We start from the raw sequence: 125,327 nt of genomic DNA, 5'->3' as shown, positions 1-125,327 counted from the left end.
TTTGGTGCATTTTGCTTGTTAGAAAGTTCAGAAAGATGCAAACCATGAAATTGTATCTAAACTCATTTGATTCTTAAATAGACCAAGTGTCCAGTAAATCTAATTGGTGAATCACTCTAACTGGCAATGATAGCTGCAGCATGCAATTAGCTGAGAGGAGTGTGGGTATCAAGCTGACTAGCTGGAAATGCTTTTAGTAAAACGGTCAGATCAATAGTACTTTACTGAGAGACTGTATTGGCTCAATAAAATGAAAGAAAGCGAATTACTTAAAGAGATGAATCGCAATAGAAATGGCAGCAGTATCTATTTCCTATTTTCTATGCAAAACTCAGATGATGGACTGAAACAAACTGCAGTGCCTTGGGAAAGGTGTTTACTGCAAGAGATATAATTTCACATCCGGACACAGCAGAGTTCAGAGAAGGCTGGTTCTCGTTCTGTATTTCCCAATAGTTTCACTTCTCTTTACAATAAACAGCAATACTCCAGCTGAGTAATTTAGTGTTTCTTGTACAATACGCTGACAAATCTGTTGAGGATTGTGGTTCATCAAATGTTTCAAAATTTTACTCTTTCATGTGATGTATGCACATGCATATTTTAATATGAACATGTCGAATATACCTAGGTTTGTGTGTGGCTTACCTAGAGCAGTCATAACCTCCCCATCCTTGACTGCAGTGACACCTGTTGGGTCGGATACACCGGCCATCCATTCAAACAGGGCATGGAACACACCCGCTAAGAAACACACATAAAAATACAAATCAACCAATCATTCACCACTAATTCAGTGCATATTTGTACTGTTATCTTTCTAAAAAAAAAGGAGAGGGGAGGATAACCTACATTCTTTCTTTATCAGATACATACACACAGTCTGTTTTGGAGCACAACCAGAAGGGTTCTTAAAAGGGAACATTTATCCCCTTGTAATTTCAGAGGAATCAAGCATTTCCAGGATTCCTCTTTTGCCCTACAGACCTTTATCCTGACAGACACCTGAATGAATCGACACTGGTCAAAAACCGATAAAACACAAAGAATCTGAAACACAACCGCAAAATGCAAACCAGCAAGTCATCAGTAAAACCTGTAGACCAAACACTGCAGGTAACATAGAGTAACTACTGTACTGAGTCTGCAAAACCAAATCAAGTTTGCTTTAATGTATCTGAGCAACTCAGCAAGTATTGCAGGTTTGTTTGTCTTGGTACTGCAGCTTTTTAGACCATTAAATGCATTGACTTAGATTGGTTATTCAATTACTCACCAGCGTTAGAGGCTGCACTGCCTAGTTACCTAGTCCTGCTACTAAACATCATGTATGTAATAAATATTCTTGACGACTAACACAAGTCATCATACACAAACACACAGTCTTACCATTATGGCAGCGTGTGCCTGTCCATCCTGTTGGACATTCACACTGGTATGGAGCTACACAGCGTCCTCCATTGAGGACATGGTAGGATGCAGAATCGCTGCAAGGGAAAAAGCACATGCAGAATGAAACTGTGTGACATTTGTGTTGACGCGACATAGGAATACTCAGGATAATCTGAGTTAAGTCAGCTTTTTAAAACCAATCTTTCAACTTCAGTATGTTGAGACAACATGTTTTACTTTACTTGTAGCAATACTTTGTAAGAAACCTATTATGATAATCTATTCACTATTATCATAAAAGTTGCCTTGAGTAACAGACTGCTGTCATTTGGAACTGTGAGTGGAACTTACGCTCCTCGCAAAATCGGCCCATCCCAGCCACTGGACGAGCAAGTGTTTTGGTCTTTGGCACACACCTCGGTTCTGACACCGGAGCCAACAGACAGCTGTACAAACACACAAAAACATGATTGGTGCAGTTGATGAAACTGACGAACAATCACAACGAATAGCAGCACAATCATAGTCCTAACAGAATTCTAAATTACCATAGGAAGGACAGGCAGCATTCAAAGAAGTAAACCAGATGTTCGACGTTAAGACCAGTGTGAAATTGGGATGATCCACAAGCGCACAAACAAGCAAACAAGCTAACGACTCGCAAGACTGTAAAGAGTCTTGCAATGTAATGTACATGTTAAAACATGCCAAAAAAAATCATGCCTTGCTGAAAAGAGTTGCATCCACACCAAAGCCCATCTCTATAATCTCTGGGGACAATGCTGTTTGTCTATTGGCTATTATAAAAACAAATTCTGGTCATGAAATTGTCAAATATATCATTCTAGCTATGCTAAAATATGCAATAAATAACATTCTTTGGCTGTTAGCGCTACATATCGCTGCATAGCACTCAAAGAGAACTCTCTGTTGATGTTTACTTGCAAGGGACTATAGAGTACTGTAAACTAAATAATGACAAAATTAAAATTTTTATTGTTAGGAAAAAGTATTGAAATCAATAATAAAATTATATTTTTATAAGGAGCATTGAGGCAGTACTAATATTGAGAAAGCAAAGTAAAGACTTTTATTTGTTACAAAAAATGTTTTTCCACACAAATTCGGTTCTTTTTGAAAAGAAAAGAAATTCTGTTCTTTCTTTAGAGAATTCATCAAGAATCCTGAAAAGGAACTGCATCACAGTTTACAAAAAAAAATTAAGGAGCACAACCGTTTGCACAAACTAAGATCACACCAAACTGAAATCTTTAGAATGATGCTGAAGATCATGTGACACTAAATATAAATGTATATTTACTGTATTATATTGCTAAAATGTAAATGGAAAATATCAAATATTTCACACAGTACGATTCCACCTGTATTTACTGTATTTTTGAAACCAAATAAAGAGCAGCCCTATAAGCATTAAGACTTTTTTCATAAGATTTCAAAAATTCTTACGGACCGCAAACTTCGAAAGGTAGCGTTGGTCCAACACCTTAAATATGATCCTATTTACAATATTGTACAGAAAGGGAACATGGAACATTGGAGTTTTGTGTGAAGAAGTTGAATTAGGCTCTTGACACCAAAAAAAAGTGCACATCTGGCTAGTTAATCTGAAGCCATAAGTACCTAGCAGTGGGGCTAATACCTTGTCTAAAGTGACTCAGTGCTTGTGATTTACATGTGTTAATGTGCAAGGACCAGTCAAAAGGATGTCACAAGATTTTGCAAAGATGAAGAAAAAGGCCTGAAGTCAGACATGCCAAGTGGGATTGATTTAAGGGGCAGTTCCTTGTGCTACCTTTGCAGGTAGGGAGTGGGGGTACAAGTGCCATTGCCTCCAAGCACACATCCTGCTAGGAAGCCTCCATGGTGTAGCCTGTATAACATGGTACACCACAGCCATCTCCAAATCTGGAAATCTGCCCCAAGGACTACCCCATTTGCCACGTACATTGGTGGGCCGCAGGACACCCCTGTGTGTGATTAAAAATGGGCCGTACCCGTAAATTAGAAAGGAGATTCTCAAGAGAGCTTTTTGGCCTTTCAAGTCGGAAATGGCATTTTCATGCTTCTTTTCAATCAAAGTTAAATGTTTTTTTTTTTCCAAAACATTTTTGTTTGTGGGGTTAACAGGAAGCCTAACATAGTGCTTGGGAACCCTACACAACAAAAGTGCGAAGGTGCATTAGAAATGTACATTTTAAACTGATTCATTAAGGAAAATAGCCAGTATTATCTGAAAATAGTTGTTCCCTAGCCGTGAGTGAAATCAACAGGTGTGTCACAGACAGCAAAGAAGTGCAATAAACTACTCACAAGGAGATAAAAAAAAACATGGTTGATAAAGTTTGGCAAAGATAAAAAAAAACACGAAAGTCAGAATACGCACAATGTGGACCCATGGTAAGGCCTACGCATCTCTACTGCAACCTTTGCAAAATGCCCACGGGTCGCCAGTGCCAAAATAATACATACCAAGGAGCACTAACTAACTATAGCCTCCATGGTGTAAGCTCTTTTGAATGATAACATGAACGAAGTACCATGGACGATCTCCATACACGTGGAAATCTAACAAAAAAAAAAAAAAAACCTACACTTAGTGATTATAGAGATGCCACGTACAGTTGTGGGCCGCCGGACACCCCTGTGGGTGATTAAAAAGGGCCGTACCCCGTAAACGTAAGAAAGGACAATTCTCAAAGAGATGCTTTTTTTTGGGGCCTTTCCAAGTCGGAAATGGCATTTTTCTGCTCTCGCATTTCAATCTAATTTAAAGTTTTTTTTTTTCACATTACTTTTGTGTAACAGAAGCCTAAATGTGTGGAACATGCACTCCAAATCAGGGGAAGAGCGCACGAGAAATGTTCATTTGATAATGATTATCATAGTAGGAAAATAGTGATATTCTCTGAAAATTGATGTTACACAAGCAGTGAAGTTGAAAATCAACAGGTGTTCTCCACATGAGAGAAAGTGAATAGATACCAATATCCTGACAGGATCAGATACACAAAAAAAATGGGTTGAAAAGTTTTTAAGATAAAAAAATCAATAAATACGCACACATGCCAACACATACATTCAGGACTAACGCATATCATACTGAAGCTATCATCAAAATGCCCAAGGATCAAAAATATCACAAATAATACAACAAAGGAGCATAACTAACTATAAGAGACAGGCTTCTTATATTTTGAATGATAAACGTGAGAAGTAATACACTGGACAGTAAGAAAATACCAGTGGAAGTTTCTAACAAAAAAAAAAAACAAAAAAACACAGATATTGTATTATAGAGAGATACCCTGCAATAGAAAAAGCATCACGAAATGTGATGCTGGCAGCCTGAATGATGAACAAAAGATATTGGTCAAACTTACTCAAGTGCATAGGATAAAAGTCCAGAGTGTCTTAACTACTACCACTACTTAACAAATTCTTCCATCTCACACAATCAGGAAGTACCGATTTGCTTTCTATTTTTATTTCATATGCCAGTTGTGCATCATCTAGCATGTTATAGTAGACCACATAGGATGCATGGAATAGAGGAAGTGCAGAAGAGAGAAGCTAAAATATGATTGTACAATTTGACCCAAATCAAGAACAATTTATTTTAAATATATTCCTCTCTGTACTGTGATGATAGGATTGCCAAAAACATTCTGAAATGTAACTTGTGGAATAAATCTCCCCTGACATTTTGGTGCAAAATGCTTTGGGGCTATAAAATCATATATTAATATAGATTTTTTTTTTATCATGGTAAAGCCCCACGTGAAAAATACAGTAAAGGTGGAAATAACGAATGTTTGTACTCACAATCTCACACACTGCACTTATGGGGGTCCCAGGTCTGATCACGTCTCCTGCAAGTTTAAGGTGGCGAGACTTTTTTCTCTGGTTACCTTTGACCCCGCTGACCTTTAGGACAACTGACTGATACTGACTGGCCTACCAGGAAAACCGTCTGAGTTAGGTGTTAACAACACTGCCTTCAGTCCCAGCCGACGAGGAGAGGGGCATGAGTTTTGTGCTGTGGGGGGATCAAATTGAGCGTCATGTACGGTATCTTCAAGCGATTTTATCTGATATTCGGAATGGCTTTGCTGACTAACAAAACAAAAAAAAAGATCAGATCCACAATGAAGTAATTAGTTCTTAGAAATTGCATGTTCAACTTTATGTGGTCCTTGTTGGAAAAACCATAGTGTTTGACATACGTATAACAGACAGGGGAAAAGGTGAACTCCAGGAGCCGTTCCCACACAACATGAGATAGAGGATTCTCCCCTGCAGATTCTCCCTGCAGTGTGTCGGCTTGTCACAGTGAAACTCACGAGCACGTCCGCTGGACAGGTTGTGCTCCTGCCACCTTGGCCATTCAGTAGTCTGTTATCCTCTCACAGCCACCAGGAAACTGAGAGTTTGTGTGTAATGTAAATTGTGTGAAAATGAGAAAGGAATGAGAAAATATAAAAAAAAGTTAAATAGAGGAACACTGAAAGACTTAAAAGCTAAGAGTAACCGTTTATTTTTTCTTTACATTCACATGATGGTGTAGGTAAGCTCCATTTCCATTTGCTTGACAAGTGCAGGGCTCTGGTGAACCAACTCAAAAAACCTCAGCCCTGGAGGAACACATATAACCTAACAATACTTTGGTATGTCTGAACACTAGACACAGTAACTGCATGGGGAATCACAGGTGGAGGACACATGACACACAGAGCTGAACAACAAGGGACAAAAGATGAGTTTAGAGATCAAGCAGGATGATAAAAATATTAATAATAATACATTAATTTTCTTACTACATTAGCATGATTTTGCATTTGTGAAAAGTCTTTACCAGCACACACTGGCTGAGTTACACCCCAGTTTTATCACTTGACATGTCTGAACAGAAATCCCCCTGGATGACAACAAATAAGGAATATCATCATTCATTCCTGGTTTGCTCTTATTCACTCTTATTAGAAAAACATTTACTGGGGCAATGATTTGGGGGAATATGGCATTAGTTTATAGTACTTCACTTTCATGCTGTTTTGTTGCAAAATAACTAAGCTTGTTGACACTGACATTAATTTGTTTTAACTACATAAAGGTCTAAATGCCTGTGAGTAACTGCCATTATTTTAAGGTGCCCCCTGCCTATGATCTGAGACACTTGGGATAGGCTCTAGCATCCCTGCACCTACCTTAAAAGGCAAAAGCCATTTGAAAATGGGATGAATAAAAATAATGTACCTGTAGTTCAAATCCTGGTAGACAAGTATAGCTAATAACATCTCCATAATTGTAGCTCTTGCCCTCAACCAAGCCATTGAGAATGGGGAGAGGTTTTCTTCTCACAAATAACCGGCACACAAGACTTGGAAGAGAAAGGTGGAGACCATTTTCCAGAGACCTGAATCAAATAAAAGGGAACAATAACCATCCTGAGACATCATTGGAAAATGACAAAATTATCACCAAATGAAGACACACAAAATGAAATTATCTTTGACATATCACTTACAATGAACATTCAGATAATCCAGGTCCCTCAAGATAGTACCCTGGTCTACAGCGCGAATTATGACTGTGCCCCCTACAGGTGTGAGCTGCTTGCCCGTGATGGACTACATGGGTGAGGTTGCAGGCAGGTCTGCAGGGTGTAAGGTCCGACATCTGACGCTGTGTTTGGACCAGGTGCCATCACTTTGACAGGTTATTGAGTCTGTCTTTGTTGCTAATTCCAAAAACTGTCTTTACCACTGTGTCAGTGGAAAACATTCAGTTTTAAAGCCTCTTCAGAAGTTTTATTTATACAATTTAATTTTTTTTTTTTTTTTTTTTTATGTTTATGTGATGTCAGATTACCTGATACTGAGCTATTGCTGCCATAGGTTAACACCACTCCAGCAGTCTCTGCATTAGGGATAAGAGGAGGAACTCCACAAGAAATGGGTTCACAGTTCAGGTTTGGCTCTCCACCATCTGCCCAACCTGCCACAGGAAAGATGGGGGAAAACCTTTTCAAATGATATCCTGGGCCTACACGGTAAGTGACAGTGTCATTTTAATAGAGTAGACAGCAGTGCCTTGTACGACAAGCATTAGGCACAGCTGGAGGAGGGCTGGAACATCTCCCTCGGGTGCAGATGGGTACTCCTGGACTCCAAACTCCACCCTTGTCGCATATGGCCTCTGTGGGGCCAAGAATTTTGTAGCCTTCATTACATCGGAACCAGATGCTTGCACCACCCACAGGTGTGGTCTCGGCCGAGAATAGTACCGTATTTCAGAACTGGGGGGACTGCAAACACAAGGTCGGCATTCTGGAACTTGTCCCAGCCAGACACCCTCAGCAGCACATCGTAAAAACTGGACTGCCAAAAACCTCATAGCCTGGGAAAGCAAATATACTCAACAACATCATCGAAATTAAAGCTTGATCCATTCAGGTAACCATGGCTAATGTCCTCAGGGTGGGTCACATGTGACTATGTCGCACCGTGGAGGAGGGTCATCCCATAGTCCATCAGCTCTTGCATATTAGTGTAGGATTTCCTCTTAAGACGTATACCAATATCACAAGCATACCTAACCCATACCATTGTAACCATAATCCGTGCCTGTCACTCTGCCATTTTCGATTACCGGTGGTTGACCACAATTGGCTGGGAGGCACTTTGGAGGAGCCTCACTCCAACTGCCATTGGCTAAACAAAACAATGGTTGGTGTTCCCTGTTGAGGATGAAGCCGAGATTGCAGCTGAACAACAACCCTCTTTCCAAATTTATAGTCATCTCCTCTTACTAAAACATCCTTTGATACAACAGGGCGCCCACAGGAGACTGCTCTACATGATGGAGCTTTGTTATCCCATTTCCCATCAACCTGGCAAGTTCTAGTTTCAACACCCTCAAGGACAAAACCCTTTATGACACGTCATAGGGAATAAGCGCCTTGAAATGAAAGTATTTTCCAATCACCTCACCATTAGCAATGCCTCCAGGGTTACCACAAGAGATGGGCAAAAACAGCGAGGAGTGTGTCATCACTCCACTGCTTCCCAGAAATGCACTGTCGGATGGTCTGTCCATTAAGCTCGTAACCCTCCTCCTAGCAACTGTACTCTGCAAGGCTGCACAAGAACGCTATCTGTTACCATAACTGATCCATATTCAGGGCTGGGTGGAGTGTCACATTGTGCCGGAGCACACACAGGGGCAGTTCCATTCCATGTGCCTCTGGTCTTGGCACATCAAACACAATGTCACCGTTAATTACATACCCAGCATGACAATGATATTGAACCAGGGAACCATGTAAAAAGCTGTTGTGTCTACTGGTAAATGTGTGGCTTGTAAGTGCCATCGTCTTCTGCTGATTGTTCTTTGACCTTTGAGTAGTCAGCCAAAAATCAATATGTGGAGGCAGGCCGCAGTCAAGCAGGAATACATTTGGGCTCAGAGCTTGACCAGCCAGTTTCTTCACAGGTGAGATGATTATTACCAACTAGTAGGAAACCTGGGAAGCAGCTAATAGAAGATAGTAACCCCCAAATTTGCGGTCCCGTCCCTTCTACAAAGCCATTCTCAATTGGTTTTGGAGGAGAGAACAGTAGATCTGCACACAAGTAGGAGCCTCCTGCTGCCACTGTCCATTATCCAAAACAGGTAAGGGTTTCTGGGCCTTGTAAGCTGTACCGCCCTGTGGCAGGAATATGTAACTGATTGGCCCTAAACTGAAGCCTGGTGTACCTAACATAACCATTGGGAATCTCCTTGGGTGCAGCACACTTAACAGTATAATAGACGGGTGAATACAGGTACACCTCCTATCCACTGTCCACTATTTGAACCACACAAAGCACAGTGCTGTTACCTGCTAAATCATACCCTGCCTAACAGCTATAGACAGTAGTACTAAGATACATTAGTCCTTGAACATCCACAATTCCGTTTGGTATGTCCTCAGGCTGTGGGCATTCAACAGGAATGCATTCGGGATAAGGTTTACTCCAGTTCCCATCTGCCTGGCAGCGGACAGAAGCTTCCTTCCGAAGTGTAAAGCCAACCATGCACGAGAAGGTTACCACACTACCAAAGTAGGACAGTGCTTTTGGATGGGTCAACCAAAGGCAACCTCAGGGGGGGGTCCACAGAAGACTTGTTTGCAGACAGGAAAAGAGTCTCATTCCACTCCTGGGACAGGGTACAACAAGAAGAGTTCGTGCACCATGGAGAACATACCCTTCCTCACAAGAAAGCCTCCACAATGCCTGAGTCAGAATCTAATCCACGCAGTACAAGGTGATTCTCCTCTAAAGGTGGTTCAGGGCACTGTACTGGGGAACAACGTGGGGTTACACTCTTGTCCCAATTTCCAAACTTTAAACAAGTCCATACAGAATCTCCAATGAGTTCATATCCTTCGGTTGCAGGCAAATTTCACCTTGCTGCCAACTTCAAATGTGGAGCCATGATAACGGCCATTTTTTATATCAGGTGGGGGTAGGGCATGTGAGGAGGACACAAAACAGGAGGATTGTTGTTCGAACCACTGCTTATTGGCCATGCATATACGTTCAGGCCTTCCGGGTTAGGCGATGACCATCATTGCAAGCATAGGTCACTCTACTGCTGTACACATAGCCGTTCTTTCTTATTTGGCCCTATGGGGAAAAAAGTATCATACATATGTAATTATGGATTAAATAAATTATTAAGAAATACATTTAATTGGCTCAAAATGTGCTAACAGGCAAAATTAGAAATAAAACACTAAAAATTTAAATCAAATTTGGTACCAAGATATTTTGCATTACAGGGAGACGGTACTGTATTTACCTGGATAAAACCATTTGCCAAGCGAGGTGGGCTGGGACAGGAAATAGGCTGGCATGTGGGCAAGACACCTCCCCACTCACCATTGGCTTTACAAATTCTCCTCTTCTCTCCACGAATGAAATATCCTTTATCACAGCTGTACGCAATCACCGCTCCAAAACTATAATTGTTCCCACTTACATAGCCCTTCTCAATACTGTCTGGCTTTGAGCATCTGACAGGCATACAGCCAATGTCCAAAGGCGAGGGTGTCCACTCTCCTCCTATCATGCACCTCAGGGTTCCTGTTGTGTTGAGAACAAATCCCTCCTCACACTTGTAGCTGACCTCTGTGTTGCTTGCATACTTTGGTTTGTTGATGGAGTCCAGAATGGCGTGAGGTAAATCCGGGGGACGCTGGCAGAAGTTGGCAATGCAGTGAGGAATGCCAAAATCATCTGGGGGTGCCCAAACACCTTGGGCATTGCAGAGAGTTTTGTATTGTTGCCAGCAATGTAGCCATCATCGCAGAAGTAGGATAGCAGTGTCCCCAAAAAGCTGGTGTCCAGCGTCAGGTAGGGCATGGTCAACTTGGGGTGGTGGTCCACAAGACCGAGGCACACACTGGGCAGAATTATGAGTCCAGTTGCCACTTGGGAGGCATTCTTGAGTTTCTACACCCAAGGAGGGTGTAACTACAATAAGACAATATTTTACAAATCATTGTTATCATGTCATTACAACGCAGTGATTGAAAAAGATATTTAATACGACATCAAACAAAAGGATCAAATCCATTGGCAACAAAAACATGCATATATAAAGTTAATTACCCCTCTTTGCAAACATAGATGATCATGCTACCCAGTGTAAAGTTGTTGCCCTTAATCACAGCATCCTTCAAAGGAGGAGGTTTGCCACAGTCCACTCTGGCACAGATGGGGGGAGGAGATGCCCACTCTCCTGATGACTCACACTTCAGTTCCATGGCACCCTGCAAACTTTACACCAAAAAAAAAAAGGAAAGTCAATGCATTTTCTGATATCTAGATGTGTGAAAAGCAACCATACCATCCAGAAATGTTTTTTTTTATATATATATATACCAGGGGTCGGCAACCTAAGGCACACATGTCAATACTGGTCCCCTGTCCTGTTCCTGCTACAATTTCCATAAAGTCATAAAGTGATATAAATGTATCAGACTTTACCTGTATCCTTCTATGCAGGTATAGGTTAGCGTGGAGAGGTACACTTTCCCGTTGAGGGTATACTCAGCATAATCAACCAATGGGGGCTCACCACAGGTAACAGGCTGACAAACATGGGGCTCTCTGCTCCACTTTAAATCTGATTGACACTGGCTTTCTATTGGCTCTTGAGGGACATACCCCTTCTCACAACTGCAGCAGAGCAGAAAATGCAAAGATTATTTGCATACAAACCCTCAAAAAATATTATGCTATTAAACAGAAATAGTCTCTCCCATATTTAAATAGATCTCTTAAAATTAGCTGTACAATACCTCTAGAAACTGACTCTACATCTAACAGTGACAGTGATACCTGAAAGTCACCTTGCTTCCGTATGTGAAGTTTGACCCTTTCATGATTCCATATTCAGGGAGAGTGGGATGTGCACAGGAAAGGGCTGTTAGGGGAAATTATTAGAAACAGCTTATGTTCAGTGTTTTCAGTGAAATGCAGACTTCAGACAGTAATTGTTGTCATCACTGCATTAAAAAGGGGTCATGAACCGCCCTTTTTTAATATTTTGTACTGTTCTCTCTCTGAGGTCCACTAATAATGTTATTACGTTTTTACATCAAAAATATCATAATTTAAAAGTAATAGGCTATTTTCTGTCCTGTTTTGACCCCCCTCATGGGAACGCTCTGTTTGAATAGGTGTGGCTGATTGTTGACTCTAAAGTAAACGGCCACTGCTATGATTGGCTAACAGTTGTGTATGTTTGACAGCCTACATCCTTCACAGATGGACGCTGCTGTTATTACTGTAGGTTACAAATGCATAAATAATCAGTATATATCAAATGATCTGTAATAACAAAGCAACAGTGACCACATAATAAAAACAATTACTCACACTTGTGTGGTACGACATTACTGTTAGATCCAATATAGTCGCACAGCATCGACTTTTAGTTTCAATCTGACTAAAAATCCTGCGTAAAATTGTGCCTTGTTGGTAAATGAATCCATGGTAAAATCAAGGGAACAAAGGACCAAGTTCTAACAGACGCAGTCTGGAACTTCAGTAAAAATAAAGTTCATCCTCTCTTTCCTAATGTTGGGATCAGAAGGAAGGCAATGCAAAGCGTCTTGTTGTCTTCTGAGCATCTTTATTGTTTGGTTTCTTTCTGCGTAGACCTGTGTTTCCCTTTCTCATTATTTACACTACATGTGTGAATGGGTGGGCAGGGCTAAACAGGCAGTGATGTAGAAGCAGGCGTTGATCTTCTTCTACGGAGGCAGGGTTTAGCACACTATTACATAATAAGGTGGCACAATCCACATCCTGTTGTTTTGGCAGATTGGCTTCAATATAAGCTGTTTTTAAACTAACAAGAATGCTTTGAGTTCTGATACTTACAGGGCCGGGTTTCCCGTTAACGATTGATCTTAGAGCTTAAGTTAATTTTCTACGAGTCATTTTGCGATCATTCATTATTGTTTCACATGCGTTTCCCAAAAATGCACTTAACACAATCGCACGTAGCCGTGCTTTAAGTACTACTTAGGAGTCGCTTTCCATTTGTCAAGTGCTGAAATGTCACCTTAGAATGGTTCGTAACTGTAGTACACGCTCGGTTATTAAAATGTTAAAGTTAATGCTGTGTTCCAGACAACTCAGATATAATATAATGTAATATAATATAATATAATATAATATAATGCAATATAATATTTTTATTATATTATATTATATTGCATTATACGTATAATATTATACTTTACATAATAGTAATAATATATATAAATATATAGACATTATTTCTGGGTCCAATAGGTTGCTGGTTTTCGTGCAAGTCAGCAAGTCATTGACAGATTATCCACCCCACCCCCCACCAGTCTTTGAAGTATATTTCCTACATTATTTCCTTTATTCATTTTTTTTTTGTTCAGTCATTTAATTTAGATGTGTATTTCTTTTTTTCTGTCCTTTTTAATTAGTTTTCATTTATAAATTATTTTAAAACAACAACAAAAAACAAGTAATAAAATGTACTATAAAGTACAATCAAATCCTTATAATATAATCACATTGCACTTGAATAAAGTTAAAGGTGCAATCTGTCAATTGTCCTGCAGGTGACCGCATAAATCTGTCTTCCTTTACGATGCACTTAGGGCTTTATGATTACTCCAGAGCACTTGTAGATCTACGATGATTTTCAAGTGATACTTCAGTTACGATGCTTTTGGGGAACAGACCGTAATATTAAGATCGGTCGTACGATCGTTTTTACGAACTTCTTAGGCTTACAAAGCTTTTGGGAAACGCAACCCAGGACGTTTTCACAGTAAAATGACCTCTTATATGTCAAAAGATCAAGGGAAATTTTTATCTCTCAGTTTATGACCCCTTTAAGTTCTCTTATGTTAGGAAAACAATGCATTCGGATTGTATCGGTACTCCGCCAAAACAAAATACATGTAACTTTGATTGACATACAGGTGAGTTGACAAAATATAAAAGCCCCATAAAAGCTGCTAACTGAGGTTCAGGATGTTTGCTGGTATTATAAAATACTAAATTGTTCCAGTAACATGGACTCAACAATGCCGAACAATTGTTTATGAGGTACTTATATATACACACTCTAGAATCTTTAGAATCACTAGAATCAGGTCAGTTTCTCACTGAAATTAAGAAACAATGTATGTGTGTTGTGTATGGTTGGATAACATTTACATTTACACAGAACCATTTGGATCCCAAAAGCTCTCATGAGTTTGTTACTATTACCAATAACATTCAGAATATTTTCGTTATATTTCCATTAGCATAAGCTTGGCACCTTTTATTTTAGTGAAGAATAAAACAAGAATTATGTTCAAGTAATTGTTATGTGTGCTCACGTTGTTTTGTTATTTGCTACACTACAGTTCAAACGTTTGCGATCAGTGCAATTTTTTTTATGTTTTATTATAATGTTTTATGCTCAACAAGGCTCCATTTATTTGATAAAAAAATTATATTTTATTTAATAAATTTTACAAAGTAACTTATTTCTGTGATGGCAAAGCTGAACTTTCAACTTTTTTTCCCATTTTAATGGTACCTATCTGAATAAAATTAATTTATTTTAAAACAAATCTTACTAACCCCAACAGTTGAATGGTAGTTTATTGGTGCTTTTTTCTCCAAATAATGGGTAAACCCGACTCAGCTTATCGCTTTAGTAGCACTGCCAGCTCATCTACTGACCACGATACAGCCATTTCTTTTTTCAAGTTACGTGTGACGGTCGTTTAAAGCAAGTCATGCAAACAAATGATTCTGAGGTGGCTGTTGCTGACCAATCAGTGACCTGCAGTGTTTACACATCACATTTTACTATCAGTACGGCTCACTTGGAACCTCAACTAAGGTGCTACTAAAACGTACTTGGTACTAGGTACTGTACACAGTGGAAAACCCCCCAAAAGTGAGACATACGGAGCCGTACCATGCTGTTGAAAAGCGCTATATGTAAACAAACAGTAGCACCAATAGACAGATCTGAAAGCTAGGCCTACCTTTGCAGTATGGGAAATCTCCCTTCCAAATCCCTTCTTCTGTGCAGGACAGATGGGATGAGCCAATCAGCTCATAGCCTTCCTCACAGGAAAAGACCACCTCACTGCCCATGATGAAATTACTGCCCTCACGGTGCCCAAACTCAGGAACACTTGGATCTTTACATTTTACTGGCTCTAGTGAGAATAAAGAAAAACAAAAATAAATGTACCTGTTGAAACTTTAAATGTCCAATTTATGAGATTGTGTTACCTGTGCAGTTTCGTCCATCTCCACTGTAAGGGGGTATGCAGGTGCATATATGTGAGCCATCAGTGTTTTGGCAACTAGCATGTTCATTACATTCAGAGCCCAGAGAACATTCGTCCACATCTGTAATATAAGCACAAACAAACACAAAAGCAAAGGACAAACAAAATGTAAAATGATATTCCAGGTTCCAGGTGCACCTGTGTATAGTGATATTTGATAATTCTGGTATAGACCTATTGTCTATTCAATGCCTCTTCCAGGTTCTTTCCCTGATTTGCTGTGTATCTCTTACCCAGACATGCAGGTGGGTTGCCAATCCATTCACCATTGATGGCACACAACATCTTACTCTCCCCAAGCAGGTAGAACCCTGGTTTACACTGATAAAGCACTGTGCTCCCAGCATAGAAATCCTCTCCATGATACTGTCCGTGCTCCAGGTCGGGCGGAGGACCACATTCCACACCTACAGATACAGAGAAAGGCCCTAGTACAGATTAATGATGGTCCTGGTACTGGGTAATGAGTAATGTTAATACTACATTGTGTGTATATGCAGTACATGTGAGTATGTGCACAAACTATGTATCTATTTGTGATATGGTATGTGTTTATCAGTGTTTGAAAATGTTACATTTAAGGTGTATGATTGTACATCAGTACAGCATAAGTATATTGTTGTATATGTGGCTGTAATGGTCATTTTGAACGTGTGGTGGTTTAAACAGCCAGAATATACGTTTGTGTGTCCTCTGTTGCATATCTGTGCATCCCCATCACTCACGTTCACATATTGGCTCTGCGTGGCTCCATTGGCCTCTGTTTAAGCACTGCTGCACCGGCTCCCCCACCAGATAGAACCCAGGACTGCAAGAGAACTGCACCTTAGAGCCCGAACTCACAGCTTTACTGGATGAGCGCAGTTGAGGAACCGAAGCCTCCACCAGGGGGCAGTCTAAAAGACCAAAACGGTGGACAACACGTTACACTTTCTCACCACTACAACATATTTATTCATGGCACTGATTTTTGATATATTATTCTCAAAGTTTATAATTATTTATATGAGTTAGGTAGTTACATATAAGGATACATTTGATAAAATAAAAAATTTGGGTACTGTTGTTACTGTGTGATAGAAATATTAAGGAAAATTCACTACAAGGCCTGCAGTGTTTTGTTCTCCCATGCACACACATGATTGAATGATAATAATATATGACTTGACTTGATTCTTACCAGCACAGAAAATGCTCTTTGCTGCTGGTCTTTACTCGGCCCGTGACCCCTCCTAAGAAGTCAGGCCATGCAAACACGTTCCCTTTCTGCAGATCACGTGGACAGCTACTGGCCAGAGACTTGATCTGAGAATAGAGCAGTTCTGAATTTTTATCTCTGTTCTCTGTTAAGAGTAAGATTAAGGAATGTGTTTAAACTGTTACCTGCTGTGGTGTTAAAACATAGTTCCATATATTAAGCTGGCTAAGAGTGCCCACAAAGGACTCCACTGGATTGAAGCCATCTCCCCTCTGGTCCTGATCCTGTCCAAGTACCAGAGCACCCCCTCCTGTTTAAAGTAAGTATAGAGCAAACATTTCAGTTTCTGGACACATATTCTCTTTGAAGCACCATAAAGCAATAAAAGTGTCTTGAACTGAGTGTGAGAATTCTTTATTAGGTAAAAAGGTCAACCTGGTATAGTAGTGCCAACTGATAGTCCTTTCCCTCCATCTGAAGGGCTCCCATCAATATAAACTCTCCAATCACCATCCTTGCTGCGCCATGATACACCAATATGGTGCCAGAGGCCATCATTTACTGCTGGGCAGTCGGTGATCCGCTCCTTGCCATTAACATACAAGACCCACCTGAAAGTAAGAGAAACAAAAGGGAAGAGTAAAAGAGTAGAATTTAAGAAAAAAAAGAGAGTGACCGTTAAATAAGAGTAAGGTGTACTGTAGGTAAAGTGAACTTACATAATGTAAAAATGTTAAACAGGTCATAGCATGTATTTAATTAAGTTGCGTAAATGCAAATTTTGCAACTTTTAAACAAAACTCTCACCCATTATAGTCAATGAGGAGGAAGGCATTGTCACTTCCCTCCACAGCATAAGAGATGGGAGTTCCATAATTAATGGTGTCTGATGATCTCATCCAAAATGTACATGTGATCTGTGTAAGTGATGGCATGTGACCATCCATCATCACGTAACCATGGATACCAGAAACTTCAAACTCCAGATCAAAGGAGTAGGGCATTTCTGTTTGAAAAAAAAGGGGAAAAGACCACAGATGATATGTAATTATCAAGGAGTCATATTATACATTATATTTTATCAGTATATTTTTGGTCCCTGATCGTAATGTTACCAGAGCACTCGCAATGTTAATTAGGTTTTAACACAAAATACAATATACTTTATATATATATATATATATATATATATATATATATATATATATATGTATATGTGTATATATATATATATATATGTATATGTGTGTGTGTGTGTGTGTAAATTATAGCATTTTTATTTATAAAAATAAATAATTCATAATTTTGTTATCATTGTTAACATTCATCTGTCCAAGTCCAAGGCATATGTTTTTGTAGATTAATTCTACTAAATGATCATTTTTGACTGGGGAGGAAGCTTTTGGTTCTGAAAGTTAGTTTGTCATCACAGTACATCAAACTTTATCTGAAAACATCTATGAAAAATGGATTCTGTATAACAGGGTGTGAAAGTTAACAGTCTACTGAATCTTTTTAAGTGGTTCTAGGAATTTTGCACACTTTTCTGGGAACGCATCTAAATTAAACTGACACAAAGTCAAGTCAAGTCACCTTTATTTGTATGGCGCTTTATACAATACTGGTTATGTCAAAGCAGCTTTACAGAGTAAAATAGGAAAATACAAAGACTATCTCTAACAAGCCTTTGTAAAACTTCTTTCTATGATGATGATTTTCCATTATTTTTTCATCTTTTTCCCTCTATACCTGTCTCACACCTGGTTCCGTTGAACCCAGGAGGGCATCGGCAGGTGAAAGTGGCCACTCCATCCACGCAGGTCGCACCATTCAAACACAAATTCGGATCGCAGTCATCTACGTCCACCTGGCACAGTCTGCCTCTGTATCCATTCATACATTCACACCTGGTCACAAATGTGAGACAAAGTCTGTTATCTATCATATGTCAGTTGTAACAAATACAATACATTATAACCATCCTCCTAATGCATATGCATGATCAGTTTCTACAAAGGCTTCCTCGCTAACCTGAAATCATTGATAGCATCCACACATGTTCCTCCATTTAGACAGGGGTCGCTGTAGCACTCATCAACTTCAACCTCACAGTTGTCTCCAGTGAAGCCCTGAGAACATGTACAGAAATACCCACCCTCCAAATCTTTACAAACACCTCCGTTTTGACATGGGCTGGAAGCACACTCATTTATTTCCAACTCACAACGGGAACCTAGATGTAAATGACAAAGATATTCCTTGTAACTTGATTGGTGCGCTACAATTTAAGAACTTCCACTTTAATGTATTATAAATAATATGAATGGCATTATATGTAAGTGAACAGGTGTAGCAGGGGTGAGGTGCTGACCTGTGAATCCATCTGGACAGCTACATGTAAAGTGATTCACTTCATCCACACAGAGTCCTTCATTCAAACATGGAGAAGAGTTGCACTCGTTCACCTCTGCCTCACACATCAAGCCTTCCAGAGGCAAAACACAACACAAGACACAAACACACTCAAAAACATGTGGAACAGAATTTTACCTCACACTTGTGACAATCAACAAGCAACCAATACTTCAATATTCCTGTTATTATTTATATTGCCACACTATCTATTAAACCTTAAGTCACATCACATGTCTGGGCAGATTTCTTTTACGATACACCAAAACGTATTATTATTTTAATGATGATGTCATTAAACACATTTTATCAGTATAAAGGAAAAAGATTTTTCAAACTTTTTTTATGCATTTCCATTTCATCAATAATAGAACAGCACAAAAAGTGGAACGTGGCTAATGTTGAATATTGTTACTTTAGATTCAAGTAAGCCGTTTACAAACTGTTTGAGATCATATTTCATTTTATTGTTTTGATTTATCTTCGTACTTTCAGTTGTTTTCTTTTAAATTTTTGCCTTGCTTGCCACCTCGAACAAAACACCCCAGACACATACACAGAGTTGAAAAGAACAAAAACACTTCAATTAAATTCTCCATATCTAGGGCAGCCACATGCTTAATCAGGGCCATGTTTTAATGAGGAGAGACAATGGCCTGAATGGAAAAAGTGTTGTAAGGTTCTGAGAATGAGAGCTTGTGTAGTTCCACTGCCAGACTCAAGAGATCAGAGACAGCTCAATCCATCACAATGGTTAGACTAAAGGAAAGTTTCAGAACCCTCAACAGTTAGGAATTTTGGGTTTAATTGCCTCAAACATTTCAATGGTAGGACTCGGCTTTTACAGTTACATTGGGATTCCCCAGCGTGAAGTTGAGATGATGTCAGACTATGTGAGTGGGCTTTCTCTTACCTACAAACCCAGGCTGACATTGACACTGGAAATCTCCCATGCCATCTCTGCACAAGCCACCATTTTGACAAGGAGCAGAATCACATTCATCAATGTCGCTCTCACACTTGGCTCCTGTAAGGGAATGAATGAGGAAAATGTGCAAAAAGTGGGCAGTGATTCATCTCAACCACAGAGGCTAATCTTTCAAAATTATATAATGTAATACCAGACTAACTGCATTAAACCAAATTTAGTTGGCTCAGCTGAGCTGTCTGAAACACAACTTGAAACACATTGCAGTACATAGAACTACAAAAAGTATTAGAAAACAATACATAGGGCAACTATAAAGGTTGACAAAGATGTTTTCCAGAAGCCAACTGAACTTAACAGCTGGTTTTCCAATGTTACTTGTGAATTATGGCTACAGAACATGCCAAACCTGTGAATCCTGGAACACAGGTGCAAACATATCCTACGCCGACTTCCTCACAAGTGCCTTGGTTTTGACACGGATTCAGGAGACATTCATGGAACATCTGCAGGAGAGAAATACCTACAATTTCAGCTATTTTACTTTAGCCCGTAGGGGGTGCTGTGACACCAACAAAAAGTAAGCCTCACTATTAACCAAAACCATATCTGAATGTAATTTCAGAAATAGTAACATAGCAAAGCAATAGGAATCTTCAAACAAAATGATACAAGAACTTCCTTTAGTATTATTTTAACAATAATAATAACTATTTAGTGGCAGTGTGATGTCATTTTTCGGTTCACACAAGTGAACTTTATAACATTGATAAGCAGAATGACTTTGTGAAATGTTATTCGTGCTATCTTGCCTTAAAATAAGACATTTGGTATTTAGTATTTAATGCACAGGCATTCATAAATTTATAGGTATGACGTAAGCATCCAAATTCTTTTAAGGTCACAACATGTGATCCAAACACACAAAGATTAATTTCCAGTTTTGGGTATCAACTACTGAGAGTGATAACTTACCTGGCTACTGGCTTGATAATCCTTTCTAACAACAACTTCTGGCGCTGCAGTTTCACTTTCCTCTTTAGGCAGGAAACTAGAGCCAAAGCCTGAGTCAGAGCAAGAAAAAAGAGGGAAAAAGGAGGAGAAAGAAATTAGAAAATGAAATGGACAGAATAAGCACAACACACATAAAAAAAGATGTGAAAGAGGAGAAATCCTGCTGTCAAAACTGGAAAACATTTTCCAGAGGCATTCATCATCCTCATCTTTTCCACACTGAGGCACTTTTTTCCTGTGTGTACAGAGAATCAGATTCCAATATGTGCATTGGATTCTCATTGCAAATCGTTCACACACCTACCCAAAGCCTGAAAATGACCTTTACATTCCATTGGTGAATGAATGAAGAAACCCTCTACACACCATGGTCTTGCACAAGCATCACTTTATATCACATTAAAGGTGAAGTGTGTCATTTATTTATGTTTTGTACTACAGGGCCGTTTAATGCTGGAATCTGATTGGCTGACGAACGTTCTGAGGTGTGCAATTATTTTCAGGGAAACGCACAGTGAACGTAGGCAGCTCTCTTGACCGCATTACAGTTTCATATCATTTGGCATAGTTAACTGTAATAACGGAAATTAGCATACTGTACCTATACAGTACACAGAACTAACAAAAACTACAACATGACAGACGATTTTCCAAAAGTAAATACACATGACATTTCTCACTAGCGAGGTAATAACAGCGCTGTTTAGAGACGCTGCTGCAGAACACCGTTGAGGGACACACAGAGGTAGCCTAATTCACACAAGCTCTCTCTCTCTCGCTTTCTTTTTCTCTGTGTGTCTCTGTCTCTCTCGCTCTCTTTCTAATAACTTAATTAATAACTGCATTAGAATGCTATCAACAGCTCAAGCCTCCATTACCAGCTTTAAAAATGAAGTTTTGGAACCAGGAAAAAAGGTGTTGGATGAGATGCGGAAGAAATATTAATATTTAAAATAGTTGTTTAAGTACAAAAACTGGACGAATCCCTTTGAATATATCATCTGATCAATGTCTTGAGGTGTGGTAACCGTAGTATAAGTGAAATAATTGACTCCGGGCTGTTGAATTATTAGAAAAATAATGCACACCCGAGGTGTAATGGCCGCATCACCACCTCGGGTGTGCATGATTTTTCTAATAATTCAACGGCCCGTCGTCAGTTATTCCTTACATAATACTTCCTCTTACCAAGCCTACCTATAATAAGCTGTTTAGCAGAGAACTGACAAGTGGAAATTCTGGTTACTGGTCCCACTAGTGACGCAGAAAGAATTAAATTAATATTCTTTTAATATTCATATTCAGATCTGGGATCTTGAAATATAAATTAAAAGTTTGGGGTTTTTGGTATTTTTTAAAGAAATTAATACTTTTATTAAAAAAAACACATTAAATTAATAAAAAGTGACAGTAAAGGTATTTCTAACGTTATAATGGATTTCTATTTTAAATAAATGCTGTTCTTTTTAACTTGTTATTCAACACAACTGTTTTCAAAACTGATAATAAGAAATGTTTCTTGAGCACTAAATCAGCATATTAGAATGATTTCTGAAGGATCATGTGACACTGAAAACTGGAGTAATGACTGCTGAAAATTCAGCTTTGCCATCACAGGAATAAAATATTTTGGTAACACTTTATAATAACTGCACGCTATTAATCATTAGTTAAGCATTAGGAAACAGTTAATTCATCATGTATAAAGCATTAATAGACATTAATAAGCAGTTTATAAATACAGATATAAATGCTTTATACTTGATTTAAAAGCATATCTATAATGTATTTAATAATTGTTTTTTCATACTTTATTAATGATCAATTTATTATTTCTAAATGAAGTATAGCATTATTTACACACCAGTTATAAAGGAGTTGTCAGTGGTTCATAAGATCACTTAGAAAATGTAAGTAAATGATTAATAAACTATTTAAATGTGCATTCATACATCTTATTATTCAGACATATAGTTATAGTTACTTAGAGTGTTAATAAATGGTTTATTAACATGTATTTCTACTGTAATTCATGGTTAATTCAGGTAGTTATAAAACATATGTTAACTATTTTTGTGAGCTCATCTAAAGTGAGGACTATTTATGCCTTGTAAAGCTTTTACAAATGAGATTTAAAGGCTGTTAATATTTCTATGTTCTGTATCACTGTGTTGTGTTTGTTTCCTTTTCCTGTATAGAAGATAACTGAGCCTTTAAATATCCTTTATAAATGCTTTACAAGGCATAACTAGTCCTCACTTTAGATTAGCTCACATACATAGTTAACTGACCACTACTAAATGCTTTATAAATACCTGAATTTACTACATTTACTTACAATTTCTTGTGATCTTATGAATCACTGGCAACTCCTAAATAACTGGTTTGTAAATAATGCTATACTTCATTTAGAAATGATAAATTGTTCATGAATAAAGTATGACAATAAAGTTATTAAACACATTATAGATATGCTTTTTAAATCAAGAATACAGCATTTATATCTGTGTTTATAAACTACTTATTAATGTCTATTAATGCTTTATAAATTATGAATTATCTGTTTACTAATGCTTAATTAATGATTAATAGTGTGCAGTTATTATAAAGTGTTACCAATATTTTAAAATAGAAAACTGTTAATTTAAATTGTAATAACATTTTACAATATGATTTTACTCGGGGCCGGCTCCAGGCATGGGCTGAGCCCATCCAAATGTCTGTCTTGCCCACCCAATCAGAACTATAGGTAACTATAGGTGCATTTTTTTTCTTCTTTTTTTTTGCTTTTTATGCAGTGAATAAAAGCAATCTGAAACGGACTGTATTTTGAGATGTTTAAGAGCTGAAGACTGCCCCAACAATTATAAAATAACACCAGAAATTGCAACATTTTTCTTTTATCAGCTGAAATCAAAGGCGCGCTACATTCACGCAGAGGCTTCAGTCTGTTGTGGAAAAGCAGAGTCTGACAACGAGCGAAAACGGGCAAAAATATCAGTGTGCGAATTACGGGAGTTTAATACGTATATCTACATAAATATGTGCCTTAGCCTACCACTGAAATTACCTTAGCAGTTGAATTATTTTCTAGAAAACCTCGCTTATTCAATAACGTGCATTTACTGCATGGATGGGGCAAGAACAAAGTATAAGCATTTAAAATGCATGTATACAGTTCAGTAGAAAGCTTACTCATTTTGACTTGCTGTAACTGCTGTTAAATTGAATGTAAGAAACAAACTGCCTGCTTAAATGACCACAATGTTAGAAACAACAACACCAAAATAAGAGCTTGTGCGATGAAAGTTGCGTTCATTACTATATAGCAACAGTCGGCTCATGAAGCGTTTTCTTTCAGAATTTTCATAGGATAAAAGTAAAAAACTGTTGCATTTTAAGATGGTTTAAAAGCTATGTTTCTGGTCCAATCAAATCAATGCACGAATTTCACTGTGGCGCGTTCAGTGAAGGTACGATGTAGTTAAATGTCTAATAGCTATTTTACAATGACATAAATGACCAACAATATCCAGTGAACTGAACTGAATGTAGGCCTGTCATTTGTGATTCATGTAATTCATAGCCATGGCCTAAGTTAATTGAATGTGACGACCATAGCATTGTTCTGTTTTGCCATTTCAACATATTATGAATACAAATAAAATTGAATGGTGCATATTTTAAACAGTTCAGACTGATTACTTTAAAAAAAAAATATTATTCTTGTTCTTTTACTATTCTTTTAATTTATTCCCCTAAATCGATTTAATTCCTATATTTATTTAGTTCCTTTAAATAAATACCAGTACCATAGAGGTCTGGTCTTTATTTTTTCCTCAAAACAACTGGTCCCCCCAATGTTCTAGAGTAGACATTATTACGGCCTTGTTTGGTATAATAAAAACTTTGGTTAAAAGAATCACCAGTGTAGAAACAATGATCCAGAGAAAGAAAACACAGAGGGAGGTTTTTACTATTCAGTAAAGAAAAAAAAAGTTTATTTTCTTGTGAAAGTTAATGATATTCTATGGTTCGCTATAGGCTGCCCACAAAAGCATGATATTGCTCTTTTTTCAGTGTACATATATCAACAACACCGCAATAAGTTGCATAGTTAAAATAGCAATATCTACAGTCTAAATTTCTAAACTGTATCCCACCCATTATATCTGCCAGCCCACCCTTCTATAGTGCTTAAGAACTATATAACTATATTTTTATTGTATTTTTGTTAAATAAATTAAATAATGGGAGTTTTTGTGAGAACAAGAGACAAACATAGATAGCAGTGTACTGAACAGCAGGAAACCAAAGGGAAATAAAATGACTGGAATAAATGGAGAGAAACATACTGGAGCACTGTTGGATGACTTTGGCCCCCGCTATTGAGGTGGTACCATAAAAAGGGCAAGAGAGACAGTAGGAACGGCCCTCCTCAGGCTGGTAATAATCTCTGGGACATGGGTAACATGGAACTAGACCTGTCCGGGAGAAATGCCCAGCGGAACATGGTACTGGAAAGACGGAGAGAAAGAGAAACCAAATGTTTTTAAAAACTAAATGGTAATTTTCTAATAAATCTAGCTTTTATGTTTATTTTATGTGTTTAAGTAATTCATAGGTGTGTTTTAGTAATAATTCTTCAGTTGTTACATCTCACCACCGCACTCATTGATATCCAGAGCCCCTCTATTGACAGTGGTCGTGGTGGAAGGGCAGGGCAGACAGACCTGAGAGCCAAAATCTGGCTGGTATTCCCCTAAAGGACAGGACTCACAGGTCTCCAACCCGGTTAATGATGAGCTGCCAGGCTGGCACTGCGCTGGAAACATGCACACACACACACTCACAGAGACACACTTAGACATCCCGTCTATAGTATAAGCAGCTTTCTACTGGAATGGAATGGAGTGATCAGTAGATTTATGAACAAACATACAGACAGATCATTTTAGATCAATGAATCAAGCTGACTGATTACCTTTGCACTCTGCCAGGCTGCGGGAATGGAGGTGCAGAGTGGAGAAGCCATCTGGGCACGACTTACACTCCATCTGACCCTCCTCATCCTGATATGACCCTCTCCAACAGCTCTCACACTCGCCATACTCCAGGGAGAAATATGTCCCTACTGGGCATTGCACTATGGGTCAAAAACCAACAGGAATGTCAAAAAGGTGTTTGTTCCTAGTTCATATGCAACTGGCTGGCACTTTTTGTGGTATACTTGCAGTTAATTTGTGATTAAATAGTTTGCCGCAAATGTTTTCCAGACGTTTGCAGCTCTTCACCCTAATCCAAAAATGCTTATTACTCCGGAATCGATATCAGCACATTTTTACCCCTGAATATATAAGATGTGCCCTTTTGAATGTGCAAATTAACATGTATTTCATTTTCAAACTCACCACACACCCTGCCTTTGAGAACAGACCCTTGCCGGCAGTACAGTGTAGCCTTTTTACTTTCCAAGGATTTGGGGTCTGCAACGATCATCTCTGATGACACATGGAAGGTAGAGAATGGTTGCTTGCTCATTGTCCGCTTAATTCGATTGGTCAGGTGCTCAAGTGCCCTCAGCAAACGTCTTTGATTGACTATTTCCGCCGAATCGTTCCTCGACAAGGGCAGTGGGATGCTTGCTGGGAAGAAGGAATGGTGTTGGGAGAAGTTGCAACTAGCTTTGGATGTAAAACAATTTTTTCATCACTGTTTTACCTGTGATGTTGAAATGGATTTGTATCTTTTGCTCTCTGGTAGGGCCAGTTATTTTTCTATGTCGTTTGGTCCTCATGGAATAGCCATGCTGTGATGAGCCATCTTGCTGCAAGTGGTGCTCTGGAGCAAAACCAGTGTCAAAATATGCATAGTCCTGACCATTCTGAGAGCCCCAATTACTGCCCCATCCTCCAGGACCTGAGGAGAAGAAAAAGAATTTACAGTTTATGATAAAAAAAATCTATAAGAAAATAATTTAAAAATAAATGTAAGAAAAAACTAGATAGTTGAATTGTTTGAAAAAAGTGCTCATACAGTATTTGGAGGAAAAACTTTTTCAAATCATCCTATCAACGCAAATTTTTATTTATTTAATTTATTTTCATTTCAGTTATTAATTAATTTAGTAATCTTCATTGTACATTAATGTTTTTAAAATTTAAAGTTTTTTTAATTTTTTATTTCAGCTTGATTTCAATTACTAAAAACAATTTTAATAGTTTTTATTTTTAGTTAACAATATAATCCTGTCAGGTGAAAAGAATTAGCATGCCATTATTTACCAATAGCAAATCCGTTGGGATAATCATAGTTATACTCCAGGCACTGTCCAGGTAAAGTCATTTCCAGTTTGCAGGTGACATCATCTCCACTGCAGATTTTAGGGACCTATGGTATTATGATTATTTAAAAAAAATTAAGAAAAAGAAGAAAAAAACAAGATACAATTCAAGTCATGTGGCCATAGTATATGTACATGTCTATATACTTGTGTGTCAGATCTCACCATATCTTTAAGAACAGTTGAAAACTCCCCTGTGAAGGACTTTAGCAAGTCAAGATCATCACAGCGGGATGCTTTAAACAACATCTCAAAGGGCTTAAAGCCATTGTTTGCAATTCTGTTCTCTGTAAATGGGAGATACATAGGAGACACATACATAAACAAAAATTTTTTCTGTCTAGTGTGTAAGACAGTATATGCATGAGTCTGTAAGTGGAAATTACGAACAGTAGAGCAAAAATTAAAGACAAATGTTGCGTAAGAGTAAAGCAATACTCACGGGAGCAATCAGGTCTGTCTGGTGAACGGGGAGGCTCCCAGATTCCATTATTGGCACAAAAATAGCTGTGCACGGCATCCTGGGTGAGACTGTAACCTTGTCTGCATATCAGAGAGCAGTTTGTTCCCTCCTCTGTCTTGGCACATGAGAAATCCCCATTCACTGGCACAAATGGCTTCTCACAGGTTGAACCTGAGGCCAGAAACAGCACCATAGAATTGACTTTATTTAAATAGGAACAGCATAATCTGGAAAAATTCACAGCATTTAGCATAACTTGCTAGACAGATTCAAGTCAGATTATAGCAGAGTACACAGAGTACACTGTAGCATGCATTGCGGAATGACATTTCTTAGTCAACAATAAGACGTCCACGCTGACATACAGTACCTTGTACAGTAATGATGAGTTCACAGGTACGATTGTTTCCAGAAGGGTCTGTGGCTGTATAGTACACTAAAGTTTCTCCAACAGGAAATACATCTCCAGATGAGTGAATACTAGAGATATTCAAATAGGCTCCTGAGAAAGAAAAATAAAAAATAAATGACTTCATACAGGCTAGGAAACAGCAAAACTATTACAAAGACTACCATTCAAAAGTTTGGGGCCAGTAAGATTTTATATATAAAAAAAAAAATTATACTTTACCATGGACACATTAAATTGACCAACAGCAACCTTGTTAACAATAAGAAATTTCTCTTACACACCAGAACAGCATATTAGAATGATTTCTGAAGGATCATGCAACACTAGACCAGTGAAATGGCTTGTGAAAATTCAGCTTTTCCATCACAGGAATTTTAAATTGTAAAATATATTAAATAAGAACCTTTTTTTTAAAATTGTAATTAAAATTCACAGTATAACTTTTACTGTATTTTGATCAAATAAATGCAGCTTTGGTGAGCATAACAGACTTCTTTCAAAAACATTAAAACACAATACTGACCCCCAACTTTGGTACAGTAGTGTACACTACATGTAATGTTATATAAAAGTATGAGGACATCAATATGTGCATGTATACAAAAAAAAAAAAAAAAAAAAAAAATCTTTTTTATTAATCTGTCTTTTTACAGCTACAACAGCTTACACAGTTCTGGGAAGGCTTTCTACTAGATTTTGGAACATGGCTGCATGATTTGTTCCCATTCAGACACAAGCGTGTCCAATTCATCCCAAAGCTGTTCAGTTGAGGCCAGGTCTGGGCTTTGTGCAGGCCAGAGAATTCTTACACACCAGACTCAGATATCAGTTTCTCTGCGGACTTTGCTTTGTGCAATGGGGTATCATCATGCTTGAGCAGAAAAGTGCCTTCCTCAAAATGTTGCAACAAATTTAGAAGCACACTATTCCCTAGAACATCACTGTGTGGTGTAGCATTAAGATTGATCTTCACTGGAGTTACTAGAATACCTAAACCCATTAATTAGATAGGGGTGTACGCATACTATTACCACGTAGTCTATATACGCCTGCATCTGTCTGCAATATCGCAGATCGCTTCAGTTGTGCAATCTGGCATTAGCCAATGATGTAACAGGTACTTTCACAGGCATTACCACAGGGAGTAATGTGGAGCTCCACAAGGACTTGCTCTGGTCAACCACAAAGTCCTACAAAGTGTGATATGCTACTGTACTACTCCACACGAGGCCTGGGAATAACAGGCCTTGATGCCAGAGGAAAGTAACTGCAAGATTGTTTAATGACACAGAACTAAGGGTGCTACACTGTGGTCAGACAACAGAGTCTTTCAAGGATCATATAAACTTCACACACTCAAAGACACACACACACGTATTTGTATGCACATAGCAGTACCCACAGCTCTAATGAAACCCTCATACAAATATCCACTATAATAAGGTTTTTTGACCACACTGAGGCCGCTTGTCGACGTCACGCCACACTGCTTTAACGTCAGCATGTTTTGTTTTTCCATGCCCACACCCTGACACAGGTTTATTTTTAGTACAGACAAAACTCCCTCCAAAACCCGGCAGACCCAGACATTTGTCAGACAGTTTGGAATAGCCCTGGAACTTCTCTCTGGAAAAGTGTGTGTGTGTGTCTGTGTATTCACGTCTGAACTGGTTAAGAACAAAATGAATTATCTTTTGCGGAATCTGCAGTGCATGTGCATTTGCACAAATGCATTTGTGTGTACAAATAATTTATCTTGTTTTATCCCAACACAACCACTGTGGTTAACTCCATACTCCATAATCACTGTGTCACAAACTTAATTTCTTTCTTTGATCACTGTATTTGCAGTTATAGTATAAAACTAAAGTCATTTCACCTGTCCAAGACCAAAATCCAGATTCCAATCCTTATCGCTGCTTTAAGGAGCCAAATCAATAAATATTTTTTGGAGGAAAACATTTCCTTCACAAAGTTTAAAATGTTCATAAATCAAACCATTTTCATTCCCTGCAGCTACGAAAAGTTCATTCAACCACATTCAACCTCCACAGGTGTCCTGAGTCGAAGCCTCTCTGTGATGGTTCTACCAAACGTCAATTCCTGAAGATTAATTTTCTCATGCACCAGATACAAGGTCATTCAAGAAAGGCCTACAATTTCCTGGACCCGTTTCATATTTTATCTGGACATAAAATAAAGTATAAACATGGCCTAACAATTAACATTGTTACTCTTTTTGCTGTCTATATTTATAACAACAGCAAAAGATCATGTTAAATTGCAGCAGCAGACTCCCTGTGGGGAGATGAGGTATTTTTGTGCATAAATAGCATTTTTTGTGTATATGAATTAATAGATACACTAATAGTTAGATGACTGGCTGTAATCAGTGAGCAAGATTAGTCATCTTCAGTCTTGGTTGCTAGTAAACAATAATTACAGTAATTGACATCATTACAATGCCTAATAATTTGTCGAGTTACAGATGGCAGTCAATAAGGCATTTAATAGCAACATTATTAAATAGCTTTTATGTCAAAACAGGAGAGTGCACAGGGCAGTGTCTGAGTGGACTCTGCAGTGTCTCACAAATACCACCACAAACTTCCAGTGGATCATAATTAATGATTTTTTTTTTATTCTTTTTTTTTTTTAAACACTTTTTTACTTTTTCACTCTCTTATAAATTAAACTTATATTTACCAGAATTGTCTGAAAACTGAGGGTTCTGAGGTTCTACTGCAGTTTTTTTCCCAGTGGCCTTAACGGTGGGTGGAGATCTGCATCTGTCAGTCAAAGGGGGTTCCGTATCTAAGGAACAAAGTAATATTGCAAAAGGTTGAACATCGTATAACATACTCATTTTTTCAAAACAACACTACATTTAAATATGACCAGAGCTGGGCAGATTACTTACAAAACGTAATCCATTACATTACACATTTTAGGTGATATAATCGGACTACTCTTAGATTACTTTTGACCTAACTCATTTATCACATTGATTTGATAATATTGTACCATACTGATATAAAAATATAATATATATATATATATATATATATATATATATATATATATATATATATATATATATATATATATCTATTCATTGTTATTAACAACATGAAGTGCATTAAACATTACATTCTGTCATGGTTTCCCAAACTGGGGTTCGTAAAGGAAATGCAGGTGGTTTTTGAGTTTAATGACAAGCTAATAATTTAAGCATAAAAATGTAAAATTAAAATGACTCATTTTAAAATGACATCAATCAAAATAAAACACTTACTAAAAAAGATTAAATATTCTATTTGTTTACCTGCCTGTCATGTGACACATCAGAGATGTGATACTTAATTATTCAAATATTTATTTTAAAATCTCAGGGGTACTTCAAGTAAATATATTATGTGATAGAGGTTCAGATGACATTACATGTCAAAAAGAAATAACATGAATTTGTGCATTTTAATGTGTTTGAAAGACAAAAGCCTCCCAAATGATAATGTTAAAACACTTCTTAAGCCTATTTTTGTAAATCAGTTGTCAAAGGCTGTGTGGCCACCTGACTATTGACTGGTCTTTGTGTGAATGTCCACAAAACTGGAAGACTTTCTGAGTGTATATAACCGGCAGGCTATTTTAAAAAGTAACATTTAAAATATGTAAAAGAGGAATTAGGGAGAATCAATAAATTATGAATAATTTATTGCCATTGTGTGAATAATATGTAATCATGTAAATAATACGTACTCATCAATATAAGAGTGATTCGTTGGATTTTAAAATGTAATTTAATCTAATTACAAGTACCGGTACTTAATTTTTTTAATCTGATTATGTAATCCAGATTACATGTAATCGGTTTCTACCAAGCTCTGAACATGACCATGTAAATTACTATGAGTTGTAGATGGAATCCAACCTCACCAACTACAGTAACAGTGAAAGAGCAGTTGGCCTTGTTTCCTGTGCGGTCGGTTGCTGTGTATGTTATGAACTCAGTTCCTACAGGAAAAGGCTGCAAGGGGTTTAGAACAGGGGTCAACTGCACCACAACCTGAGGAAGAAAGCCAAAACCTCATTTTAAAACTAATACACAAAACCTGAGTATTTGATTCAAAAAAGAAAAAAAGAAAAGAAAAATGAAAGAGCTGATGTAAAACTCACCTCATCTCCAGAATTGTCCCCAAGCATGGGTGCACTCAAACTGACGTTAGCTGACCTCTGATGTACATCTGTCTCTGTGATGACATCACTGGGACACTGAATCCAGGGAGGCTCTATATCTACAGAGGAGAAAAAACGTTCAGGGATTAAAAGTCTCCATAACGTCAACCCCATTACCAATTACTGATGTAAACATGCCATAATGATGTCACTCATTACCCCTAGCTATCTCATCTTTAATCTTATGCTCTATGTAAAACATCTATAATGTAAAAAAGATTTCAGCCCTTTTGGAGCTTGATGGCCCCTGGTTATTGTGTGTTAGTACTGTCCACTGCAAAAAAGTAAGCTACTAAATTATCATTTTAAAAGGTCTAAAGTATTTTTTTAAAAGACTTAATACCATAAAGGGACAGAGTTCATCTAAAAAGGAAACCTCATAATTTACACACCCTCATGTTGTTCCAAACCTGTAGGACTAATTTTCTTTTATGGAACAAAAAGAATATATATATATGTATGTATTTGTCCCTACTATGAAAGTCATTTGTAACTGTTCTAAACTGTTCTAAATATCTTCTTCTGTGCTCAGTGGAAGAAAGAATGCCATGAAGGTTTGGTAATGACATAAGGTAAGTAAATGATGACAATTATCTTTTTTGGGTGAACTTTTTTTAATTTAAAGAAATTTGCTTCTGAAAGCATAAGTTCTACAGATCAAACTTCAGCATTTTTGGATTTACAACCACAGACGTGTTAAAGTTTTTGGCAAAAAGGAACACCACAGCTCTTTTCTCTGTTTTCTCTAGTCACATAGCACAGATTAAAAAACAAACAAACAAACAAAAAAAAACTTCACATTTCTACTACATACACAGCCACACTCTAATAAAAGTCCATCTTGTCAGTGACAAATGTTTAAGGGTATATAGATATTTTTACTTGGAATATAAAGACAAAAATGCTGATTGAATTTTTGGTTCAGTGTATAGAAAAGACCAGTGTGAACATGCTGCTAAACATCATTTGTGTTCCCTGAAACAGGTTTGAAACATACGGGCAAATAAATGAATTTTGGGTGAAATCTACATTTCTAGATTCATGTTGAGAAGTATTTGTTGCTGCAGTAATATGACCTATATTTAAAGAGGTGTATAATTATCACATGCAGCTCAGAGTATAACATGCTTATCACGTAGTCTGCACTCTCCCTCCAAACCAAACAAATGGTACAGTAATAGGGCCAAAAGAGAACAGAAATGAAAGAAGATGATTTCCTCACCCTCACATCGTTCCAAACCCATATGTCTATTCCTTTAATGATACGACTCTAGATTCCCTGTGAAGTCATTTGTTGGTGTTGCTGCATCGTGGAACATTGACTGACTATTATTATCACATCCAACTTGGAGTAGAGCTTATTAATCACACAGCCTCTGCTGTCTCTCCAAGCTAAACAAATAATTCATCATTAGACTAATAGGTCTTAGAAAGAATCTGGATCAGATGCAAACATTCTGTCTCCTGCCCTAATCTCTATAGACACTGATGAGCCACAAACTCACATAAATACAGAAAACACCATTCTCTACTCTCACCAGTAAATCTTAGAGGTTCAAGACTGAAAGCCAAAACTAATTGATCCCTTGTTTGGTTCCAGCTTGGAGGGGCAGTTTTGAGTTTAATGATCTTGGAATCCTTTAGATTTATACAATATTGCAACTTTATGTGATGATCTTTCACTTATTCTCTTCTTCATCATCTTAAAGGTTCTGCAGCAACAAATTTAATGCACCTGTTTTACTGGCAGCACCTCTGTCCGATTGCAGCACATCATATTACAGCAGAACAAAGAGGGATGTTTCAGCCACATGTGTAGATGTTATATGCACAGGGACACACAAAACATACTCTTGTATGTCATTATAATCACAAACAGAAAACAAATCACCTGTACAGGCTGCTTTATGTAGATTGTCACTCCAGTTTCCAGAAGGCAGACATCTGACTTCAGAGTTACCGATGAGACCGTAACCACGGGGACAGGTTAACTTACACAATGCTCCGGTCCTGACCTCATTCTCCCCACAGGTAGGAGGAGACAGACGGATATGCTTCAAAGTAACAATTGGAGGACAGCGTACCTCTAGAAAGAGAGGAAAGAAAAGGAACACAGTAAAACATAAACAACAAGCATGTTCCACAAAGATAAATCAGATGAATGAGAGAGAGAGAGAGAGAGAGAGAGAGAGATGCAAAAATATCTCAAGAAAGGGAAATGTAACAGCGGTTGTTGACCACACTGTTTGAAATTCTTGGAAACAACCTCAACACACACATACATAAGTGTGACATCTGGATCACCCTGTACTGCCAAAGTGATGTGCACAGAGAGAAATAAATAGAATGAATTACAATGAAGTCAAGAAAACATGTCATACAACTTTAATGGGACAAAGGTATTCCTGGAAAATCAGTCCAAACAATCCAACTACAAAGATCGAAGAAATCGAGAAGAGCAAAGCAATGCTGACTGACAGTCAGTGGAGGGATGGACAGACTAGAACATCATAGTTACTCAAGATGGAAGTTGATAAAAGATATAAAAGTGTATTTTGACTGGCCATGCTCACAGATGCCTTTTGCTTTTATATAAGAAGCCAAGCATAAGGTGTCTATAGGTTTGTGGGTAAAAACTAGTAGGTTTGTGGGTAAAGAGTGGCTGTCCCAGCTGAGTTGTGTGTGTGTGTGTGTGTGTGTGTTTATGTCTGATGAAGCACTGAGACTGAGACAATGAAAAAACAACCCACAAAATAGTTACAATTATGCATTTAGATACATCAGACTGATTAACTGACTTCTGGGGATCAGAGACATAGTTATAAAAACAAAGTTTATGCCTTCTTGTGGGATTGCATGGTCTCAGCGCATAAGATGTTTTTTCCCGATTTTTTTTAAAAACTACACAAAAATATATGTGACTACAGTTTGAATTTGGCTTGACGATTACTCTTGCTGTGAACTGATTCTGCACAATTTTCCGTTAAACAGAGTTTTTATTTTCAGATATAATAATCACACTCAAATAAAAGCCGTTGTATACAATTCAACTACACAAAAGGTAGTTTTCATAAAAACTTGTCTTGAGAGATTTATTTAAACATGCATATATAATAAACCGTAGTTAAGCTCCCTTTAATGTTTTAATAGCTACATTATGAAATGTGAACACTGATTAACTTACTAAATTAAATGAAATGTTAATTGACATTGTTCACAAGCTGTTTTTCTTTCTTTCGGTTGAAACGCTGATTGAGCAATTACATGAGACAAGATACATTCCGGTAAGCTGTACTTTTTCTTTTAACATACCTTCTGATGTTCATTTGTTTGTTTTGTGCTATAACTTGTATTAAAGTGGCGTTCCACTCTGCCGGTTAAACTGAAGCTGCTACTGCAATCTGTCGTTCCACGTTTAAGAGTGTCAAAATAGCATTTATTGTTTGAATATTGTGATAAAATATACAAGATTTGAAAGCTGATGCTTTGTTTCAGAAGTAACAAAGCACAAAGCTCTTTGTGCTAATTGGATCAGAGGTGCATTACAAATGTTTTGTGAAGGGAAAACTGCGGCCCTGGCAACCCTGTCTTGAACTAAGGGTGGTCCATAGTGTAAAATAGAGCTTGCGTTAACTGTGCTGCGTTAATGCGTTATTATTTCTTAAAACTGTACAGTCTGTAGTCCCTTCATGAATCTGTTTTCTGTTGAGGTAGGTCATTACAATGTAGGTTTTTCAGTTTTTACATCAATTTACAGTCATTTTATCCCCACATAAACAGATGGACACAAATAGAGCTGAAATCTTACCGACACACCGGGGCTGTGGTCCACTCCACTCCGAGTTGGCCAGACAGGTGAGTCTGGCTCTGCCCTGTAGTCTATAGCCCTGTTCACAGCGCACCAAACACTCCAGTCTGTGGGGGGTGGTCTGCTCACTGCAGTTCAGTACCCCATGACGCGGAGGAGAGAGATCTGGGCAAGCGTGAACTATGGGAAAATACCACACACACCAGACAGGGGTTAGAGCATCGCATAGAAACTTTGCTGTATTGGACAAACTTTAATGATTCCATGGAACAACACGGAGCTAAAATGGACAACTGGGAGAAACAAAAATGGACATACTAGAGGAGAAGAAAGATTTTAAGAGCAAATGAGAAGGAAAAAAGAAAAAGCTCAAGAGAAGAGGGTGGCTGGTAGCTAAATCTGTGGTTAGGACTTTGAGACCTGTAATTTATTTCCAAATGAAGAAAAACTAAAACATTGTTATTTCAGGCCTGAGGTCAAAAGAGAAGGAACTCTTAACAGGTCAACTTGCATACATGCATCTGTCTGAGTGTGATAGGTGCATATACATATTGTATTCATTTGTTCAAGTGTGTAAGCACTCAAATAGTTGCCAAAACATTAGAGTTTACTTTCCAGCTATCTAAACACACATGAACTCAGAGCGCTGCAGGCCGACAGGCAGAGAAATGGCTTTATGAGCCCCTCTGCACACATGCAGACATACTCAAAGGCTGCAGTATTTTAGCATTTCTGGGGGTGATGAAACATATGGGGTGACTAAAGGCCCTTTGAGCTTCCACTTGTGTAACACAAACTGACAATAAAACCAATGTGTTTTCTGCTGAAATGGAATTAGAGGCAAAAAATAACACACAAGACCAGGGAGGGGGCAAGTTAATCGAGAAAAGAGTGAAAAAAAGGAAAAGAAAAAAATAATGAATAAATCAATAATTTGTGTCCTCTTTCCATGACCAGTAATGTCATAAAATCCAGGTGTGCATCACCTCTGCAGCTCGGCTGAACTCCTGACCAGGTCCCATCTGGCTGACAGAGTCTGATTCCATCTCCCTGCAGGTCAAAGCCTGGGAGACAGCGCACCCCACATGCAGAGTTAAACTGATTATTACACACATTCTGGATGAAGAAACCATTCTCTGGGGGAGAGAGAACTGGACAGACCACAGCTGCAGTAGGGAGAACAAGAGAAAGCATTAGTATTTACAAAGAGCACACATACAGACACATATCTATAAACATAAATGTTAGCAGACGTATGTTTACAGAAATAAAGCAGAGAGGATCAGCACCTTGGCATGTGTTGTTGTGTGGTCTGTAGCCTTCCGTACACACACAGTCTGATCCATCTGTACTCCCAGGTCTGGATGTGTGATGAGGGTCGGGGCAGGGAAGGCAAGTACTCACACCTCCAGAAACTGCTTCAGGTTTATATGTACCAGATGGACAAGCTGAGAAAGAAAAAGAAGTGAAAGAAAAAGGTAAAAAAGAGAGCTTGATAGCAATGAATTCATGAAATGGAAATGTTACATGTTACTTAAGTGAAAGACTCCCCAACACTAGCTTTCCATTGCTTAAATACAGTATGTTTTGGAGGTTAAGACAGGATTCGTTAAATTCCTAGAGTATTTCTCAGGCTATTTAGAAGTAACTGATGTGTTTTTCACTGGAACAATTTTGGCTGAAACACTTTAAAACCTCCCCACATAAGCTCATGTAAAATATCAAAGACAATTCACTTGTGGAAGGAGAAACAGCCCAGACACTCTTTATCAATAGCTGCTCTGTACAAGCCAGCCAGACATCTTAACTTTGTCAAAAAACCCACTATGTTCGGACCTCAGTTTGAGATTAAATTACCGTAAAAGGACACTTCTTCCATCATTTTCAAAAGCAGTCACCTAATTTCTCATTTCTCAGTCAATCTCTCATTCATTTCTTCAATGGTACCTACTGCCAGAAGTCATCCCGACAGACTATCTTGTCAATTTAATAATAAAAGCCACATTTAACAAATTTCCATTTGCAGGTGTTGTTTATATATCATTAAGCTGACAGCTCAAGTGGCTAGTCAGACAACCACCGTTTTGTTTCTCTAGTCACATAACATAATACACAAGAGTAAAAAGATTTTATTTGAGAATTCCTTCCAGTACCCTTGGCATAATTTCTAATCATTTATTTTGTCATTTTTCATGCAATTAACACCCAGCTGCTTCTGAAACAGTTGCAATACTATGCTATTCTGAGTTTTGATGGGGGGTGTCAGTTTCTATAAATTGGTGATGGGTGGCCATCCGCTCTGAAACACTGGGCCCAAAAAGATGGGCAGTTGGGCACAGGACAAAAAGGCTGAAAGAAAGAAAAGCTAACAAACACCAAGACACAAACTGAAATTCAGATGGTGGAATTTATTTAAGAAGAACTGAAATAAACAAAGAGAGATTGACAGTGAATCTCAGACAGGAAGAGAGAAGTAAACAGACTGATGGCGAAAAAGAATGTAAGACAGGAATACAACCAAAACCAATGGAAAAAAAGTGCATCTGTGCTCAAGTGAGAGAAACAGACATACAGATGGATGGATGGAATAAATTAGATAGAGGGAGAAATCAGGGAGCTGGGAAGATGGTGGGTTTCCTTTCTCAAAAAAATGACTGGTTATTAAATTTCCACACCTTTAAACACATTCTATGATGTTTTAATGTGTCTATTGAAGATATATTGTCGCTCATCAAAATGGCTTTTAGGAGCTGTCTGATGACTGGAATACCCCAGCATTAAACAGCTGATGAAGTCATCGAGATGGGCGGTGAAACATCTTCATTGGAAAGTCGAATTGCTTGCGAATACATTCTACCATGCTGTATTTTGTCACATTCAATACACTCTAGTGCCTAAAATATATTACATTATCTGCTAAATTACACCAATCAAACTAAACTGAAAACCACTTCTTTACACTGTGGAAAGCTTCTGGTTAAAGGATAGTGAAGCAACACTCTTCATAAAAATTTAATTGTTATCTAAATTGTTATCACAACTATGAAAAGCCAATGCAGCTTGTTTTCTGACATGCAGTCCTGCTTTTAGAGTATAGTGAGTGTTTTAAAGTCTCTTTTACAAGAAGCCCAACATAACATGATGAAGTTGTTTATTCCCTGTGCCACTGAAAGCAGACAGGATTGAAATTGTTTAGTATAATTCTAGTGGGGTCTGGAATGTGGTTGAACTTACTGTAGCTAGTGTCTGCATTGACTTTGATTCTCAGACATCCTTGGACATGTAAATTATGATAAATGTCAGTCATATGAGCTAGATCCGTTTGACTGTGGTTTTATTGTGTAAAATGCTATGGTTTATGCTACATAAAGCATTTCCATTGTCAGGAAATGCATATTTCTTCAGTTGGATTTGACTTTTACAACTTCACCAGAAATTTAAAATAAGCCAAACATCCATGGTCACTCAACTATCTGACATGCTAAAAACATGCAAGCACTGTAAACCTTCTCGTTCCCCTCCATAGTTCACTCTCTTCTTCCTCATATCCTTTCTTTGGACTGTAAGTTTTTGTCTGTTGGGTTGAAGCCATTTTATTCTTCTTTCTATCTTTCTTTATTCTGGGTTTCCAGGAAGATGAGAGTTTTAACTCATTGACTCAAAGTTATGAGAGATGCAGCAGACAAATAGCAATCCGAATTAACACCAATACTGGAGTTCTCTTTTTAAAAACTGTAGGCTGTAATAGCTAAAGGTTGCAGTTTCTACCACATGAATATCAAAGACTAACTTATCCTGTGTCATTCGCTTCCAGCTAATTTTAGCTGTACAAAACAGCTCGATTTGCTGCTTGATATTGCAAACTGGTGTATCTTACCATATTATTTTAATGTAATCTTAATTAGAAGCACACTGTTTTGTAGTGCAACAGTTTTACCATTTACTGCACTTTGTTATTTATCTTGTTATGTCCCAACAGCAGCTAATAAATCGTATGTCTTGCACATTCACAGAAATGGCATACTTCCTCATTGAAAAATAAGGTGGATATAGAGATATAAGCAATTTGTCACAGAGACCAATGCCAGGTTTATTATAAAGCTAGATTAGGAAACAAGGTGAAATGCAGAATTTTTGTGTTTCTTGGTGCCTTAGTTTAAGGTTGTGTAGTGGATAAATGCTTGCGGAAGAGGTGCAAATGTGTTTTTAGCTGCTCCATATCACATACAGATATGACAGACTACAGATATGACAGACTACAGATATGACAAACTTTTCTTCAGTTTTATCACTATGGGATAATTGTTTGTAGATGCAATTTAGATGCAAAAGCAATACAGAATTTACAAATGCTTACTACAGCTTTTAAAAATATTAGAGGAAATGACTGTATCTCAACCTGATTGTGTGTATTACAGAAGATTTTGGTAATAAACAATAATCCACATCTGCAAACCACAGGATGTAACAAATGCACATTTTAAACTATTGTAAATAACCTTTCTAAATGACATCACCATTCATGCTACCATTGGTACACCACATTCTCCTCTTTTCAGCCACAAAAATGTCACTCTGCATGTTTATATGGATTTCATCCTTTCCCCTTTGTTCTGGGTTTGAACATGAGGTCAACCTCAAATGCAATTGTTATGCTTTGTGTCATTGTGACAAAAGATTCCCTGTTTATATCGCTGCTCAGATCTGGATTCTAGAAAGGACTGATCTTTATACACTGATCGATCTCAAGTCTAAAACAAATGGAGAACAATAATAATCGTGATCTGTGATGATCCATTTTAAAACTCAAGCCCCAGGTTTCACAGACAAGGCTTAAACCTAGTCCTAGACTAAAATATACATCTGAGCTGTTTCAACTGAAAGAAACTTGCACTGACTGAACTTAAAACATGTCAGTGCCTTTGTTTTGTCTTAAGATGCACACCAGTAATGCTTTTTTCTAAGGCATGTTTATAAAAATTACTTAAATTTCCTAATTGAACCATGGCATAATCCTGGCTTAGGCTAAGCCCTGTCTATGAAACTGGGCCTAAATGTCTAGACTCTTTTGTCAACTTTCAATGACACAAAAATGAAACTTCTATCATAATTTATACACTCTCATATCATTCCAAATCCCAATTCGATGGGATTTTATAATACCATAATATAATAATTTTTCAAAGTTTTTAATAAAACAGTGACTGTTGGTATTGAGGGTGAAAGAGAGCATTGGTTATTCACTCCCCCACCAATAATTCCTGTCGGACCTGAGACTTGAACCCGCAATCTTTGGGTTACAAGTACAACTCTTGAGATTGAGATGACTAGGAGAAAAGTCCCAATTAACCTGAATTCACCATATATAAAATATACAAATTTATATACACACACACACACACACACACACAAACTAATATGACTTAAATATTTGCTACTTTTCAATGGTGATCAAAGGTAAAAGACAGTACAGAGTATGTAGCTCCAGCATCTACCTGCAAAAGAAGAGCAGCACCACCATATTAAGCTTTACATTTTCTCCAATTCTTTTTGCTTGTTATTTATTTATTCATTCATTAATTCGTGTATTTTTTACAAGTGTTTCATCTCCTCCTACTTATACTGTCTCTGTTGTGGGTTAACATGTAGTAAAGGGCATGAGGTTCAGTAGCAAAGATGCCTAATTTTAGTGAGTGATAGCCCGGTCTTTACAGAAAGTTCGGAGGGGAGGCTCCTAAAAGCACATGCTCTGATGGACAGCATGCAACACTTACACTCAACCTGTAAACACAACTGATAAATTTACAATAAAGGCAGCTGATAGACAGGAAATAATCTCATGACAGATGTTGGGAGGGATGAGGAGGAAACAACAGAGTGAAGCTGACAAAAAAACAAAGTAACAGGACATAAAGAGAGAGAAAAATAAGGTTGTGCTTTCATAGTAAGCCTTTAAAGCCAGAACAAGTATCATAAACATTTCCTATGGGATTTTTAATGGCAGTGAAGGAGAAAGGGAGGGCAGAATAACAGCATCCCGATCCGGTGTGACACTCGCAGGTCATTGAATGGAATCAGAGCAGAATTAAATAGGCACATGGTACATGGTACATGACACACATATTGTAAATTAGTTTTTATAACTGGATACACTGACACAGTGAGCTACTCTATAATTTACAGGGGAAAGGGGGTAAGAAAGAAAGATTGGAGAGAAACACTTGCAAGGTTCGTTAGGTTCAGCTACTAACTCTTTTCACAATATCCCATTTGTCACCCCCACCTGCTGGCGTCCCTTGCTGCCAGTTTACAGTCAACACACACACGATTCCTAACAAGCAAATTTACTGTCATGCACACACCTCTCGTATGCACAAGTGTCTATTTATGACCCAAAGTAACAGCAACTTTACAAGATCACAGTTTCTACAACCTATAAACCTGCCTCCTTTTCCAAAAGCACTAATCAACACAGTTTACCACACAGTGGCAGTCTGAGGAATTCTTCATTTGTCACTGAGGCATTAAGCTGTTCCAGATGACCTCAGACCAGCATGTCACTTCCAATATTTAACTATTACTCACTGCCACTTAAAAGTGAAAAATGGATACGAGGTCAGCATAACAATAGCACTGCCTCAATAACCAAGAGATCTAATTTAGAAACCTTCACATGCCAGTCTTTCTGGAACTAAAATCTTCACTTTAATCTGATCTAGTTTAAAAAACTGAAGTGAACCCAATTGACTCTGAACCAGAGGCATCTACTCGTTTTGGCCAACACATCCCGGAGCAGAGCACACTATGAGTTGAGCAACCATCCGCTTTTATCTGGGAAAAGAAATTCTAAGTAGCTGAGTTCCAATGATTTTTTAAGTATCATCATAATAAGTGCATTAGAAGACTAATCATGCATGTACAGTAAAGTACAGCCAGTCATTTTCATAAACACATTAGACTTTTCCTAATGGTCTTGCTGGTGTCTAAAAGCAAATATAATTTCTAATACAGTAATTAGATTTGACTTGAACAATCCCCTATATCTTAATATTCAACTTTGGTACATAACTCGTACTAAACCATCTGTGCTATGGACATGTATGATGGACAGTTTTTTAAGATGTGCTACTCTAGCATCATGGCAGTAAGTTTTACATGGGCAAGCGTTACTTATATAAGCAATACATCATATAACCACATAACCAATATACTGTAACTAATATAACATGCTTTATAAACCAAAGGAACAAACACTCAAGAACAGAAAAGTGGCTGGTGTTTAAGGCGAAGTCATACGTTTCACACTTCATAGAACACTGAGTACTTGGAACGACAGAACTACACTAAAACCTTTTTCCAGATTGTTTGCTGAAGTTCAAGTTGGCTCTGCACTGCAGCAGAAATAAGCCAAACATGCATTACAGTGTCTCTTCTGAATTTCTGGCTTTTAGGATATCGAGGCAGGTAGGAAACCAGCAGTTTCATTGTGAAAGAAAGATGGAAAAAATAAGACAAAAGAGGGACATGGCCATGTGGCATGGAGGTTTGGATACTGAAAGAGTAAAGAGGTATGAAAAATGAGGAATAAGAGGAAGAAACTGATGAGGCCTGGGAAAGCTCTGAATCCTTAACTTGGATGTGTGAAACAGGATGTTCACCTTGTGTCTGATATGTGTGGTGTATGGAAGAGATCAGAGATACAAATGGAGAGGAAAGAAAGGAGGAGATGCAATGTGGAGGATCAAAAAAGAGGAAGAAGTAGTATGAGTAGACAAACTAAACTTCAACCTGCATCTCCCTCATAAGCACTAAAGCTCAATGGTCACATTAGCACTTTAAACCAATTCAAAAGTTTTACAAAGGAGGGATGAAACTGAGCCGAATATCTATGCACAATCCATTTACTTGAGCAATAAAGTGAAAGCACGTGCTAACAACTAAGTCATGACTTTGACAGACAAATTACAGTTTATACTGAACTTTTTTAAACATATACACTAGCATAATACTTTTATTCAGTAAGGATGCATTAAACTGATCAAAAGTGACAGTAAAGACTTTTATAAAAGATGTACAAAAGATTTCTATTTCAAATAAACACTGTTCTTTTGAACTTTCTATTCACCAAAGGGTCCTGAAAAAAAAAATCCAGTTTCCCCCCAAAAAATTAAGCAGCACAACTGTTACTGGATTGTGCTGGGAAATACTAGAATCAAGAGTTGGAGACATATTCCATTTCAGATGGAGAGGTATTAGATTACTGAAAGCCTGCCTGTCACCATGTCTGATGAATGTCTTTACTCTCACTGTGGCCCTCTAATATTCTCATCTAATATATCATATCTACTGACACGTCTCTTGGTTTAAAACCAAATGCATGTTATTGCAAGCAAAACATATATGCACAAAAGAATACACAATTATATGATACATTTGCACAGACAAAACAGGAACTGCTTTACAGGAACTAAATGTAGCAAGAGTAAATTTTTATTGACTCTAGAGACCATATGGGGGGTGTTTTGGTCACAGGGTTGCAGGGGGGTGAAAAGGGAGGGGGAAAGACACAAGACACAGAGGGAGCAGTAGGAGGTCAAACACAAAAAAAAAACATGATTGCAAACATTCCCTCACTCAATACCTAGCCAACATTTCCCAGATTCCTTCTATTCCTTCTTTTCTGTAATTTTTTTTTCTTTTGCGGATAGGTTTATGTTTGTCTAGGGGCTCACATGTGGAATCTGAGGCGTTCTGCTGAAGGTAAATATTTACGAGCCCCAATTTGAGGAAATAAAACCCGTGTCTCTTCCTCAACTATCCTTGACCTCTGACATCTGACAACCAGTCCCTGTCACACACCAGCTGAGATGTATTATGGTGTCTGCATCTATGGTGATGTATTACACTGGCTATAGGTGGACCCAGAATGTGACACTAGACAAAATGTCAGGTCATTATAGCTCCACTGGGAAGCTAAAGTCAAAACAAAACCCAACACAGATCTTCACAAATGGTGTCATTCATCTTTTCTCTGTACTCGTTCATCCATGTCACCTATGTTTTACTTTCAAGAAATAATGGCAGTTCAGATGAAATGATCTTTAGTCTTGTTATTAAACACTGTTTAGACATCAGGACAATGCACGTTAGCAGGCTTTCCAGTAAACTCCAATGATACTCAGGGCAACATTCTTTTTAAAATCTCTACAGATCAACAAAAGATTTAATCTTAACCTATGTGGAAAAATTTAATCCAAGCTATAACTTTTCTGTGTACAGAAGCAAAACAACATGTCTGAAAAAATACTGCTATTGTCTGTGACTGAAAAGCATGACCTTACCAGCGTCAGCTTTTTGTCCTTTTGCCTTTTATTATATGATTTATTGCATTCATTATTAAAAACACTCCCCAGATCAGACACAAGAAAACTCTGGCCTTTAATTTGCTTTTCTGGGGCCTCCAGAGAGTGAGCTGCTAATTAACAGTTAGACAGAAATTCTATTTCTACAGAGGAATGCTATTGCCCTGATGACATCTGATTGCGATTTGCAATTGAGTTCATGGCCTTCTATATCACAACCAAAATACACAGGACACTGGTAAAACACAATAGAACAGATGATGACAAAATCTGCTCAGTCTCTTCTACCTTTTCAAACAATAACTTACTCCAAATCAGACACTGACTTGTAAATGATTGTAAAACAGATTCTTACCAAAGATTCGCTGCATCAGCTCAATGATAAACACTATAAAGGCCGTGTTTTTGCACTACCTGAAGATTACAGTAATAATCATAATAAGCATGCACACTCTTTCCATTGTGACTGGCTAGATGGGATTCAGTGCCTTGTTTTTTAATGTGCTGTGTATTTTAAATAGTCGCATAGCATTTTTAAATAGATGGAGTGGTCTGTTCCATTCATTTGCACTTCGGCTTTTTGCCCTCTCTTTAGAGTGAACATGTTCTGTGTATTGGTGCTATCAAATGTGCTAATATTGCTGAAAATGATGCTGTAATTGTATGGTTAACAATTGTCCTAATAAAACATCTCAACTTTGGAAATTTTACAGCCAGAAAAAGTTGGAGATTATCCTAACTTTGATTTTTAAGAAGATCCTCTTCAAGAATTAAAAATATACATCTTAAGTTTTGTCTTAAGAACATCCTTTTTTATTAAGCAAGAAAATAACATGTAAACAGCCGTTAAGAAGAATTTTATTCTTAAGAATGTTTCTTGAATCTGGGCCCCAGTTCCTCAGCACCTCAGATTAAAGATTTGGCAATCAGGCAATTTAAGATTTTTGGCCTTTTTTTTTTTTCATGTCTTTTCATGTATTATTAACATTGCAACATTGACTAGTTTGTGGTGTTGATTAAGATATGATAGCTTTAAAAAAAAAAGTTTTAGTCAAGATATTTGTGAGTAAAAGTTCTCACTATTCCAAATCTATTTCTCAAAATACCAGATTCATTTCCTGAGTTCTGTCTGTTTAATATAAAGACTTAAAAAAATAAGATTTATAATAGACTTCTAGGCATTTACACATGACTTCTCATGGAGATTGAGTGTCTCTGCTGAGAAAAAAGAAAGAACTATTGCTACAAAGCCACAAAGTGTGAAAGCAAGTGAGCAATAATAACATCTGTCGGAGGTTAGCTCTGAATCACATGAACTCTGCAGTTCACACAGTGTTTAAACATCTAACATATTCCTACCACCTCATTCCTCAGTTTAATTAGTCATTCTGATTATTTTAGAACTTTCTCAATATGAGCTCATTTTTTTACCACGGCATGAAAGATAGCTTTAATAGGCCTGCAAATTCAAGAACGAAAAACACAAATAGATCTTAATTCTAATGAAGCATTGCTTTTTCTTCAAGTAGTTTTATGAGGTGGACAAAAAGTAGGTTTGTCAGATAAAAATGAAGTTAAGTAAACTGCAATAAAGTGTTGACACAGCATATTATGTGGTATTTTGCAGTGCACAAAGAACACAAATTGTTTTTAAATCATTTTATCATTTATGAGTTTGTTATGAAAGCAAAATGAGAGCTAAAGCACCACTTTGGCATCACGCTTCAATGTCCCATCTATTTGTATGCTGTTTTCTCTGTCACTATGGATATTTGGTGGAAGTGTTTCTTTTACTTCATTTCAGGAGAGGAATTGGCTTTCAATTCACATTTCAGCCTTAAACATCCCTGAGCAAATTTATCGAGTAATAAAATGGACTCCATCCATTTCTTCAAAGCTTTTGAACTGAAATGGAAAATCCAAACTTTGCATACAGACCCTGACCCTTACCTGTGCACTCATGTTGAAGTCCTTTTCCATAGTATCCTTTCTCACACACACAGTCGTACTGTCCTGTGTGTGTACCGCATTTACAGCTTGCCATTATGTCACAACAATCCTTTCCCTCTTCGCACAACGATGAACACTGGGCCAGGTCCCCCTGAATATAACTTCCAGTTGGAAGATCTGGAAGAGAAAATGGCAATGAATATCAGATTCTGCACTTTTTTTCTGATGCAAAAGACAATCATTTTGCCTTCATAATTCATCTGTTTCCTACCTGTCTAACTGAACTCCAAGCGGCTCTGGAAAAGTGAGCATGTGTGTGTTTCGATATTGGCGTCTTCTGCATAACTAACTATAAAAACCTTCCCTTTTGGCAGGACCATTTTGTCTCCTTAAATACAAACAAATGCATGGCTCCAGATGTTGGCATACACAGAACAGACTGTAAAAGGTGAAGGAGTCTGCACTATCTTGAACAAAGGATATGACAGACATTATATCGCAACGGGAGGTGAGAACAAACAATGCCACAGCTTTAACCTTTGCCCAAAGCCAATAACTGATCTGTTGCTATCCAGAGGGTTTCTTTGTTTTATATCTCTCTGGGTTTAGTGTAGGTGGGTGATGTCATCATGAAGAATGGCGTCTTTTGAGTTCATGTGGCCTGATTGAGTTCAGACCTCAGATAAGAAGAATTTGCTATAGCCAGACAGCCAAAGGAAATAATAACACTGAAATATTTTTTGTACCAGTTTTCTTTTACACTGGGATTAACAAGGGCTCATATTTGTCAGGCTCAGGAAAAATTAGCTGGATTGGCCTTTGATATCCCTTTACAAACATTCACCATGGTAACCACAGTTTCTGTTAAAATATTCACAACATGCGACTGCCAATTATTACAGAAAAAAAAGCTGACATCAAAATAAAGTTTGTTATGCTGTTAACTATGGTATTTAGAGGAAACTATGGTTACCATGCTAACTTTTAGTAAAGTTTTGATTTATATAAAGACAAGAGAATTCTGTGTCTATATCGTACTTTATAGATGTTTTACCTTTTTACAATTACCTTTGGTTAATGCCTTTTTAAACTACCATTAAAGTTGAACTTTAAACCCTTGGTTTATGTAATGTTGTACACCTTCACTTTTGGCCGCGGTTTAAGCACTACTTTTTAATAGACTTGCCAAAGTTTGAGCGGCGGCGCTAAATGTTCCCGTTAGTTGTATAGTGACAGAAAACCATTAATAATCTTTTACAAAACCTCATTAAATATTCATACATTTTTATAACTAATTTGGTGTTTGTAAACAGTGATTACATTAATGTGGGCGAAGTTGCATGTGACGTAACTGTGACGTCGTCTATTCCAAATTGGTCTACTCATAACCAAGAGGGAAATGTGAACAACATGAATCATGAAACAGGATAACCCAGGATTAGTTTAACAAAGACTAATTATGACCCAATCTTAACAATTTTAAGTATGTAAAGCTCTTATTCTGAATGCTCACCTTCATGAAGGGCGCGTCGAGCTAGTGCTTCAAACTCAGCAAAGTTGTGCACTAGGTAGCAGTGCTGATCCTTGGGGTGCGAGGCCATGTCGTGTAGCTCGCGGATGTTTCCCTGCCAGATTCCCAGCGTGAAAATCTCCACGCCTCTCTCCCTCAGCGCCGCAGCCACCGGCCGCGGGTCTCCGCCATTTGAGTAACCGTCAGTGATGAGGAAGATCGCCTTCGTGGCGTTCTCACGCGAGTGCCTCAGAATTTGCTGTGAGTTAAAAATAGTAAATGAAATACTGAAATGCAGTGTGACTAACTTTATTCTGAAAAAACGTAAATTACAGTCTGGGGATGGGTAATTTCATTCACCAATCAAGTAAAACACACAACACACAAAAGAAAGATTCGTTCATACTCATGATTGGCCCAAGGAGAACTTGACTGGATGGATGTTTCACATAAAACAACTTTCAGTCTGTTCCTCATAGAAACCTGTTGTACGGCTTCAGGAGAAAATAGTCGCCTATACAAGATGTAAGGACCATTCTTGTAATTCTTTTATGATGCATTTGTCATTGCATGTGATCACAATTATAATGTGTTACTCCTGCAGAAAAACAAGCTGTTGTAGGGCTTTTTTGCATTGGAATAACAGAATATGGTTAAATTCAATAGAAAAGTAGATGATGGCAGATTTTTATTTTTCCTATTTTTTAACCAGCACCTCCTATACATCAAAAAATCCTCTATTGTAATGGTGCTTCAAAAATAATGACATCTTTCTCTCTGGATCACACAGCTGGGATCACAAGACCACCAAAACAGCAGAAAATTACTGTCTCGCTGGCAAACACGGCTACATTTACAGTACACTCACGTGCATGAAAATTTGTTTACATTACTTTTTATGTCTAAACATATGTAATTACGAGGTCTTGGTTGAGGGAACAGAGAAAAATCTCTTAATTTTCTCTAAGGGCTTCTATGTGGAGCACAATTTACTCTCTTATTGCTTCAGACAGAAAGAGAGGAGCGGGGGTTATTGAAGTCACGGTGGACAAGGCCAACTCAGGACTGGTAGAAAACAGCAGCTTTTCTCTTTATTGTCTAATTGGCTGCAGTTTCAAGCATCTCAGACAGGAACAACAATTACAAAGCCTGGAGCCTGACTTCCAGTTACACCACACATAGGGATACAAGCACACACCTCAGATCTAGAATCTCCAGTGCCAGGGTGCTTTCAACCGTCTTCCTCTCTTTCTAACACGCACAGACCCAGACACAAATATACAGATGCTACTGGTTGTTACCACAGTGATGTCACTGTGGTGTGTTGGGTCCTATGGGAGTTGACCCAAAACAGGGTGTGATTGGGGCATTTATGGGATGGCAGCTCAAAGACACTGAAGGCGTAAGGGTTTTTTAGATATGAGTCAGAGGTGGTCGTGGTACACAAATATGTCTGCACATTATTAGAGTAGGGTAGACAACTGTCGGAAGATCACAGAAGTAGGGAGCAAATAAACAGCTACAGACACACTGAGATGTGAAATTTTACATGGTTATTAGCAACCACACATACTTTTGTTTGCACCCACAGAATTACACACTACCTTTAAATTCCTACCCTACGCATTATAAACCCACTTGATTTTTTGTTTTTACACAAACACACACATCTCATCCCCCATCAAAGCAGTAGTGATTTATCGCTCACATTAATGGTCTAATTAGCTCAGTTAGTTTGTGACAAAACAAAGTTTACAAGCAATTCAGGCTATCACAACATTATGGGTATATAAATTGCTGTTTGTTTCACTCCTTGCACTAATTCTCTTTAATCAATCTGCATTGTTCATTTTTTTATTAGTGTACCTATGCAATAGTCTCTTGAGTTTAGGCTCTTTGGCAGCCTAAAAAACCATTTGTCACAACTAAGGGTCACCTATAAAGCAGTCTTATGCTCCTCTCTGTTCGCTGACCGTCTGATGCATGTTGCTGGAAAGTATTTTCTCGGTCTACAAAGCTTTGATGTGATGACTGACTTTACACAACTTCTGGGAGTAAGAAACACACACACTATTTAAGAACCAAAGTTGTGTTTACAACAAGGTACTAGGCTGATATAACAAGCACTTTGAACCAGCAGGATCAAAAAGTGTGCACATTTTCATCTATTTTTAAATACCCAAATAAACTCGTAAAGGTTTCTGTAGCAATGTGAAGGAACATTTTTGGGTTTCCCCAAAGAACCTTTCTGCAAAAAGGTCTTAAAAGAACCCCTTTGCGCAATGAAGAACAATTTATGCAATCAGTGGTTAACATGGATGTTAAAGGTTCTTCATGGAACCATTAATGCCAATAAAAAACCTTTCAGCTGTGTGTTTTTATGTATGTCTAAATGTGTGGGTATGTTTTTACGCAAGTATGATTAATACAGTACAGCAGCAGTTAATCTTGCTTTGTCATACAGACACACTGTCAGCTGCTGGCTTAGCGTGATCTAAACACTACACATGTGTACAGTTTGTTGTTTTTAGGCATCAGAAGAGGAGCCGCACCAGCCTGTGAGTCTCTGCTGTCGGTGATAGAGAAAGTCCAGAGACTTTCTGTGAAAATGTGTCTCTGCTTTTGACAGAACTGTTTAAACGTTTTAGGTCAGTAAGATGTTTTGAAATAAATTATTACTTTTATTCATCAAGGATGAATATGTACAGTAAATGATCAAAGGTGATAGTAATAACTGTGAAATAGATTTTTTTTTTTAAATCTATTTTACATAAATGTTATTATTTGAGCACCAAATTAGCATATTGATTTCTGAAGGACCAATTGTGGGGTTGTCCGAAAGCATAGTGGAGATTATCCTGGTGCGCTCATTCCAACCCATAATGTACTGCAACAACAAGTGTACAACCTATGTAGAGAGTTAGAGACAGGTAGAGAGTAGAGAGTATCCAACAATGTATTATGCTCTACAGCCCTCTCTGGCACACACTATTTGCCTTGTTTTCATTCACTCCTTTCCTATTTATAGTGAACTATTTGACATCCCCTATATAGGGAACAGTGAGTGATTGTGAGTGACACAGCTGTGAAACTGCTGGTGGTAGATGAGATACCAGTATGATTCATTTAAGCATTTAAATGGGTCAGACAAAAATGTAATTTTACTTTTTACATTTGAGTTTTGACTTGAATATGAGCAAATAATCTGCTACTGTGTAGCACTAGCAGTCTCCATGTTGGGGTCGACATGTCTACACAGAATCTCACATTCTTTGATCAGCAAGTCCTTTATAGCTGCTAATGTAGGCATAATCCTCTGTTCAGTTCCTGTATTGGGTTAATGAGCATGCTCGGCGAACCATGATCTTCACACCTAGGGGATTCTATTTCAAAACCTCTTAGACACCTTATCATGTTATAAATCTTATCTAAGGTCAGTAATCTCTTAACAAAACCAGTTAACTAAAAACTGATGTTTCTGAGTTTCTGAGGTCAACATAATGCAGCAGAAAAAAAACCAAAATAAAAATTCCGCATTCGTGGAGTTTTGCTTCTAATAGAGTCGGTGTGGACCTGTCTCCGGCTGAAGCATTCCAGAATAGAGTAAACATGTGACCAGAGTGCATTCATTTGCTTGGTTAGAGGTCTGAGCTGTTTTGACATGTTATGGTTCCAGTGGCAAAGAATACTAGCAAACATGAACCTACACTCCAAAAACAACCCCACTAGATGGACCAAACCATTTCAAGCAATAGTCCTGGGCAGGAGAAAACCAGCTCGCTGTGCAATTAGTATATATTTTTCCACAAGTCTGCAATAAATCCTGTAAAAAAAACATTTTGAGGGTAAACATTTTGCTCTGCAAAGCTGAGGTGTTGAAACCCTAGATATAAACCACAGTTTGATTTTGCACATGGAAGACTCTCGTTGCATGCCAGAAGTTTATGTGCCTCCCACTGTGCATTAGTATGTTCTCCTTTAGTTTTCCTTGAGTGATTATAATTGATTTAATGTCTTCAACATTTCAGACACACTTGACAAGCTACACCTCGTTTAGAAGGACAGAAGCAGAGAGTGTTGGACTAATGGATGGGGTAGGCCTATACATCTACCAGCTGCTGGAAGTCCTTGTTACAGTTCTCTCTGTGAAGTGAACTGAAGAGGATGCGCAAGTGTGCATGGATGGATGGGGTTTGAATAAAGGGAGTGTAACTGGTCTGGCTAAAACACTGGGACAGGGGGTTTGTGGAGTATGGTTAGTTGATTCCTGTCAAAACACCATTTATCAAGCCGAGGACAGTGAGACGGCGGAGGAAATCATTTTTAAAAGAGAGAAGGCCTTGACAATATTTAATCTATATATCTGGGCATATTTGGTCTCTCTGGTTCTTTGGTGCTGCCAGCCATGTACTAGGAACTCAATACTAGAACAAAGTTATTCAAGTGCAAAAAGAGTCTGGATTTGGACTGTTCAATTATATTTCTCTTATTTTAGATGTTCATGCCAGAACCAAGAGAGACAGAAAATCTTGCAGTGCTTTTTATGAAATGTATTGTGACATTCCCAGCAACTGAAAGCAAATTTGAATGATAGGAGTAAATGCTTGTGAAACCAAACAAGCCTCATCAATATAACCAGACTCTTGGCTTGCTAAATGACTAGAGGTAAATGACGTAAAAGTCACAAGCCATCAAATAGATGTCTATGAAGGAGACCAAAACACTGTGAAGGAAAAACAATTAGGACAACATTTTTTTGGACTATGTGGTTTAAAGAAATAATTAATTTAACCTTATTTATTTAAGTCAATTGCTTAATCAAACTGCAGTGTGATGTAATGCCCTTTTTAATGGGGAGACACAAGGCGGTCAAATAACAGTTAAATGAATAAGATGAAACTGAACTGACATTTGGCCAAGTATTTAACCCATCCAAGTGCACACACACACACACTGTGGACAATATTCACTTCCTCTACCTACAATCCCTCCCGGACCTGAGACTCAAACCCACAATCTTGGGGTTACAAGTCCAACTAACTAATCATTAGGCCACGACTGCCTCCATATTGGCATTTTTTGCATATACTAAATGCTTTAAGAATTATGTTGCTTTAATATGAGCTGGTTCAACAGATTTTAGGTTACTTTAAATGGTCAAATCATAAACCTCATATTGATTAATTTATTATCTCAGAAGATGTACCTTTTTTTTTTTTACTCCTTCAGGACTTATTATTTACAGTAAACCTGTATATGCACGTGTTCATGTAGTTCAACTGGTGCATGGTGCTAGCAACACCAAGGTCATAGTTTTGATTCATACAGGAATTGCACATAATAGCAAAAAAAATGAATGCACTGGAAGTCAAGGCCGTAACCATGTCTTGAACATTGGGGGGACCAGACAAGTCCTCTGCACAATCTGATCTGTGTTGCAGCCTGGAATTAAACTATGCCATACTGGTTTCATCTGGCCAGAGGAGAACTGGCCCCCCGACTGAGCCTGGTTTCTCCCAAGATTTTTTCTCCATTGCTGTCACCGATGGAGTTTTGGTTCCTTGCCACTGTTGCCTTTGGCTTGCTAAGGACACTTGACTGATTGCACAGACACTATTAGGAGAGAGCTGAATTGGATGATGACATCACTGAATCATCAATGAACTGACTTTAGCTGAAAAATGACTCTTTGGTTTTTGTCCTCTTCCATTATTGACAAACTATTTTCCTGTTTGACACTGTAAAGCTGATTTGACACAATCTGTCTTGTATAAAGCGCTATATAAATAAAGGTGACTTGACTTGACCAATCTATATTATATGTATGTGTTTATATATATATAAACACATACATACACACACACACACACACACACATACACACACACACACACAGAGAGACACCATGGTCTGTCTGAATACTGGCAAGCGTGCATTTAAACAGTTTAATACACTAGTAATTCCGAGTCAGTTTAATCACCGTTCTATATTAATGCACTGCTTTCATTGCGCAGTGCACGCACAGAAACATTCAGGAGCACAGAAACCTTTTGTCAACGCTGTCCCTCAAAATAGCTTCAGAATAAAACATCATAACACATGAATGTAAGTGTCTGTACATTACATCCCTTTGAACTTAGACCCCATCCTTTGTTTACTTTCCTACTGTCCATTGTTCCTGCCTCCCTTTTTCGAGCTAAACCAGTGCTGTGATTTGAGCTGCAGGAGATTTCTCTGACAGTTAAACTCTAACTCCTCTCTATTACAGTGATCCTGTCTCTGTTTGGGCTTCCCCAATGTAGTTTTTGAATAGATCCTGTACACTGGCATTAACAAAATAGGAAGAAATCTATTTAGAAAACAAAGTATTTAAATTATTTATTTTATCTAAAATAGAAGGCCCATTAAAATTCAGACTGCGTGTTTTTGATGGCTTTTGATGGAAACCTTCTTGCATTGAAACCCCCCATCAAACAAATATTGCAAACATTTTGCCAAATAGAGTAGGTTAGTTGAAAAAAAAAATGCACAAATTATAATGTCCAAATCTTAACAATTAAAAAATTAAAACACTTATAAAACTAATTTATTTTGCATCACTTTAGACAAAACTGCACTGCATCCTAAAACTATTAGCTTTGGTTCTCATGTTCAAAAGCATTATGAGAGCAGTCACTGAAATATCTAAAACATTCACAACAGCACCTATAAGATATTTTCCAGACCGGCGTCTAGGAAGCACACAAGTCACTACTGTGAAGCAGTAATAGATGGGGGAGAGAGTAATCTATTTTCAGTGAGAGCAGACCATGTGTTGCTGTTGACAGGCTGAACTGTTATCCATTTCAACACTTCCGTGGCTTCTCCTCTGTGGTATGTCCTACCCTTCCACCTCGACACACTTGTTCACAAGCACATATGTGAACATTCACAACTTCAGACATAAACAATACACACCAAGTGCATGCAAGTCCTACTTAGGGTGTTGTGGATGGAACCTGTTTTTTCTAGCTTTTTTTGCTTTGAACTCTAAAGGACATAACTGCGGCCTTAGCTTTGAGGTATTTTAAGTGACACTCCTGGAAAGCCTGTACAGAGCTGCCAATTACTAGCCCTCATATCATAGTGTGGTCACAGGCATAGATAGACCACACACTTTTGCATAGGGCCCTTATTAAGAAGTTCTGCCTCCGGAATTTTACAGTTCTTTTAGATAAATAATGCTTCTGAAACTTTGTGTTCTTTTATTGATTAGATGGAGGTTCCAAAGTAAACAACATTTTGCAAGCATTTGTAAACATAATAGGATATGTGACACTTGTGACACTGATATATGACACTGAACTTTTTTGTCTTTTTATTATTTATAATTTTCTTTTTCAAGTTTGGAAAGCAGGCATTTTGTAAAGTGTGCCAGTAATATTTAAAGCAGAAATTTAATATTGCTTAAATATTGGTAGTGTATGTGTTTGGCTTTCCTTGGGTTTATTATTTATTAAGAAAGTTATAATGTATATGTCATAGTAAATCTGAAACAATGATCTGTTCTGTGACAGATGAGTTTGTGTTAACTATGCTCAGACCAAGAGAAACTAAAAATTGGTATCACATCAATCAAAATTCAGTCAAATAACCAAAAATTTCTGAAATGCTGTTTTGACAAAGTTACCACATTTTGTTGTTGTTTTGTCTTGGACCTTTGTCAGATCATTTTTAACAAAATTGATCACTAGCCCTGCCCTATGAACCTATTATACGTGTTAATTTGAAACATTGTCAAATATCACTTGTTGCCATTTATGAATCCCACAGTGATCCCTTAAAACAAAAATAACATCTGGGAGTTGCCGGTGATTCTGCATGATAAAGTGGGCCTCCACATATGTTACACTGTCTTGGTGGTGCATGTATGCATCTGGTTTAAAAAACGCTTACTTTTGTCTTTTCATGCTTCAGAGCAGAAATGTGACCTCTTGCATTGTGACAGAAATAACCTTACTGTATGGGGCCAGTAATAGTGCTAAAATAAACAGAAACTCTGTCTTTTGTCTATTATTTTCTTCCGTTTTTCTCACAGCAATATCATGCGTTTTTTGGCAGTAGACTGTGCTGGTGGTGCAGTCAGACTGAGAACACCACCACTGCTCTATATTTGACTTACTCCAGCATCCAGTTCCCACTAATCACTGTGTTGAAGCATTTTGCAGTGTATAAATGTACCAAAGTGCATTTATGTGTGTAGATCTCAGGGTGTGGAATAAGGCTCTCCTGGAGCTGAAAGTTGTGGTTAATAGCAGGAATAATCTGAGAGCAGACTAAAGGTTTGGCGTGATGTGAAAAATGCAAGCGAGACAAATTATTTTGCAATAATACAATTTGTGTGACTATAACTATGTTCTGTCTTAATGTTCCAGTAGCTACATAGTTTTGTTACACAATGAACATGGACATTATCAGGTGGGACCCACTAAGGGTTCTTAAGTGGTTCTTTTTTAAGTTTTTGACACTTTTGGATGGAAATTGAATTTAAACTGAATTGAGCTGAATGATGACACTATTGTCTCCTGTAGATCTCCTGGATCAGTTGTCTCATAATTGATGGTTTTTGTGATATCTACACCATTATTGAACAGAACTGAATCAACATTGAACTGAGCTAAATAAACACACTGTTGCCTTCTGTGGAGCTGCATATAGCTGAATAGATGAACTTTACACAACTATGAACTGGACTGAATCAACATTGAACTGACGTGAGCTGAAAATTGGCACTGTTATCTTGCCACAGCTGTTTTATAGTAGAACTTCAATTTGTCTTGTATTTAGAGACATTTGCTTAATTGATGGTTGTTTTCCTGTTTATTACTGTGAAGCTGCTTTGAAACAATCTGTACTGTATAAAGCGATTTTTTATATTTATAAAAAAATATATAAATAAAGGTGACTTGACTAAACTTGACAACAATATGCAAAGGGCCTGTGGCTTTTCCAGTTGTTCATGATTAGTAGATAAATATTAAAGACAAGATTTTGTAAAAACATTTTTTACACACAAATTCTATCCGATAAAATATTTTGGAGCTTACCATAACCAGAAAGAATGTGAATTCATTATAAAACTGTACATGCTATTATAGGGTTTAAATTATTTAAAAGACTTATCTACATCTAGAAAAAACAATTATAAAATTAAGCTATCTCATATATCCAGGCATTCTGACTATGTGTGAAGTAAATATAAGACATCTGGATTTTTACTTGTTTTAAAGACTAAACAAGCATTAAAATAAGCTAATCATTTTAAAGCATTTTGATGCCCACTCATAAGTTTTCTGAGCCCCCTGGTTGAAAACCACTGCTCTATAGCAGAGTGTAATTTTGCCTACTGTGGACAAAGAAACAATAGCACATGAGAGATGTGATTTTACCCAGCTAAGTGTTCTTGTTTCCCTGCTGAATGAATGTGGGACAACTGATGGATGAAGAACAGACGAAGGTTTTCTCGTGCCATCATGTTGCATTCATTTTACCATCACATGTGTATCCCAGACAATAAGACTCTTTTTTCTCTTTTCTCATACTGTCTCTCATTGTTGGTCCATCCCTTTTTTTAGGCATATTTCTGCTGCTTATGTATTTCAGTCTCTCATGTATCTGGTTTAATAGGTGCTATAAACCAATTTCTGGTGAAGGTGAAAGTATACAAATTGTGACTTAAGGTAAATCACACAGTAACAAGCAACCAAGCGATCTGTTCCTCCAAAACAACTGAAAGTTGCAATTAAGCGCCTAAATAAGACTAGGACTGATTCATTGTAAAACATGTTGTCTCTTCAGACAGTTAAAGACCGAAGGGCCCTTATCTGGCTGTCTGCAGACATATCTGTGGCTCTCGGGCTGGTTTAAAGGCATTCCTGGCTGTTTTTATCAGGGTTTGTAAAGTACAGGCTGTCTCTCATAAGGATCTCCCCATCAGTCTTAATTAATAACACAAATACAGCCTCAGGAAGTGCTAGAGTTCCATCAGTGCACACAAGCCAAAAAGAAGCATTCTGTACAGCCATTTCTCTCGACTTTCTTGGTTTCTTATTCACTCAACACCTTACTTAGCTATTTATGAAAAAAGTGATCTTCTACAAGTAGACACTCACCTTACATTAATATAGAGATAAAATACTACACCTATAAAGCATTCAGAGTGAATTTCCAACACCAAACATCACGCTTGTATCTTTTGACAGATGTCCCAGTTCTTTCATTGTGTTTCTTTGCTTTTATGTCCCTTTGCTTTAATTTTGCACAGCACATTCTGAGGCTTCCTGACAGATGTTTTTGCAGACACAATATGAGATATTTGGACACGTTGATCTGTCTAGACTCGATGACAGTAATGCTCCTGCTGCCTTGTGCTTCAAAAACCAGGTCAGAGGGGCCAATGGCACTTTAGAGAAACATTCTCTGGAATTTCTGATGGGGGATTGTGAGGATGAAATGGGAGGGATGTATGCTAACAATAACAAAAAATATAACTGCCCTTTTTACCTCCACACTACTTTTCATTCTTTATTTTTGAGGAAGAATGACTCTTGATGTACAGTATGTGTATGGGTGGGTGAGTGTGTTTTCAAATGTGCTTATATAGAATTACCATAGACTTCCCATTCTTAATAGAATCCCTGCTGGGGGAAGGAAGAATCCTACTCGAGACAAGCGTTCATCAGAAATAGGGAATTTCAAATCCATTTGGTTAAGGACTACAGTGTAATGACTCCCTATGGAGGCTGATCAGAAAAGCAGGCAAAGAATTTGGAATGCACTAAAAGTATTCACTAACTTTTAGAAGGACAGCAGAGAGGGAAAAATAAGTTTTATGGAGAGCTAGTTCTGCTCTGGTTTGGCAATTGGAAAAGGAGTTGAGGATCTGGCAACCCAGGATGCCCACTAAGTGCAGACAAAGACAGTAGTTACAGCAAGAATCACCAGGAGTGCTGGGCGAACCGAAGAGAGATTACATAAGAACTTAGATCCGTAGATCTCTGTCTGTTTGTCTGTGTGTCTAGACAGACCTTTCTTTATAGTTGAAATAAGCATTGTAGTTAAAATGGCAGATTCTCAAGTCAATTCTGAATGGTTCACCATCCTGCTGTTTATTAGCATGCTGGGTTTGTGAAACCACATAATGCAGCCTTTATCCATCATCAGCCATAGCTAAATAAAATGCATTTAGAGCCAATCCAACATTTCATTCTCCAACTGAAGTGGAGTAAATGAATCAGAGGCTTCTTAATTGAGGATGTTCTTGCTTTAAGGCAAATCTGATGAGAGAGGTTTGGCCTCTCTTTGCACTTCAGCTGGGCAGTAGAACTGTGGATAAGGCCTTCAACCTCTGCAGCTCTGAAAGATTGAAAATGTGTCTGGTAAAAGCCTCCAGACCACCATGCCATTTAGACTGAACAGAAGGAGCCAAAAACCATGAAATATTACAGTTTGACTGCTAATTAATTGCATATGAACAAAAGGACTTTCCTGCTATGCTTCCATAACAACTTAATACATTTGCAGATCTGGGATAGTGAAACCATTTTTCAAACCACAAATGTCATTCAGGACAAGAAAAATGTCTGAAAACACGGACGTCATAATCATTTGTAATGGAAAAGGGAGTAGAAGCTGCAGTAAACTGCAAGATGAGGCAATAAATCATTTTGCTGCAATTCATAGCATTACTGTTAAGTGAGACTGGGTTACTTAAAAGAAAAATGTATTTATTTGATATGATTCACCACTGCTTTCTTTTCCTTTTGTCTGCATCCTGAAATTCTGAAGTTGTTCCAACTTGAAACCATGTTTTTCACTATATCCCAAAATCTTTAGTACAAGTTTACAAGGGACAAATAGATACGTAGATAGATAGTTCCTGTGGTTATCTTTCCCAGATCTGAGCGCACAGGAAACCATGTGGTGTTAACTTAGAGATGGCATCTGGAGGTACCTTGCCAGGAATGGAGACTTTTATGTGTTGTTCATCCATCATTTTGAGTTTACTGTCCTGTTTCTGCTTAGTGTGCTTCAGTGATTTAGATTCAATAGCTATCTATCAGTTTATTAGCTGAAGAACATTAAAGAGCTGTGGAGAAATATTGAATACATTCAGCATAAATCAAAGTTAATCTCAGTCAACTCAATCTGAATTAGGTGGATAGACTGTCAATCTTAAAGTCTGTCATTTATCTTCATTATTTCCTCTTTTATCTATTACATTTCATTTAGTGCTTAAATTCTTTCTCACATCCACAGACTCAGACATTACACAGCTGCCCTTACCGCTGCACGCTGGAAGGCCCCCCTGGTGTAGGTGCCACCTCCTCTGTAGGTGATGGAGGGAATCTCTTTGCTGAAGAGCGAACACTTGTGTTGGTGGGCTTTGGGTGCAGACACATAGTCCACTCTTGTAACCACATGGCTCTTGGAACTAAATGTCACCAGTGCTACACGTGTTGCCTCCGGCGCCACCGGAAAATCTGACAGCAGCTTTCGCACAAATCGCAACTCGCTCCCAAAGTTGGAAGCTCCCACGCTGGATGACTCGTCCACGAGAAAGACTAGATCCAGGCAGCCTCCTCGTTCCCGAAGAAGACGCACATTCTTTCGGAAGACCTGACCGAGACGTTCTACTTTGCTCCCCGCACTCTCAGAGAGGTTTTGCCTGGTTTGTGCCGCTTGACGCAAAGCCCGCAGGGACAACTGCTGAGCCTTGCTCGGCCAACCAGTACAGCCTAAACTGTACAGGAGCAGTAAGGTGAATCTTAAAGTCAATGTAACTCTTAATGTCACCATGATAACGCCACAAACACCAGTGTCCGATAGTGGCTGAGGGAATATTGAGGCGTATAAGTTTGTTGCAGTCCTTCTCTTCTTTTGTTTTCTCTATTTTTTCCAAGCAGGGTGAGGCTCCTATCTCTCCACTGGTCTCAGGCATCTGTGAAGCTCCTGAATTTCAGACACCCTCCAAATGAATGTCCCCTCTCTCTGAAAATCATTTAAAAAGAGCGAGATGGTGAAAAAAGTTCGATGAGAATGAGAGAGGGTGTGTGTGCTGGTGCGAGACTAAGAGAAGGAGTAAGAAAGAAGAGTGAGAGAGCAGCGGCAGAGGAGGGGAAAAAGGGGCAGTAAGAGGCATGAGTGTCTCTCTCTTTTTCTTCTCATCCCGTTCTCTTCCTTATTCCCTACTTGTTCTGCTCTTCTCTCTTTCTTTTTCCTCTCCCTGTCCTAGAGTGCTTTAGTGAGGTTGTGTGTCATTGGAGCACTCCAGACTGTCTGTCAGCCAGTGCCTTTGTGAGAGAATAAGTGTGTGTGTGTGTGTGTGTGTGTGTGTGTGTGTGTGTGTGTGTGTGTGTGTGTGTGTGTGTGTGTGTGTGTGTGTGTGTGTGTGTGTGTGTGTGTGTGTGTGTGTGTGTGTGTGTGAAGGAGAATGAGAGAGAGAGACTTTTGTCTATCAGCCTGTCAACATGCCCAAAGAAAACATCAGCACGGTGCCTGTTGATCAAATCCTTATGTCTGGCAATCATCTGCTCTCGGACGAACACTCTCACCAAACTACCAGGTAGATGCCAGAGAGCCATCTGTTAATGAGAATAATCGCAAGGAACTGTAGACAAAACAAGCATGAAATGGATACAGAAGCAACACAATTCATCTGACAAGCAGAAAAGCTGTTAACAGGTTTTAAATCGAAGCTTGGTTATATTAAGAGTGCACATGTCATGCGAGTTTTGTAAGCAGAGCTTCCAGTCTTTATTATTTCCTCTTGTTTTCTCTTGGGGTCTGTGGGGAGAGAAATCTCAAGTATGATCTGACCCCCTCTCTGTCTCTTTAATTTGTTCCTCCTTTCTTTTGTGATTTTTAGCTGTAACCAAAACAAAGTCTCAATGCTTAACGCAGTTTTAGGTGAGCTGGCCACAGTTTGGCCAGGCTGAAACTTAGATTAATACAATTGAACCACATGTGAATCCCAGCTGTCATGGCTTTGACAGGACAAAACGGACAAAGATTTGCAGTATTGTGAGATTATAGCTCTGTTGTCTGTAAAATTAGCTATGAACTTTGTGTCTGAGAGCAAAAGAGGACAGCGGTGTTTGGTTCACTAGTGTCTGAGCAGCTTGTGCACAAGGACACACACCTCTCTGCTCACCATAAGGAGACCCAGAAACCTCACAAAGCAATATATATGTATTATTTAGTAATTTTTACTATTTTATCTTGCATGCCATAATGGTAACTGTAGGCACATTTTAAGTCATACACATGCACCATAAATCCACTCTGATCTCCTGTTTCTTCTGTCTTTCATCTGATTGGCATTAGTGATATGGTGGTGACACATTCTTGACATTTATTCAAACAAGAGGGGTATATGTCAAGATAATACAAACACCTAATTTCTTGTTACATTAGTGTTAAGCACTTTGCATTTTTTATATCTTGTTTATATACATCTGAAAATTAATGTCTGTGTTTTTTTTTCTGATGCAAATAATTTTAACAGAAGAGTTTTCAAACAGGGGATTTACAATACAAAAAGGCTTTTCACTCGTTGGCAAAGCAAAGCGTCTCATATAAAACTTAAAAATTAAAGAATAGGGCCCTCTATAGGTTAATAAGGGTACTTGTTGTTTAGTTGTTCGACTGTTAGATTAGATTCAACTTTATTGTCATTGTGCAGAGTAATGACGTAGTTAGTAGGGCTGTCAAATGATTAATCACAATTAATCACATCCAAAATAAAAGTTTTGTTTACATAATATATGTGTGTATACTGTGTATATTTATTATGTATATATAAATACACACACATGCATGTATATATTTAAGAAGAATATGTTATGTTTATATATTAAATATATTTATATATAATATAAAATATAAGAATATAAATATATAAATGTATATACATGTAAATATTTTCTAAATATATAATTTATGTGTGTGTATTTATATATACATAATAAATATACCCTGTACACATACATATATTATGTAAACAAAACTTTTATTTTGGATGTGATTAATTGTGATTAATCATTTGACAGCCCTAGTAGTTAGCAAAGATTTGCAGTATTGTGCAAATCTTTGTGCAAATATATATATATATATATATATATATATTAGGTAGATTTAGATTGCACCTTTTATTGATTTTTTTTATGTTGGTTTTTTGCAATTCTGGTTATATACAGTATATAACAACAATTTTAAGAACTTGTTGGAGGGCCTTCTGGTCTTGGTCTGAGACACACTGTGAAGTTTGTTAAGATGCTTCAGTTGTGCACTGATAAAAGTTTAGCAGGATGTGGGGGCACCCCACGTTTTTGTTAATAAACGTTTTGTAAGCTAGTTTGTCAATGTATCTTACTGTTTTATTGTTGTTGTGGTTTTTTATTTAAAATAACAACGAATCCATCTTTTGTTTTCGTCTTAAAAAGTTTTGTTTGTAGGATGTAGGTGTAGGTGTAAGAGATAATTATATTTTTTTTTTATTGTAAACAAGATCACGAAATCCAAAGTGAAAGCATCCAAGCCCGGCTTATAACACAGAAAAAGAGGAACTCCCATTCACAAAATTAAAATCACAAATAATACTGCTGATGAAAAATAATGGGTTGAATGTTAACCACTTTCATTTCCATATAACTATAAACTATGATGAAAGTTCAACAGCATGCACTGAATATTTGCAAGTTGTAGCAAAAAATAAATAAATAAAAACAACCCTGCTTGTGCAACCAACTGAGAAAGTTAGTCGCAAAAGAGCGACCAGTGGGAAGTGGGGTCCACAATCAGTTCCTTGGTCTTCTGGGTGTTGAGTGCGAGATTATTGTCTGCACACCACACTGCCAGCTGTAGGTTGTTTCATTGTCATCGCTGATCAGGCCTAACACCGCGGTGTCGTCTGCAAACTTGATTATGGAGTTAAAGCCATGTACAGATATGCAGTCATATATGGGTGAAAAAGGAGTGGAGAATTGGGGGGGGGGGGGGTGTCAAGGTCAGTGAGTATGGAGATCAGCTTATCAGAATCAAAGTATTAAAAGAAAAGCTGAAATCAATGAATAGCAATCTGACATAAGTGCTTTTATCAAGGTGATTCAGGGCAGTGTGGAGAGCTGAGGCAATGGCATCCTTAGTTGACCTGTTGGGTTTGTAGGCAAACTGAAATGGTTTAGTGTTGGGGGCAGGCGCATTTTCAGATGGGAGTACCAGCCTCTTCAAACATTTTGCTATTGTTGGCATGAGAGCGACAGGGCAGAAGTCATTAGGGGCCACTGCAGCACCATGCTTTGTTACTGGCACAATGGTGGTTGTTTTGAAGCAGAAAGGGACAATGGCCTGGGCCAGGGAGAGGTTGAAAATGTTAGTAAAGACATCAGCCAGCTGTTATGCACAGGCCTTGAGCACTCGGCCAGGAATGCCATCAGGGCCAGCCGTTTTGTATGCTTTCACCCTGCTCAGAGTGGACACATGTCACTGTTGGAGAGTGTGAGCTCAGGTCGTTGGGTGATTCTGGCTTTCTGTGTGGCATTTCTGGCTGTCGGGGTGCTGTTTGATGGTTTTTAGTCTGTATGGACATGAATGCCTATCCACATACAGCGAGGATCATCCTCAATCCGCAGTTTGTAATAAGGTTTAGCAGCGTTAATTCCCCTCTTTAGATTGGCCCTGGATAAACTGTAGGCTTCTCGGTCACCAGATCTGATAGCTGTATCACATGCTTTTAGTTGAGAAACCAGTCATAATGCTTGTCATAATTGTAATGCTTGTCATAATTGTAAGTTAAATTATTTTGCATTACAGAACATTGAACTCAATAGGGGGCCTCATGATGACTTAAAATTATTTAAAATAAGACAAAACAACCTAAAACAACTAAAAATAATGATATGATTCCCACAAACCTGGAAAATGTAGATAAATAAGGTAGCCTATTTTAAGTGTGATTAAGTGTAATAAACTCAATGGGCATTTGTATTATTATTTTATTATTGTATATATACACACACATATACTCTCTAGTCTCTACTGTATGGATGTGAATTTACATTTCCTTCAGCCTAAGGCTTATTCATTTCACTTTTAGCGTGAAAGGGCTTTTAAATTTGCCAAAGACAGAACTTAAAAACAAACAAGTAAGCCTAGCCCAGATGAAAAAAGTAACACATTATTTTAAAGTAACTAAGTAACACAATTATTTACTTTTTAAGGGAGTAACACATTATTGTAATGCATTACTTTTAAAAATAATTTTTTGTAACATTACAAATTATATTTGTTTCATCTTGAGATTATTTTAATTTAAATCTTAAATATTGTAAACATAATATTAAAGAGAGAAAGAGAATTACCACAACTTAAAAAGATTGAGTGCAAATTCATGAAGAACTCATATTTATTCAGCTGGCTCCATCTATTGGTGAAAGGATGCATGTGTGCCCTGCATGAGCCATTGTTTGATACTCTTTTATATGATCCGATAAAATCCAGATTAAAGATTGTAACATTTTGTGCATGTTTGTAAACTTTGAGGCCATGTATAAGCTAATGTACTCCTAAATGTTGACAAACATCACTTTTAGCCGTTTTAGTAGGCCATTTCATTCTTTTAAGAGTGCAGAATCAGACACTGGTTAAAAAAAAAAATCAGAAAACACCCAAATATAAAGAAATATTTAAGATATAAATATTGCATGCAAACAATTTTATTTGGGTTTCAAATGCTTTTGAATGGCGTCAACTGGAAAAAAAATGCTGTTTAAAGCCAGTGTTGTAGTTATAGCATGCACCAGCAGGGGCTAATAGGGCCATCTAACCAGCCTTACTGTACACTGCACAGATGCTCTCTAGAATGATAATATCCCTCCTCAAAGTAGCAAATCAGTGGCTCATAACAGTGAACAAAGCCTATGCCTTTTCAAAGACTATTTGAAATAACACATTAAAACCTACTGAAACATTGTGTTTTTATTTGTGTTTTCATGTTCGAGTTATTTGACTGCTTAAGCTATATATATGTACTGTACACTGGCCAGCATTAGCCCAGAACAAAACATTTGACATTCTGAAATTAGTGTTTTCATACTTGTTTCAAGTATTTTTGTTGTGGTTGTAGAAAGCAATTCCCATTGTGTCTGTCCTCAAACAGCCAGCGCCCACAATTTTAATGTTATGATTGGTGTAGTGGTGCAGGTTCTCAGGGATATTTTTAGCACAATCACTGACGTAGACATGAATAATTCATGAGCTCTGCAGCTAAATAATTGGGCAGATGCTGTGACATCACAACATATCAGTGACGTGAGATTATACCATCTGCAAAATAAGGCTGCATTTATTTAACGTTTAACTTATTTATCCAGTTAAAATAATATAACCAATAGAGACGAAAACCACATTACATGTGTGAAATGTGAAACACTTTACAGCTGCAATTTCGAGAGAATAATTTGGTATTTCCAAGAAATAAGGCATAGGAAAACATGTTGTTCCTCTTACTTAAGAAGAGTTACTGTCCTTTGCAAAAAAAGCTGACACACACACACACCCACAACACATTTCAGTCTTGTTCCAAACTTAATGACAGAATAAGAGACTTTGTTAATTTACATACTGCAAAAAAAAGAAAAGAAAATCTCACACATGTGCAAAAACCAGAAGACCCCAGGGGAGCAAAAGTGGATGTCTCTGATGGGATAGCTGAGCGCAGGAATGAAAAACACAGCAAGGGAGGAGTGGAAAAGTATGGAAATATAGGAGACTGGATTGAACCGGAATTCAAAAAACATGATCACTCTGAGGAGAGCATGAGGAGAGGAGTGAAAACAGAGAACACTGGGAAGAGGGGGAAAGAGAAAATCTGTATCCCAGAAAAGCAAACAAATATGTCAGGAATACATAATTTACAGGGATACTTCATCCAAAATGATAATTCTCTTATTATTTACTCACCCTCATGTCATTCCAAAACTGTGAGACTTTCCTTGTTCTGTGGAAGTAAATGACAGAATATTCATATTTGGGTGGACTATCCCTTTAACCCATGATTTGATTAAATACAATGGACTAAAGTTGTATTAAACTTAACTCAAAATTAAGATGTGACAGGCATTGCTTAAGCTTTCATAATATCGTTATCAGATGATGAAAGGGGGTAATCATTTCAACAATGATGGTTAAATGTAATTAACACTCTGCTACTGTGCTGCCGATAAAAACACTGATCCCAAACAACTTTGACTGATCACTGAAACTCCCACCTTTGATTAAAAACAAAAGACAGCTTCTCACTCCAGAACACACTGTCACTCACAAAGAAACATAGTGTTACGGCTGGGACAAAACAAAAGCACAAACATATCCAACAGTACATGTGTGCCAAATTAATATTAAAAGCATAGTCCACTTAAAAAATAAACATTCTGTCATCATTTACTCATCCTCATGTCATTCCAAACCTGTATGCATTTCTTTATTTTGCGTAACACAAAAGAAGATATTTTGTAGAAAGTTGGGCTCCAAACAACATTGAACTCCACTGACCTCACAGTATTGACAAAAATACACACTTTTCTAAGGATCTGAATGTAATACACAAACATGTATGTAAATATAGTTTTATTCCTCTGTGTGTGTGTTCCGTTACTGGATAAATATCTATGTTCTAGGACATATTATTCTTTGAGCACATGTGCTCTGTTTTTTATGGTAAACAGACGTATCAAATTACACTTCCTAGAAATACTCACTGCCCCAGATGCCGCTCTCATTCTTTCTTCTTCACTTACACTCTTTCTTATCTCTTTCTCTCAGAAGTTCATAACTAATTTCATGATTCTCTGTAGTCACACAAACACATACCTTATGTATGTGTAGACATGCTGATTTGAAATACAGCACCATTTGTCCTGTTTTTAATTTCCTCCATTCCTTTGCTCCATTTTAACTACTAAGGGAACCTCATCCACATTTCGTAACACTCGTGTTGTGGTAAATAAAGTGTCCAGGCACCAAATCTTGTACATGTGGCAGAGCATAACTCAGCAGCCTTGAGGTCAACAGCTCAAAAGCTGTTTCTGATTTTTTCAGGTTTAGAAACAATACATGGATGGAGCAGAGTAGTAATAGCGGTCAATCACAACTTAGCATAATTTCTAAAGTATTAGTTTTATATATATATAAGATTCTGTGGACACTAATAAAAGTAATCAAGTAACTGTGTAACATTGTGCGCATTTGAACTCCTTTGTACAGAGGGTCTGATGCTAAGTTGAACGTCTGAAATTCATATTATAGCATTTATTCATATTATATTTGTTTACTCACATTACTATGCTGATATAATATGCAACTATTTGTATTAGAAATATGTGAAATTTTAATTATTCACCAGTGTGATATAAGCCAGAGAAAATGAAATCTCACAGGCCATATCCATTGATCAAAAGAAATTGCTGTGTCAAGCTGGAAACGGGCCGTAAATGAGATAAAAGGGGTGCTGCTTGGGCAATATCTCTCTATATCCTGGTGCTGATTAAGTATCTCTGAATTAAACTGTCCCTAAATGTAATCTGGTTATAGTTCAATTTTCTCTGAGGTTAAGATGGGCGTATTTGTCTTGCTGAGCTCTGCTTTTGCATTGATATTGCCATTGCTTATATTTTTTCCAGCCACTGGGCAGTAAACAGAAGTAAAAGCACTGGGTATTAATTAACCTCATATCTCTGTGAATCTCAATGGTTTCTAGTGTCCTCTTATCATTGAGAAAGAAGAGTACATGTGTGCAGAATTTGAGAAGACAAAGACGGAGAGACAAAGGGTAATAATGGCCATATCAATGTAAGCAACCATTTATCAGTATGTTGAAGGCTAAATGTTGCTGACATTTGACAGTCCACTGGAGTTTAAACTCAATGTTCTGCCTTTCTCACCAGCCATGATCATTTTTCTGAAAGTGTGTAACAGTCTATGAAACTTTTCTTTCATTACTGTCTGCATCTCTCCCAATTTCTCAGCCCTTTTCTTCCTTCACACATTATAACATTACAGCTCTGTGTCCTTTACAGAGCATTCTCCACAGGTATAGGTTATCAAACTGATCAGACAGGAAAGTCTCCATCAAAACAGCAGTTTGTTTTCTGTGGTCTTCCTCAGGCCTTCAGCTTAACATGCCACTCACTCATGTGGATTTGACATGTTTATCTGTCCACTGTATTGCTGATTAAAAGGAGGAGATTGGGTCAGTCCAGACAAGATTAGTGCAGTCAAACACACATTATCACAGTTTCTACATTTACCCTTAGTGAAGGTTGAAGGGAACTTCAACTATCTTTAGACAACAACATTTACCATTTTCATATGATTTATAAAATCTTAATGTCTCTGATGGCAGGCATAGTTTATAGGCAACAGAAGGCAACAAAAGCATTAACAATTTTTTAGAATATTTGAATTTATTTTATTAAATAAATTTTAAAAATATGTAATTTAATTATTATTATATTATATTATATTATATCATATTCGGTATTTGTTTTGACTTCAAAAATTTTTGTTACCCCTTACAAGTTTTTCTTGTTTAAAACAGGTTTCTGCTTAAAACTTGAAGGAAAAAATGTATTGTACAGAGCAAAACATAAGTTAGGAACTACTCTGATGCAATGTTGTAAAAATATACTGAAATATTGCTTTGAAATCATCTCTCCTTGTCACGCTCATTGAGCTTCATGAATAAGAGATGAATAGATATGAGTAAATGGTCTGTATCAAACTTAGAGCATGAATGTTGATATCAAATTAATTTAATGTCATAACGAATGTCATATTGACCTCTACAGGCTGCTCTAAGGTCTACTCCCTTGTACCACGTGTTTACTCTGATACACGGCTGACTGCTGTTTGTAAGATGCTATTTAAGCAGTTAAGTTTGACCCAATGCCCTGCTTCTGCTTACTGAGCAAATTAGTGAGAAAGAAGACCATCATGAGGGCAGCATGTGGCTTTATGTACATGTGTGTGTGTGGTGTGGCGAGGTGAGGAACTACACGACAACCGATAGACAGAGAAAATCCCCGAAGGGTGGATTTATTGACAACTTTGTGCTCTGAGTGAAGACAGTGCTCTCCGTAGTGCTCCAACTCCCTCGTGCTCTCTGTGCCTTGAGTGGTGGATCCCGTGCGGTGCTCTCCTGGTTGGGGCTGACGGTCACACGCTGCTCTCTATGACAGAGGAGGAAAACGTTAGGGTCTGTGTCGGGAGACATTGCTCACCATACTGCTTTCCTCCCCGGCTGAAGTAGACGCCTCTTCATGAGCTGCAGGTGCGGGCCGCTCAGCCCGTGACGAGCTAGTGCCGGTGATTCCATTGTGTTGCCAGGGCGACGCTGACGAGCGCGCTCGGGACACACGTCACACTCCCCCCCCCCCTAAGCGTCGACCTGCGCCTGCGGAACAATGGGGAGATATGGGGAGGGTGGGGAGTGGAGCCTGACAGACCTGCGAAAGCTGCCCCTATCCTGGAGAGGCCGTCCGCGTTGGCGTTGGCTGTCCCCGCCCGGTGTTGTACGGTGAAGTGGAAGTCCTGGAGCGCAAGGAACCACCGGGTCACCCTGGGATTGGTGTCCTTTGCGCGGGCCATCCACTGCAGTGGCGCATGATCTGTCAGCAGGGGTGAACCGGCGGCCGAGGAGGTAATAGCGAAGCTCCAGGACTGCCCACTTGACAGCCAACGCTTCCTTCTCCACGGCGGCATACCGTTGTTCGGTTGGGGTCAGCTTCCGGCTAATATAGATCACCGGGTGTTCCTCGCCGTCCTGGACCTGGGAGAGAACGGCTCCTAACCCGGTGTCTGAGGCGTCGGTTTGCACCAGGAAGGGGCAGTTGAAATCGGGGGCTCGCAGGACTGGCTCCGTGGTGAGGGCTGACTTCATCTGCTGGAATGCCTCTTCCGCTTCTGGACTCCAGGCTACCTTCTCGGGTTGCCCCTTCCTGGTCAGATCTGTCAGGGAAGAGGCTAAGGAGGAGAAGTTAGGGATAAAACAACGGTAGTATCCCGCCAACCCCAAAAAGGCTCGTACCTGGGTCTTGGTAGTGGGCCGCGGTGCCGAGAGGATAGCTGTCACCTTATTTTCCTGGGGCCGGATGAGGCCGCGACCCACGCAGAAGCCCAGGTACTTGGCTTCGGAGAGAGCCAGGTGACATTTTCGGGGGTTGGCGGTGAGCCCCGCCCGGCGGAGTTCCAGCAGCACCCTCCGGAGCCGCTCTAAATGCTCCCCCCAGGTCTCGGAATGGATGACCACGTCGTCGATGTAGGCCGCGGCGTAGGCCATATGGGGCCTCAGCAGGACATCCATGAGCCTCTGGAAGGTGGCGGGTGCCCCGTGCAGGCCGAAGGGAAGGACCCGGTATTGCCAGTGGCCACTGGGGGTTGAGAAGGCTGTCTTGGGCTTGGCATCCTTAGACAGAGGGACTTGCCAATAACCTTTGGTGAGGTCGAGAGTCGATATGAACCGGGCCCTTCCCAGTCTATCCAGGAGCTCATCGACTCGGGGCATGGGGTAGCCATCAAATTCAGAGACCTCATTTAGGCGGCGGAAGTCGTTGCAGAACCGGAGGGTGCCGTCGGGCTTCGGGACCATTACGATGGGGCTGGACCAGGGACTCCGCGAGGGCTCAATTACCCCCAACTTCAACATCTCCTGTACCTCTGTCTCGATTGTGTGTCGCCGAGCCTCCGGGACACGATAGGGCCGCTGCCGGATGATAACTCCTGGTGGTGTTCGGACTTCGTGCTGGATGACGGTCGTCCGCCCTGGCAGGGGGGAGAACACATCCAAGAACTGACCGACCAGGTGCTGCAGTTCCGTCTTCTGGGCCGCGGAGAGATTGGGATCCATGTCTACAACCACGGGAGAGGTGGTGGCGAGGGCCGAGAGCTGGGGTCCGGTCCCCACCCAGCGCTTCAACAGATTTATATGATAGAGCTGCTCCTCTTTTCGGCGACCTGGTTGGCGCACTTTATAGGTGACGGGTCCTACCCGTTCGGTGACCGTGTATGGGCCCTGCCAGCGTGCCAGGAATTTACAGGCGGAGGTGGGGACCAGAACCATGACATAGTCTCCCGGCTGGAATTCCCGTGGTTGGGCGGCCCGGTTGAAGAGGCGCTGCTGGTCTTGCTGGGCCTTGGACAGGTGCTCCCGGACCAATGGCATGACCCTGTCGATCCGCTCTCTCATGGCCTTGATGTGCTCGAGGGTGGTCCGACCTACCGCAGGCTGTTGCTCCCAGGCTTCCCGGGCGACATCTAGAAGCCCTCAGGGTTGGCGGCCGAAGAGGAGCTCGAAGGGCGTGAAGCCGGTGGAAGCCTGGGGCACCTCCCGGATCCCGAACAGCACATATGGGATCATTTGGTCCCAGTCGCGTTGGTCCTCGGCCACGACTCGTCGCAGCATTTGCTTAAGGGTCTTGTTAAACCGTTCCACGAGCCCATCAGTTTGTGGATGGTATACGCTGGTCCGGATCTGCCGGACTTTGAGGAGCTTGCAGAGGTCAGGCATGATCCGGGACATGAAAGGAGTGCCCTGGTCGGTCAAGATCTCCGCTGGTAGGCCAACCCGACTACTCAGTAGGAAGAGCTCCTGTGCGATGTTCTTTGCGGTGGCCTTGCGGAGGGGAATGGCCTTTGGGTAGCGGGTGGCATAATCCACGATAACTAGGATGTGTTCATGCCCCCGGGTGGACTTCGGCAGCGGCCCCACCAGGTCCATCCCGATGCGCTCGAAGGGCACCTCTATGATAGGCAGCGGGATCAGCGGGCTGGGGGGAGGAGTATGTGGCGATGTCCGTTGGCACGTCGGGCAAGCTTGGCAGTAACGCTTGACATCCCCCTCCAGTCCTGGCCAGTGGAAGCGATCCCGGATCCGTTGCGCGGTGTTTTGAGCGCCGAGGTGGCCAGCCATCGGGTGGGCATGGGCGAGTTCCAACACCGTCTGGACTTTGCTTCGCGGTACCACCAGCAACGTCTTTTCCTCCCCCCTTCGCTGCGCGACACAGTAAAGCAGGCCGTTTTGGACGACGAAATGGGGAGTGGGGTGGGGAGCCGGTTGTAAATCCTCTCCTTCCGCCACCCGCACTTGAGACCAGCAATGCTTGAGGCGTTCGTCCCCCCGCTGCTCGTTGGCGAGTGTTCCCCCTCCCGCTATCTGCTGGAAGACATCAAAGAACAGGTTAGAGTTTTGGGAGGGGGACTCACCTGTCCGACGTCAGCAGCGCGGGGCGTCGTCGAGGGCGCCTTGCTGATCTCCGGCGTCTGCGGTCCCCGGCCAGGCTAGCAGGCTGTGTGCTGGAGGTGAGGAGCTGATCAAACCCCGGCCAATCCCGGCCGAGGAGAACGGGTACCGGTAGGTCCTTTAAGATTCCCACTTCGACGGGCCAGGAACCAGGTGTCGCGGTGATGGTCACTCGCCGTGCCGGTACATGCCTGGTATCCCCGTGCACGCACGTTATCGCCAGCCGGGCTCTGGAACCGGTTCTGGGCGGAAGGACAGTTGGTTGTATCAGGCTTACCCCGCTGCCCGAGTCGAGGAGGGCGATGAACGGCCGGCCATTGATGTGCACCTCGGCTCGCGGTGCCTCCGGCGGCGGGTTGTGCATTGAACAGCCTGCTAGCCATATCCGTCCTGGGGAGCGCGGCGGCTCGGTGGGCATCGGTTCGTCCTGGGGGCCGGGAACCGCAGGCCTGCTCACGGGTCGCTGGGTGCCCTCCGGCGAGCGTCGCTCCTGGACCACCCTTCGGGGAAAAGGTGGCGCTCGCTCCCCTACGTGAAGGTGTTGGGCGGCCTCCGCCAGCTCAATGGCCTCCACGAGCTCGTCGAGATCGGTGGGATTCCTCATGCCAGCCGCCTGCCTCAACGCGCGGGGGAGGGCGCGGAGGAGTCGGTCGATCACCACACGCTCAGCTACCTTGTGTGCGGAGGGAACCCCTGTCAATAGCCAATGGTGGGCCAACCGGGTTAGTTCTGCCGCTTGGGCGCGAGCGGGCTGTCGAGCTCGATATGCCCAGTCATGGAACTGCTGTGCCGCACAGATTGGGGAGAGGCCTACTCGGCTCAGGATTTCCTTTTTCACCTCTTCATAGTCCCGGCTTTTCTCCGCCGTCATGGTGAAATACGCCCGCTGCGCTTCCCCGGTCAGCAGCGGCGCGAGAAGTCTGGCCCACTCGTCCTCTGGCCACGCCTCCCGGATCGCGGTGGCCTCAAACATTTGCATATACATCTCCACATCGTCGTGCGCCGTCATTCGCGGCATCAGCTGTACGGCTTGGACACGGGGGTCAGGCAGCGGCGTGCGGTGGGCGGCGGTGCGGAGGGCGGCGAGCTCGCGTTCGGCGTCTCCTTGACGTGAGGCCATGTGCTCCATTATTTGCTGCTGGCGGATGCTCACCTCGGTGAGGTGTTTAAGCAGCTCTTCCATGCCGGGGGAGGAGCGGCCGCCTGTGGAAACAGAGCAGAGGGAAAAGAAAACCAATGTCAACAAACAAAAAAAAAAGAAAACAAAATGGGTGACGGTGACTTTAACGATCTCCTCGGGGGTCGGTTGTCGGTGTTCACCTCACACTATGCCCGCATTCTCCACCAGTGTGGCGAGGTGAGGAACTACACGACAACCGATAGACAGAGAAAATCCCCGAAGGGTGGATTTATTGACAACTTTGTGCTCTGAGTGAAGACAGTGCTCTCCGTAGTGCTCCAACTCCCTCGTGCTCTCTGTGCCTTGAGTGGTGGATCCCGTGCGGTGCTCTCCTGGTTGGGGCTGACGGTCACACGCTGCTCTCTATGACAGAGGAGGAAAACGTTAGGGTCTGTGTCGGGAGACATTGCTCACCATACTGCTTTCCTCCCCGGCTGAAGTAGACGCCTCTTCATGAGCTGCAGGTGCGGCCGCTCAGCCCGTGACGAGCTAGTGCCGGTGATTCCACTGTGTTGCCAGGGCGACGCTGACGAGCGCTCGGGACACACGTCACAGTGGAGCTGTGCGTGTGTGTGTCTATGAGAGCCATTAAGATATCAAACAATAGCCCATTTATCAATGACAGCACAGCTGTGCCAACACAGTTCTGGAGTCGTCTTGTCCAGTTTGATTCATGTAATAATGAATGATATGATGCAGTTGCAAAAACATTACATTTACCTTAACTGCTCTCCTTTTTTATGTCTATATTATCTCTTGAGTGGTTCAAGAGATCATGAGAATTAAGTAAATTTATGACCGCTGTAACACTCTGTATCTCTCCCAAAGAAATGCACTTTGCCCAACTAAGACAATTACTATGCTGGTCTAAAATGTGTGTGTGTGTGTGTGTGTGTGTATGTTTGTCTGTGTGTGTGTGTGTGTGTGTGTGTGTGTTTGTCTGTTTTGTGTGTGTGTGTGTGTGTGTGTGTGTGTGTGTGTGTGTGTGTGTGTGTGTGTATTACAGATATTACAGAGTTTTTTTTTTTTTTGTGTGTGTTTATGGCTGCTGTAAACATCAGAGGGTCTGAAAGCTGAAAAATGCTGCCTTCATAGGCAGTATATCTAGATAGTATAGGCAACAAGACACATCCAGTCTATTAAAGTGTCTGGTCGGATTTTGAAGCCAGCACAGATTTGCTGTTTGTGGAACCCCACAATCCTAAGGTATTTTTTGATCTTATGACTATTTTCTGTTGAGAAATAAGCAATGTAGTCACAAAATATTTGCTTAGTCTAAAGTTCACTTGAACTTGCTCTAGATCATTAGACATGACATGCCTTGGAGGCCTGTGTAAAAAACAGAAACAGGTACACTGTAAAATATTTCCACCCACCTCAACTTAAAAAAGTTCAGTTGTTGTCACAGGTGTTGCCGATAACAAGGGTTTCTGAACTGTGCATATATGTTTAAGTGCAATCAAATTGGCTGTACAAATTATTTTAACTTAAATTATATTAAAATGACCTAAAAAAAAATCATGTTGAATCTGGTATATCTTAAAAAAAAGACAGGGTCAGACATATATTAATTTATATAGGGTAAAATGGGGGAAGATGCCCCCCTTTAAGAACAATGTGGATTTACTTTTAAATTATAACATTTAGATAAAAGTTTAGCATGTTCCGGATGATGATGCCAGTGTGTTATTGTTTTATTTTAAATATTTTTAATAAAAAAATACAAATATAACACTAGTAACAACATGGGGCCTTCTGTGCCAATTCTGGGGGTAAAGTCATCTTACCCCAAGGGTCTTTTATATATATATATATATATATATATATATATATATATATATATATATATATATATATATATATATATATAGGCACAAATAGGTACAGAAACTTTGATATTTAGCCTAACATAATTTCATAGATCACTTTTGGTGTGTATATATCACTATGCTGTATGTGTGTGTGCTATGGTTACTTCCTCAGGCAAACAAACGTAACTTGTTCTGTTTAGTGGCAGGGTGAAAATACTGGTTCTTACTAATTTTTGTAATAACTAAAACGTTTACAGACTAGAGCATCATTTGTAACGTATTTTAAAGGGCCTCACCCTTCCCTGTGAGACAGTATTATTGTGTAATATTTTCACCAGGCTTTGGAAGCAAGCACACTGAGATGTTCAGAAAAAGACGATATAAAAATGAAATTGTATATTGTTAGGTTCAGGTAGGTCATATTCCTTACCGTGCTGTGTTCAACAGCTTGCCAGGGCTTATGAGGGAGGTGAGTAGACCACAAAAAAACAAAAAACAAAAAAACAAGCAGTGACGTGGGGGAAGGGGAGGAGACTGGTGAGGAGGGGGTTAACATTAGGAGTAAATACTACGGACTGTGGAGGCGCTTGGACCACTGGTGCTTTGGATATCACTGGAGACAGCGCAGACACTGAACTACCCAAAGGCTTTTGTCCAGAGTCCTTGCCAAAACGATGCACGCCTCGCCTTAAGAACGAGGAAGCATCCGATATTTAATAGGTAAGTTACAGGAAGAAGGAGAAATTTGTGAATAGGTTTTCGGCCTTTCTAGATCGGCGTTTTGATTTAACTTAAAAGGCAGATTAAAACCTGGATAACCTTCACAGACTGCAATAAACTGAAACATAAAAAGTTGCGACTGGAGTATTAGCGTAGTTTTTGTTACACTCGATATTAGTGCTTCATATGGATTTTCAACGCACGAAAAGGAAACATTCAATAACACTGACAGTGCCTTATTTTAATCCTATTTTATAGCCTTTCACGGCAATCGCCCATCTTACTCTGCCACTACACAGAATATAAACTGACACATGCTTCAGAGAGCCTCACGTTGATAAGGAAGGAAAGATAAAGTGCTCATGGTGGCATATTTTGTTCGAGATAGAATACCCGGCTGTTTATTTAATCATTACAGTCGCTATCTGAGATCTGACCAGCGGCACGCGTCAAGCGCGGCTCTCGCGTCACCGCTCAATATCGAGGACTGGACATCTCAATCACCAACATGACGGATGGACCGAGACAAAGAGGCAGCGCAGTCCCGAGCACCAGCGAGGATGCAGCCGCAGACACAGGGAAAGCCGCTGGACAGTCATCAGTCGCGTTGAAGAAGGAGATTGGTCTCGTCAGTGCTTGTGGCATTATTGTCGGTGAGTGTTCAGTTGCTCCTTTAAATATATTTTTCAGAGGGGTTTTAAACGGTTGTAGGCCTATGCTCAAGCATGCTCTTGATGCTGAATGGAACTGAAATCTTGCACTCTGCTTCTTTCTTACACACATACTAATCAGTCCTCTGAAATAGAAAATAGGTCATTTACGTTGGGCAAATCAAAAACATATATGAATGAATATATAGTAGGCCTATATAGAGCATCCACATGGAGTAGCCAATGATAAGGGTTTTTTTATGGCCACTAATTAAATTTCATCTCATAACGAATGTCAATTTTAATATTTTAAATGTTAATCTTAGTTTGTACACAATAATGTTGTTGTTATTCTAAAAATATTTATGGTCATTATGTTTAACTGTTAAGGTCTGATTATTTTTTATTCATCGTAATCAGTATTGGTCATACAAAAACTATAGATCTTGTAGTTAAATATTTCATACAATGTAATGATAACAAATAACATTTGTTACAAATGCATTTAAAAGAAGAATATTATTTACTCAAAATATAAAATGTGCAGTATGCATTAACAAGGCTGTGAGCAGATTTGGGAACTTACGATTGGCAGAATCACTGCTACTGTCACTATGGACTTCTGCAAGATAGGCATGTGCTTCTTTAGCTTTTCATTCAGAATAGAACATTATGATTTAAAAACAAACAGAACAAGAATTTTAAACAAAAATGCATCTGCCATGCATTTCAGAATAGAACATTATGATTTAAAGACATAAACGGGACAAGAATTTTAAACAAAAATGCATCTGCCAAATTGGTGCTATTCACTTTCTCTTCTGTCAGCGGTAAAGAAATCAGGTCTGTGGTAGAGAAAACGCAAAGTGAGGTGGAAGCAAAGACAGGAAACGTGACTGAATTTTTGTTAAATTGTCATGTTGGTTATTGCTGAGTATGTTGCAGAGCTATTCTCATTTATTGCTTTAGGCAGCATTAAGCTATAAAAATATATTTGATGTAATGATAACAGTTAATGAAAAGTAAAACCCACCCAAGATAATCCCAACCCACATTTTAACTGCAGCTATATGATAATCCTCTTCAGAAATCTTGATCAGGTCAGGTCACACATTCACATGCTCTCTGTCGCCCCACGTGAACATCATTATCAGGTGATTGTCATTTCGGATCACTCAAAGCTTTCATCAAGCCTTTGTTGTCTGTGTGCTTCATTACATTTATCAGAAAACTTTATAACTGCTGCCATTCTCATCCTTATCTTCACCTTCAATGTGATACCGAACTCTCATTTACCTGGAAAAGAAGCATGGACCTGAAAGTGAACATTTTGTGGATTTTGAGTTGCTTAGCCCCAGTTTTTGATGTTGATTTTGCTGGATTATTAGATTGGAAACAAGTTTTAGAAGAGGAGAGGTTGACAGATCTTTTGTAGGTGAATGAAAGAGAAAGAGATTGTGAAATGCTTCAGATATCAAAGTGCAAGCTGGCCTCAAATGTTACAATGAAATGCTTTTGGATTGGTTGGAGAACATCATGTATTAAGATGGTTACAAGCTTGCAAAGTTTTATGTGTGTCAAACTAGATGTAAGCAGTCAGCAACTTAAGTTCTCAAGTTCTTGATCTGATACAGTCACAATTAAAGGTTGGTAAGCTGATTAAAATGAAATGAAAGAAAATGAAAGAAAATCAAGAGGACAGTTGAGAGGGATTCGCCTCAGCAAGCATGTTTGCAAGAGTAATAAATACCAAAGTACCAGTATTGTACATCACTGCACAATAAATGAGCCATGTCTCTGCACAATGATTGACATAAATATGATAAGCTGATAGCAAAGAGTGAACTCACTTTAAGGTAAGTCAGTTCACTGCGGACACTTTGGCGCCACGCCCCACTGTGCAGCTATAGTGCACGTTGGTCAGGGGTGGCCAATGTCGTTCCTGGAGAGCCACAGTCCTGCAGAGTTCAGCTCCATCCCTATCAAACACACCTGAACCAGCTTATCAAGATCTAAGTGTTACTACAAGTTTTTATGAAGGTTGGAGCAAAACTCTGCAGGACTGTGGCTCTCCAGGACCGACTTTGGCCACCTCTGATGTAGGCACTAACCAAATCAATGTCACTATCTCAAATCAATACAAAACACAGGTAATTTGCATGCATGTTGTACAGTAAAAAGCCAGATGAACTGAAAGGCATGACTTTAGTGTAGTGTTTGACAAGGCTTAGCACAGTATTATTAGATCAGTGTGAGAAGATTGACAAACTAGAATTTCAAATCAGGGATTGCTGCTGTTGCCTGTGATGTTTGTGTGGTGATCACTCACTAGGGAAGCAAAAGGATGCAGTATGAACAGGAAATCCATCTGCGTTTTTTCCCACTTGAGTCAGCAATAGTTCTCAATCTACAAGTGTGCACAATGATCTATCAGCCCCTTTAAGGATCCCAGCTTAAAACATGTTGATGTCCACATTTCACAGCTATTTTCCATATAGTCTAACAATACTCCAGCTGGCTGATCAAGAAACCAGAATCAATCCCTACAAGCTTTGGCAATAGTAAAAAATACCTCTGATTGTGAAGTTGTGTAACTTGTACTTTGAGGTCATGGGATACGCTGAAGTTTGTGATAATCATATCTTGACAGAGCTTTTTCATACCGGAGCTTAAAAGAGAGAACTGAAGAGGGAGAACAACCAAAGACAGAAGCTGAATGATCATGTCTATTCATGAAGGTTTATGGATATTCTTTTAGATCAGATTATTCTGCATATAAATCGTGACGGCAGTGACTGCAGAGAAGAAGTCATCTGATTACTTGTTTACAGTGGCTATGTTTAGCAGACACGCTTTATCATGATTGCAGTGACAATCCCACAGGAAAACCAAGACTAGTTGCCTTACTCAAGGGCACAGAGGTAATAGCACAGAAATTCTCCAACTCACGCATACCTGAATTTCCACATTTTTATGTGTGACATAAGTATCTAAATACTTTCTGGGGCCAATATATTTATCACAAACAGCCATGGATCACATAGTAAGTGCAAACACTGTTATACAGCTAGACAAATACACACTCCCCCATATATTTGCTGTGTGTACTCACTCCATTAGTCACACTGAATACTAACTCAGCAAATTCCAGTTTCCTCTCTGTGAACTGTTCTCACCACCTGCTTTCTCTCTCTTGGTTCTCCATTCTCCTTCCTTCTCTCTTTTTCTCAGCCTCACTGACATTTTCATTTCCTTTTGATTTATACACTGTTCTGCTTTTCTTAAGGATTTTTTTCTTTGTCACTGTTAGGTCTCATTTATCGCAACATTTCCTGAAGTGTGTCACACTGTCATCTTATCATGCCTTCCTATTAATTTTAGGGTGCATACATGTAGGGAAGTAATTTAGGGATGCATAAAATTAGGGAAGCAGCATATTGTATATTTATCAGCCAAAATGGGGAATCTATTCAGATTCAGATCACCATCTAGCACCAATTTAAAAAGATAGTGATAGATTAGGACAGAAATGTAATCATTTAAGTACTATCTCTTGAAGAATGTTTTATCTTTAAGTGCACGTTGGAGTGAATAATAGTTATTATAGTTTTGTGTACTATTGCGTTTTAATTTACTTTTTTCAAATACAAAGTAATATAGATTTATAATATGGATCATAACACAAAAATAAGTATTGACTTTTCAAAATATGTATCCCTAATGCATTCCTACAAATCTAAAATCTCTTTAAATCCTTACTCAAAATAAAGTCTGTTCCATTCAAATGGCTTTTAAATTGGAGCACTTTATCAGATTCATCCAGACATCCATTTTTGGAGTTCATGGTGATGATTGAAAGCTTATATAGTGACATAAGCAGCTTCACTTTTTTCACACCTGAATCCACTTCACTCATTTTGTCCTGCTGTCCTACATTAACTTCCATTTCTAATACCTAAGCTCTCGGTTTTCTCTTTTACAGGTAATATTATTGGCTCTGGAATCTTCGTCAGCCCAAAGGGAGTGTTGGAAAATGCCAGTTCAGTGGGCCTGGCCCTCATTGTATGGATAATCACAGGCATTATAACAGCAATCGGAGCACTCTGCTATGCTGAGCTGGGTGTTACTATTCCCAAATCTGGAGGCGACTACTCTTATGTCAAGGACATCTTTGGAGGGCTGGCAGGGTAAGTAGGTGACTTACTATTAGTAATGCAAACCTTAGTGTGAAGGGAATTTTAACATGATTTATTATTTTGAGGAACGCATTGTAACATCTGTGTGTGTTTTTATGCTACAGGTTTTTGCGGTTGTGGATTGCTGTGTTGGTGATCTACCCCACTAACCAGGCGGTTATTGCTCTCACCTTCTCCAACTACGTCCTGCAGCCTCTGTTCCCCACCTGCTTCCCCCCAGAGAATGGTCTGCGTCTGCTCGCTGCCATCTGCTTGTGTGAGTACCAGAAGGAGAAACATTGTCCTAGTATTTAGGGATTTTAGGGATTTTGACAGGTATATTGAGGCCTCCATTTAGAATTTAAGGCCAAGCTTAGCAAGCGTTGTCAATTCCTAGTCAACTATCCTGGTAATGCAAATACAGTAAGTCTTTTCATATTATGGCTTGATATTAAAATTCTATATTAGTTTGTGTAATAAAAAATTGTCAATAATTTTAAAAATGCAATAAGTAAATTAAAAACAAAAATCACATTTAAGGGAGGATGTGGCTTGGACGTGAAAATATGTTAAGGTTATCTGAATGTTTTAAAAACTGATAAGATGAAAAACTTGCAGATGAAAAATGCAGGTCCAACTTTGCATTTTTGAAAACACTGTTTTATGTTGTTTACCTCACAGATGCAACAACAACAATCTGCTTGTGATTCACTTGCTAACACTTGTATATTTTAGACATTTTTCTCTGATAGCGCATGCACTCAAAGTTGCCAGGAACTTTAACACAGCCTCTTATGTTTGACCATGAGGTCAAATCACACTCAAGCAAAAAAAAACATTTTAAGCCAGGGCTAGAGAAACAGAGTTTTGGGACTGACAGAAAGAGAGAGATGGATTAATGTGTGACTGAAGAAGGCTGAGGGGAGTGGACAGAAAGGTTGTGGGAAAAAGTACGGAGGATAGAGAGGGATGAGAGTGAAAGAGAGAAGGATGTGTGAAGATGAATGGAATGATGTTTTCAAGGCGTCAAGAAGCCTTGAGCATGGGCTTTCTACAAATTTCACGCTGGAGCTACAAATACCTCATGCTGTATGTAGACAGACAAACAACAGACATCCTAGGAAAAAGAGAGAGGTCAACAGAAGATATAAGGTGAGACTTCACCTTGTTTTTAAAATAAGTGTATTAAGTTTCAATTTAAGACTAGCCTTAACAGCCGTTTAGTTGGTTCAGTTATGTATTAGATTTAAAAACTGTTCATAACTTTTGTCCTTTTATGAATCTGAGTCAGAATTATCTATTTAACTTTTGGCTTGTAAACCAGTACAAGCTGTTTGTCCAGTTTGTAGGGTAACAGAGCTGATCCAGCATTCACTGTGTACTTTTAAGGCTCTTAAGGAAGGGGGACTATATCACAATCAAAATGTGCTTCTGATTGGATGAAGTTGAAAAGGTTTTTTTTTTAATTAACCAGATGTTCTCAAGCAGCTCTAAAGCATTTTTCTTCTTATTTAGTTTTGCCTTTGTTTTGTTTAGAGAACGGCAGGAAGTGAGTGAAAGGGCAAAAGTGGACACTATGGCACAGTTTTAGAGAATGTCCCTGCTCTTGAACCCTACTGCTTTATACCTCTTTACTACCTTTATGCCTTTTGTTCTAGAACCAGTACAGCAATTCTGAGAAAAGTATGTCTGTAAGTGTGTGCATGGCTCTCTTTCAAACGCTGCCAAATAGGCAGCATTTTAAGGGAACATAGGCACACTCTTGACACAAACACTACTCTAAAAAGTAGTCTACCATTTAAGACACCTTTTGGCCAAAAACTGGCAGCATTGCATTTATATTTTTCAGAGAAGACAATCCAAAAATGCAATTGTTGTGTCCCAAATGGCATACTATGCTATTCCATTTGCTACATAAGGAAAGCTGTGACAGTGTATAAAGTGCCCAACATTTCACACTTCATTTTTTGGTTAATTAAGTGCATCAAGTTATTTTCATCATCAAGGCACTTTTTCTTTTTGGAATTTTCAGTGTAAACACACTATTTCTACTAAAAAAAATGCCATAGAATAGTGCATTAGTTCAGTGGGTATAGAAAAGAATCACCCCCCTTTAAAATAATCACATTTTGTTGATTTTATGCCTGAAATGAAGATGGACACAATTTTTGTTTTATACAGCTGTACTCAGTGCATCTTAAAACATCCAAGTGAAAGATATCACACCAACATGCCATAAAAAAATAACTGAATCACTGTTGAGTTGGAAAAACAATCACCCCCTTGTGTCAGTATTTTGTTGAAGCGCCTTTGACTTTAATTACACACCCTTTAGTCTGTTGGGATATGTCTCTATTAACTTTGCACATCTAGACTTTGTCCACTCTTCTTTGCAGAACTGCTCAAGTTCAGTTAAATCTGATGGTGTCCGTTTGTGGACTGCAGTCTTCAAGTCATTCCACAGATTTTCAATGGGGTTTAAGTCTGGGATCTTACTAGGCCATGCAAGGACATTCACCCCTTTCTCCTTTTATCTCACTGTGTGGTCAGTTTTGCTGGGTGCTTTGGGTCATTGTCATATTGGAAGGTAAACATTCTTCCCATTAACAACTTTCTCAAGAATCCTGACAAGTGCTCTGCTGCAGAGAAACACCCCATAACAGGATATGACCATATTATCACCATGCTTTACTGTAGCAATGGTGTTATTTGGATGCTGAGCTATATTGGATTTCCACCAGACATCATTTGGTGTTGAGGCCAAATAATTACATTTTAGTCTCATCTGCCTTATAATCTTCTAGGTGCATTTTGACAAAGCTCATTCGTGACTGCATGTGTTTTAGTCTCATCTGCCTTATTTTTTTCTTTGAACCCTCCCATACAAGCCACATTTGTGGACCGTTTGTGTTATTGTTGTCACATGCACACAATGACCACTCTTTTGCTCCTGCAAGTTGCTGTAGGCCTCTTGGTAGCCTCTCCCACCAGATTCCTTCTAGCTCTTTTATCCAGTTTGGAGCGAATTCCTGATCCAAGGAGGGTCTGGTTCAAATGCCTTTGTGTGCCATTGAGAAGACGATTAGCTTAACCTGATTGAGTTTACAAGTCATATTTAGGAGGGGGGTGATCCTTTTTCCTGACATCTTGGTGTTTCTTAACACTTAACACAATCTTAACACTGTAAGTGGACCTCAGAGAACAGTACAAAATAATAAAAAAGGCAGTTCATGTCCCCTTAAATGTAATATTAGTGAGTCATTAAATTTTGTAAAATACTAAAAAAGTTCAATATACCTAAAAACTGACTATTTTACCCATATATTTATGTGTGCTACTGTATGTATTTTTATCATATCCAGTATCACATGGTTAGCTTAGCAACATGCTAACTGAAACAAGTTGTGAAACAAACGTTGCGTGAGATGTGCTATTTGTGTTCCGGATCAATCCATTTTATGTTGGGATGATGCCTATGTAGACAGTAAAGAGCAAGAAAGAATCCACTAAGGTTTAAAACAGAGCTCATGAGTGTATTTTTCTCAACAGGCTGTTGAATTATGAGAAAAGTTGTTTAGCACATGTTTGTACTTGCATCAAATCCAGGATATCAAGGTGATAAACATGTTAAATTAGTAACTCTGACCTGTGTGTGTGTGTGTGTGTGTGTGTGACCTCCACTGTAAGTAGCTTATTGTAGTAAGAGTGCTGCTGTCATAGGAATGTTTCTGCATGCTTGCATTAGTAAGGTATACTATGTACTGCAGATTTCACTACCTTAATTTTGTAAGGAAACACTCTATAACTCTCTTCATCCTGTCTCTGCTTATTTTTCTTTTACCGAAAGAGTTTCACAAACACCACCTTCTAAGACGTCCTCACCAGTCCATTTCCCAGAATGCATGGCCCTTATCTCAAGAATCGACTGGGCTCAGTTAAAGACACGTCATTGCTCTGTACAGTCAGGCAGTGTTCCTTTTACACAGAGATAAGACATAAGGATTACACCTCCTCGCCCAAAGCTTTGTAGTATTTGGTTTGACTGTGTTCCCTTCACGCTGCATTAGGCAGGGTGTCACTTTGCATTGTCAAACTGTTTATGTCCCATTAGCCACAAACAATAATTATCAAGGAGTTTGTGTAATAAAATACACCCCCTCCACTTTACGTAATGTCAGCGACTGTCATGACTAGATACTGTTACAGGTCTAAGCAGTTTGACACTGAATGAGAGCCAAGAATTTAAACTGTGTTTGGCCACTTTACACAGACAATCTCAATTCATGCCCAGTTCACACTAGTTTTGTACGTAATTGCTCTATTGATAGTTTAATAAAATATACATAGCATAATCAGTCTGATTTAACTACCTGTTGCAGTGGGTGATTCAAATTATTTCTTGTCTACAAGTACATGAATAGCATGTAAAAGAACTCTGAAGTGCAAATCATGAAGCAGCATTTTTGCTTGTCTTGCAAGTTCTCCAAAGTGCAAAGACTCAAAGTTTACTTGAACGCTCAGGGTTCTTGCGTCCCTCTGATTTTATAACCAAATATGTCAGTCACATGCTATCAGAAGACTGTGCATGTGACCATGTCATTTAGCACATTAACTTTATCAGCAGAACTTTAAATAAGTGTAAAAATGTATATGAATATATGAGAAAACATATTTTACATGCTCTAACTGGTTACTTTTTTGTCCTAATTTTACTCACCTTTTAAAAAAAAAGAAAAGAAAAGGTACAAATATTCCATGTAATCTCTTTAAAATCATGAGGTAAAAAAATCACTGCTTGAAAGTTTTCCAGTAGAATGATGCTATCAATGCCTCAATCATAGATTTGAAAAATGAATACATATACTGAGTTGGTTTGAATGAAAACATCTGCCAAATCAATAAATGTTAAGGTAAAATTTCCTATTATAATTATTTTGCACTGACTTTAACCATATTGCACCTGTCTATCTGTCTCAGGTGTTGCAGTTCATTCCAATGTTTATTTAGAATAAAAAGGTCTATTCTGAGTTTATCATTTGTGTGTCTGATTAATTCCTCATAGCTGAAAGCATTATTTTATAATCCTTTGGCATTTTAGACTGCTCAAACTGCATGGCGCCAGTAATCTCACCAAAGGCTCATAATGTGTGTGTGTGTGACCAGCCTTGTAACCTCAATGTCTTTGTGTTTCAGTGCTGCTGACTTGGGTGAATTGCGCTAGTGTGCGCTGGGCAACACGAGTACAGGATGTCTTCACTGCAGGGAAACTTCTGGCCCTCATTCTTATCATCATCATGGGCATCGTACAAATCTGCAAGGGTAGGCACCATATGTCTACGTATGTGTGTGCTTGTAATATATTACTGGCTATTCAAGAAGGTCTGTGCTAAATAACAGAGTGTGTGTGTGTGTGTGTGTGCATTTGAAGAAGTGTGTTAAGCGTGGCTCCCCGTTCTCTTGGGCATGTTGCTTCATTTCCAGTAGCTCTGTAAAAAATCTCCAGAAAAACTAAAAGCACAGCACTTCACCTCTCTGTCTCATTGTCTCAGCAGAACTCACTGGGTTGGAACCTCTAATAAAGAATAACACTGATAATGCAGCTTTCACAGCTGATGTGTCAGAAAGGATTCAATAATGATCACACTGCTGACAGCCTGTTAGCTCAGACACTGACCTGATGAAATTAGAGTGACAGATGTGATTCCACGCATTATTGCTAAAAAAAACTGGATTTGGGTTAGTTGGCACTGGCTGCTTTTTAATGTGGGGTGTTCAGGGTCACATATGCTCTCAGAGAGAGTTCAGAGAGTACATGTGACCCAAAGACCTGACCCTAGAAATGTGGTATTAATACTATGGCTTAGGGAACAAAAAGACAAAAAATCCAGCCCAAACCAGTTTAAAAGTTGTAGTTGTATTTTGGAAAATGATAGCTTGTTTTTCTACTGGTTCAAGCTGGTTTTGGGTGGATTATTAGCTGTCAAAGATGGAAGTTCATAACCAACTAGCAAATAAATGAGGCATTTTATAACAAATTTCCCTTTTAATATTTGGTCATTATTGTTCCCTTTCTTCTTTCTCCAGGCGAGTATTACTGGTTGGAGCCGGCCAATGCTTTCGAGCCTTTTCAAGACTATGATGTCGGTCTGATCGCTTTAGCATTTCTACAGGGATCCTTCGCCTACGGTGGCTGGAATTTCCTAAATTATGTCACAGAGGAACTTGTCGACCCATATGTGTAAGCCAATTCTCATCTTATTAAAGGGATAGTTCACCCAAAAATTATAATTCTGTCATACATTTACTTCCATTTACTTGGTTGCCATTGACTTCCATAGTAGGAAAAAAATACTATGGAAGTCAATGGCAACCACCAACTGTTTGATTACCAGCAGTATTCAAAATATCTTCTTTTATGTTCAACATAAGAAAGCAACTCATACAGGTTTGGAACGACATGAGGGTGAGTAAATGATGACAGAATTTTCATTTTTGGGTGAACTATCCTTTAAGAGCTTACAATAATTTAATACTGTGTTCTCAATATTTAATTAGTGTTAATAAGATATGCATCATACTTCCTTTGACTGAACTCTTGATTTTTATTTTTCCAAACAGGAACCTTCCCCGTGCTATCTTCATCTCCATTCCCCTCGTGACCTTTGTGTACGTTTTTGCTAACATTGCTTACGTCACTGCCATGAGCCCTCAGGAGCTGCTGGCTTCTAATGCTGTAGCTGTGGTGAGTGACCTGTGTCCATTCTTAGCACTCAGACACTACTAGACTGCAAACCGAACATTGGTTTTGCTTCATGCAGGAAATTCTTTGACATATCTACCAAAGTATCAATATTTAAAGTTCTATGATTGATACTTGGATTGATACTCTTGATGCCTGCCAGTATACCATTCAAACAGATATATCAGACTCCAGAATCTCCTGCACTCTATTCTAATGACTTTCTGAATGAAACAGCACAGATATATGGATATGATAATGCATGTATTCGACCAACGTTATTTTTTTCCTCTGCTTGTCTCTCTTTTTTCTCTCCTTCACCACTCTGTTGCTCTCTCCCAGACGTTTGGTGAGAAGCTGTTGGGAGTGATGTCATGGATCATGCCCATTTCTGTGGCCTTGTCCACATTTGGGGGGGTCAACGGCTCCCTCTTCACCTCCTCTCGGTCAGTCCCTCCATCCATTCATTCATCCATCCATCCATGCATCATTCACAGACAAGATTAAACTATCTGTCTATCTATCTATCTATCTATCTATCTATCTATCTATCTGTCTGTCTGTCTGTCTGTCTGTCTATACTCCCTTCTAGTGAATATATTGGCATCCTAAATAACAGTGTTTTGGGTTGTTCAGGTTGTTCTTCGCGGGTGCACGTGAAGGTCATCTACCTAGCTTACTGGCTATGATTCATGTGAAGCGCTGCACCCCAATTCCAGCCCTACTCTTCACTGTGAGTATTATATATATACCCACCTCTCCCTCTTCTTACTTTTGTTGAGCTTGAATTGACTTCACGATGTGACATCAAACACTCTCTCTTGCTCTCTTGCAGTGCATCTCAACACTTCTGATGCTATGCACCAGTGACATGTACACACTCATCAACTATGTGGGTTTCATCAACTACCTCTTCTACGGTGTCACTGTTGCGGGGCAGATTGTACTGCGGGTTAAACAACCTGACATGCACCGGCCAATTAAAGTAAGTGCTGTGAATTACTGAAACCTGAACCAAAAATCAATATCAGTTTTTGCTCAGTGATCTTAATGTGATTGTTCAGTGTGATTCTGTCTATACGTCCCATATAAGCTGAAAAAGTAAGAAATTTTTCCTTCTGACTGCTAACGTTACTTCTGCTACTCACAGATCAGTCTGGTGTGGCCTGTCATCTACCTGCTGTTCTGGGCCTTCCTGCTGATCTTCTCTCTGTACTCGGAGCCTGTGGTGTGTGGCATTGGCTTGGCCATCATGCTTACTGGAGTCCCTGTCTATTTCTTGGCTGTGTACTGGGACAACAAACCCCAGTGCATCAATACATTTGTTGGTAAGTTGAACACAATGATGTTCAAAGATGTGTTAAGTTTAACAATAACATCACTATATTATGTCTAATGAGAAACTATGTACCTCATCACACTCAAGTAATTAATACTTTTATACAGCAAGGATCTATTAAACTGATCGCAAGTGACTGGTTTTGAACTTTCTGTTCTTTAAAAAAATCTTGAAAAAAGGTGTTACATGAACTGAATTCCTTTCTTTGTGTTTTCAGGCAAGATGACATACCTGGGTCAGAAGTTTTGTGTAGTGGTCTACCCTATGGAGGATGAGAAGAAAAACGAGGAGTCTGGAGAAGAGATCGAACTGAAGGAGCAGTCGGTTCCACTGTCAGCAGAGGATGAGCAGACACCAAAATCAGCTGACTGCTGAACAGACATGTGGAGACGCACTCATTCACTCACATACAGGCAGCCAGAAATCAAACTCAGATTTTTCACATACCTCTATATTTAGGCTTTTCATAAAGAGGGGGATGCACAGAGTAATGAACAGAGACTAGCTGCTCCACAGGTCATGTGGTTCTGCTTTAGTGGTCTTTAACAACGTTATCCGTTATCTCTAGTTGCCTCCATTCTCTAGTTATCTCTAGTTATCTCCATTGGCTGTGCAACAGAATTACAACATTAAAATGTGGGATGACATAAAGATCTAGAATGTATTACTTATAAACACTGGTTTGGAACGGTCTGCAATTTTTACAATTACCTTTCTGAAACATTATTTTCTATGAGAAACAGAGAATTAGAATTCCGTTTAGTTTATGCTAAAAATGCCAAAAGACATCATGGCTTCACCAGAGATGGCAGGGTTTATTTTATTTATTTATTTATTATTGAGTACATTCTAATGTTCTAATTCTCACCCCCTCTTTTTTACATTTTTTTTTATTTCTGTCCCAACACTCCCAAGAGTAAAGTTTTTTTTTTTTTTTTTTTTTTTTTTACAAGCCAAAGCTGTATTTTATTTTTTTACATTTTCTCATTTCAAGTGTATTTCATCACACCAAAACACTCAGAAGCTTTTCTGTTTATATATTTTGATTCCTATTCTAATCATATTGCTTTGTAATTATGAAATTGTTTTTGTTCTTTTATATTTTATTTTCTCTTTTCTCTTTCCAGAAGGAAAGCTCTGGGACCTTCTTTTTAATCATCATATTTTTTAAGGCATATAAAAGAACCTGTTGTGGTGGTTCAGAGTAGTTTTCTACCAGGTTACTCTGGTACTGATACAATTTAAGCTCTTTAAGTTATGATCGCTGTTAAAGAGTATTCTCTTTCTGATATTTTTGAGGATAAAACGTGTTCAAGGAAAACTTAAAGATTCCATTGTGAAATTAAGTGTTGCAATGGCATCTTCATTCTGTGTGGACTTTAAACAGAATATGTATACGGATGCACATTCATAACCTGGAAGTTCGCTTTCACGCAGTTTAATTATTTCACAAGTATATAGACAAAAATATATTCAAAATTACAGAGCGTTTGGTTATATATGGAAAAAAGAAAAACAATAGTGGCGCAAAGCCTGTGTCTGTGATGTGGCTGAGAGCCTGTGAGAATGTCAGAATTTTGGTCCTGTCATTTTTTTATGTGAATATTCAAAAACTTGAAATCAGTTATGTCAGAAGAGCTCGTTAAATTAGTCTTAAGCACAATATTTTATAATTGTGTAGATGGACTGCAGATGTTAATATAGGTGCAATACAAGGGACTAGAATCAATCAATCAAGCTAACAAACATAGTCCGGATGATTACATTAAGAGACTAAATAACTGAATTATACACCAAAATGGAGAGCCTTAAAGAGTATTAATTAAAAAAAAAAATAGACTTAAAAATATATTTGTGTAAGTAAATAATATATGCTCAGTTCGAGAATACATGATTAAAGTGTTCAGTATGTATGTCACTTGTCCATTCAAGCGTGTAAGGCTTTTTAGTGGTCACAGGGTCTTTTCATTGTGCCTCTGTGTTGATGTCACACCCACTTGTGAAGACTATGGAAAAGTGCCGATTGTTCATTGTTTTTATTATTATTATTGCAGATCTGTAGTGTGTAAGTACTGTATAAAAAGCAATATACAGTATATCGTTGTAATTCATTGCACATCCATTTTGCATGAGCTTAATCCCCCACATTCCTTAGAGACTATGATATCAAATCTATAATCTTCTCACTTACACAATAATCACTGCCTTTTGGTTCCTCTGTCCTAGTCAGGCAGCGACGAGGCCCGTTATCATCCATTATTCAACTGACTGTGTAAACTTTGTATGTATCGTCAAAGGTGCAGAGCATCTTTGGTTGTTGTACTGCTACTCCTGAGCTGTGCCTCAGTATCCAGAACTGCCTAATGTGTGCTAAACACAAACACTATGTGTATTTATATGGAAGCTGTGACTCTGATTGTGCTGCAGTATTAGGCTTTCCTATCCACACACACACACTTATCATACAGGTGATACCAAAATCTCAATTCTGTCACATATTTGATTGTCACATTAGTAAGAAATGATTGATGTTAATATTTTGAATGACCTCACAATTATATAAAAATCAATAAGAGAATGATTTTTATAGATTATATTAAGAAATGTACAGTCTAAAAAACATAAAGCTCAAATTACCACTTACACATAACTGGGGGTGAACGGTTTGTACCAGAGTCTTCTTGTTTACTATATGTTTTGTATTTGTTTGAACAGTATATATTAAACGACAAATAAATCTATATGCTGAACCAGGGAAGACTTGTTTATTTTTAGGCTGACATAAAAAACTACAACACTGCCACCTACTGCAAATCAGGAGAATGGCAGACTATGGTTACCTCGTTCAATAGTTCACAGCTGTCACAACTAGTTTGGGGTATTTATTTATATTGGCTCATTTTGAAATAATTTTGTTCAAAGTTTAATTGTTTTATGGGACTTCACAACTAAATTGCATGTCTGCAAAATGTAGTAACATACCCAAAACATAACTCGTGCTCCAAAACCTCACCAAAATGAAAAGTTTTGTCATTGTGTGAGCCATTCTGGTCAAAATCCTTAGATGTTTTTTGGCAGACAACCCTGGAAATCTTTGTTATATATTAAGGTTCTTCTTGTTCTCCTTTTTTGATGACACTGACTTTCAGTTTTGTCTAGCTGAATGCTGCCGTGTATCACATTTGTATGCATACAGTACATTTTTTATCAGTGCGGTGCATGTAAACAAACAAGAAACATTGCTAGATATCCTAGATATATATGGAATATGTTTTGAATTGAGCCAAAGCAATTGAGGAAATCTCGAAACCCCTCTGAATGATGAAAGAATAAACAATGTTACATGCTCGAATGGTTGCATCAGTTTTTATTGACAAACTGATACATCAGGTTTACCTTGATTTTTAACATGTCTTGTAAACTTAACAAAAAGAGCACAATCACGCTCTTAATGAATTAGGGTGGGGTGGATTCATTAACAGGAAAAAAGCTGATGAATATTCCAACAAAGAATGCAGTGGCTGCCACTCATCAGTCCTGATGGTTCAAATGGTTTCTGACGACACGTGTGAATATATTGGATATCTAAGGAGGCCAAGGCAGGACTGGTGGTTACATAGACGTGAGGAGGCTGCTGGGATGCTGGTGGACCCGCCCACCTCTTAGTGCAAGAACCAGATGCAGCACGGAGCCACCCTGGATCTTGTAATCAGCTGCTGTTTTCTCATCATTCCTGAGGCGGAGAAGACGGAGGTTTAGAATAAAAATACAGAAATCTTCAAGAGCATGATAAACGTGCACGTTAAATGCATTACATCTGTTTTCCACTGTAGATGAGTCTCTGTTGCTGGGGTGGGATCCCCTCTTTCTCCTCCACTCTCTCTTTTATTCTCTCCACCTGAAAAGGGTGGATGCATCAATGCACATCAAATCAAATGCTCTTTGCTGTCAACTGTGTAAAATATAAACGAATGCGAGATCATCGATTAATATTTGCTGTAAATCATTATGCATTTGATATTGTACCTTGTCTGTAGGCTCGATGTCGATCTCGATTTCTTTGCCAGTGAGTGTCTTTAAATAACAACATCGACGATTAATTCATTTAGATGATTTCCCTCTGAATGAGTCTTTTATCTTTCGACAGTTCGCTATAATATTATCTATGCATGTCATACTGTTATAAAATGCTGTTTGTCTGATTCGCAGTGCCTTACTATATTTAATACCTCAGACTAGAACCATACTTCATAAGAACTGTGCTGAATGAAATAGCCGTTCTTCGTTCATTTCTTACCTTGACTTTAATTAGCATTGTAGCTTCTTCTGTTCTAGAAATACATGCAGGGAAATTGAATGCGAATTAAGTGATGGTAGAAGTCCAGGCACCTCTAATTGTTTCCACGATTCCCCACCGACCGAAGTTCCTGCGTTACTAAAAAATAATTCCTACCATCCTAGTGTCTGTAGGAAGTGTTCCGAGGGGCTGTGTGGAAAATAACGGCATTTGACGACAGATGACGATTTAGAGTTTCGTAAAATGAACTAATAGTTTTATATTTTATACTAAACTTACTAAACTATCTCTAAGTAACAAAATATTTCAGTTGAATTCAAACTGACAGGGAAAAATAAAATGCGACATTTATTGCGACAGTGCGTTGTCTGTAGTTTTTCGCCGAACGCTCGAACTTGAGTTCACGCGCAAGCCGTCAGCTTAAAGACTACAGTGTACACGCGCTGACAACCGTAAACATCCGCCCTCCTAAAATGACCGCCTCCAGCCCGGAAAGCGCCTCGGTGTCATTCTCTCTCATACAGCCTTTCAAGGAGGTGCTCGTCTGCAATTATAGGTAGGACAATATTTATTTTGTAGCGTCTGTATATAAGGACACACGTATAAATTATTTGTAATGCACGGTAAAAACATTTAGTTGTCAATATGACAGAAAATCAGCAATAATGCTCATGCGGCCTAGATTATCTGACGGCTGAGACATGTGCAGAACACAGAACCAGATGTGAGACATTTAAGGGTCATTTTATTTGATGTCTTTATGGTGCATTGCTTTACTCTCCTGTCTGAAATTGAATAGCTATTTGGTATCACAAAATGTTTAATCATAGATTTAGAGTTTTGAAATAATTATGAAAAACGGGGAAAGTCGTGGCCTAGTGGTTGGAGAGTTTGACTCCTAATCCTAAGGTTGTGGGTTCGAGTCTCGGGCCGGCAATACCACGACTAAGGTGCCCTTGACCCCCAACTGCTCCCTGGGCGCTGCTCACTGCTCCGTGTGTGTGTGTGTGTGTGTGTGTGTGTGGCGCTGCTCACTGCTCCGTGTGTGTGTGTGTGTGTTCGTTCACGTTTTGCAGCTCCCATAACAGAAGGAGTGGGAATGTTTTTCTTTCCCTTGTCTTGTGTTTCTGCAGACAGTGAGATACGGTAAGAGCGGACTCAAGGCCATCCTCTTCAGCAGCCATGCCACGCATAGAAAATGATATCAAGCTCGACTTCAAGGACGTGCTCCTTCGACCCAAAAGAAGCACTCTCAAATCTCGCATTGAGGTTAGTCGCTCTTAATATGTTTATATTTTCATTATAGATGACGTATAGAGTATTAGTTTGGTCTGGTCTCAGTTTAATTAAAGTTCCACTGCAATCACAAGTGGTGCAACGCACTTTCATTTACTTTTCACACTCTCTTCTGTTTCTCGTCTGTTTCAGGTGGATCTCATGCGCAGTTTTACGTTCAGAAACTCAAAGGGCAGTTACCGTGGGATTCCCATCATAGCTGCCAACATGGACACCGTGGGGACTTTTGAAATGGCCTTAGTCTTACATCAGGTATGAATGAACTGTTTTCTCATTTTCCATACAGTTGATCACATCACTTTCAACAGAAACCTGAACAGACACCTCTATGATATCAGCAAATGTTTCGGAACAGAAAAAAAAAGTACATTATCAGAAATTCTATATTTTATGTTAGCATGACCTGGTGAAGAGTTGTGTGGTCAAAAAAGCACAGTTTTCTATCATTTCTTTAATTAAAAATGCATGAAAAACAGATGTTTAAAATTCATTATTTTTGGTATTAATGGCCAGAATTTAGTTCTGACTTGGTACTTTGGCCTATGACTTCTCAGGGTCTACAGATGATAAGTGTGCACTGTTGCATGTTTAGTTAGACTTACAATCTGAAGTTTAGTTGAAGTCATGTGTTTGTTACTTTGATAAGATATAAAAAATGCCGGTCTCTTTAAGAGTTTGGAATGATCAATGATGATGTCGACACTAGAATGTTTTCGTGCAGTTCAGTGCTGTTAAGGAAGTTGACGAGAACAATAAAAAGTAAAATAGGTTCATCTTTACAGACAGAACATGCACATAATTAACTTTATTAATTAATTTTTTGTGCCCTTTTTAACAGACTGCAGGTTAATTTTTTTTTTTTTTTTTTTTAGTTTAGTCTCTTTACAGCCATCCATAAGCATTATGATGTGGATGACTGGAAGGAGTTTGCAGCCAAGCACCCAGAATGCTTACAGGTGAGCAACACCTTTGCTAGTTTTTAAATCTAGTAAGCAGATCTCAAGATTATTGATATTTAAATGATGACATGCTTTCTTTTTTTCTCCAGAGTTTAGCAGTCAGCACGGGGACGAGTGATGGGGACTTTGAGAAACTGGGGGCCATCGTGGCTGCTGTGCCTCAGATTCAGTACATATGTGTGGATGTGGCCAATGGCTACTCTGAACACTTTGTCAACTTCGTCAAAGACGTGAGGCAGAAGTTCCCTACGCACACTATCATGGTCAGTTACCTGTCAGCAACAACAGAAAAACATTTTGTTGACATTATCTCGTTAACAGTCATCTTAATATTTTGAAATATTTTGTAGGCTGGCAATGTGGTCACAGGAGAGATGGTCGAAGAGCTGATTCTTGCTGGTGCTGACATCATCAAAGTGGGCATTGGACCAGGTGATGTCATCAGTCATCTATTGCCACAGTTTCAGATGGTGTTCAGAATCATATTACACCAGTTTCACACATGTGTTCATGTGTAGGTTCTGTGTGCACCACTCGTAAGAAGACTGGTGTGGGTTATCCTCAGCTGAGTGCAGTGATTGAGTGCGCTGACGCTGCACATGGCCTGGGTGGACACATCATATCTGTGAGACTCTCGTGTTTCAGAGCCAAGTTTTTACATTAACCAGATAAAGCCTACATTACATTAACCCTGTGAATTTCTACAGCTTCTAAATTATCAGCATGAAAAACCTGTTACTGATAGTCTACTACATGCCTTCTGTCCTCTAATTGAAGGCCTATTTATTGTTCTTAATATTTTAAGATGAACATTTATTGGACTGAAGCAACTTAGGTTTGCTTGATTAATCATACATCATGCTTTAAAAAAATCATGTTAAAATGTAAGTGTCAATTATGTTAAAACAGGCTTTTCAGGAATGTTTATTTTATTCTATTGCTTTGCTTTATATTTTCCCCCAAAAATTAAAACTGCAGACCATTGATCATAAGGCTGAACATTAAAATATAATTTACTAAGATATAATATTGCGATATATAGAGTGACAACTGATATTTATGTGCATTTTATGTAAGGGGTCTCTTCTAGCATTATAAAAATATTGAGAAAAATCGCTTGAGTTAGTTATCAGAATTTCATCTTCCTTTTTGTCCATATGAAATAAAAGCCCTACTATATGAAATCCAAATTGCATATTTTTGCTCAGTTTGGGCCTAAAATAAACTTGAGATGTTTTTCCTCGAGTATAATCTCCATATTCTCACTATATTATACTACATGGGCTATTTATCAAATATGGACGAGAAACATAAAAAATGAAAAAATATATATATATATTTTATATTTTTCTATTTTTTTGGATTACACCAGATGTGATTGGCACAACGCGACTAGACAACAGAACCCATTATAATTGGAGATTCTGTCTACACTGGATGTGGCACAGATTGACACAACAAATTCCTGACAGTAAACTGATGTTCCACTCTATTTCTGACATAAAAGCATTCACGCCGCTTCTGACCTGAAAGAGAAATGGATTTGCGACATGATGCAACCGTGCTCGCATCCGATCTAGATACAGTGTTTGGATCACAAGGAAGGCAATTCATAGACTATTTTTCACAGCTTACACTACACAGTGTCTTGTTATCTTGTAATGTCATCTGTATGGTTCTGTTGATTGAGTAATTCTGTGTTTGCGTCTCTTTAGTGTTCCCTCCTATTACAAGCGCAGTGGGCGGGGCTAAATAGGCAGTGATGTAGAAGTAGGCGTTGATCTTGCAGAGGCGGGCTTTGGCTGCACTATTTTGTCATAAAGTGGCACATTCCAAAACAAGTCTTTTTTCTGAGCTTGGTTTCAATAAAAGCTGTTTTTTAGACAAAGGAGAAAGGTTTGAGGTTTATAGTACATTGACCTCTTATATGTCAAAAGAGCAAGGGAAATTTGATTTCTCTGTTCATGAGAATGGTTTTTCTGACATTATGCCAGGCTTTATAGCGATAACAATGAAAAGTAACAGACCCATCCTGCTGCTTGCATGCTTTGTAGACACAGAATCTTTGATCATGTATTTGTGGGACTCATCTGTTTTTCGTCTTGCTGTAGGATGGGGGATGCACCTGCCCAGGCGACGTCTCCAAAGCATTTGGTGAGTTTTGGTAGCATTGCATTATAGTAATAGCATAAAACAAGAAAGCAAGTCATCTTAGTGGACACAAATGTTGGATTCGGATATTTCTTGTTGCCTTGCTAGATATACAGGCAACATTTTTACGTGCGACCCTCCTGGAATTGCTCTGTTTCTACTTCTTTTTCTCCAAAGTGAATCACATTTGCTTGAAAAGTTACAAAACTGCAGACGCGTCAGAACTGGTGAAGATTTACATCTGATATGGCTTTCAGAATTGGGCTTGGCAAAATGGCTTGATAGCGCCACCTATAAAATTTCTCAACGTAAATTTTTTAAACGAAGCGCCCCTCCCGCTATGTTTCATATACTTGAATGAAATTCGGTAAATGCATGTAATGTCCCAATACCTACAAAAAAGTCTCTTGTTTCTCTTTTGTCTCTTGCCTTTACGAAGTTAAATTGTGAAGATCTTGAGTTTTTGTCAAAGGCTGTGTACGTGGCTAAACTGTGTGGCAGGGGCGGGAGCTGACTTTGTGATGCTGGGAGGAATGCTTGCTGGCCATTCTGAGAGTGGGGGCGAAATCATAGAGAAAAACGGCAAGAAGTACAAACTGTTCTATGGCATGAGCTCAGACACGGCCATGAAGAAGCATTCAGGAGGCGTAGCAGAGTACAGGTAAGCTCACGAGACACTATCATGCTGAAGCTTGTGGATTATTTTATCTAGTGGTTTGTAAATTACATTACACAAATGTTATTTGATAGAGAAGCAATCAAGTGATCTTTATTTATATAGCACATTATAAAATAGAGATTGTTTTAAAGCAGCTTGACAGAAATAAACAGACAATAAAAGAATCAAAGCTACAGACTTCTCCAAATATGATTCAAATCCAAATTCTGCTGTAAAGCAGCTTTAAAAGGACAATAGCATCATTATTCAACTCAAGTCAGTTCCGTCCTGATTCAGTTCATTTTAATAACTGAAATAACAGTTAATAACTGTTATAAAATCCATCAGTTATGAATTGAATTTGATTCAGCTATAAAGCAGCTCTACAGAAGGCAGTAGTTTCATAATCCAGCTCAATTCAGTTTTTTTGCTCTTTTTTTTTTCATCCAAAAGTGTCAGAACTCAGGCCTAAATATTAAATCTAATTGCTAGGGATGTAACAATTCACTCAACTCATGATGCGATACAATTCACGATTATTTCCTGATACGATTTACTCATAATTTTTTTTTCTTTTACAAAATGAGGTGTACTTTTATTATTGCTTGGACAGAATGCTGCACATTTCTTTGTGAAACTGAAAAATAACAAAACTAATTTGAAATTTTAAAACAAATCCCAAATAAAATAAATGAATAATGCAAATAAAAGAAATCTCTTCATATAAACAAAATAAGGCGTTGCCTGTGCTCTTTCCATTTAAAATTAGAGGCAACCATGTTGCTGTATTACTATGCTAAGTTTCTTCAGTCAAGATCCTGAATTGATGCGCTGCCTTATATAGAGAGGGAAGCCCCTTATATTTATATAATATTTTTAGAAAGCATGTCATCGTTTATATATATTGCTGAAACGCCATTAGCCACTGTACTGGCGTGATTCAATAAGGCTTCAGTAATATTTGGAGGAGGGCTCCAAACTGCGACTAAAACAGTCGCATTTGCGACCATAATTATTAATTTGCGAGTGACGTTTTTGCTGAGGTCGCCACTGGCGACTACCCGCCGAAAGCTCCTCAGGATTTAACCGCTAAAAAAGTTTTCTCAGGCAGATGATTGCTTCATTCTAGCAGCGCCCCGTCTGTGATCAAACGAACTCGGGCCGATGGTTAATACACACAACTACACCGAGTGTGGACCTGCCGCGTTTACCCCAGCTTTCAGCCGAGATCGGCCCATAGAGAAAAAGCCGTCTGTCAGCCAGAAGTGTTTTGTAGAGTCGGTGTGGCTCTGGCCCATTATCTTCTCACCGATGCCGAGACTGAACCGACAGAGACGCATTTCAGACAGAATCAGACCGTGTGTTATTGCTATCTGGGTATATATTTACATGTTATAACTTAAAAATTTGAATGTTATGCCTTTTTTCCTAATTGTTTTGCGATCAGATCTTTTGTTATGTTCACGTATTAAACTGAGACGATGCGCATCAAAGTTTTAGTGGAAAAAGAGAGTTTCAGACAGTCCTCATCTCTGCCGCACATCAGTGCTGACGCACACAGTCTGATAAACGCAGCTCCGCTGTGCAGCGAGAGAGAAATGACGGAGACGGAAGAAGGGAAAGTGCAGAAAATACAGCACAACTTGAACAAATTAGAACAGGTAAAGCTGTCAGCTGTGTGGATATTGGCAATATCGTTAACAATCCTCGTTTATAATAATTACTAATATGGCTTCTTCTAAACAAGATCTTGGTCTGTGTTCTTATATTGCGTGAATGCGTGGGGTTATGGTTTGCGGCACGATGTATGTTAAAATACATCGTGTATACACTCACTAAACAAAGAGTGACAGCTTTTTTTAGTGGTAATGAGCACTCTTTGCAAGCTTTCTAGTCTATGATCCATTTAAAATGTAGAACTTTTTTTTTCAGCCACACAGAAGTTGCAAAGTTTCAGGAATGACATCTGCATATTTATGTGGGATTCACTCTCGAAGTAGCAGTGATTGACACAATGATGACCAAAGCAATAGACGGGAGAAAATATGTGAAAATGGGCATTAAGACTAGAGCACCCTCACTAATTTTAGAAGCACCATCAGTAATTATTTCTGGAACCTGGTTAATACGCTTTTATTGCAAAACTATATAAAACAACAACAAAATACAAATGCACTTAATAAAACAATTGAATAAATGCATATTTATAAGTTAAGCACTTAACTAAAATAAGTAGGCTATTAATAAAATAATTAGAGAAGGCTGACTACAATCAGCTAGCTTCCATTTAATAAGATAAGCCTACTCCTCATCTGAATTAGAAAAAAAGCGCTTCGAGTCTTCAGTGATGCAAGAACGTTTGAGCATACACGTAATCTCTGAGCAAAAGCAGAGCCAATTCATAAAAGATCAATGTATATTTAAAAGCACACATCCAGTTTTGTGTGAGTGAAGGAAATCCACTTGCGAGTGGAGATTCGTGCTCGCGCATTACATGGATCACGTAACATTATGCTCTCTCGATATGTCAAATATCACGCTATAGAAACCGTCTAAAATTAAGTATAAAGAGGAGAAGAAAGCGGCCCTAGGCAGCTATACATGCCAGGATCCGCCACTGCCAGATGCAGTTAGAAATTTACTAAAAACAAGTCTATCGCAAGACATCTGGTGGGGGGTGGGCACCTGGGGTGGCCAGCCAAATTTCAGGGGGGGCCGGTGCCACCCCTGGCCACCACGTAGACACGCCTCTGAGGAGGAGCCCAAGCTACACTCAGTGGCCAAGTGATGCTTATGCTCCATGATACTGGTACAGACTCTGTGTAATGAACAATTCTTTGTGACTGTAGATTTCAAGCTGGAAAAGACATTTTGTTCCCACTTTAAGTGAACCTTAGTTCCCAGGTCATCTACAAGATGGATTAAAATGCTGATAAAGTCAAGAAAAGATGAGACAAACACATGACAGTGTGATTGAAATGTTAAAATGTAAATAAATATATAATAATAATCATAAAATAAATAAAACACGTTTATTCTGTGGCACCTAAAAAAATTATTTGGCTCCTAAGTTTTTTTCTTATAGGAGCCAATGGCTCCTTACTCGATTTTTTTGTTTGGAGCCCTGTGGAGGAAGGGGTTTCCCCATAAGCATCAGCAAAATGCAATGTCTCGTTCCCTCATCTCAGGGAACCAAGGTTATGTGAGTAAACAGAGATGTTTCCTTGGTTGTCGCTGTAAAAAGAGCAGCGTTGTGTTTATGAACTGTGCTTTAATATGCATTATACAGAACCAAGATGAAAAGAAAATGCCATCTAAACTATTCTAATGTTCCGCTCAGAAATACATTCACATAAACTCCTACCCCCAAATATATCGCAATTCATTTAACCTCTCATCCGTTTTGAATCGTCACATATTTGTATAAATTTCAACCGGCTCGAGGTGCATCATTATATCCCTACTAATGAACGGTTTGATTTGCACCTGTGCATTCTGATAAAAGAAATAAAAAAGTGATTTTTGGACTGTTAACACAACTCTTTAGTTGATTAATATTGATTGTAATTTTTGTGTTTTCAGGGCGTCAGAGGGTAAAACAGTTGAAATGCCTTACAAAGGGCCTGTGGAGGCGACCGTGAAAGATGTGCTGGGTGGAGTTCGTTCCAGCTGCACATACGTGGGTGCTGCTAAGCTGAAAGAGTTGAGTCGTCGTACCACCTTCATTAGGGTGACCCAACAACTCAACACAATATTTGGTAATGATAATTAAGCCAGTACTAAGGTCTAACCAGGTCCATATTTGGCCAAATTATGCCAAATCCATGCAAAGGTCATTTTATTCTCTCTGCAGTCAGATGAACACACATGCATATTCACACGTAAACCTCACATCATCATTTAGTGTTTTTGGGCTTGCACATAAGCTTTTGAATTCAAAGGCTTTCCCCAGATGTTGTGGTTTAGGTCATAGCCTTAAAATCTTGAGTTTGTTCTCTGTTCATTTGTCTAAGCAACATCTATTAGAGCCTTATATTTTATCCAGAAATACTATCAGCTACTATTTTAGACCTTGTTGTAGATTTTTTCACATGAATGTCCATGCCTAATGTCTTCTATTTATATGACATTTCTGGGATTTTCTGATAACATTCTGACTCTGACTCATTCTGTTCACTGGACCAATGCAGATCCTTGCAAGGATTATTAAAGTATTAGCGGTCTATTATACAATATGCTAAAGACCTCTGTTATAAACAACCATTATATGAAATACAATATATTTGAAGACCAAGCAAGGGTATTTTTTACCCATTTAATGGTTTCTCCTGTGTTTATATGTAACAAATGCAGTGGTATTACACAATCTTTTGAAGTCTTAATTGGTTCCTGTATAAGTATTGGCATGATTTTATGCATTTGAGCTTGGTTTGATCATTAGACATACTGCATACTTAAAATTGTAATACTTAACTCTTAATTAACCTTCATGATTTGATTGTATTTTTTGTTATTAATTTCATACTTTTGGCATTCCATTACAGTTAGTGTCCTCATTTCTTGTAATTTAAAGTTGCTGCTGGAGCAGATGTGAATTAATGTTTAAGAAATAAATTTTCCCCCACTTAACATATTTTGCTAAAAACCAAAAGATCCCTATTTGCTGATGAATGGGCAGTTCAATTTGATCAGTATTGATATTAATCTATTTTTAACATGCTGTTACATCAAATTTTGTTCCTTATATTTCAATGCAGTTCAAACATCTCTGTACTGTATTGTGAAAATAAATCATTTAGATGATCACTGAAAAATGACTTGTGTTTGCTTTGTAGATACATAACATTTCATATTTTTTATCAAAATATTCATTTACAATTTGAATTCAGATAATTGTGTTTGTCAATAAATCCTTTGATCTGTTTGTCAAGGTCCATGTTAACATGCTGGCGCCCTTTTATTCCATTTAAGACTGATAAGTAATTTATCCACAACACACCAGATACAGAACATTTCACAGGCTGCTTCTGATTGAGAACACGGATCTGGATCGGTTTCCACTGAAGCAGGGAGAAGTCAGTCTCAAAATATAAGCATGTTACCACACGATACATCAGAATGCAGTCAGTTACAACATAATTGCATGGGAGGGGATACGATGTCACATACTGAAAAAAAAAAGGGGGGGTGTTGAGTGTGTACAATGAGGAACTGGTGACAATATTTGCTTTCCTTTGTCCTGCATTACATCACAGCTGCACTAAAGACACACACAAGAGGCCACACGTACCTACAGGTGAGGAAAACATCTCATTTGTTAGTGAAATGTATTCCTTGCTGATTGGTGCATTACCTTGCATTTTGTTATGATTTCTGTTCATGTATGAACAATTGTAGGCTATTATTTTAAGAGCCATTCGAAAGACACTTTCAAACTTCATGCAAATCTTTATTGTAATATCAATTACAAGTATATGTTGAATTTAAATCGTGTATCAAAACTGGTTTGACAGGTTCAATTTGTTTAAAAAGGAGGGGCAGTAGAGATATTGTGTGTGTGTGTGTGTGTGTGCTGTTTGTACAATCATTTTGTTTTCTTCTTCCACCAGCGATGGCTTCTTCCACCGGTTCCCAGGCTGAACAGTGCATGTGTTCAATATGTCAGGATTTCTTCACTGATCCAGTAACCATTCCGTGTGGACACAACTTCTGCATGGCATGTATCAGTCAACACTGGGACAGCAGTATGAAGACTCAATGCCCGCTATGCAAGAAGAACTTTCACTTGAGACCAGATCTCGGCATCAATAGAGAATTCAGAGAGCTTGTTGAAGGACTGAAGAGGGGGGAAAGTCCTGTCCAGCCTGGTGCAGTACCATGTGATGCCTGTACAAAAATAAAGAGAGGAGCTTTGAAGTCTTGCTTGCACTGTGAAGGATCTTTCTGTAAAACACATCTAGAGCCTCATAACACTGTAGCAAAACTGAAGAAACACAAACTTATCAACCCTGTGGAGAATCTGGAGGATTATATATGCCCGATGCACGAAAAGCCGCTGGTGTTGTTCTGCAGAGATGATCAGAGGTGTGTGTGCCTGTCGTGTACGACAAGAGACCACAAGAGCCACAACACTGTTCCCGTAGAGGAGGAGAGTGAAGAAAGGAAGGTGAGAGGTGCTTAACCTTTATGTGCTTCAACGGCTTTCAAACATTGCCTTAATGAAAGTTTCATTACTGTCCACAGTCCCAGTTCGGGAGAAGACAAGCCGAGATAAATTTGACGATTCAGAGCAGAATGAAGAAAATTGAAGAAATCAAACACTCAGTACAGCTCACCAAGGTTAGTCTTGCTGTAAGTTCATCGCAAAGATTTATTTAATGTGGTCAGAACGCCATATTGTAATTTTCTCTGCATTTCTCGTCTCCTCTAGCTTACTTCCTAGACTTGTTAACCTGTAATACACCTGGAATTTTGTATTACGGATATTGTTGACTCTTTGATGAATTTCTTTGTTTGTTCTCTTTTGTAAGCCGCTTTGGATAAAAGCATCTGCTAAATGCATAAAGGTCAATGTAAATTTGATGGCTTTTTAATAAGACTGACTGTACATTATCCTTTACTTAGCAAAGCTCAGAAAAAGAAAAAGCAGACATTGTCGAGCTTTTCACTAATCTGATCCGCTCCCTTGAGAGATGTCGGGATGAGCTGCTGGAGGTGATGGAGCAGAAGCAGAAAGCAGCAGAAACACAAGCTGAAGAGTTCATTAAAGAGCTGGAGCAGGAAATCAGTGAGCTCAAGAGGAGAAACACTGAGCTGGAGCAGCTCTCACACACTGAGGATCACCTGCACCTCCTACGGGTCAGTGTCTCTCTCTCTCTCTGCTCATAGGATAACACTCAACATGCTGAGGGACTTCTCTCTTTATCTCTCTCCTGCTGTAGATTTATCCATCCCTGTGCAGCCCTTTAGACACCAAGATCTGGACTGGGATCAGTACTGATACTCATCTGAGGGAGGACGCTCTGAGGAGAGCCTTGACAAAGCATGAAGAATTTCTCAATGGTGCAGTGGTGAAGATTACAGAAACTGGTGAGCATTTCACTGTTATGTTCAGTATATAAAAACAGCTTGTTTTTCTTGAATTTATATTGTGAATATTCTGTAAGCATTTACCAGTTAAAAACTAAAACTGGCACAGTTCTATTATTTACATACATTTTTAGAAAATAATCAAGTGTATAAACTGTTTCCTCAGAGCTAAAGAGGATTGAGAAGTTTACAGGTATGTCATCTATGCCATTTTCCTACATTCATATACAAACATTTTCATATTTATGAATACATTGTGGACACTTTTAGTCCTATGAAGTTTTAAAACTCTTAAAACTCACTTTTCTTGCTAGTTAATTTGTCAAACAATGTCCAACAGCAGATATACATACATAGAAAATTTGGTTCATTTTTTCTGAAAGTCATAAAAAATCTCTATCACAGTGTATCATATCTAATTTCATAATTAGCATTCTGTTCTTAATAAATACATACAATTTAATAATACTTTTATACTTTTTACATCATTTGACAAAATTAAAGAGTGATTGGAAACTACACACACAAATTCTGCTCAAAAGTAATATTTTCCTTAATGTGTTTTTCACAGATCACGTCTCATATATTTTATCTCAAGCTGTTCAATGAAACTGAAAGAAATAAAATGTAAACAATTTTTTAAAAATCTAAAATTCAAAACTGGAAAAATTTAAAAATTAATAATAGATCTGTAAAATTAATAGAACAATAATAGAGAACATCAAAGTTTAAAATATGTAAATTGATATACATATTTTAATATTGAAATAAGTGTAAAAGAGTACATACTGTACATACATAAAGAGCATTTGAAAAGTAGGAGATGAATACAGGGAAAAACATTTCCAAGATTTAATATGACAAATATAACAAAAAGAAAAGTTGATCAAAGAGCTATGTACTATCGTTGTATTGTTTATTCCATACTACACATGTTTAAAAAGTCTGCTAATTATCTCTCTCTCAGTGAATGTGACTATGGATCCTGAAACAGCTCATCCGAAACTCTTCTTGTCTGAGAATGACAAACAAGCTAGATATGGAGAAACACGGCAGATTGTCCCGGACAGTCCATGGAGGTTTGATACATGTCCCAGTGTCCTGGGGAAGGAAGGATTCTCCTCTGGGAAATTGTATTTTGAAGTGCAGGTGAAAGGGAAAACTGAGTGGGATTTAGGTGTGGCGAGAGAGTCTGTTAACAGGAAGGGAATAATTACTCTGAGTCCAAGGAATGGACTCTGGACTCTGTGGTTGAGGAATGGAAGTGAGTATAAGGCCTGTGACTGCCTGTCTGTCTCTCTCTGTCTGAACGTCAAGCCCCAGAAGGTGGGTGTGTATGTAGATTATGAGCAGGGTCTGGTCTCCTTTTATGATGTGGAGTCCAGGTCTCATATCTACTCTTTCACTGGTCAGTCTTTCACTGAGAAGCTCTATCCATATTTCAGCCCAGGCTTTATTTATGGAGATAAAAATTTAGCCCCACTGATCATTTCACCTGTCTGCAAGAATAAGTGTATTTTGGCAAATTATAACCACTTGTAAAAAAATAAAATAAATAAATAAAATGAAGAATGATTGTCAGTGTAATCATTTTTTTCTCTCTTTTTTTTGCTAGTAAGACTAATTTCTTTTCACAATAATGTTACTATTACAATAACCTCAAGTAAAGATGATCTTTAAACTTACTGTTTTGGTGATGACAAAAATGTTACATTTTTCTTCCGACATAAACAATGATCAAATAATACAAATCCACTAAGGTAAACCCGAAAGCTCAAATATGTGAGCTTCCATGTTTATTATTATTAATAAATAAATAAATATATATATTATTTAATGAAATACAATATTTAAAACATTTTCGATTAATTAAAAAAACATTAAAATGAAAATAAAATATATATATAAAAATTTCTATATTTTAATACAAAAAAATATATTTTAATGATAATAAAATAAACACTGGTTGATGGTAAATATTGCCATGGGGAATACTGCAAATGACAGCACAATAGAAAAAATAAACAGAGGAGCTGTGATTAAAGATGAATTTATCTGAACAGTGAATTATTTTTAGTATCCGAGTATACGAGAATTATTTTATTATATGTGCCAATAAATAGGATGAAACCTTTCAGCAAATTATTTTAAACGGGCATCTTTATATTTAGTTTGCTTATGATATTTTTCCGATCCATTTGTACTCAACACAAGTCATATTAAACGCAAATAACCAAATTAATGGGTTTTCACAAATTCCTTCCAGATTTCTGAACATGTATATCAGTATTCTGCTTTATAATCAGCAAGGCTAACATTGAGTGGAAACCTTGTTCTGGTTGTTCTGTTTTAGTTGGAGACATCCAGTGCTTTCTGCCACTGACATTGTTCGCATATTCAGAATAATTTTAATTTTTTATTTTTCTGCCTTCTCAGACAGTGCCAGAAAGTATTGGGTGCATGCAGTTATTTACAGAACAACTGCCTTTCATTTGATTAATCATGGTAGGCTATTGTATCTAAATCTCAGCTGAAACTGACTTTTGAATAGATAGTATATACTATGTCATTTATATATACGTTATTTGTCTTGCTTTGTCTCATTTGTCCGTGACATTCCTATAAAAGAGAGTTAGCAATGACTGTTTAGTATCAAATTGTAATGATTATAATGATTAAAATCTTTTTTTAAAAAATATTAAAATCTTGTTAGCTGAATAAATTCTAAGGAGTACACATAAAAGTCTTACAAGATTTTAAATAATAATAATATTGATTTGTACATGAATGACTAAATAAGCAAGCAGAAAATCGATCTTAGTCCAGAAAAGGGCTAATGGTTTATACAACAGCAATTATATATTTTACAATTAATTAATTAATATTAAGCTTTACATTTTTTAAGCTATACAGAAGTCAACATTTGAAGTTGATCAAAAAAGTTCATCAAAGTTGTTCTAAGACAAAAATGGCTATTGTTTTGGTTTTAGGACAACTTTGATGAAAAGTTTGATCCACTTCAAATGTTGACTACTGTACATTTAACAAAAAAAGCTTTAATGATCTTTGGTTTTTCAACAGAGAGTAAATCTTTCATGTGTTTAAGTCAAAGACAAACGTCATCTTTCATGTGCACACACAAGATTTATCAAATGACCTTTACCTGAACTAAGGGAAAGTTTATGACCTTTATAAAATCTACTTCTCACATTTCACCTTTATTATCTTCATCAGAAAAATATTATAATATATGTATTGTAAAAGAAGTTTGTTAATTATGTTAATTTTATATTATATATACTATATATATATATATATATATATATATATATATATATATATATATATATATTATAGATTAGATTCAACTTTATTGTCACTGCACATGTAAGGTACAAGGCAACGAAATGCAGTTAGCATCTAAACAGAAGTGCAATAAGCAGTAAGTACAGAATATACAAGGTCTACAATATGTACAATAACTATACAGATAAGTATTATGGACAAAATTTACAGATTTTAAATACTATCAGCATGATATACAGATAGGTGTACTATGAACATATTATACAGATGAAATATGTGAAGTGTATGTACACTATAGGCAGAACTATGAACATATGAACAATTTACACTATTGCAATGGAAAGTAAAGTGCATAGAAAATATTTCAGTGTGTAAATGGGTTATTCAGTGTATATAAATATATATATATATATATATATTAACTTTCTGAATATTATTCAGAAAGTTATTGTCCACTTTTGGTTCTACTATCAGTTCTTCCTGATGCATTAGGTGGGTGTCATCTGTGGCCTATATGGAGGCTTGATGGCAGGATGTACTCTGACCCTGGCTGATGAACACTTCCTGTAGACGAGCACTCCAGCAGATAGTAAAGAGAAAGCAGCCATGATGCTCAGCACTGCTGCCACAATGACCTCTGCCTTAGACACTGACTGAGGAGCTGAGGAGTGGACCTGTCTTTCTCCATCACATCATCATCACTACTATACAGAAATTATATAATACTTTACAGAGAGACCCAACTGACTGTGTTTAGTCCTGTAACTGCTGACATATTATGATGCAGATAAAACACATAAGATTTGGGGGAAAAAGAAAAAAGATGTTCCAGTGTTTAGAAGGTCATCTGCACTTTGTCTTGATGTAGAAGGAGCTAAACCAGAATACGGCTCCACCAGTAAAGCTGCCATGATGTAACCCTGAAGCACACAAGAGACCTGAACCAGCATCCTGAAAGGAAGAAAGACAGGGGGGGAATGTCTATGAGTATATAATCTGTGTTTTACATTAGGCAGCAGCTATTTACATTAAGAAAGGTAGAGGCTATTTACACAGAGTGATAGACACCGTTTGTACCAAGTATAATAGCAACATATAGCATTTTGTTCACACTAAGTGCAAACAGTGAGAGATAATATAGATTAAAGGTACAAAATCAAAGCAATAGTAAGTAGAATTACTGAAAATAGCTTTTGCCAACAAAGTTTGGGTATTTGCATGTTATCTAATAACGTTTTCATTTAAATACCTAGTACCATGTAAATGCCATGATTTACACTACCATTCAAAGGTTTGGGGTTGGTAAGATTTTAAATGCTTCTGAAAGAAGTCTTTTACATTTACATGGGCTGCATTTGATCAAAAATACAGAAAAAAACTGTAATATTGTAAACTATTACAATTTAAAGTTTTTTTTTTTTTTTTTTATGTGGTTACTGTCACTGGTACAGTAGTGTTTGGTATGCATGCAGTGGGTACCTTGTTCTCTAACGGAGCTCCAAGGTCAGTGTGGGTACAGTTGAAGTGTTTCTGCATTTCTCTGATCACAGTAGGAGAATACAGTCTAACCTGGCCCATCTCATCTGTGCTGGTCACCTGACCATGAGACCAGCAGTTTATACCAGCTTTATAAAACACAATGACAAAACTTACCAGCAAATGCACAACATAACAGGGCTATGATAAACACCATAATGCTATAATAGATATTTATTCAATTACATAAATAACATTTATACATTAATAATATCTCAATGCACTCAGACTGACATGAAAAAATATAAAATTTAAAGATGTAATTTATATTATATATTTATATATATATAAAAATTAAGACTTTTAACCACCTTTTTTAATACCTGCACATTTAAAATGTATACCATATGAGCGGGGTAGAGCAATGTCTGTGGTACCATATTAAACTGTAAAATGACTGTAAAAAGCATTATTTACAGTTCAGATAGGTTTTCACAAAAACAAAAAGTTAAATTAATTATAAACTTCACATTTCAGCCTTTAAACCAATTTTAGTCAAAAGTATTAATTACTATTTTAATTTAAACAATTATTATAAATCAATTATTATATTAATTAAATAACATATAAATATATTTTAATTGTTTTGATTTTTGTAATGCATTATCATCTTATCGATCTGCCGGTTCACATTTACAACTCTGTGTGTTTGCAGCATAAAAACATGGGATGATTTTCACAATGGTCTGAACAAAAACAGCACACAGGCTTTTTTTTGAAATTGAAATTTATTTTTTTTGAGAGGGGGGGGCTTTTTGAGTGTGGGAGATATTATAACTGTTTTCCGGTGACAACTGTACAGTACACAAAGCATTTTTATATATATATTTAGACAAGCCCATCGCTTTATAACCTGCCTGTGCAAAACACGGTTAACACATCGTCAGAAAAAAAATAAATAAATAAACTAATGCAATAGATTTCTCACCAGCATAGTATCAGTCCTTTAGCTTGTATTTGGAGATGGTGAACTAAACTTGCATATTGGTTTGCCTCTTTCTCTCGTATATTGCATATTGGTTCGTCCTCTTTCTCAGGACATAAAGAAATTGAGCCAATGACTAACGACACTGGCTTTGGTGTGCAAATAATACAATCACCTATCATTGTTTCACCTTTCATAAAATTATGTCATTCTTCACCTATAACACTTGTCTGAACATCCGAAGCTTTGTAAAAAAAAAAAAAAAAAAGAATAATCATAAAATAAAAAATCAGTTTTAATTTTCATAAACACACAAGAAACTAAACCATGACATTCAAACAGACACATTAAGTCACACAAGGAAGAATAAAAGTGCAAATAATTTTAATCTTTGTGGATTTTTCAGCTTGTTTAGCAAATATATACAGTGAAATTCATCCTGCTATCATCAATTAACATAACTCCCACCCATGTCTTTCTAATGCAATCACCATTCAGCAGATGCGAGTTCAACACTTCGACATTGAAAAATACATAGATTAAAAACAACATTGACAGGGTAAAAGGAGGAGTGAAATGACAGATCATACCAGCAGCTGAAACCAAGTGACTATAGATATGGCACTACGACTGTTTGCCCGTTTATTGTCCACTGAGCCAGAAAAGTATGAAATCTACAATTTTTTCATTTTGTAAGACATATTCAAGTTATTGTGATAAAGTGATGCCATTCAGGTTGGTGGTGCATATGGAGGTGCGAGTGAAGCCTCCAGGAAGGATTGTCTCAGTTGAGTGGCTTGCCACTTTCAGCTAGTTCACTCTCTCTCTCATACACACAAACACATACACACACACGCACACACACACACACACACACACACACAACACACAAGACTTATTAAGTTATTGCCACAGTTGCCATGCACTACCATATACATAGCGAAGGTGAGTTCTACATCTATGTGTAAACTTTTGTGCAAGTGTGTTTGGCCCTAGGTGCAAGCACATACACAATCACATACTGTCTAGTGATGTACAGGAAGCTCAATCAAAGGCACTTCTGAGGAACACACAAAATAAAATATGTGGCCTGTAGAATAATGATGTAAACTCACATGTATGCACATCACACAAATATATCGGCAGTTTCGGCAGAAAAAAAGCTATTCTAACTAAAATCAATCTTTTTAACCAACATCGTGGCACAGGATCACACAGAGGAACATTTGATAAGCCAGATGGGGGAGATTCTTTGTGCAAATGTTCTTCAATCAACACTTTAGATAAGTGCACAACCCACACATTTGTACGCACACAGTCGCTTGTCAAATATTTGATGCACATTAATTCAATACTACTTCTCTTAAGTCAAGAAAACACATGCTCTAACACAAGTTAAGGCACCAAGCCAGCACAAGAAGCAAACATGGTGACGCTCACGTGCTGAAAAGAGGAAGGCAGGACAGCAAGAACAAGGTGAAGAGACAGAACCAAAAAGGAAAAGAGAACGAGTCACTCATATTAGCATGGGCACATCATCTTCAGAGGTTGTGTCATCAGAGAGAGGAATCAGCAACACTTCATCTTCAGAGGAGGAAGAGGAAAAAGAGGGGGATGCTGAGAGAGGAAGAGAAGTAGAGGACGGGGAGGGTCGGAAACGGGAAATGCTCCGCCCCAGAGTTTGGAAGAGAGATGCCAGGGAAGGGCTGCTTGGGGGGACAGTGACGGGTGGGGTCTGTTGCGTTTCAGTGACTTCGATTAACTGGACAGGAAAAGGAGGTGGGGGAGAAAAAAGAGGACCCTCCGCTTGCTGCTGTGTTTCTGTCTGTAGGGATAAAGCCAGTTTTTGAGGCAAGGACTGACTGGCTGCCTCTGTAGCCACTGAGGAGACTCCAGGACTTGACTGACTGGGCTCAGCGCTAGAATTAGCAGCTTCTGTCTGTTGGGAGGAAGAGGTGGTGGTCTGGGTCGGCCTGGGGGCAGGCCGAGGAATTAAGCCCCATCTTCGTAGGCGCCGCATAGCTCTGCGGACAAACCGGGGCCTGCGTCTTCGCCGTAGAGAGGAAGCATTGTCTTGCCTGAGGAGCTGCAGTATTCCTCTCAGGGAGAGAGAGACAGTCTGAAAAACAGAGAAAAAGGAGAATTGTTGAAAACAGAAACATGCAAAAGTGAAAAATCAAACACAGAAATTCACAAATAAGAAAACCTAGACTATAAACACTACCGTTCACTCAGGCTGCATTTATTTGATGAAAATACAGTAAAAACTATAATATTGTAAAATATTATTACAATTTACAACAACTGTTTGCTATTTAAAATATATTTAAATTGTAATGTGACAGTAATGTGTTGGCAAAGCTTTATTTTCAGCAGCCATTACTCCAGTCTGCATGATCCTTTAGAAATCATTATAATAAGCTGATTTGGTGCTAAAGTAACTTTTTTTATTGTCATCGATGTTGAAAACATTCGTGCTGCTTAATATATTTGTGGATACCATGATACATTTTTTCCAGGACTCTTTGATGAAAAGAAAGTTCAAAGTACAATATATAACTGAAATATAAAATATAATTTGTAACATATAAATGTATTTACTCTCACGTTTGATCAATTTAATGCAACCTTGCTTAAAAGTGTTAAAGTCTTTAAAAATACATAGCATTAAAAGATTGTATCAAAATGCTATTATTAAAAATCATGTATCATTTATAATAAATTATTGCATTAAAATGTAATGAACTGCATTTTGCTGCAATAAATCAGTTACTAGAGCTCCTACCTCATTGGGGTTCTCTGTAGGGAAGTCTTCCACTGGTGGAATGATTCCCTGAGCAATCAGCTGACCATAAGAGGGCGGGGCCTGCTGCTGGATCAGTTCAGCCTCTTGCCGAGTGATTGGTGCGAACAGGCTGACAAAACAAGACAACAGTACACAGAAATACTGTCAATAACAGCTACTATTATAACATAATACACCACATAATGACATTCTTATCTTACTCAAAAAAAAAAAAAATCATTGACATAGTTGTAGAATCAATATATTTGGAAAATTCTTCTAATTTTATCTGGCTTAGATTGTTTTACCTGTACTCTCGAGTGCGTAGGGAGTAAAGCTTGCAGGTGCAGCCCATTGCAATGACTAGAAGAAGTCCGCAAACTAGGCTTCCAACGGTAGCTGCGGTTATAACTTTTCGGGGCAGGGTCACAGTGCAGTTAAGCTCATCTGTGCCGTCCTTACAGTCCACCTGTCCATCACAGCGCCAGCTCTCAAACACACACCTGTTTCAATTATTAAACATTGGCAGATTTTAAACACAGGAGCCATCATATAATTGTAAAAAATAATAAACTACCATTAAAAAGTTTGGGGTCAGTAAAAAATTATACTTTTATTTAGGAAGGACAAAATTAACAGTAAAGACATTTAATTAGTCACAAAATATATATATTTTTTTCAGAGTAAACGCTGTTTTTTTAACTTTCTACTTCTCAAAGAATCGTAAAAAATTAATCATGGTTCCCACAAAACCATCAGAAAAAATGTATTCTACATTGATAATAATAAGAAATGTTTCATGAGCAGCAAATCAGCATATTGGAATGATTTCTAAAGGATCATGTGACACTGAAGACTGGAGTTATGATGCTGATGAAAATTACATTTTAAAATATAAATGAGTTACATTTTTAAATACTATAACTAATATATACTAATATTTCAAAATACTAGAAAAGTGTTATTTTAAATTGTAATAAAAATTTACAATATTACTGTTTTTACTGTATTTCTGATGAAATAAATGCAGTCTTGTTAAAAAAACATTTTAAAATTTTTTTTTTTGTTTGTTTGTTTTTTACAGTAGTGTATACTTGTTTATGCACATAAACAAACCTGTCACTGTCACAGTGAAATGTCCCAGGTTGACAGATGGTGCATTCTCTTTCATCAGTCCCATCTGCACAATTAAGCTGGTAGTTGCAACGATCATGAATCGAGAAACAGATTGGTTGTCCCGTTTGAAATCCTCCCTTCCCACAGAGGAAGTGCCCAGCCTGGCAGCCCCAGCATCCTTCTTCATCCAGGCCCGTTTCAGGACAGTCCCAGTGTCCATCACAACGCTGCTTTGCGGTGTAACAGCCTCCCATTGATCCTCCACAAAGCTCTTCCCACGGAAAGCAGTAATCCTTGATGCGATAGGTCGCATTAAAGCCCCGCCCTTCCAATGAAGGCTCCATATGGTAAATCAGGGAAAGCAAGCCGGTGTGGGACTCCACCTCCACTGCTTTGTTATTGGACACAGAGTTGATCTGTAATAACCAACAAGAGTGGGTGCAAGACTTATTATCCATATTATCAAAGGCTGAAGTGGTGTGAAAGTTTAAAGAAACAACAAGACTAGATTACTCTTCATTGATCACGCTACTTATCATCTGGCACACATAGAGTAAAACTCACTGTTTTAATGATGTTGCCTGTCCCGTGGGACTGGTCTTTGATTGTGATCATGTCTCGAGGACCCAGCTCCAGTTGCTGAAGCTCTAATTTGAGTGGTCGCGAATCGTGGGGATCAACCGTCCAGACACACTCCACCGGTTGTCCAGTTTGTACAGGGGGAGTAAATGACCCATAAAATGCATCCAAGTATCCCCCACATACATCTTTGGGTGATTTAGGGATAATGGCATCACATCCGTCCTCGTCAGAGCCAAGCTCATCACCCACGCCAAGGCATTCAACCCGTCCGTTACAGCGCCACGATGCCGGGAGACAACGTTCACTGTAACATTCAAACTCGCCTGGGAAACAGGGACCTGAGTCTGGAGAGATGGGTGGAAAGATGAATGAACCCTGTTAAACACTTACCAAAAAGTTAACTATTCAAAAAAAGAATATTTTCCTTCGAGGTGTTGCACTCTACCTTTAATATATGAAAGATGGAACCCTGTTACTGGGTAGAAATGAGGGAAGAAGTGGTGTGTCACTGTAACATTTCCCCCTGACATCTCAAATGGTGCTGGAAGCTGGGAACCGCAGAATTTGAATGGAGAGCCAGTGAGAGGAACCACGGACACCCATTCCTGCCCACATTTCGTATCGAACTGGGTGGGAATTAAATTAGAGATGGATGGAAAGGAAGTGAATGATAAATAAATAAAGAAGGGTATTTATTTTGTGTGTATCAAAGCAATCTCTCACCTCGTTAACAGCAAAAGCCATCTGTTAACCTATTTACAATCTGAGATACACTCATCATTGGGCTGCCTTTCACATTTTACGTTCATAATGTTCATATCTGTACAGTATCACGAAATACAAACGTTTTGTTATTTCAAGGTGTCCTTGTTACAGTGTAATTATATATATAAATAATGAGTAATATTAATCAACAACATGCACTTACTATAGAGTCATAAGATTAGGATAAAGGTTTGGTTTAGAGTTGTTAGCTGCTTGTGCTTTTGAGCAATTTATGGTTATTACTGTATATAAGTACATGTAACACTTAACAAGGACACTTAAAAAAGTGTTACTGCTTTGATTTCTGGTGTTTCAAAAATCATTAAAAATGGTTGATAAAATTCTGCTGGTACCTTATAATGACACGCTCCCCAACTTTTGAGGTAATCAACCAACTGCAGTTGAGTGGACGGGAAGGCCAGGCACGGTGGGCAGAATTACGAATCTCTCCTTGTCTGGACTGTAGTATTTTGGGTGGATGATCACAATGACCTGAAACAGACAGTTAAAGCAAAGACATCTTTAAATTGTGCTCGGAACCTAAATTTCTATGTGAAATGATCACAATAAACAAGATATTCGATTTACTGGAGTCCTTTGAGAACATGGTTTGGACAGGAAAAGCAGGCAGAAAGGCATTTAAAACATATAACAAAATACTGAGCATTTAAATATATTAAAACATCCAAAGACAGTACTGGAAAGAAACCCTAAGCTGCCAAGCAGGAAGTTAAAGACAAGTCACGTTGGGAAAAAACAGGACCATTGTCTACTGTCAATTGCATAGACACTTTTAAACCAAGCAGCATTCTGTTGGTCAACATGACGAATTTGCATGAAAAACTTGATGCGATATTTGCATGGGAAAATATTTCTCTTCCACTATTTGTGCTCCAGCAGTAATTGTGACCAAGCCATTAGTGTGTGTACAACAATGTAAGAATGACAGGCAAGAGATAACAAAAAAAATAAATAAATAAACATATTTTGGACTTTGGATGCAGACATATCAAATAAAACACATTACAAGGTGACATTTATTTTCTAATGCTTTAGTTTTTGGCTGCGCTGCTCTCGATGACTATTCTGTTCAGGAATGTTGTATTTTTAACTGGAACACTGGGTGTGAATTAAACTGAAACATTCAGACTGTAATATAAATGAAAGTGGAGTAAGGTGTGGCCAAGTATGGTCTCCCATACACAGAATTTGTGCTCTGCATTTAACCCATCCAAGTGCACACAAACACACACACACACACACACAGTGAACATACACCCGGAGCAGTGGACAGTCATTTTTTGCTGTGGCACCCGGGAAGCAGTTGGGAGTTCGGTGACTTGCTCAAGGGTCCCCTTGAACATAAACATAGAGGTGTCAAGCTCTTACTTACCAGCACTGAAGACCAGCTCCAAAGTGCAAGGAACTGTCGGAGCAAAGACAAAAAATTTGATCACATAAAAGTTAAGGATCGCTAAATGTTGTTTATTGACAGTAATTACAATGTAAATACAAACAACCGTCTACAGTCTACCTAGCTTGACCCTCAAGTCACCATAGGTAATCTTTGGTTAAGGTAACTTAACGTCAATATTTTGAACTACATCAAAAGTCTGCCTCAGATATATATATATATATAAAATAAGATATATAAATAATACAATATATAATATTTGCAATATATAAAAATATTGCTGCATGTTTGCTTGATAGACACTCAAGGACAAATCATGATATCTTACCTGATAAAAACAAAACAGCTAAAACGCAAAGGCTGAGGGAAACAGACATTCTAACAAGCCAGTGACTGTCGTTGTCTCATAAAACACAAATTAAAAAATACAATTTATGGAAAAAAATGTTTATGGTCGGTAGATCCATCAGCTCGCCACAATAACAGGCGCCATCGTCAGCAATGTGTCTGTGTTGGAAGTGTTTAGCTGTGAAGACAAAAATAAACACCATAAACTACCACAGTTTAGACAAAGAAAACACAAACTGGAGCTCGGCTTGCCTTTGGTTTAAAAAAAGATTCAATTTGAAACTCATTGGCGTTACCTCGACAAATGTCAACATATATAAATATAAAAATAGTCGGCGACTGACAAATAAAAACGCGTAAAACGTCTCTAGAAAGGATGACTTCCTGTCTCGCGCTTTTCTCGACAGTGACGCAACTCGGCGTCAGGCAGAGTAGCGCTGTAATGTTTAGATATGAAACAGTAACACTATTCAGTTACATTTTATACATGAAGTCAATAAATATATTTAAACACATTTCCTGGCGTTTCTACAGTAACACAGTTAACAGGCCGTACGACCAGCGTCTAAACTGACGCACTGATCCGAAAGTTTCGTTACCAGTCTTTCTCACTCCCCTGGTTTTAACTAACGCTAACTGTCTTCGGGCTAACTTACTTCCTTTACTTCGTAATTGGCCACTTTTAGGACCTGGTGCCGTAGTACAAACTATTCAAAATGAAACTGTTTCCTTTAACGCGTAAATACTGTCTTATTACTTTATTTTTACTGTACCTGGTCTCCTTCTCTCTTGTTGACATTCGTTCTCAGACACTTCCGCAAGTTCTGCTTCGTGTGTGGAGAGGAGACATTGCGCCACCCATCTACGTCTCGGTGTGACGCCATGGACGACGCCGTCCGCTTTCTGCATGTAACGTTCCGCTTTCAACACTAGATGTCAGCATTTAGCGCTCTATTTTCAGCATTGCCATGGGTTGTAGTAAGTATACTACTATTCTCAACATTGCTATTGTTTTTTAAGAACACTACCATATTAAAAAGTTTCAACGCAGCTACTCACACTTTATACGAAAACACTGTAATATTCAAATAAATAATATTCGCAATAATAATAATTATAATAAACCATGTATTTCTGCATCCACTGGCAGGGAAGATAGTAACAGAAAAAGTAAGATTAGGTCAGGGCCAGCAGCAAGGGAAGAGGTCAAATCAGTCATTTGAATATATAATTATAATTATTATTATTGTTATGTTGTTGTTGATGATTATAATGATGATGATGATGAAGTCTATGATAGAATAGAATAGAATAGAATAGTTTTATTGTCACTGTTTTGAAACAACGAAAGACTGTTTAGCAGTTCACAAGGTTTGGCAAATTACAAAAAAATAGTAGAGATACAAATAGAGATATTGAACAAGAAGATAATTAATCCAGAAGGTAATAGATACAATGATAGTGCAAAATATCGTACTATAAAATATATACAATGGTTTGTGCCAGACAGAGTACTTTGTGCAAATAAAGAATGTAGTGCTGAAAACAGTATACATAATATGCTAAATATTCAGGTTATCAGTACTATATATGTCCTGAGATGGTTCGATGATGATGATGATGATGATATTTATTAAAATGCTTGTTGTATTATTTGTTAGAGTGTTATTGGTATTATGCTTTTAAATTACATTTACAATAAAATATTATTGTTTTGTTTAAGAAGGTGTCCCAGTTTGCCAGTAAGATCGAAGTTGTGATCTATGCGTGTTTATGAAAGCATTTTAGTTTTTTGTGTTTAATATTTTTTTTCCCCCATTTTGGTTGTAAAAAATACATTCATACATAGGCACAGGCACAACTTCTATTTGTCGACAAAACTAATTTAAATCGTTTAAACTGTTAAAGTCTCTTTTAAATTTGACTGGTAGTGTACCTAAAACTTTGTGGGGGGGGGGGGGGGGGTTGGGGGGGGGGGGGGGGGGTAGTAATAATAATAAATCGTTTAATAAACCATCAGAGACAGATTACATGATAGTCGCCGAATAGATTTGTCGTATCGGACATGAACCTAAATTCCTTTACAAAGTCAACCTCTGCCTTAAAGTCATTGAATTATTTGCACACTAGGAAGAAAGCACACCCAGTTAGATGCTGTGCGGTGCACGTTACATCTGCGAAGTCGATTCTCCTTTTACTCCTCCCAGTTCGATGCTGTGCGGTGCACGTTACATCTGCAGCGTCGATTCTCCTTTAACTCCTCCCAGTTCGATGCTGTGCGGTGCACGTTACATCTGCGAAGGTCGATTCTCCTTTTACTCCTCCCAGTTCGATGCTGTGCGGTGCACGTTACAACTGCGAAGTCGATTCTCCTTTAACTCCTCCCAGTTCGATGCTGTGCGGTGCACGTTACATCTGCAGCGTCGATTCTCCTTTAACTCCTCCCAGTTCGATGCTGTGCGGTGCACGTTACATCTGCAGGGTCGATTCTCCTTTAACTCCTCCCAGTTAGATGCTGTGCGGTGCACGTTACATCTGCAGGGTCGATTCTCCTTTAACTCCTCCCAGTTAGATGCTGTGCGGTGCACGTTACATCTGCAGGGTCGATTCTCCTTTAACTCCTCCCAGTTAGATGCTGTGCGGTGCACATAACATCTGCAGGGTCGATTCTTATGGAGGTAAATCAGTAGCTAAACTCGAGAGGTTGGACATCTGAATGTGAGAACTTGTCATATTAACATTCGTATTTGTAAGTTGAAATTTACACTCACAGCTCTGATGTGAAAAGCTGAATCTTTCAATTTGCACACACAGACAATGATCAAACACCCGTGTTTTGAATTGGAAGTTGTAGATTAATAGTCACAAATGTGTAAAATGACATACACAAATGTTTACGACATATTTACTTTTGCACTTTACTTCAGTTTCGCTGCACAACGTCAAGTCGGCACTTACAACCTCTCAGATCTGGCAGTACGAGTTCAAATCCTAGCGCTCTGACTTTTGCTACTCTTTTTTGCAGTATTCCTGTTGCAAAACTCACTTGTGCACTTGTATATGCAGAGGTGAGAGCGCAGAGCCAGGGGCGGGGCTTTGGTGCGAATGAAGACATTTAATTGGTCGATGCCTGACCAATGAACAACGCCAGCCATCGCGACTTGCCAAGAAAGAAATTTGTGTTTTATTTTATGCATATGTATCAGTTATATGTAAAACACTGCAAACTATTTTCACTGAATATTCTTAGCTTTTACAGGATTTTAAGACACTGCATTCATTTTGTCATTCAGGTATTATCTGGTAGACAAATAATGCAACATCTTTCATATGTATATCCCACTGCATATCGCTGTGCCAGAATTGCAACATAACTCTGTTGTTTTTATTATTTTTATGATTTGTATTCATATGTATATCCCACTGCATATTGCAGAGTAATATCGCTGCACCAGAGCAGCTGAGAAACAGTTGTGACATGCTTTGATCTCACCGCCACGCGGTCATGTGGAGCTATCAATAGTACTAAACATCTCTCGCTGTCAATCTATTTGAATGGGATTAATCAGGACAGACAGCGGTTTCACTATATTTGCAGCGATTTTTAATTATTAACACAATGTACATTGATTGTGCATGGCTGACTACGCTTTACAATAGCATTTTATTCTGGAGATGAAACAGTATTATATTCGCATTCGCCATACTCCTTAGCAGTCAAATGTGATCAAACACCTTAAGTGGAACTTTTTTAACCAATAAAATAACTGTACTACATAGCTCTTACATAGCTCTTACTTAGCTCAGTCCTGTTTAGTTAATTTGAAGAGATTATGATACTAAATAATATGCGCAATAATTATGATCCATGAATGACCATTTAAAATATAACAATTTCTAATATGCTTATTATTTATATTACAATAAGTGTAGTATTTAGGGTTAAAATAGAGAGAAAATGTTTTTAAATTCCAGTGCAAAGAGGCAAATTAGAGGCATTTGGTGTCCAGAAAGATAATATTCATATGTAATGCCATTGTTTAACCACTAGATGGCCTTATTGATGTTTAATAAATAGATGTATTTAGCTCTACTCTAGTTGCTCAAAACAATATTGCTGGTCATAATTGCTTATTTTTTAGGTTTTTTGCTTTTTAATGTACATTTAGACATTATCAAACACTCGATTTTTAAAGTTTTTTTTTTTATGTTGCATTTAAAAAGGTTCATTACTGACAAGCAAATTAGGAATTTAATCCAATGAAGAAGTTTAAATTATTTTTACAAATCATAAAAATAATAAAAACAACAGAGTTATGTTGCAATTCTGGTACAGCGATATGCAGTGGGATATACATATGAAAGATGTTGCATTATTTGTCTACCAGATAATACCTGAATGAAAAAATGAATGCAGTGTCTTAAAATCCTGTAAAAGCTAAGGATATTCAGTGAAAATAGTTTGCAGTGTTTTACAAATATTTGATACATATGCATGAAATAAAAGACATTTCTTTCTTGGCATGTCACGGTGGCTGGCATTGTTCATTGGTCAGGCATCGACCAATAAAATGTCTTCATTCGCACCAAAGCCCCGCCCCTGGCTCTGCGCTCTCACATCTGCATATACAAGTGCACAAGTGAGTTTTGCAACAGGAATACTGCAAAAAGAGTAGCAAAAGTCAGAGCGCTAGGATTTGAACTCGTACTGCCAGATCTGAGAGGTTGTAAGTGCCGACTTGACGTTGTGCAGCGAAACTGAAGTAAAGTGCAAAAGTAAATATGTCGTAAACATTTATGTATGTCATTTTACACATTTGTGACTATTAATCTACAACTTCCAATTCAAAACACGGGTGTTTGATCATTGTCTGTGTGTGCAAATTGAAAGATTCAGCTTTTCACATCAGAGCTGTGAGTGTAAATTTCAACTTACAAATACGAATGTTAATATGGCAAGTTCTCACATTCAGATGTCCAACCTCTCGAGTTTAGCTACTGATTTACCTCCATAGATTCTCCTTTAACTCCTCCCAGTTAGATGCTGTGTAAAGACTGAAACAACCACGTCTCCAATCTGACACTGAAGCCTCCTGTGGAGACAGAGACCAGCGGAGGACGAAAGACAGCGCAAGATGAGAATATAGCGCAAAACTAAGATAAATATATTTCACATCTGAAGATAGTTTTCTCTTTTTGGGTTCAAG

General features: G+C 38.4%; 7 protein-coding genes and 1 pseudogene across 10 annotated transcripts in view; 4 read left to right on the top strand and 4 right to left on the bottom strand.

Moving 5' to 3' along the window:
- Positions 1–5,961: 5,961 nt before the first annotated feature.
- On the bottom strand, positions 5,962–63,548 carry LOC109060493 (annotated as a pseudogene).
- Positions 63,549–74,320: 10,772 nt separating this feature from the next.
- LOC122145603 lies at positions 74,321–75,734 on the bottom strand. The gene is made up of 2 exons (XM_042759822.1): positions 74,472–75,734; positions 74,321–74,379 (listed from the first exon to the last, which is right to left on the bottom strand). The coding sequence occupies exons 1-2, from the start codon at positions 75,460–75,462 to the stop codon at positions 74,351–74,353; spliced, it is 1,020 nt and encodes a 339-aa protein (XP_042615756.1). The 5' UTR covers positions 75,463–75,734; the 3' UTR covers positions 74,321–74,350.
- Positions 75,735–76,528: 794 nt separating this feature from the next.
- LOC109060068 (large neutral amino acids transporter small subunit 2-like) lies at positions 76,529–93,647 on the top strand. Of its 4 annotated transcripts, none has more exons than XM_042759820.1 (12): positions 76,529–76,665; positions 78,409–78,643; positions 82,623–82,827; positions 82,941–83,092; positions 88,009–88,134; positions 88,900–89,053; positions 89,434–89,557; positions 89,897–90,000; positions 90,191–90,287; positions 90,390–90,539; positions 90,705–90,882; positions 91,111–93,647. In XM_042759820.1, the coding sequence occupies exons 2-12, from the start codon at positions 78,499–78,501 to the stop codon at positions 91,266–91,268; spliced, it is 1,593 nt and encodes a 530-aa protein (XP_042615754.1). In that variant the 5' UTR covers positions 76,529–76,665; positions 78,409–78,498; the 3' UTR covers positions 91,269–93,647. The 4 variants fall into 4 exon arrangements, with proteins under 4 accessions (XP_042615754.1, XP_042615753.1, XP_042615751.1 ...); XM_042759819.1 differs by lacking the exon at positions 76,529–76,665 and adding an exon at positions 77,832–77,990 and having other exon boundaries at positions 78,249–78,643; XM_042759817.1 differs by lacking the exon at positions 76,529–76,665 and adding an exon at positions 77,833–77,990.
- Positions 93,648–94,243: 596 nt separating this feature from the next.
- On the bottom strand, positions 94,244–95,485 carry LOC109060078 (NEDD8-like). Its single transcript, XM_019077231.2, has 4 exons — positions 95,191–95,485; positions 94,920–94,967; positions 94,709–94,791; positions 94,244–94,626 (listed from the first exon to the last, which is right to left on the bottom strand). The coding sequence occupies exons 1-4, from the start codon at positions 95,206–95,208 to the stop codon at positions 94,506–94,508; spliced, it is 270 nt and encodes an 89-aa protein (XP_018932776.1). The 5' UTR covers positions 95,209–95,485; the 3' UTR covers positions 94,244–94,505.
- A 118-nt stretch (positions 95,486–95,603) lies between these two features.
- LOC109060067 (GMP reductase 2-like) lies at positions 95,604–105,068 on the top strand. The gene is made up of 10 exons (XM_042759821.1): positions 95,604–95,746; positions 96,324–96,459; positions 96,619–96,738; positions 97,359–97,442; positions 97,535–97,708; positions 97,796–97,877; positions 97,964–98,070; positions 99,557–99,599; positions 100,098–100,257; positions 103,837–105,068. The coding sequence occupies exons 2-10, from the start codon at positions 96,373–96,375 to the stop codon at positions 104,024–104,026; spliced, it is 1,047 nt and encodes a 348-aa protein (XP_042615755.1). The 5' UTR covers positions 95,604–95,746; positions 96,324–96,372; the 3' UTR covers positions 104,027–105,068.
- Positions 105,069–105,202: 134 nt separating this feature from the next.
- LOC109060066 (E3 ubiquitin-protein ligase TRIM39-like) lies at positions 105,203–108,893 on the top strand. The gene is made up of 7 exons (XM_042759816.1): positions 105,203–105,550; positions 105,864–106,420; positions 106,498–106,593; positions 106,879–107,112; positions 107,196–107,343; positions 107,510–107,536; positions 108,311–108,893. Exons 2-7 carry the CDS (start codon positions 105,866–105,868, stop codon positions 108,883–108,885), a joined length of 1,635 nt encoding a protein of 544 aa, XP_042615750.1. The 5' UTR covers positions 105,203–105,550; positions 105,864–105,865; the 3' UTR covers positions 108,886–108,893.
- A 4,584-nt stretch (positions 108,894–113,477) lies between these two features.
- LOC109064680 (low-density lipoprotein receptor-related protein 10-like) lies at positions 113,478–121,046 on the bottom strand. Its single transcript, XM_042759814.1, has 10 exons — positions 120,894–121,046; positions 120,101–120,298; positions 119,752–119,784; positions 118,709–118,850; positions 118,039–118,226; positions 117,576–117,937; positions 117,012–117,427; positions 116,204–116,398; positions 115,896–116,025; positions 113,478–115,229 (listed from the first exon to the last, which is right to left on the bottom strand). The coding sequence occupies exons 2-10, from the start codon at positions 120,147–120,149 to the stop codon at positions 114,627–114,629; spliced, it is 2,118 nt and encodes a 705-aa protein (XP_042615748.1). The 5' UTR covers positions 120,150–120,298; positions 120,894–121,046; the 3' UTR covers positions 113,478–114,626.
- A 4,154-nt stretch (positions 121,047–125,200) lies between these two features.
- LOC109064679 (matrix metalloproteinase-14-like) overlaps positions 125,201–125,327 on the top strand; it is an 11,001-nt gene continuing 10,874 nt past the window's right edge. The window contains exon 1 of the mRNA XM_042759813.1: positions 125,201–125,327. This exon is cut by the window's right edge and continues 322 nt beyond it. The gene's annotated coding sequence lies outside the window, so the exon portion shown is untranslated.

The sequence above is a fragment of the Cyprinus carpio genome, chromosome A7 (assembly GCF_018340385.1).
Source record: "Cyprinus carpio isolate SPL01 chromosome A7, ASM1834038v1, whole genome shotgun sequence".
NCBI classification, from domain to species: domain Eukaryota; kingdom Metazoa; phylum Chordata; class Actinopteri; order Cypriniformes; family Cyprinidae; genus Cyprinus; species Cyprinus carpio.
The sequence above is the reverse complement of the archived record's forward strand: the minus strand, read 5'-3'. Positions and strand labels throughout refer to the sequence as shown.

Coding starts and splice junctions, on each gene's coding strand:
- LOC122145603 (XM_042759822.1), bottom strand. CDS start 75,462: ATGGAAGAGCTGCTTAAACACCTCACCGAGGTGAGCATCCGCCAGCAG. Junction 74,380..74,471: donor GTGCGTGCACGGGGATACCA/GGCATGTACCGG, acceptor CCGGTACCCGTT/CTCCTCGGCCGGGATTGGCC.
- LOC109060068 (XM_042759820.1), top strand. CDS start 78,499: ATGACGGATGGACCGAGACAAAGAGGCAGCGCAGTCCCGAGCACCAGC. Junction 90,288..90,389: donor TTCCAGCCCTACTCTTCACT/GTGAGTATTATA, acceptor GCTCTCTTGCAG/TGCATCTCAACACTTCTGAT. Junction 90,883..91,110: donor GTGCATCAATACATTTGTTG/GTAAGTTGAACA, acceptor TTGTGTTTTCAG/GCAAGATGACATACCTGGGT.
- LOC109060078 (XM_019077231.2), bottom strand. Junction 94,792..94,919: donor ACATCGAGCCTACAGACAAG/GTACAATATCAA, acceptor CACCCTTTTCAG/GTGGAGAGAATAAAAGAGAG. Junction 94,627..94,708: donor ATCTACAGTGGAAAACAGAT/GTAATGCATTTA, acceptor TCTCCGCCTCAG/GAATGATGAGAAAACAGCAG.
- LOC109060067 (XM_042759821.1), top strand. CDS start 96,373: ATGCCACGCATAGAAAATGATATCAAGCTCGACTTCAAGGACGTGCTC. Junction 96,739..97,358: donor TGGCCTTAGTCTTACATCAG/GTATGAATGAAC, acceptor TTTTTTTTTTAG/TTTAGTCTCTTTACAGCCAT. Junction 97,878..97,963: donor CAAAGTGGGCATTGGACCAG/GTGATGTCATCA, acceptor GTTCATGTGTAG/GTTCTGTGTGCACCACTCGT.
- LOC109060066 (XM_042759816.1), top strand. CDS start 105,866: ATGGCTTCTTCCACCGGTTCCCAGGCTGAACAGTGCATGTGTTCAATA. Junction 106,594..106,878: donor ACTCAGTACAGCTCACCAAG/GTTAGTCTTGCT, acceptor TCCTTTACTTAG/CAAAGCTCAGAAAAAGAAAA. Junction 107,537..108,310: donor GAGGATTGAGAAGTTTACAG/GTATGTCATCTA, acceptor TCTCTCTCTCAG/TGAATGTGACTATGGATCCT.
- LOC109064680 (XM_042759814.1), bottom strand. CDS start 120,149: ATGTCTGTTTCCCTCAGCCTTTGCGTTTTAGCTGTTTTGTTTTTATCA. Junction 117,938..118,038: donor CCATCTTTCATATATTAAAG/GTAGAGTGCAAC, acceptor CCATCTCTCCAG/ACTCAGGTCCCTGTTTCCCA. Junction 117,428..117,575: donor CAGGCAACATCATTAAAACA/GTGAGTTTTACT, acceptor TGGTTATTACAG/ATCAACTCTGTGTCCAATAA.